At 37.5% G+C, this 144,179-nt stretch overlaps 6 protein-coding genes and 2 non-coding genes across 10 annotated transcripts; 4 read left to right on the plus strand and 4 right to left on the minus strand.

Moving 5' to 3' along the window:
* Positions 1 to 15,439: 15,439 nt before the first annotated feature.
* Positions 15,440 to 27,979, minus strand: LOC137073017 (adipose secreted signaling protein). Its single transcript, XM_067441136.1, has 6 exons — positions 27,825 to 27,979; positions 24,158 to 24,269; positions 23,723 to 23,856; positions 23,423 to 23,573; positions 20,104 to 20,229; positions 15,440 to 17,920 (listed from the first exon to the last, which is right to left on the minus strand). Exons 2-6 carry the CDS (start codon positions 24,174 to 24,176, stop codon positions 17,850 to 17,852), a joined length of 501 nt encoding a protein of 166 aa, XP_067297237.1. The 5' UTR covers positions 24,177 to 24,269; positions 27,825 to 27,979; the 3' UTR covers positions 15,440 to 17,849.
* Positions 27,980 to 28,569: 590 nt separating this feature from the next.
* Positions 28,570 to 34,261, minus strand: btr01 (bloodthirsty-related gene family, member 1). The gene is made up of 8 exons (XM_067441135.1): positions 33,962 to 34,261; positions 32,591 to 33,233; positions 32,405 to 32,500; positions 30,890 to 31,123; positions 30,575 to 30,722; positions 30,278 to 30,322; positions 29,523 to 29,549; positions 28,570 to 29,408 (listed from the first exon to the last, which is right to left on the minus strand). The coding sequence occupies exons 2-8, from the start codon at positions 33,224 to 33,226 to the stop codon at positions 28,843 to 28,845; spliced, it is 1,752 nt and encodes a 583-aa protein (XP_067297236.1). The 5' UTR covers positions 33,227 to 33,233; positions 33,962 to 34,261; the 3' UTR covers positions 28,570 to 28,842.
* Positions 34,262 to 40,125: 5,864 nt separating this feature from the next.
* On the plus strand, positions 40,126 to 46,892 carry rps6 (ribosomal protein S6). The gene is made up of 6 exons (XM_067441137.1): positions 40,126 to 40,265; positions 40,752 to 40,883; positions 44,119 to 44,329; positions 45,584 to 45,730; positions 46,405 to 46,562; positions 46,758 to 46,892. The coding sequence occupies exons 1-6, from the start codon at positions 40,260 to 40,262 to the stop codon at positions 46,851 to 46,853; spliced, it is 750 nt and encodes a 249-aa protein (XP_067297238.1). The 5' UTR covers positions 40,126 to 40,259; the 3' UTR covers positions 46,854 to 46,892.
* Positions 46,893 to 50,019: 3,127 nt separating this feature from the next.
* On the plus strand, positions 50,020 to 68,943 carry smu1b (SMU1 DNA replication regulator and spliceosomal factor b). Of its 2 annotated transcripts, XM_067441139.1 has the most exons (13): positions 50,020 to 50,554; positions 50,981 to 51,191; positions 53,879 to 54,031; positions 56,125 to 56,235; positions 56,335 to 56,412; positions 57,135 to 57,263; positions 57,861 to 57,980; positions 60,320 to 60,436; positions 62,061 to 62,188; positions 64,028 to 64,154; positions 64,263 to 64,430; positions 66,762 to 66,914; positions 67,900 to 68,943. In XM_067441139.1, the coding sequence occupies exons 1-13, from the start codon at positions 50,529 to 50,531 to the stop codon at positions 67,996 to 67,998; spliced, it is 1,620 nt and encodes a 539-aa protein (XP_067297240.1). In that variant the 5' UTR covers positions 50,020 to 50,528; the 3' UTR covers positions 67,999 to 68,943. The 2 variants fall into 2 exon arrangements, with proteins under 2 accessions (XP_067297240.1, XP_067297241.1); XM_067441140.1 differs by lacking the exon at positions 50,020 to 50,554 and having other exon boundaries at positions 51,055 to 51,191; positions 53,858 to 54,031.
* A 117-nt stretch (positions 68,944 to 69,060) lies between these two features.
* On the minus strand, positions 69,061 to 89,385 carry dnaja1 (DnaJ heat shock protein family (Hsp40) member A1). 2 transcript variants are annotated; one of them, XM_067441142.1, is made up of 9 exons: positions 89,210 to 89,385; positions 83,657 to 83,810; positions 79,861 to 80,041; positions 78,913 to 79,017; positions 78,313 to 78,540; positions 76,575 to 76,689; positions 76,110 to 76,225; positions 75,571 to 75,671; positions 69,061 to 70,261 (listed from the first exon to the last, which is right to left on the minus strand). In XM_067441142.1, the coding sequence occupies exons 2-9, from the start codon at positions 83,786 to 83,788 to the stop codon at positions 70,037 to 70,039; spliced, it is 1,203 nt and encodes a 400-aa protein (XP_067297243.1). In that variant the 5' UTR covers positions 83,789 to 83,810; positions 89,210 to 89,385; the 3' UTR covers positions 69,061 to 70,036. The 2 variants fall into 2 exon arrangements, with proteins under 2 accessions (XP_067297243.1, XP_067297242.1); XM_067441141.1 differs by lacking the exon at positions 89,210 to 89,385 and adding an exon at positions 84,181 to 84,424.
* Positions 84,818 to 84,890, minus strand: trnak-uuu (transfer RNA lysine (anticodon UUU)). Its single transcript has one exon. It is a non-coding gene; the product is annotated as a tRNA-Lys (tRNA).
* On the plus strand, positions 85,307 to 85,379 carry trnat-ugu (transfer RNA threonine (anticodon UGU)). Its single transcript has one exon. It is a non-coding gene; the product is annotated as a tRNA-Thr (tRNA).
* A 2,793-nt stretch (positions 89,386 to 92,178) lies between the features above and the next one.
* Positions 92,179 to 117,854, plus strand: dtx4b (deltex 4, E3 ubiquitin ligase b). Its single transcript, XM_067441143.1, has 9 exons — positions 92,179 to 92,544; positions 92,748 to 92,962; positions 102,278 to 103,295; positions 110,843 to 110,904; positions 111,012 to 111,173; positions 112,832 to 112,893; positions 113,493 to 113,813; positions 113,938 to 114,027; positions 116,207 to 117,854. Coding segments are annotated over exons 1-9 (2,160 nt in total). The 5' UTR covers positions 92,179 to 92,542; the 3' UTR covers positions 116,435 to 117,854.
* The last annotated feature ends 26,325 nt before the right edge of the window (positions 117,855 to 144,179 follow it).

Genomic DNA, 144,179 nt, shown 5'->3' on the forward strand with positions numbered 1-144,179 from the left:
GGGTTAACGGAGTTCGATCGGAACAAAACTCAGTAGGCATGTTTGACTCATGGTCCTAGAGGTCTGTAAGAATTTTGAAAGAATTCGGCCACTAGTTGGCGCTAACGAGTTTTATGGCTCTGCAATCACGTGGTGTTGCACACATCGGCAAAATATGCATATCATATGATAGATCTCCTCATGATGAACAACTTTGCCTCTAGAACCATTGCTGTCAATAAAATCATTAATTAAATTTTCGTAATTATGTTAAAAACCTACTTTTGCGAACTAGTCCCTGGTTTTTTACCCAATTGGAACCAAACCAGTCTAGGACAATACTATAGACACTCTAGGTCAATAATTATTGAAAAAAAGTTGAACTTTTGCATTTGGATGGCTATAACAGGGCCATTTAGAAAAGAGGCGTGGCAAAATACACTCAAAAGCCTATAAATCCTAAGGTAAAACTCAAAACTTCACGGAAATGATTGGGTATATGTGGCATAACATGTTGAAGACACATGCAAAGTTTTATGGAGATCGGAGTATAGGGGGTGCTATAAGTGTTAAAAAGCTTTGAAAACCATGCATTCCCTATGGTGAATTGCCTGTATTGGCTGTAAATGGTATTTTCCATCCCGTTAATCAGGTGGGGTTAAAACAGCCACATAATATGCATATATTATGATAGATCTTCTCATACTGAACAACTTTGCCTCTATAACCAATACTGTCAATCAAATCTTTATTTAAATCTTCACAATTAGGTTAAAAACCTCGTTTTGCAAACTAGTCTGCCTGATCGGAACCAAACCACAGCAGTATGATTCTCTGGACTCTCCTGATCAATAGTTATCAAAAACATGTTGACCTTTACACTTTGGGTAGCTATAACAGGATCATTTAGAGAATAGGTGTGGTAAAACATGCTCAAAAGCATATTAATACTGAACGAAAACTCAAAACTTCACAAAAATAGGTGGGGTGTGTGTGTGTGTGTGTGTGTGTGTGTGTGTGTCTCTGTCTGTCTGTTTGTCATTCGAGCAAACAGCACTTCCAACATGCTACACATGCTAGCAGTGATTAGCTAAGTGTTAAATCAGGCAAAGAACATAGTAAGAACTCTATAAACATTATAGTGACCATCTGTGACAGCTAACAACTGCCTAGCAACACCATAACAACCATCAAGAACAACCTAGCAACCACCTAGCAACATGCTTATCATGTTAGCAAAGTAAAATAGTAATTTCGTCATACAATTTATTAATATTGTTCTATAATTCATATTTAGACTTTATAAAGTCACTACTATAATATTTATAATCATATTTTGTCAGTTAATCATTTCATTTCACCTAAAATATCTCTCAAATTCATTCAGTGCTTAAAAACCTTTCATGCAAAAGGTGTCAAAAGCTTAAAAACCTTAAATGGCTTGAACCCCGCTAAATGCTGCTCGCAGCTTTAATTATTATTATTATTATTATTATTCTGCCGTAAAACTCATCGTGCAGACCAAACCGTAAATGCTAGAGACTTCAAACTTTGTCAATTGGTAGTCCAAAAATCGAGGAGAGGTTATCAAATTATGAGCCAGATTGGCCAATAGGTGGCGCTACAGCAACCAAAAACGCGAAATGGCTCATAACTCCTAAACCGTTGCTCCTAAGGGTCAAGTGTCTTATATCATTGGAAAGCTGAGACCATGACGAACAAAACGTATATCTCCGATTTCATTTCCGGTATGCAAATTTTTCCGCCATTTTGAATTTTGTCAAAAACCTACTTTTGCGAACTAGTCCCTGGTTTTTTGACATATCAGAACCAAACCAGTGCCAAAATGTTCTCTCTAGTCTGAATATCAATAATTATCAAAAAAAAGGTGAAATTTTGACTCATGAACGAAAAGGGGCGTGGAAATGTACATTTAAGGCGGAGCCTATTTTACTAAAGAGGCTATAACTCCAGCAAGAAATGAGATATCATCACCAAACTTGGTACAAATGTTTATGGGCTCAATCTTTGGTCACGATAAAAAAATCGCGACGATTGGCCACTTGGTGGCGCTATAACATGGAAAAAACACAAAAAAGGCTATAACCACGCGACCGCTAGTCCGATTGACTTGAAAATTGGTATGTGGTGTCTTGGCCCAAGGTACCATGTCTGTCTATGAGAACATTGGCGTATCTCCAAAAACATGGCCGCCATCGGCCAATGAAATTTGAGCACCTATTAGACAGGGTTAACGGAGTTCGATCGGAACAAAACTCAGTAGGCATGTTTGACTCATGGTCCTAGAGGTCTGTAAGAATTTTGAAAGAATTCGGCCACTAGTTGGCGCTAACGAGTTTTATGGCTCTGCAATCACGTGGTGTTGCACACATCGGCAAAATATGCATATCATATGATAGATCTCCTCATGATGAACAACTTTGCCTCTAGAACCATTGCTGTCAATAAAATCATTAATTAAATTTTCGTAATTATGTTAAAAACCTACTTTTGCGAACTAGTCCCTGGTTTTTTACCCAATTGGAACCAAACCAGTCTAGGACAATACTATAGACACTCTAGGTCAATAATTATTGAAAAAAAGTTGAACTTTTGCATTTGGATGGCTATAACAGGGCCATTTAGAAAAGAGGCGTGGCAAAATACACTCAAAAGCCTATAAATCCTAAGGTAAAACTCAAAACTTCACGGAAATGATTGGGTATATGTGGCATAACATGTTGAAGACACATGCAAAGTTTTATGGAGATCGGAGTATAGGGGGTGCTATAAGTGTTAAAAAGCTTTGAAAACCATGCATTCCCTATGGTGAATTGCCTGTATTGGCTGTAAATGGTATTTTCCATCCCGTTAATCAGGTGGGGTTAAAACAGCCACATAATATGCATATATTATGATAGATCTTCTCATACTGAACAACTTTGCCTCTATAACCAATACTGTCAATCAAATCTTTATTTAAATCTTCACAATTAGGTTAAAAACCTCGTTTTGCAAACTAGTCTGCCTGATCGGAACCAAACCACAGCAGTATGATTCTCTGGACTCTCCTGATCAATAGTTATCAAAAACATGTTGACCTTTACACTTTGGGTAGCTATAACAGGATCATTTAGAGAATAGGTGTGGTAAAACATGCTCAAAAGCATATTAATACTGAACGAAAACTCAAAACTTCACAAAAATAGGTGGGGTGTGTGTGTGTGTGTGTGTGTGTGTGTGTGTGTCTCTGTCTGTCTGTTTGTCATTCGAGCAAACAGCACTTCCAACATGCTACACATGCTAGCAGTGATTAGCTAAGTGTTAAATCAGGCAAAGAACATAGTAAGAACTCTATAAACATTATAGTGACCATCTGTGACAGCTAACAACTGCCTAGCAACACCATAACAACCATCAAGAACAACCTAGCAACCACCTAGCAACATGCTTATCATGTTAGCAAAGTAAAATAGTAATTTCGTCATACAATTTATTAATATTGTTCTATAATTCATATTTAGACTTTATAAAGTCACTACTATAATATTTATAATCATATTTTGTCAGTTAATCATTTCATTTCACCTAAAATATCTCTCAAATTCATTCAGTGCTTAAAAACCTTTCATGCAAAAGGTGTCAAAAGCTTAAAAACCTTAAATGGCTTGAACCCCGCTAAATGCTGCTCGCAGCTTTAATTATTATTATTATTCTGCCGTAAAACTCATCGTGCAGACCAAACCGTAAATGCTAGAGACTTCAAACTTTGTCAATAGGTAGTCCAAAAATCGAGGAGAGGTTATCAAATTATGAGCCAGATTGGCCTATAGGTGGCGCTACAGCAACCAAAAACGCGAAATGGCTCATAACTCCTAAACCGTTGCTCCTAAGGGTCAAGTGTCTTATATCATTGGAAAGCTGAGACCATGACGAACAAAACGTATATCTCCGATTTCATTTCCGGTATGCAAATTTTTCCGCCATTTTGAATTTTGTCAAAAACCTACTTTTGCGAACTAGTCCCTGGTTTTTTGACATATCGGAACCAAACCAGTGCCAAAATGTTCTCTCTAGTCTGAATATCAATAATTATCAAAAAAAAGGTGAAATTTTGACTCATGAACGAAAAGGGGCGTGGAAATGTACATTTAAGGCGGAGCCTATTTTACTAAAGAGGCTATAACTCCAGCAAGAAATGAGATATCATCACCAAACTTGGTACACATGTTTATGGGCTCAATCTTTGGTCACGATAAAAAAATCGCGACGATTGGCCACTTGGTGGCGCTATAACATGGAAAAAACACAAAAAGGGCTATAACCACGCGACCGCTAGTCCGATTGACTTGAAAATTGGTATGTGGTGTCTTGGCCCAAGGTACCATGTCTGTCTATGAGAACATTGGCGTATCTCCAAAAACATGGCCGCCATCGGCCAATGAAATTTGAGCACCTATTAGACAGGGTTAACAGAGTTCGATCGGAACAAAACTCAGTAGGCATGTTTGACTCATGGTCCTAGAGGTCTGTAAGAATTTTGAAAGAATTCGGCCACTAGTTGGCGCTAACGAGTTTTATGGCTCTGCAATCACGTGGTGTTGCACACATCGGCAAAATATGCATATCATATGATAGATCTCCTCATGATGAACAACTTTGCCTCTAGAACCATTGCTGTCAATAAAATCATTAATTAAATTTTTGTAATTATGTTAAAAACCTACTTTTGCGAACTAGTCCCTGGTTTTTTACCCAATTGGAACCAAACCAGTCTAGGACAATTCTATAGACACTCTAGGTCAATAATTATTGAAAAAAAGTTGAACTTTTGCATTTGGATGGCTATAACAGGGCCATTTAGAAAAGAGGCGTGGCAAAATACACTCAAAAGCCTATAAATCCTAAGGGGAAACTCAAAACTTCACGGAAATTATTGGGTATATGTGGCATAACATGTTGAAGACACATGCAAAGTTTTATGGAGATCGGAGTATAGGGGGTGCTATAAGTGTTAAAAAGCTTTGAAAACCATGTATTCCCTATGGTGAATTGCCTGTATTGGCTGTAAATGGTATTTTCCATCTTGTTAATCAGGTGGGGTTAAAACAGCCACATAATATGCATATATTATGATAGATCTTCTCATACTGAACAACTTTGCCTCTATAACCAATACTGTCAATCAAATCTTTATTTAAATATTCACAATTATGTTAAAAACCTCGTTTTGCAAACTAGTCCTTGGTTTTTTTGCCTGATTGGAAACAAACCACAGCCGTATGATTCTCTGGACTCTCCTGATCAATAGTTATCAAAAACATGTTGAACTTTACACTTAAGGGAGCTATAACAGGATCATTTAGAGAATAGGTGTGGTAAAGCATGCTCAAAAGCCTATTAATCCTGAACGAAAACTCAAAACTTCACAAAAATAGGTGGTGTGTGTGTGTGTGTGTGTGTGTGTGTGTGTGTGTGTGTGTGTGTGTGTGTCTCTGTCTGTCTGTCTTCTGTCATGCTAGCAAACAGCACTTCCAACATGCTACACATGCTAGCAGTGATTAGCTAAGTGTTAAATCAGGCAAAGAACATAGTAAGAACTCTATAAACATTATAGTAACCATCTGTGACAACTAACAACTGCCTAGCAACACCATAACAACCATCAAGAACAACCTAGCAACCACCTAGCAACATGTTTGTCATGTTAGCAAAGTAAAATAGTAATTTTGTCATACTATTGATTAATATTGTTCTATAATTCATATTTAGACTTTATAAAGTCACTACTATAATATTTAAAATCACATTTAGTCAGTTTTTCACTTCATTTCACCTGATATCTCTCAAATTCATTCAGTGCTTAAAAACCTTTCATGCAAAAGGCGTCAAATGCTTAAAGACCTTAAATTGCTTGAACCCCGCTAAATGCTGCTCGCAGCTTTAATTATTATTATTATTATTATTATTCTGCCGTAAAACTCATCGTGCAGACCAAACCGTAAATGCTAGAGACTTCAAACTTTGTCAATAGGTAGTCCAAAAATCGAGGAGAGGTTATCAAATTATGAGCCAGATTGGCCAATAGGTGGCGCTACAGCAACCAAAAACGCGAAATGGCTCATAATTCCTAAACCGTTGCTCCTAAGGGTCAAGTGTCTTATATCATTGGAAAGCTGAGACCTTGTCGAACAAAACGTATATCTCCGATTTCATTTCCGGTATGCAAATTTTCCCGCCATTTTGAATTTTGTCAAAAACCTACTTTTGCGAACTAGTCCCTGGTTTTTTGACATATCAGATTCAAACCAGTGCCAAAATGTTCTCTCTAGTCTGACTATCAATAATTATCAATAAAACGTTGAAATTTTGACTCATGAACGAAAAGGGGCGTGGAAATGTACATTTAAGGCGGAGCCTATTTTACTAAAGAGGCTATAACTCCAGCAAGAAATGAGATATCTTCACCAAACTTGGTACACATGTGTATGGGCTCAGTCTTTGGTCACGATAAAAAAATCGCGACGATTGGCCACTTGGTGGCGCTATAACATGGAAAAAACACAAAAAGGGCTATAACCACGCGACCACTAGTCCGATTGACTTGAAAATTGGTATGCAGTGTCTTGGCCCAAGGTCCCATGTCTGTCTATGAGAACATTGGCGTATCTCAAAAAACATGGCCGCCATCGGCCAATGAAATTTGAGCACCTATTAGACAGGGTTAACGGAGGTCGATCGGAACGAAACTCAGTAGGCATGTTTGACTCATGGTCCTAGAGGTCTGTAAGAATTTTGAAAGAAATCGGCCACTAGTTGGCGCTAACGAGTTTTATGGCTCTGCAATCACGTGGTGTTGCACACATCGGCAAAATATGCATATCATATGATAGATCTCCTCATGTTGAACAACTTTGCCTCTAGAACTATTTCTGTCAATCAAATCGTTAAATAAATATTTGCAATAATGTTAAAAACCTACTTTTGCGAACTAGTCCCTGGTTTTTTGCCCAATCAGAACCAAACCAGTCTAGGACAATTCTCTGGACTCTCTAGATCAATAATTATCAAAAAAAAAGTTGATTTCTTGCATTTGGATGGCTATAACAGGGCCATTTAGAAAAGAGGTGTGGCAAAATACACTCAAAAGCCTATAAATCCTAAGGGGAAACTCAAAACTTCACGAAAATTGTTGGGTATATGTGGCATAACATGTTGAAGACACATGCAAAGTTTTATGGAGATCGGAGTATAGGGGGCGCTATAAGTGTTAAAAAGCTTTGAAAACCATGTATTCCCTATGGTGAATTGCCTGTAAATTGTATTTTCCATCTCTGTAATCAGGTGGGGTTAAAACAGCCACATAATATGCATATATTATGATAGATCTTCTCATACTGAACAGCTTTGCCTCTATAACCAATACTGTCAATCAAATCTTTATTTAAATATTCACAATTATGTTAAAAACCTCGTTTTGCAAACTAGTCCTAGGTTTTTTGCCTGATAGGAACCAAACCACAGCAGTATGATTCTCTGCACTCTCCTGATCAATTCATATTTACACTTTATAAAGTCACTATTATAATCTTTAAAATCACATTTTGTCAGTTTATCACTTCATTTCACCTGATATCTCTCAAATTCATTCAGTGCTTAAAAGCCTTTCATGCAAAAGGTGTCAAATGCTTAAAGACCTTAAATGGCTTGAACCCCGCTAAATGCTGCTCGCAGCTTTAATTATTATTATTATTATTCTGCCGTAAAACTCATCGTGCAGACCAAACCGTAAATGCTAGAGACTTCAAACTTTGTCAACAGGTAGTCCAAAAATCGAGGAGAGGTTATCAAATTATGAGCCAGATTGGCCAATAGGTGGCGCTACAGCAACCAAAAACGCGAAATGGCTCATAACTCCTAAACCGTTGCTCCTAAGGTTCAAGTGTCTTATATCATTGGAAAGCTGAGACCTTGTCGAACAAAACGTATATCTCCGATTTCATTTCCGGTATGCAAATTTTCCCGCCATTTTGAATTTTGTCAAAAACCTACTTTTGCGAACTAGTCCCTGGTTTTTTGACATATCAGAACCAAACCAGCGCCAAAATGTTCTCTCTAGTCTGAATATCAATAATTATCAAAAAAAAGTTGAAATTTTGACTCATGAACGAAAAGGGGCGTGGAAATGTACATTTAAGGCGGAGCCTATTTTACTAAAGAGGCTATAACTCCAGCAAGAAATGAGATATCTTCACCAAACTTGGTACACATGTGTATGGGCTCAGTCTTTGGTCACGATAAAAAAATCGCGACGATTGGCCACTTGGTGGCGCTATAACATGGAAAAAACACAAAAAGGGCTATAACCACGCGACCGCTAGTCCGATTGACTTGAAAATTGGTATGCAGTGTCTTGGCCCAAGGTACCATGTCTGTCTATGAGAACATTGGCGTATCTCAAAAAACATGGCCGCCATTGGCCAATGAAATTTGAGCACCTATTAGACAGGGTTAACGGAGGTCGATCGGAACGAAACTCAGTAGGCATGTTTGACTCATGGTCCTAGAGGTCTGTAAGAATTTTGAAAGAAATCGGCCACTAGTTGGCGCTAACGAGTTTTATGGCTCTGCAATCACGTGGTGTTGCACACATCGGCAAAATATGCATATCATATGATAGATCTCCTCATGTTGAACAACTTTGCCTCTAGAACTATTTCTGTCAATCAAATCGTTAAATAAATATTTGCAATAATGTTAAAAACCTACTTTTGCGAACTAGTCCCTGGTTTTTTGCCCAATCAGAACCAAACCAGTCTAGGACAATTCTCTGGACTCTCTAGATCAATAATTATCAAAAAAAAGTTGATTTCTTGCATTTGGATGGCTATAACAGGGCCATTTAGAAAAGAGGCGTGGCAAAATACACTCAAAAGCCTATAAATCCTAAGGGGAAACTCAAAACTTCACGAAAATTGTTGGGTATATGTGGCATAACATGTTGAAGACACATGCAAAGTTTTATGGAGATCGGAGTATAGGGGGCGCTATAAGTGTTAAAAAGCTTTGAAAACCATGTATTCCCTATGGTGAATTGCCTGTAAATTGTATTTTCCATCTCTGTAATCAGGTGGGGTTAAAACAGCCACATAATATGCATATATTATGATAGATCTTCTCATACTGAACAACTTTGCCTCTATAACCAATACTGTCAATCAAATCTTTATTTAAATATTCACAATTATGTTAAAAACCTCGTTTTGCAAACTAGTCCAAGGTTTTTTGCCTGATCGGAACCAAACCACAGCAGTATGATTCTCTGCACTCTCCTGATCAATTCATATTTAGACTTTATAAAGTCACTATTATAATATTTAAAATCACATTTTGTCCGTTTTTCACTTCATTTCACCTGATATCTCTCAAATTCATTCAGTGCTTAAAAACCTTTCATGCAAAAGGCGTCAAATGCTTAAAGACCTTAAATTGCTTGAACCCCGCTAAATGCTGCTCGCAGCTTTAATTATTATTATTATTATTATTATTATTATTATTATTATTATTATTATTATTATTATTATTATTATTTATAGCTATTTACACCTCAGGGCCGAAAATACAACTAATCAACATTTTTCCATACTCAATCAGATTTTTTTGTTGTTGAGAAAACTAGAAAGCAAATTCCTATACACTTCTATTCAAGTAGATCTGTGCATCGTGAGGATATTTCTGTATAGCCGTTTGCGAAAACCTTTAACCTCCAGGTCTGTGATATAGGCCTATAATCTAATTTTATTTTCAATTTCGATTTTAACTTCTAACTAATATAAAAAGATATTTGATGAACTTAATGCCAGAATCAGCACGATCTTTGATTGTTTGAAATTCAGTCTCGATTGTTGTTTGATAATAAATAGAGCTATTAAAGGCACATAATCCGCACAAGAGACACTGTTTCCAACTTCAAGGCAGTTTAACGGCATATTTGTGCACTCCAAAACGGGCTGCAGACAAGTAAATTATAGGTTACTTTAGGCTTTGTGTGTGCATCAAATACAGACAAAAATATGTCAAAATGAGTGGCTTGGAGAGTAGCCTATTCATTAAAACACAGTTTACATCTTAAATGGGCGTAAATAGTTGGATTTATCTATTTTATATACTGTATGTTTATATATATATATATATATATATATATATATATATATATATATATATATATATATATATATATATATATATATATATAGGTCTTTTATTATGTTTTAATACTGATGATTTTGGCATACAGCTCATGAAAACCCAAAATTCCTTTCTCAAAAAATTAGCATATTTCATCCGACCAATAAAAGAAAAGTGTTTTTAATACAAACACGGTTATATTGCACTGCTGAGGTGTTATGGAGGCCCAGGATGCTTCGATAGCGGCCTTAAGCTCATCCAGAGTGTTGGGTCTTGCGTCTCTCAACTTTCTCTTCACAATATCCCACAGATTCTCTATGGGGTTCAGGTCAGGAGAGATGGCAGGCCAATTGAGCACAGTAATACCATGGTCAGTAAACCATTTACCAGTGGTTTTGGCACTGTGAGCAGGTGCCAGGTCGTGCTGAAAAACTAAATCTTCATCTCCATAAAGCTTTTCAGCAGATGGAAGCATGAAGTGCTCCAAAATCTCCTGATAGCTAGCTGCATTGACCCTGCCCTTGATAAAACACAGTGGACCAACACCAGCAGCTGACATGGCACCCCAGACCATCACTGACTGTGGGTACTTGACACTGGACTTCAGGCATTTTGGCATTTCCTTCTCCCCAGTCTTCCTCTAGACTCTGGCACCTTGATTTCCAAATGACATGCAAAATCTGTTTTCATCCGAAAAAAAGTACTTTGGACCACTGAGCAACAGTCCAGTGCTGCTTCTCTGTAGCCCAAAGTGTCTTGACCTGGGGAATGCGGCACCTGTAGCCCATTTCCTGCACACGCCTGTGCACGGTGGCTCTGGATGTTTCTACTCCAGACTCAGTCCACTGCTTCCGCAGGTCCCCCAAGGTCTGGAATCGGTCCTTCTCCACAATCTTCCTCAGGGTCCGGTCACCTCTTCTCGTTGTGCAGCGTTTTTTGCCACACTTATTCCTTCCCACAGACTTCCCACTGAGGTGCCTTGATACAGCACTCTGGGAACAGCCTATTCTTCAATGATGTTCTTCTGGACAGGGTTGGCAGTCTTACCCATGATTGCAACTTTTAAATAATGAACCAGGCTGGGAGCCTTTTCATGATATGCTAAATTTTTAAAGATGTTTTCATGAGTTGTATGCCAAAATCATTAGTATTAAAACAATAAAAGGCCTGCAATATTTCAGTTGGTGTGCAATGAATCTAAAATATATGAAAGTTTATTTTTTATCATTACATTATGGAGAAAAAAAAGAACTTTTATCTCATATGCTAATTTTTTGAGAAGGACCTGTACATATATATATATATATATATATATATATATATATATATATATATATATATATATATATATATATATATATATATATATATATATATATAATAGATAAATCCAATAAATAGAAAAATCCAACTTATGTATTGTATAACAAATTCAGCTTTTAAAGATTATTCAACTATGACTAATTGACCCTAATTTGAGAAAACTTAAAAATGTTCTGCAGCTGGTTGCTTTAAACTTTTAAGTTTTCTCAACTTTTTTTTTTTTTTTTTTACAGGGTACCGTTAAAGTACCGGATCGTCGATGGGTAATACCATTAAAAATAGTTTAGACTGACAGAATCAGTTGTGTAAGCAAATCAGTGCCTTTTATATATTCATGTTGTGTGAAATAACATTCTTGTTAAAAGAGTATATCATCCATATAGGTCCATTTAAAATAAAGACTGGCAAAGTGAAAACAGTCCGCTGAACTGCTGTTTTTTTAATGTGCAGATCTGCGTCTGCCTCTTTTTGGCCTCTGGATATATTCTTTTTAAGGCCCTTGTCTTGTTTCCTGTGACTTCATAATCAATGTCATCTTCTAAATAAAACAAGGCAGACAAATATATGGTGAACACAGAAAGCTGCATGGGAAGTGGCATGAGAGTAGGAGAGAAACGCATGAAAATTGCTTTTTTTTTAAATCCAGTGCACTAAACTGTTATGAATATTGCAGAATACTTGAAGTATTAAAGTATTAATTAAAAAGTATAATTTTTAATCTAGACATACATTTAATGTTGTTTTGGGGCATACCATTATGACCACCTTCCTAATAATGTGTTGGTCCCCCTTTTGCTGCCAAAACAGACCTGACCTGTCGAGGCATGGACTCCACTAGACCCCTGAAGGTGTGCTGTGGAATCTGGCACCAAGTTGTTAGCAGCAGATCCTTTAAGTCCTGTAAGTTGCGAGGTAGGGCCTCCATGGATCGGACTTGTATATATATATATATATATATATTTTTTTTTTTACTACTCACAAATTAATGAAGAACACATTCCAATTCATCTTCTCATGTTGGGCCACAGTGAAATTAAACCCAAGTTACGAACATTAGAAATAGCTTCTCCAGCTTAAATGATTCTCTAGTTTTAATGTGTGCCTACTCATTCACAGGGATATAGCATATTGTTGAATAATTCAACAAATACATTAGTTGAATTCGTTAACTGATGGATTTGAATATTGGGGCTGAACATCTATGGCACGTGGACCTCTCTAAAGAAATGTCCAAGATTCAAAGATAAACCAGAAAAAGATATGAGGTTAATGCTGTTAATGCATTCCGTGACACTCAGTGCTGTAGTCAATATCTCAAACATTGAGCTATTAAAATCTTTATGGAGATTTATGTAATGATCTTTGTCAGGTTCATACCCTCTGACATTGTGAAACTGAACCACTGCAGTCAATTTTTACTTTTTCATTTATCTTGCTGGACTCAGTGAGTAGTTGGTTGCTAAAGCCTGAATATAATATTGACAGATCACATTTAACTAAAAACCGGTCTGATTAGTTTGTCTGTATACTCTATAGATACAAAAATGGAAATGGAAATAATATAGCTTAGCTGAACGCAATTTATTAGGAAAAAAAGGATTTTGAAATTTTGTTTTGTTAACATGTAATAATAATTAACAATACTTCTGAATTATTTATCATTCTTAGTTAATGTTAATTTCAACATTTACTTATATGTTGTTTGTTTCGACTTCAGTGACTTAAAACACTGTGTAAAGAAATGCTTTCCATCCGGTCTGACCACACCTGGGAACACAACAGCGTCATACATACCAATGAGCATGCACTGTGAGCATGAACATCAGCAGCACAGCCAATGAGAATGATCCTCGTTTTTGACTTTTAGACAAATTGTCACTTGTCATTAATTGTACTTGTTAAACTGAAGGACACACATTCTTTAAAGTTAAGAAGTTCTCAAAGTTCCCCTAAAAAAAACAAAAACAAACACTAAACAGGTTCAAGGAACAAGAAAGGCTGATCAGAAGTTCATATATTATTGTATTAGTGTGACAATTAAAAAAGACTTTCTTTAAGTAAATATTATACACAATGAGGAAGTATACAGTACTTTACATACAGTGGCCCTAAAAGTTATGTGATCACGCTCAACAATTTTAAACCATGCAAATGACATTTGTTTGGAAGAATTATAGTACAAGCACACAAAGGTTTGTTAACCGGAAAATTATAAATAATATAATATACTTTACAAAATGACAGACATACAATGTAATACATAATTTATTCCCCATACTTCTTTAAACTTTGGTAGAGATTCCACCAATTTATAATATGCATACTCCACCCCAATCGAGAGATTTTTCTAGAGCTGTCATGTTGATTAATGGTGAAAGTTTGTGAATGTGTTGTGTTTGTGTGTGTGTGTGTGTGTGTGTGTGTGTGTGTGTGTGTGTGTGTGTGTGTGTGTGTGTGTGTGTGAGAGAGAGAGAGAGAGAGAGAGAGAGAGAGAGAGAGAGAGAGAGAGAGAGAGAGAGAGAGAGAGAGAGAGAGAGAGAGAGAGAGAGAGAGAGAGAGAGAGAGAGAGAGAGAGAGAGAGAGAGAGAGAGAGAGAGAGAGAGAGAGATTATTCGATTTGTCAGCATATTAGGTATTTCATTAAACCCTGAGAAAGGCTCCATCATCGTTTGTTAGCAGATGCCACTTGGTTTGCTATTTTGTATTTAAAGGAACTGTATGTAAGAAATGTATTTCAATTAATCATAAAATGACCCTGATATGTCACTAGACATTAAGAAATCATGTTAGTTTCAAATATTTATATCACTGACAACAGTAGTCTGGCCAGGATATTGTCTTTTAAAAGTTGTTGTTGCAGTGCTCAATTGATGTTGATGTTGTCATGTTGTGTTTTGGCCTGAAGCTCCACCCTCCACCTATCGACCAATCACAAAGTCAGCAGTGTTTTGCCATCCAGGGGAGGGGGAGAGGGGATACACCGCTCTACAGTCATTTAAAAGTGATTGCAGTACCAGTTTTGGCCACAATCTTACATACACTTCCTTTAATACAAATGACATAACGTTTTATAGGTACAGTATGTCACAGGGTGTTAGGGTGTTGGGTTCGTTTCTTGTTTTTAGGTTTTCATGTTCACTGTCATGTTCTGTCATGCACTTCCTGGTTTGTCATGTGATCCTGCCATGCTCCCTGGTCTTGTGTTCTGTTGTGTCATTGGTTTAATGGTTTATCATTGTTCACAAGTGTCCCTTGTCCATTCCTCAGTCTTTGTGTATTTAAGCCTCATGTTTGCCTCATGTCTTTGTCTGTTATTGTGAATGGGTTAGATGTTTGGTGGTGAGTGGTTGAGTTTTAGATTACAGTCTATGTTTGGATTCATGACATGATTCTTATCATGTCAAGCCAAGCCTTTTGTCTGTGTTTGGATTGTGTTAAATAAACTGCATTTGGGGTTATCTAAACTTTGCCTCCAGTAAATTGTTACACCGTATTCCCAATATATTGAGTAAGTAGTGAGTAATTACTCAAATTAAACATCTACAGTAATTAAAAAGTATAACATAATTCAGGGATGTATACTTGCATTAAAATTGACATGTCAGACTAAGATTCAAGCAGCTATTTTTAGTAAAAAAACATTGTGTAAGCTTTCTGACGTGAACCATAACTCGATTTCACAATGGGGATGTTAGTGACGCACGCCTTTAAAGATGTTTACTTTCAGAAGTTTTTAAGATGTTTTACTAATTCTATACAATTAAATTTACTGAATGGAAAATGGAGCAAGAGGAGTCTGAGAATATGTGATTGTCAGACTAGACATATCTTCTTTTTTTTCCTTAAAAAAGAGCCACACACTTCCTTGTGATAAAAATATCATGAACATGTGATTTTAGATCAGTAGCCAGTGCATTTTGTTATTACTAAGGCAAGTTATAAGACTGTAAAGTTTAGGAATTTTCTTTTATTTGATTTGGGAAGATAAATAAGTCATGAATGGCATTAATTGGTCAATTAAAAATATTTGAAGTGATTTTCACATATGTATATATAGAACGCACAGCATAATATGAACACCTTGTAGTGCTTCTTTAACTCCTGTTTTTTTTTTTTCTGTTGCATGAACACAGGCAGTAACACCATCTAGTGTTTCTAGAAGGTGCTACTTCCCTGGCCCAAGCCAAGATGACAAGGTGAGACAATATCTTCAAAACATTTCTTGCTACTGCCCTCAACAAAAACTATATAGAGCTATCAAGCTATTAAAGTGTACATAAAAGGTTTTGGAGGCTTATTGGTCATAAGTACCAGATCTCTCCAATGCAAAGGTTTGTGAATCCTTTGCAGAATCTGTGAAAATGTGAATAATTAAAAAATAATAATAAGAGAGATCATACAAAATGAATGTTGTTTTATTTAGTACTGTCCTAAATAAGATGTTTTCCATACATTTTTTTTTTACATATAGTCCACAAGAAATGACCCTGCTTGAAAGTTTATACCCTTGATTCTCAATACTGTGTCATTCTCTGGATGATCTAGGTTGTTTTGTGATGGTTATTCATGAGTCCCTTGTTTGTCCTGAGCAGTTAAACAGTACTAAAAAAATAAATAAACAATAAAAACACTTTTTATATGATCCCTCTTATTTTGCTAAAATTATTCACATTTTCACAAATTTTGCAAGGGGTTCTCAAACCTTCAAGCACCGCTGTATATTTCAACTGGCAGTTTGAATGTTTTGCCTCACTTTTATATCTGTCAACTTCATTGAAGCCTCATCAGTGAAAATAAAACTAATACTCATACATTCATCATGACTTGTGTCTTGGTTCTGAAATTGCAAACATTTTTGCAATAAGAATTTTCTTATAGAACCTATATGCTTTTTTTTTTTTTTTACATTGTCAACTTTCTTATGTGTAATGTTGCTGTTTAAACATTAAAAAGCACTGCAAAGTTACAAAGCACAAAGTCAATTCCTAAGGGATGCATTCTCTATATTAGTAAGCTGTTTCTGAACTCTCGAAAAAACACCTCGACTGTAGTCTTGAGTTTTCTTCTGGGAACGTACACATCACAATATCCCTCATCTAAATCATTCCTGTCCAAGGCATATGCAAAATAAAGAGTCTGGGCCTGGTTGAGTTAGTAGTTGATGAAAGGGGTGTGACATTTCCAAAAAACTCTTTAACTACAGTCGACCAATCAGAGCACATTGCACTTTTTTCATAAGGAAGATCTTCATAGAGACCACTACTAAACAGAGTGCTACTGACAGACTGGGGAAAAAAGGTGTTGCAACAATGTAAATTATGTGAATAGTAATAGAAATAGCATAATAGGTCCTCTTTAAAATATGACTTTCTAAGGGAGTATGGTTTAAAGTATTTCCCATATATGAGAAGGTCAAAACAATTACCCGTATTGTTCAGAATATAAGACTTTTCTTAGAAATACATAAAACATGGGTTCGTCTTATATTCATCGTCAATAATATAATAGGTGACGCCAAATATGCATAAAACAAGTGTGCCAAGAAATACGGTGTCAGAATGTAATGTTAGAACAACGCATGTGCAAATAGGCAGTCTTTAAAACGCAGTCAAAGAGTGCCTCACTGACAGGACCAAACTTCCAATGTAGCCTGTGATTTTTAAAACGTAAAATGGTAACCTTGTTATATAATTCCGACGAGCTACAGGTTATTTTTGTGGTATGCCAAAAAGTGTGTATTTTTAAGTTGATCGTTGGTATATTTTACCAGTATTTACCATACATTAAAAACTAAATGTAAAATATACCGTATGAAAAATATTATTTTTCATCTTAAAAGCAGGGTTGTGTTATATTTGGAACAATACACTTTTTCTTAAATAAAGATATACTTGCAAAATAAACAGAGGTTGAGTGTTCTTGTAACACACTTTAAATTCAATACTTTATCAAGAAGCATGTGGCTAATGAGAAGCTTCATGTAAAATTCTTAAGTGAATGTTAGTGAATAAATATTTACTCATACCAAACAGCACAGTTGAACTTCTTACATATTTTATCCTTGGCCAGATGCATTGGTATTGCTTTTCTCTTTAAATAGATCTAATTTGCTTCTGCTGTAATAAAAACCCATGACCTTTACAATTCTGTACAATTAACAACTAAAGCTAAATTTGTGATGCCGTTAACAGACGTGATAAGTAGCCTCTAGAATAGCTGCGTTAATGCAGAAACAAAACAGCTGAACCTGTGAACCTGCAGGACAGGGGTGAGATGGTTTGTTAACATGTGCATTCATTTCGGTTTATTCTCATCATTTACACACAGCAAACTGGTTTAGTCACATCTTCTTTGTGTCATTATTTTGTGTGCTTGTCTTCACCAACACACCGCACCCCATCTAGTAACATTGGTGTCCCGTGGTGGCGTTCTGTGAAAGACAATAGGTAATTTCTTATTTTAGTGATTTTCTATTCACAAATTAATTCTCACTTAATGTTTCTTTCACTTAGTTTCCCAAGCAGACTAGAACATTTAAAGATGTTCCTTACATTTATGGCAGAATTAAAGGTGAGGCATGTGTATTTTATAATAAGGTTTCATTTGTTAACATAAGCTAAATACTGTATAATGATTTAAATAAACGAATAATGAACAATACTTCTGCAGCATGCATTAATCATTAATTGCATTAATTAAAATACTGCTCAATGTTAGGTCATGTTAACTCTTTCCCTGACAGCATTTTGGGAAAACATTTTTTTGCCAGCCAACCGCACGCAGCATTTTTGATAGTTTTCACAAAGGTTTTCATGTATAAATATTATACATGTATAAATATCTCTAAACATGCAATATATCAAAAGAAAGAACAGACCCTCTGCTTTTAAACAAAAAAGCTGTTTTATTCTAGCTTCATGCATTCTTAATCAACCATTTTTAATCAGCATTTGAACATGGGTAAGTTTAGTAAAAAAAAAAAAAAAATTACACTGAGCAAAAAGCTAAATAAATCACTCCTTTGTCAAAGAATATGTATGGATCGGATTTACAAAACTGACGGTTCGGTACACTGTAAACATTTTTTGTTGGTTACTTAAAAAAGTAACTTAAAAAAGTACTTACTAACTTAAAAAAGTAAGTAACCTGGTTGCCTTAAAATTTTGAGTTTATTGAAATTAAAAATGTGAGTTGATACAATGAAGGAAATTTGTTTAATAAATAGAAACTCAAAATATTATTGTTTCTGAACCAACATAAAAAAATTGATAAATCATGAAAAAGCACTATTTAGCATGTTTCACTGCATCATCAGAATTAAAACACACAATTACCAAATATGCTTATAAAATCTTTTAATAGTTTTTTAATAAAGGTTGTCGAATCTCTAAAAAATGTTCATTGTATTAACAACATTTTTTAATTTCAATGAACTCAAAATTTTAAGTCAACCAGGTAACTTTTTTCTAAATATTTTTTTACAGTGTACGTATCTCGCTTTTGAGTTTACGGTTTGGTACATCGGGGAGAGAAAACTAAATATAAAATAGCTTTTTATTTATTTTTATTCAACAGTGGTTTACTGAACAAATTTTGTCTGTCATTAAATTAATTAAATTATAACTTAAAGTTCCCTTTCAAGGGAACTCGTGCTGAGTCAAAATTCTGTGAAAAACGCCTGCGTGATTACGTCATGAAGCGTGTGTAGAATCAGTCCAATCGGAAGACGGAACATCACAGGCGGGTGACATCACAGACCCGAAAACTATACAGCAACCGCGAACACAAACAGATACTAGAAAGGGAGTATTTCCTACTTGAAAGGGAACGTCTCGTTACGTATGTAACCTTAGTTCCCTGAAGAGGGAATAATGAGATGCTGCATCACCCTGCCATACTCCCTGCATGCCCGTGATCAACTTACTCTTACTTCAGACTTTTTCAGAAGCTAGTATCTGTTTGTGTTCACAGGTGATTTATAGTTTCCGGGTCCATGACGTCACCAGCCTATGGCGTTCTGTCTTCCGAACAGACAGCAGACAAACAGCAATCCACCTGTCACTCAAGTTGCCACGTTCTTAATTATACAGAACTTTAAGACTTAATATAATTTAAACGAATGTGTTCTAAAAAAAATCACCACCTTACAATTGTCAGGAAGGGCATAATTAGCTATATAGACCAAAACCACTTTTTGTACCAGGCTGTAAACATATTTTTTTGGATGTAAAAATTGTCATTTTAACATGGAAGGGGTCTATGGGTTTGACTTTACATTTTGGAGCCTGTCTCTAGTGGCCAGCCGATGAATTGCCATTTAAGTGTTAGATTCAAGAGAGAGACTGGGAGGTTGCTGCTTGGCTATCGCTTGTCTCTGCTTTTTCTTAAACTGTGTTTTGATCCAATGATTTAGTACTCTTTCAGAACATACAAGATAACACCCCCTACCATATAACAGTGAAGACAAGGAAAGCCGGAAAATTCCATCCATGGCAGGGAAAGAGTTAATTAAACTGCCTTTTCAGATATTATCTTTCAATATTCAGAGACAGCTACTGTTATGAGTGACCAGCGATCTGTCAGCAGTTGGTGTGTGTAGAGAGTGTTTCTCACCCATAACTCTGGCCTGTAATCTAATTCGGACGCTGCTGTCCCGCCTGCTCCTGTTGACCAGGGTGAGTTCCTCCTGCACCACTCCCTCCTGCTGAGCACTGTACTCACAAACCACCTTCACTCCCCCTTCAAAGAGTGGAGAAAGATAGAAGATAGAGAGGGGTAAAAAGACAACACAAAATAATAAGGACAATAAAAGTAAAACAGCTAAAAATAAAGGCATCAGTGATCAGCTTAAGACTGAAGATCTTAAGATTGAAATCATCACAGCGGAAAAATCATCCAACTGAGTGCAGAGTGCTAGCATCTTTTTTTAGAATGTAAATTGTATTCTCGGATATGGCAAACCTAATAAGACTTACCTAGAGATTCAAATGTGGGAAAATTACACCACTTTAAATGCACTATGTGTGTTTCAGCTAATGGAGAGATCGATGAGAGATTGGAATATGAGTGTGAGTATTGATCGTAACATCAGCTATAGCATTTGTCTTGAAGTTTTATTACACATTAACTGCTCTGATAGTGCTTACACTACTGGTCAAAAGTATGGTTTAATTAAGATTTTTTTATGCTTTTGAAAGATGTCTCTTATGCATACCAAAGTTGTAATAATAATTGATAATTAAGCAGCTAATAAGTAAATCAGAATGATTTCTGAAGGATATTGTGGCACTGAAGACTGGAGTAATGCTGCTGAAAATTCAGCTTTCAAAACACAAAAAGACATTTTAAAAAATATTTAAATAGAAAACGCCTCAGTTACGACTGTAACCTCTGTTCCCTGAAGAGGTTGCTTTGTGTGATGATGTCTTGAAGCACATCAGTCCAATGGTGTGAAGGGACACCAAGGGTGGGTGACATCATGAACCAGAAAGCTATAAAGCTTTCCAAAACGCAGCCACGCTAGCTTTAAAAAAGTCTGAAGTAGTCGCTGACAGGCACATCAGAGATGGCAAGGTGACGCAGTGTCTCGTTCCCTCTTCAGGGAACTGAGGTTACTATTGTAACCAAGGCGTTTTCTTTCAAGGGAATTCACTCTGCATCGATTGACACTGATAAATCTCGCAAATGTCTTCGGTGAGGACCACCCTGCTGCATCACAATCATCTTGAAGAGAAAACTCCTGACATAAGGGCCTTAGAGGCCACCAGACTCTTAGTAGAATGGAAATGGACAGCCATAGGAGAAGGCTGTCCGACCAACTCATAAGCAAGTGAGACCACACACTTACTCATTCTTTACTTAGATGCAGGGGACCCTTTGCTAGGACCCAATACATACGAACAGCTGTTCAGATTTAGGACACAGGGCAGCTCTGTGGATATAGGCATCTAGAACCCTAATGGGGCATAGTAAATTACTATTTTCCTGGTAAGAATTTTGAAGAGGAGGACAAAAGGCCTGTAGCAAATAGATCTAGCTACACTAGTAGGGACCTTAGTATTATAACCTGTACTAGGATGAAGGAATGCTTTAACCATGCCATATGCAAATTCCATGATTTAAAGCGGACGCACGCTCTGACGCTCCTAATATTTAATATAGTAGACCACCAATGTGTTGTCTGTGCGGACAAGCACATGATGGCCCCTGAGGTCTGTGATGAAGTTCTTCAGAGCAAGAAATACAGACAACATCTACAGGCGGTTGATATGCCATAGGAGATGATAGTCTCTCCACAGACCCTGAGTCAAGCATTTCTCTATGATCGCATCCCAGCCTGTGAGAGAGGCGTCTGTTGTTAGCGTCTTGCAATGACCAGAAGCCCTCAACACAGGACTCTGGTATAGGAACCAAGGTTTCTCCCACATAACTAGAGCACGTAAGCATTGCTGCGTGACCCTGATCATGCAAAAGGGGTTGTCCCTTGGGGAAAACTTTTTGGTTCTGTTCTGAGCCACCACTATAGGGGTCTCATGTACAGTATAACAGTCCAAAAGGTATCACGTTGGATGAAAAAGCAACTCGATATTGGTGTGCGATGCCCCCCAAAAGCAAACCCCAGGAACTTCCTGTGATATGGTAGGATTAATACGTGGAAGTATGCGTCCTTGAGATCTACATATCGTGACAAACTATACCTCAGACCTGATTTGTGGCCTGATTTTCCTCAAGGTTAACATTTTGAACTTTAGTTGCATGACCGATACATTCAGATCCCGAAGATCCAAAATGGGAATCCTTTGGAACTATGAAGTACCGGCTATAAATTCCGGTTTCCACGTTGGAGGAAGGTATATATTCTATGGCCCCTTTCTCTCACATTGTTTTCACTTCTTCTTTCATTAGAAGAACCTGCTCCGGGCCCACCACTGTGGATAGGACCTCATAAACCTTGGCAGGTGAGACCTGAACTGTATTTGTTATATTTTTTCTATAGTTTGCAGGACCTAATGAGAAATATTTGGCAGTAGTTTTCAAGCTGCCAAAAATTCTACTAGAGGTACCATTCTCTCGAGAATGGCTTCTGCCTTTTTTTGTGCTGTCACCTGGCTCCCTGTAATGGTGAACTGGCAGGGAACAACCAAACTGATTGCTCTAAGACCCTCTAGAAATCATTCTACTCTCATTGGCCTGATTCCTCGGGCGTCAGGACCTTTTCCCTGCAACCTTATTTGAAATAACGGCTGTCCTTAGATCCTTCTTGCCCCTCTAAGGCTGTGGTTGAGCGTACTTCGACTGCCCCCAATCTTTCTGAGGGGGAGACCGGGAAGCCACACTCTGTTTTTGTGTGGCACAGTGTGAGGAGCTGGCTTCAGATGTTTGGGACTGCTGCCTGTCGGCACATAGAAGGCCTTAGAACTGAGAAAACATACTGGGGTTTACCTTCACCCCCAATAACAAACAACGCGCATAATATAATAATCAAAGCTTTCATCATGAGCGCCAAACATTCGTGCCCATTTTAATCTGTATAATTAGTAAAATGTCCCGCAGTCGGAATTTAGGAACGGAATGGAACGGAATTTAGTCTGCTGTTTGTAAATCACTGCCATAAATAAATAAGAATTGTCAATTTTAATTTCATTGTGAATGATTAAGTTACTGTTTGAACAAAGGTTCCTTGTTTAATCCCAAGCAAATCTGAGGCAGTATTGTTCATTAACATTGTACCCCTGAGCAGGGCAATCAACTCAGGTTGCTCCAGTGGGACTCTGTCTGTAATAAGTCTACTGTAAGTAGCTTCAGGTTAACTGCCCAACACTTCTCAACAGGGTTTATGTGAATTTATGAACACACAGGGGTGGAATGCAGCCTCAGACAAGGGACAGAGTATAGTAAAATCTGGTTTAAGATCACCACAAAAAAAGCATACCCTCAGGGCGTGGAGTGATGCGTGTTGCACGTAGCCGTGGTTTTGCCATAGTACGAAGAGCAGGGGAAAGGGTGACATCTTTGCCCAGTGATGGGACTTGGGGCAAAGAAAAGACGATTTCATATTTGTGATGGCTCCTTAAAAATCCCACCTGAATAAAGAGTTAAGCAGCAATTTCAGCATGCAACACATCTTATACTAGCAGTGCTATTATTTAGATTATAAAATGTTATTGAAATGTTCTGTTTTATTTTTTTAAAGGTTTTTAAAACTCTAAATTGAAGAAACTCTTTCTTTCACCTTAACGAGATATGCACCATCAGGCTCTGGTAGAGCAACAATGAGTTTATCCTGAAGCTTTTCATCACAGCTATTGTTAATTGAAGCATTTTCGTCATCATCAGGGAAATGTACTCCACCTTTTGAAGTGGAGCCTAGTAAAGAGAAAGCAAGGGTGAAGTTGAAATCACAGAGATGGATATTGGACCAGAAGATACATACTGAGATGATTAATACAGGCTGCACCCAGTGTGGGGGAGATGCTAGAACACACTCTGAATGTGTTAAGAGACGATGAGACATTTGAATCTATAAATATATGAAGCACATTTAGATGAAATCCTAATGTCCATTTGTTTTTTTTGTTTTTTTTACTATTATGTAAAAAAATGTACGACACACACACACACACACACACACATACACACATATTAGGAACATGGAAAAGACACTGACTTTTCCTTCCTGTTGCCATGTCGACATAAGGCCAGGGAAATCCAGAGATGATTATTGGCGACAATATGATTTCATCTCCAAATAACAGACATTGAGTCACAGAGAATGAACCCTGCAGAGGAACAGAAGATGCCTGTGAATTGTGATCTATGATCAGTTTTTCCTATAATGGCATATATATATATATATATATATATATATATAAACCCAATTCCAACACTGTACACATTGTGAATAAAAAGGGAATGCAATAATTTATAGAATATAGATATAGATTAATTAATTAATTATAGAATAGAATATAGATAGAATATCATATGTTAAAAGTGAGACATTTTGAAATTTCATGCCAAATATTGGCTCATTTTGGATTTCATGAGAGCTACACAATCCAAAAAAGTTGGATAAAGTAGCAATAAGAGGCCAGAAACGTTAAATGCACATATAAGGAACAGCTGGAGGACAAATTTGCAACTAATTAGGTAAATTGGCAACATGACTGGGTATAAAAAGAGCCTCTCAGAGTGGCAGTGTCTCTTAGAAGTTAAGATGGGCAGAGGATTACCAATTCCCCCAATGCTGCAGCATTAAAATAGTGGAGCAATATCAGAAAGGAGTTTCTGATATTGCTCCACTTTTCAAGTTTCAAGTTATCATCATCTACAGTGCCTAATACACTCCAAAGATTCAGAGAATCTGAAACAATCTCTTTGTGTAAGGGTCAAGGCCAGAAAACTATACTGGATGCCCGTGATCTTTAGGCCCTTAGACAGCACTGCATCACATACAGTAATGCTACTGTAATGGAAATGACAAAATGGGCTCAGGAATAATTCCAGAAAACGGTCGGTTGTCGGTGAACACAACTCTATAGGTCAAAAGAGAGGCCATATCTAAATATGATCCAGAAATGCAGACGTTTTCTCTGGGCCAAGGCTCATTTAAAATGGACTGTGGCAAAATGGAACACTGTTCTGTGGTCAGACGAATCAAAATTTAAATTATTTTTGGAAAACTGGGACCAAAACTTTCATGTCACCCGGAGCAAAGAGGACAAGGACTTTTTTGAGATGTGTTGATGCCATGAAATTAAAAATTAACTTATTTTGCACTTAAAATACACATTTTCTCAGTTTAAACATTCGATATGTCATCTATGTTGTATTCTGAAAAAAAATATTGAAATTTGAAACTTCTACATCATTGCATTCTGTTTTTATTCACAACAGTGTCCCAACTTTTCTGGAATCGGGTTTGTGTGTGTGTGTATATATATATATATATATATATATATATATATATATATATATATATATATATATATATATATATATATATATATATATATATATATATATATATATATATATATATATATATATATATATATATATATATATATATATATATATATATATATATATATATATATATATATATATATATATATATATATAAAATACACCAATCCGGCATAACATTATGGCAGGTGAAGTGAATAACACCTATTATATCTTCATCACGGCACCTGTTAGTGGGTAGGATATATTAGACTGACAGTGAACATTTTCTCTTTAAAGTTGATTTGATAGGAGCAGGAAAATGGGCAAGCGTAAGGATTTGAGTGTAACTAAGTGTGACTAAGTGTCTAAGTGATTAAGTGTGACTATAGTGTCAAATTTTGATGGATATAACTGCGTCAAAACATAGCAGTGTATTATGATTTCCAACAGCTAAAACTATTTTCTATAATAATAATAATAATAATAATTGTATATATATATATATATATATATATATATATATATATATATATATATATATATATATATATATATATATATAATGATTTCGGAAGGATCATGTGGCACTTAAGTAATGGCTGCTGAAAATTCTGTTTTGCCATCACAAGAATAAATTACATTTTAAAATATAATCTGCTAAAAAAATCAGTTAATATAAATTGTAATAATATTTAACAGTAGCCTATTACAATATTAGCCTATTATATCAATTACATTATTTATTTTCATATTTGGCTTGATTTTGACAGCCTATGGGAAACAAAGTAGTTGTATATCCTGTATTGGGGATTATAATTGGCAGGCCTAATAACAGGCCTCACGAAAGATTACTCAGATGACTCATTTCTACTGAGAACTAATGAGGATGATAAAGCATTACAGTTGTGGGGGACCTCCATCCTGTGGTGTTTAACCCAGTGGGACTTGTTGCAAAGTCAATAAAATGCAAATCAAGACAGATCGTGGGATGCACAATTAATAATTTAGAAGTTGGGGAAATAACCCGCATGCTTGTTAAAGACCTTGCAACAGGCATGATAATATATACAGTATATATATATATATATATATATATATATATATATATATATATATATATATATATATATATATATATACACACACACACAATTTTATCCATTGTCCATATAATTCTTGGATACAGTACCAATAATCTGCAGCATGAAAAAGGTAGGCTATATACAGTAAAAACGTATATAAAGAAAAAATATGCATATAAAGTAAGCATTATTAATATTAATTAAGTAACAATTGCATGATATAACTGGTCACATGATCTCTGCATGACCACACCCATGATTAAAAAAATAAAAATAAATCAAGAACACGTAGAACACTTTAAAACGATATTTCACAAAATTGTTCGTTGTGCAAAACTTTTAGTGTGCACCCTAACAAAAAAATGCGTTATCAAATTTTTAGAATAAATCCTATAATTGCCAGTTTCATTGAACATAATTTTTGTGCCATAAATGATGGGTGTAGAACTCTGTGTACAAACCTGCAGAGAGGCAAAGCTGTCCCTGATTGTTTCCCTGTAGATCATGCACGCAGATGGGATTCCAGACCCATCCTGATTAGTAGTGACCCAAACAGCAATTTCACATGAAAGTCTTTGGCTTAATCGGGGTCATTACACCAGTTCAGTCAAGGTTATTGCACGATATGACACTCACATTCAAAATAAAGAGGCTTATGATACCGCTCTCATTCCGAATGACTTATTCCCAGCCATTCTTCCAAACCACCCCTGCAAAATCACGTCAAATATGACGGTAAGAAAAAGCGGCTTATGCAACAATAATCGCTCTGAAATCGGTGAGATGGGCGATGCAAGTTATAGATATGTCGATTTTTAATATGGGCCGTCCCCGAGGAACCCGGCTTTAGTGGATAAACAAAACCTTCGAAGACATCTCGTTCATAATTTATTAAAGTACAGCATGTTATGTTCTGTGTAGAAATGGGACCACACTGAGCATCGCGTGCCAGTGTCCCGTATGGCACCACTGACAGTAAAAAACAACACCTCGATATGAAAAGAATAACTGGTTTGCGAAATGCGGGATGTCTATTGATCATATAGTTTATGGTAGGCTATGGACTTGGTTCGAACATGATTATAAATAAACCTGGTGAAACGTCTTCTTAAAAATGGCAAGGCAGTTTATTGCAAAAACATTCAATAACAGACCGACTTTAGGATCGATTTTGAGGCTTCTATTAGGCTATAATAGATTCTGCAATTGGGTTTTAAACTGTGTGCGCGTTCACATAGACTGTACACATAGTTGAATATCAAAATAACATTGAATGGAAATACACTGGAAATCAAAACTTACCTATATTGAATGCACTGTACAGTAGGGGCAGGTTTGTGGCGTTGCCTGAAGCGCTGTGCCATCCGTCCTCTCGAATGTAGCGTGCAGCAGGTCTGACGCTGCGCGCGGTCACAAGAACGGAGCTGCAGCCATTGGTTAATGATGGATGCTTAACATTCTCTCTCTCTCTCTCTCTCTCTCTCTCTCTCTCTCTCTCTCTCTCTCTCTCTCTCTCTCTCTCTCTCTCTCTCTCTCTCATTATCATTAATTACTTAACAACCAGTCGTAACGATTTGTCTTTCCAAACTTCTTTTCATGCCTTTTATCAATAAAGATATGTTTAACGAAATCCGAGTTTTCTGTCTCTCGATTGACAGCCTACAACTACCACATTCTAGTCTCGAATAGCCAGACCTTCAGGCTTCAAAGGACGTTTTACTACATACATGACATGCAGGCCTAAGTCTAATGCAACCAAATGTCTCTGATTTTGTTTTGTTTTTGCAAAGCACTTATTTTGCTTTAAAAATTTGAGGTTAAAACCACTGGAGTCATATAGATTATTTTAATAATACATTTTCTTAGTAGGTAAAGGCTTAGATTTAATTAAAAAGATCTTAATTCGTGTTCTGAAGATGAACAAATATCTTACAGGTATCCATTTGATGGGAATGCAAGATTTTAATATGCAAAGGCATAGAATAAAAGACCCAGGAATAAAAGAGAAATGCAGTTTCTTATATTAGGCTATACGATATATATATTCACATTTATTTTTGCTTTAGTATTAGGTACAAAACACATATTTGAACATTAGACATTTTTATGCTTGATTAAGCTAATTAAAAATTAAATGGGTGGGTTATTTTACAACCATAACTCCATATAACATCATCATTAGTTATTCAGTATTCAGTGTCAAATTTAATTTCAGTTGATCACATGGATTGTAAGTTAAATCAATAAAAAAATATATAACTAAAAAATGAAACCTGTGAGGTATATATGTTTTTTCTTTTCATCCCATCCCATTATTCTTTCATTTTTCAGTCAGCCAGCTTGGGTCAGCTGGATAGGCAGGACATATGATAAGGGGTGCCTCATTTTTGCCAGATTTGTTGGTGCATGGGCTGAAAAAAGGATATAAAGACTCTGTAAAGGAGTCTGTGAAGGTAAATATCAGTGACTTTGTCTCTGCATTATAAAAGGACAATTGACCTTTTTCATAGTCCACATACACGCCGACACTCTGCGGTTTTGGGTGTATGTTTATAGGCGTCGATGGTTCTGTGCGAAAGGCATATTCACTCTTGTCACGTAGACTTAGGAACCAAAATCCATTCGCTGGGTTCGCAGCTATTTTTCCTTTCCTGTTGATAGAGCGGCTGGCGATGCCCAAATCCCAGTCCGTCTTCTCACCCACAAAGACCTCCCAGTAATGGCAGCCAGAGCTGATGTCTTGACGGCCAAGTACACACACCACGCGGTCAAATCTTTCAAGTGTGTCTGGCACCATCTGGTAGCGGTCACTGCAGCGCACCTGTTTACCATCCTCAGAGATGATCAGACGTGGATGGGCTGAGTCTTGATCTAGCGTCACGTCCACTGAACAGACAGACAGAAGAGTTGAAAACACAATGATTGCAGGAATAATTGAAAGTGGGGACATACATATTTAGGGTATCTTATGATGTGCAGAGAATAAAAAAGATACCATACTTGCATATTCCGGCACTCTCCATGCTTCTACAGTTAGAAAAAGCAGAAAAAAGAAAAATTAAAATAAAAAAGAGATAAAATAACAATAAAAAATGTGTACAAAGCCACCCTGAATAATACATATTTAGAATATTTTTTTAAATAAGTATTTTATACTCACTAAGGCTTTTATTTATTTGGTGTTATTTATTACCATTTAAAATAACTGTAATATATTTTAAAATGTAATTTATTCCTGATGATGGCAAAGCTGAATTTTCAGCATCATTACTCCAGTGTCACATGATCCTTTAGAAATCATTCTTATATGCTTGATTTGCTGCTTAAGAAACATTTATTAATAATGTGCTGCTCAATATTTTTGTGGAAACATGATAAAGCGAATTAAGTTCGATAAAAATATATTTATTTTATTCAGCAAAGACACATTAAAGACATAATAATGTTAATATTAATAATTATTATAATTAATAATGTTAATAAAATACATTAATGTGGTTCTTTTGAACTGCAAAAGCAGTGTTTTGTGTGAAGCTATGAGAAGTTAAAACCTTCAAATTTTGATAATACTCTTGGGGAGGACGTAGTGCATTTCTTCAGTTCAGTTCTTTTCCTTTAGCAGACACTTTTATCTACAAAAAATGTCATTATAACAACAATATTTGTTGTACATGATGTAGACTTTTATAGTTTAAGCTAGATTAGTAGAAGAATACATTAACCCTGTCTTAAAAAAAAACAAAAAAAAAACTTACTTTGTTGATATATTTCCTGTGAGTTTTCCATGGAAGTGCGCAAACCTGACAGTACAACAATACATAACATAAACATGACTGAAAACAGTTATATGTGCATTCAAAGATGAAAAAGAAAACAAGATCTGCTCTTAAATTCCCAATGGTTTTCAACTAATATTGTGTTTGGTGAAGTGCTACTGAATCAAAGACGATGCCCTGGTTTTCTTCACATGAACCGTGTGCAATGTGAAATACATGAGTGCACATGATGTATATGTTAAAGAGCATTTCAGGAAAAAAAAAACTTTCTCTTACAGATCACTGACAGTCTCCTCAGCCTTTCCTGAGCCTCCTCCACCATCTGAGTGACATTTCTCAGCACGGCCCCTGCAGTGGGGTCAGGGGTCAAGGCCACTTCTGCCCAGCTCTTTGTCACAGGTAAACTATTATAGGCTGGATAGGACTGAGAAGAAACAATGATAAATAAGACTTTTGTATACATATTGGGGTATAAAACAAACAATACAATTGACTTTAGGCATGTTAAGTTATTTAAGCTTTAACTAAGGGGTGAATATCATTTCTTGACTAGCATTAACTAAAACAGTAAAGTCTAGATTTAAATGAGACCTTGAAGAAGGTAAGATGATCTTGGGATTGGGTAAGCTGACTGAGGCTGCTGCATCTTTGTTTAAGTTCCGAGATCTCCGTCTGAAGCTCACGTATGAAGGCCTCAGAGCGAAGTTCGGCAGCCCGCTGTCCCATCTCCACCACCTCCAGAAGTTCAGCCTGGGACTTCTCAACAGCTTTCATCAACTCAGCAAACATAGTCACTGTTCCTACTTTCTCTCGCTCTGCATTCACCTTATAGAAAGCAAATGAGATGAGAAGATAATCCAGCAGAAACCAGTAGAGTGAATAGTAAGAAAGTATGGAAGTGAGGAAATGCTGAAGTATAAATCAAATATTTAAAGGCATAGATCACCCAAACATGAAAAGGTATATCATCATTTACTCACCATTGTGTCCTTTAAACCAAAATTATTTGAAGAATATTCACACATATCCTTTCCACAAAGCAACAGTTAATGCTGAGCTTGATTGTTGAGTGTTAAGCTCCAGTGATGGAAAACACCATGAAAGCAGTCTGGATGGATTTAAACCCCCTCGTTTGGCGTCAGGATGTACTAAAGACACGCAGTGAAAAATTAGCGATGAAAAGGCATGGACACCTTGTTGCGGCTGACCTTATTGCATATGCATTTTTAGGTGTTTCCGTTTTAAATGCAAATTTATGGGAGGAGAGTATTTAAATTAATCATGCAAGGTTATTTACTAAGGTTTACACCCGTCAATTTATTGGTGTTTTATGCCATTATTTACCGACCAAAAAAAGCATGCCTTAAACCAGAGACTAGATTGCATTGTTCATTAAATTTGCATGTCTTCAGTAGATCACACACAGAACTGTCCACTCCCATCTGTGCTTTTTTTGGAATTGCGCTGTCACGCTAATTTGGCCCTAAATGTGCCATTTACTGTTCTTTCACAAATGCTCGCAGGCGAAATCCTGTCAATCAGTTTGAAAGGGCACTGCGTGATTGACAACCATTTTTTTCTCAAGTGTAGAGCTTAAATGAAATGGAGGGAAAAAGTAATCGTTTTTAATGGAATATCGAGGTATTTATCTTGATTTATCTGCGCACACCATTAATCTTTCAAAATGTATGTACCCTAATAATCTTTAATCAAATTAACTTCTCCTCCTTGATGACGTTTACTGGTGTGAGGGCGGGACAGCCTGTCACTCACATGACATCACAGCAATATTAAACTGCAACCATTCAATGTTCCAATCAATTTGAGATGGACGAGTCCCACCGTACATTATTTCTTGTTCGAGATGCGTTTTACTCGGATATTGGTCCCAAAAGGAAAGAAAAGACTTTTGGAACTCTTCTGTTTCGTGCTGACTTGAACAGATAACGGTCATGTGACGATTCTTCAAAAATTCTCCTTTTGTGTTCCACAGGATAAACACAGCATATGAGTTTAGAACAACGTGAAGGTGAGTAAATAATGATGCAATTTTCATTTTTGGGTGATTTCTTTCTTTAAAACATTGTATGACATGGATGCACACACTTGAATTTCTGCGAGTGATGTTTGGATCTCCTCTATCTTCTTCTCTCTGACTGAGATCAATCCTTGTACCTCCACCTCCAAGATACGCAACTGGGACTGAGCAGGGATAAAAAATGTTAAAATGGACGCATACATAAATAAACACTGACTCTGAGGCCAACCTCAGTATACCTTTCTCACACTAACCTTCTTGATATTCATCTCTCTCTTGGCCTCCATCACTGAATGCCCATGATGTTCCCTCTCTGCACATATTACGCAAATACACATCTGGTCATTCTTGCAGAACAGCTCCAAACTATACCCATGTTTGGGACACTGGGGCCCATTGGAAACGGCTCCACTTGCTCCATGCACACTAAAGTTTCGTTTAGGTGTCTTGGCTGGAGGGAGAGACTGAGCATCATTGGATGCCAAAGGCTCACTGGATGATGTTTTTTGGAAGCGGCTCTTCAACTCTGGAAATAGCCCACTGGGTAGCTCTACCGGTCTATGCTGCCCTCCAGGCTTCACTGCAAAGAAAGGGTTGGTGGGTAAATCTGCTGGTGCACTTCTGGGTGCGCTCATCGTGGTCTCCGCCATCCGTTTAAACTGCTCTGTGATCTCCTTGAGCGTGTGATTGACGTGGAGCTCAGGGCGCTTGCGGAAGCTTTCCTTGCACAAAGGACAGAAGCAGCTTTTTCCCTGGCCTTCCCAGTAGGAAGTTATACATGATGAGCAGAAGCTGTGGCCACAGGGTGTGGAGACAGGATTGGTGAAGACGTCTAAGCAAATGGAACAGGTAAACTGCTCCTCTGACAGGAATTCACCAGGAAATGACATTGCAAATCTGAAAGCATACAGACTGATTGAAAAACACAAACATTTGCAGATACACTCAGACAAGTCAACCATTGTTGCATAAAAAACTAAAGATGGTTGTTTTACAAGTTTATCATTTATACATAGAAAAATCACAACCCTTCAGAAGTCATATTTTGATCGGTATAAATTCTTAAAACTTGAATACATTGCTTTAAAGTGAATGTTTAGACAAAACACGATTACAACAAAAAGGAAAATAATTCAGTTACTCTAAACCATTGCTAACTGAAATGTTGGAATGAAGTCAGACCAGCTACATAGATACAACAAAGCTGATATGGGAGCAACTTATTACATAATGTAAAAACTATATCATTAAACATGCTGTCACAAAACCCAAGAGAATGAAAATACTCTGACATGCTCTTAGAACACCATGACAAATGAGTTAATCTTAAATGCAAATTAGCAGTCAATCACATGATTTATGAAACTATAATTACACTGTAGGGCTCCTTTTGACAGATGCAACTTATTAAGAGCATTTAAACAAAAATAATAACAGTAATAATATATGTTGTTTAAAAAGTGATTGAAATCCCATGACGTCAATTAATAACGTTGTCATTTAGACATTCAGACAGGAAATATATATAAAGTAGAACCCAACTTTACATACAGACACAGATGAGAACATGAAAATATAATCTAAAAGACAAATTTACAGACATTGATACGCCTTTAAAAACTAACCTCTAGTCTGTCCTTTTCCCCAACGTTTGTGTTTTTTTGCTTCGGTTCTCTTTCGCTCCGTATGTGGCGTACAGCACTCCTTCACTATGGAGTGAAGACCTCCTCAAAACAGGTGTGTCCGCATACCAAGAAGCAAACACAGTTAAGCACACACCTGCTGCCGATCCAACCAGTCAGACAAGTGTAGATTTTTATAGGTTTTAAGACTTTTTTCCATCTAACATTACATTTTAACATGATTGCTGTCTCATAAGAACAGGAGGATGGCACTCAGAATAGGCAAACTGTGCGAGTTCATTGTGAGATTTTACTAAAGATAAAAAAGTCAATGTTAGTTATAAGTCAAAATCTGGGGTAATTAAATGTAAAAATCATGTAAAAATGTATTTTTCAGCAAAGTTTTCGTATTTGCATATATTCTCTTTAGCATGTAGTGTGAAGTATTTCACTCACTTCCCTTTTGATACTCTGATCAATTACAGCAAGTAAAGACCAAATTTATACTTGTGTGTCATGCATTATGCATGTTATCGTCTCTCAGCTCGGCCACCATTTTATCTCTCTTCTTGGAAAGCAATGACAAATTCAAAATATCCGATAGTGTGACTTTTCCAGGAAATGCGTGTACTCCCTGGAACTCTGCGCAATGTATTGTGCATGTTATTTTTTGACAGACATTGATGTTGTGCCTTTTAAATGATGTGGATCTGAAAGCAGATGGATCGTTAAATGTCATGTTATTTATTTCTTTGCCGCCAAGTGGCAAAGTGAATGATGCGCCCATGAGTGTTATGTCGATGTTTTTAGTATTAATATGCCAAGTTACCGATCCCTATAGCCTAAATTTTTGACAGGCGTGATAACGTGCATAAGGGTAACCTATGTTTGATTTTTGTGAATTTATAAAACATATATAAAATGTGACTTACAACTGCTGCAACTTTGTTGACTTTCCAAAATGATTGATGCAAGTTTTTTTTTTTCTCTTATAACAAAAATATTTTATTTATGGGTATATTTTACCCATTAAAATGCAGATCCGGTTGTAAATAAGTTAAAAATCCCTCTTTACGTTGCATTACATTCCATTGCAACCCCTCAGCATTTTTTTTTATCAAATTATCAAATTCACCAATGATATCTGTAATGCTCAGGTTCTAGGAAGATGAAGACAATGAAGAAGATGACACAGGGTTTATTAATAACTAACAAGCCAACATGCGAAATAGTGTGCTCATGCACGGAGAATACCGGACAATAGAGGGAATGCATCAACGTCACTCAGCTGGGGCTGAGTGGCAGAAGAGCGGCTGGCTGACTGGAGTTAAAGGGATAGTTCACTTTGAAATTAAAATTTGATATGTTTTAGCTTACCTCATGGGCATCCGAGATGTAGGAGTATTTGTTTCCCCAGTAGTTTCAATTTTGATCATTTTAGGTCAAACCGTTCTTGTCTGTGCCTCACATAATGCAGGTCTATGGTCACCACCTCAAAGAGCATACACAGAGAAGTCCAAATAAAACAATCCCCCATCGTAAGTACACACTGATGGCCTAAGACACGAAACGAGTGGTTTGTGTGAGAAAACGAACAGTATTTATATCGTTTTTACCTCGTTTGTACAAGAGGTAAAAGCGCTGAAGTAATCCTTTAAGGTGACGCTTCTCTTGAATGATGGGTTTACTGGTGGTTACTTATACTATAGCAAACAACCACCACCCAATCAATTCTACAAGAACAAAATCAAATCCCACCCAACCCAACATTTTTTCTTCTTGTTTATGTTGCCGTTTCACTCAGACTCAGTTTCATGCTAAGTTTTTTGTTACACTGATAACTTGGATATATTTTTACAAAGACTTAAGTTAGTGAAGGAGATCTGCTCCTTTTACAGCCCCTGATACTGAAGGGTTGATTTTCATAACTAATAAACAGCATCAAACTGGGACTTTGTACTTTGAACATACTGTGTCAATTCAATTAGAATTTTTTTTTTAATCACCTAATATAATAATTTTGATAGGTGAGCCTGCCATTGTTGATCTTTTAAACTCTTTGGTGATGCTGTGAAGGACAAATTGAGAGCTTCCATACACTGTAAAAAAAAGGAAGAAAAAAAAATCATAAACAAAAATCATAAAATTAAAGTAAAATATCGTAATTTAAATAATGAAGAATCTGCCAAACAACCGTGTTTTCTCTAAAACGTGTCATGTACATTTCTGTAAAATTGTGTTTTTTTGCACTTGAATTAAAGGTGCCCTAGAATGAAAATTTTAATTAACCTTGCCATAATAACAAGAGTTCAGTACATGGACATCACATGCTGTGAGTCTCAAACACCATTGCCTCCTCCTTCATATGTAATGAAAAGAAACCACGGAAAAACACTTGCATGAAAAACACCACGGAAAAAAAAGTGATTCTCAACATAATGCCAACTGTGATGCAAGCATTGGGGATCATTTATATGCACGCCCCCAACATTTGCATCTGTCCAAACATGTGCATTGTCAGGCGGAACTGATGGAGCCGAATCATCAGGACTGCAGATAAACAAGCATCACACGAGGATAGCAAAAACAGCAGATCTCATTGACACATCATGTTCCAGGCTGTGCAGGGGATGTGAGGACGTATATGTCAACAGTCATGGTTGAGTTTTATTATAATCGGAAACCACAACAATTTAATTCAAAATCGTTTGTTTGTTCAGCCCATTTCAAGCAAGCTTCGCTCAGTGTCTTAAACTGAAGAAAGGGGCATCTATATTCCTGCAAGCAGTAGTGATTCATCCACTTATTGACTTTTAAAACAATTTCTGATTCAATTGAAAGTTTCTTAGAGAGACTGCATTGTCTAGATAACGCAAGATGCTAGTACAGTAACCACAGGAAACTCCAAGTACCATACAAAACTAAATAGTGTAATGACAAAAGGTTAACTTTATTTTGTATTACAAAATACAACCTACAAAATGCATACGTTGCTTACAGATCGTTCACTCGATCCTTCTAGCAAACGTTTCCACCATATAAGTTAAAACGAGAACGACAGTCATTTGACAACTCTATTCATTTTGTAAAAATATAAGTTATATTTTTGAGAAATGAAGGCCTATGATGTTTTTGCATGCTTGTATTTCCGAGTACATCACAGTCACTGCGTAGCATACATTGTGACTAACGTTATATATATGCAATATCGTTGAAGACAAAAGTCTAAAATGTAGACATCACGTGAAACTTCACTTGCCGATCCAAAAAGGGGACAGCGGGATTAAGCATTTGAGAAGGGTGGGAAATGCAACTCAAACCAACCGTCGCTTGTAGGACAGTTCTAAGATCTCCAGCTGTGAACTTAACCAGTAATCTTCTACAAAGGCGAAAGGATTCTGGAATCAGTTTCGTGAGAAGATAAGTTACGTCCTGCCAATTAAGAACATCGAGGTCCGTCAAGAAAAGTGTCGACCGCTCAATTTCTCTCTGGTGGTAGCCTACGGGTACGGGCTGTGGACAAGGATTTTTATAATGCATAAATAATGTGTGAATAATGCAGGCCTACTTTTTGTAAGCAATTTGCAAAACGGTGTTTTATTTCACAGAGGATCTTCAATAAAAACTGTGAGAAATTGGAGCTCCAAAACAACATGGAAAACAACGTCTGTTTCGGAAGATGCGACACATCGCCCTCTAGTGGGGAAGACGGTGGCTCCTCCTGTCATGGTCATCAGTGCTCTGTGCTTACCGTCAGCTAAACATCAATGCTAGCCTAGAAATCTAGACGCACCCTAGCGGCAGCAAAATTAATTTGCCCGCAAGTGATGTGGGTCTGGCTTGTCAGGCTACATCAATGCACTGGCAACATCACAAAAATTGTAAACATAATAGAGGACTGTCAATGCAAAACAAAACAAGGACAGCATTCACTTCCTCGCAGTCCTAGCTGTTCTGGTTGATCAAGCGCTTCTTTCAAAACAAAAATTACTCTTGGTTTAATACTGGCTACACACCAGCTTTGACAACTGATCAAAATAGTTGCATTTTATGTTTAAAATATAAGCTAAACTTTTTCTTTCTGTTTTCAAATTAAGTAACATGATTTCAAAAATACTTTTTTTTTTTTTTTTAACCTCCACTACACTCTCAAAGCTAGTATTTTTGCACTAGAGACATTAAAACAAGAACTTACTTAACATCTGGAACAAACGCGTATAATAATTTTTTTTTTTTTTTTAAATTCCCCGTATGTCAGGTTTTGAGGCAAGCGCCTATCTTGAATTAATTACGTGTATAACCGTCTGATAACCGTCACGAGGACGAGGACGCACTGAAGGTCTCTTTGTTTAAATTAGCTCAAAATTACTATCAGATGTAAGTAATTACCTTGACAAACTATACATCATTAAAAAGATCTAAGACTAAAGTTTAATTTTTTTACCTCTGTTTTATTCTCAAAGTCTTATAGTGACCGTAATGTGTTAATATGTTCCAGGAGTTATGAATATGATCTTGGGCGTCGCTACCTTTTGATTGTAATATGCGCGTCATTTGCTCCCATTCATAAAAAAATCCTCCTTGGTCGTCATGAAGACACTCGACAAAACAACTTCCCTCAGGGCTTTTACTTCAAAAGTGTGCAGATGTGGAGAAATATTGATAGATTCTCACACGTTTGAGTCAAATTTCTATACAGAGAAGTATTATTTATTCAATCTTTATCCAAAATCCGCGGATGTGTGATTATGAGAGCAGTAGGCTGTGATATGCTGTGTTTTCAATTCATTCTGGCAGCCGGAGGGCGCTGGAAAGCTGTACTACTGAAAATTCACCCCATGGGGAACACATGAAGAACAGACACACCATGTGACATTCAGGAAGTATCTGACATATGGACATATCCACACAGCTCCCTGGGATCGTCAGATCGCTATTTTATGCAGATAGACACGTTTTAAGACAATAAACACACAATCGCGGCAATATATGGTTGGTCTGTGTTCTTTATGCCATGTTGGGTGGTTTCATAATAGATGATATTTATAATGCAATGCTATTCCACATAGCTTTTAGCATTGTATATTTTCTGTCAGATTTTTTGACCCGAAGCTATATGAGATCACATATTGTTATATAAAACACTCTACATATAAAATATAAAGTGATATGAAGCAAGTTTTGAATAAAACATGATTTTAATCGTATAAATTGTTGTTTTGCTGGTGTGCTAAGCTAACATGCTAGCTTGCCCTAGATGCACCTGCCACTGAGTAAATACTTTATTTTTATGAACATTTCCTAAATGTAAAACTACTGAAATGCTTATTTGGACGAAATACATTCAATAGAGTCTCAGTGAGGGTAAAGTGAGAGGTTTGATTTAGAAATGAGGTTTGAATAGAACAGTTTGAATAGAGAATCGTTAGTAATTATAATGCAGACAAAAGAATAATAATTGGAGCCATAACCAGTCCGCAGAAGTGTGAATGCCGGGGAGACAAACTGAATGGGGCAGTTTGCACCTCTAAACAATAGAGGCAATACAGCGACTGAAAGCTGAGAAGATGTGGCAATAAGCATCAGTTGATATTTCAGCGATATCTCAAAATAAAATCACATGAAACGATCTTGTAAAACGTTTAATAAAATGCAGAGTTTTAGACTGATCATCTTCAGATCTGAAATATAACATGGTCAGACTTGTGGCTTTAGCTGTAGTGCATTTCTAGATTTCTCCAAGGCCCACTTCAATTTTATTTTCATAAAGATATATCATACAAATAAATTTCTAATAACTTTACAAAACTTTGAAGCTTATTATAGCTTTTTTTTTATTATAAAAAATATTATCATTTTGACTTTACAGTAAACTGCCAGGTGTCTGCTTTCAAATGAGACCATAATTATGCTTTTAGTGCAAAGGATTCACAAACTGTATTTGTTTTAGTCTGAGTATACATTTCTTAGGATTTTTTCAAAATGTAGAAATCAGCTTAACAGGTTAACAGGACGTTAAGATGTAAGTTTAAGTTTTTGTACCCGTTGTAACGTAGTAGTTATAACCTATCTTATGAAATATTTTCATCGTTTTGTCATCTATTGTATATCTTTTAAGGGTACATGTTGTAAGTTGGTGTTTATTGGTATCTTTTTGTACACTATTTTGCTCTCATATGTAGTTTGCGCCATCGGTTTCAAACAACGTATTCTCGCGATAACCTGGAAGTGTATGTGAGACTACGAGTCGGATATCCGGCCTCTTTTCCGTGGTGGACTCCAAGCGAGAAAGTCCTCCATAATGAAGGTAGGAGGACTGAAAATGCTATTTTATAAGTTTTGTTATTCGCATTGGGGTCAAAATATAGAAGGGTTTGCACTTTACAGTCTCAAAACTATCCGATGTACTTTTCTGAATCGAGTTAGGCTCGAACAATATGAGAGATGGACGTTGATTTTGTTGGATCAGGAGGACGCCGTAGAAGTGCGGCAACATGGCAGCTACCTTGATAGACTTGCAATGAATAAATAAGGAAACTATAAAGTTGTTGCGGGTAATTATCCAGCTTTGTCGCTAATGGTGGTACGGTGAATTTAAAGTCAGGACAGTTGTATTGGTTGTCAAAACTACAGAACTGTTCTGTAGCATTAGCGGTTAGCTAGCAGAGACGTGTCAGATGAAGACCTAACCATTTTTGATCATTTGTATAAGAAGACCATGGAATTATTCCTGGTTTGTGTTTAACTATTATAACCACAGCACACGGAGTAATTCTATCTCTTGTCCAACTAGCTCAATATCTCGTTCCCCGCCACTGGCTGCCAAAAGCTGATAGAAGTGGATGATGAGCGCAAACTGAGGATCTTCTATGAGAAGCGCATGGCCACAGAGGTGGCTGCAGACTCTCTGGGTGATGAGTGGAAGGTGAGTAACGTTTGTGTTGTTTCCAGCATTTCAATGCTTAACGTGTTTTATAATTGACACTACATGCCGGTAAAGTTTACCTCAAAAGTACTCGCCCTCATGGCCTTCCAAACCCATACGAATTTCGTTGCCCTTCGGAACATACATTAAGTTTTTTAAGAGATTTCTGTTCCTCCATTGAAAATATATTAACCAAAAACAGTTTAATCATATTTGAGCTAAATTTTTGCCATAATGTAGTGCTCTATATATGTTTGCTGGTCAATGTTTATATGTTAAAAAAGCTCAAATGTTCATTATCTAAAGTAGTAGTCTCTGTTCAAGACATGGACTTGCGATTTATTTGTATTTAAATAGTCTGTCTTTGGGTAAATAACTTCAATGAGGGACAGAAAGCTATCAGATTTCATTATACACATCTTCATGTGTGTTCTGAAGTTGAACGCAAGTTTTTGGGGTTTGGAACTACTTAAGGAAATGGTAACATTTTTCATTTCTGGGTGAACTAAACTTTTATGGGAGGCTTTCACACTTGGTTTGATTGCTCCCTTTGCCCCTGCTGGACTATGTTCAGATTATGGGCTTGTCTACACCTGGTCACTTTGTGTTTTTACTGTTCTGAATGCCATCTGATTTATCAAAACTGTTCCATGTACACTTGGTCACAAATGTGTCTCTGGAAAACGGTGGAAGCTGAGCTCTCACACACGTCCGCTCCTGCCCTCACACATCCATGCAAATTAAGAATTACTCCCATTAGGGTGCTGTCATTCTTAAAGCCATTTTTAATACCAGGGTATAGTATGGCCAGGTTTCACAGATGAGGCTTAAAGGACAACTCCGGTATGAAATTAACCTAAGGGTAATTAACAGATGGTTACCGAGTAGATTGTTCTCTGGGATGCCTTTTCATGAAAATCGAATGTAAAGTTTTATCTTTAAAAACAGATTATCTTATAGCGCTTGTCTATGTGGCACAGGGTAGTGAAATTAAATTGCTAGTTATTACCACTAACAAGGGTCAAAACAGCCTCACACTAACACAGTAGCATAATGAGGGTCCCTACATGCAAACCGAAGCATTGAGAACATTGTAAGTGTACAAAAAGTTTAATAAGAAGATACTTTATAAACATAATGCATTATGCGTTCACGGATAGGCGCTATCTTGGAAAACAGTCTCGAAGAAACGATCCACGCGCGCTGTCCTAAGAAATGTAATAACATGGACATTTTTATTTATTTATTTTCTGTTGCGTTCAGTGCTTTCTTCTGGAAACAACGGAACATGTTATTCCAGATCACAGTTCATCACTTAGTACAGCATTCTTGGATTGATTCGTCGATTCTTTATTGTCAAAACATGACACTCTTCCCACACAGGTGAGCAATTTATTAAATTAATAATATATATTATATCAATATATAATGTCAATATTATATATTGATGTAATATTCGTCTGTTATATCAACTTAACCGTTTGTCTACCGCATCAGATGTCGACGCCGTCCTCTCCAGCAGCTGAAATTTGTTTACGGATGCCATAGCAACTCTAGACGGCCACCGGGACCTATACTAGTGGATTAGCAGTCGAGTCAATTGGTTGTTCTTGGAGATAGCGGGTTAACTCCGTGTCAGCGCGCGCTCTAATCGGTAAAGGGGCAGAGATTCCAGACCACCGTTTATTAAAGTGATGATCTCCAAGAGTTCTCTTCTTGTCAGTAGCCCCCGAAGCACCACTTATTCCGTCTCCGTTTTCCTCGTCAGCTGATACAATTTCCCCCCGGAGTGCATCTTTTTTTTATATATGTTTGTAAAAAGTATTTTAATAACACTGTTTTGGCAGTGACATAGAAAACATAGAAAACAACCCGTGGACTAAAACGCAGCCGGCAACACAGTGCAGTTGAGCTCTGTTGACATTTGACAATGCGTTGCTCTGATTGGTTGTAGCTCTATCCAATTGAGGTCTTTCCTGGTTCGGTTGAAACACGCCCTATAATCACAGCCCAATGGAGCAGTTTAAGACTCATATTCTGACTAGAATTCAGTATGACCATGTCAGGCTAGAATATATCAATAATATCATTATATATTGTGTAAGTAGTAAAACACTAAAAACGCAAACGGGCAAAAAAAGGTGTTTTAAGTTAAGAAACATTGAGGTTTTTTTATTTTTTTTTTTTACATGCCTTAGAAAAACTATATAATGGTTTTTTTCTTGAGATTACAGTAAAAGTGACATTTAAAGAGCTGTGTGTGCAAGTTGCTTTCAGTTAAAACAGCTCAAACATGCGTTTTAGTACTGAGCACCGGTATCATACTCTTGCTCATTTTGACAATGGTTACATAGAAAAACGTTGTATCATACAAAATGAATTAAACATGGTTCATTCTGACTGGATGAAATTGTAGTCAGAAGCTAAAAAATGTTGGAATAATTTATTAAAGTTGATGGATGATTTCAGTTTTTGTGGCACCTGCAGACCCTTTTGGCTGGTTGGTAGCTAAAAAGGGGGGACAGTTGGTGCCTACAGCAACAGTGGAGCTGCTAACGGATAACAACCTGTTCATATTAGTGGCTGGTTGTACTGCAAAGCTCTGTCAAACTTTGTCCAGTGAATCTGGACATCATTATAAAAGGTGTCGATTTATTAGATGTTGATTTACATAATCGCATCCCTAACATCTTTCTACCCATATCTTTAATCTGGTGGTTATGTTGTGCTTTTTGTAGCTTGACAAGTGCCTTAAACATGAGACACTTCAGTTAGATTAGTCAGCCTGCATTTAGTTTATTATGGAAGTTATGGTGTGGAAAGATTTAAAATATTGATGGAATCATTGTCTGTGGACAAACTACATGATTTTCTGTGAAATGTTAACTCGGACTGCCCAAAATCTTTAGTCCGTCTCTGACCTTCAGCAGCTATCATTGACTGCAAAGCTGGGAAAAGGTGTTGGTCTATTACAGCCCTAAAATCTGCTAAAAATAAAAAATGTTTCATGTTCTCTCATTGAATGAAATCATAGTCTGAAGCTAAAAAGTCTGTGCTATCTATGATACACTTCAAGGGATGGTTCACCAAAAAATGAAAATGATTTACTCAATTTATTCCAAACATGTTTGTTTTCTTTGGCTGAACACAAGATATTTGCTGTACATGTGACTTCAAAATCTTTCAAACTGCTGCTAACATTTACACAACGATTGATTGTTTATTTGTGTTGTAGGGCTATGTTGTGCGCATCAGCGGAGGCAATGACAAACAGGGCTTCCCCATGAAGCAGGGTGTGCTGACCCACGGACGTGTGCGTCTCCTCCTCAGCAAGGGTCACTCCTGTTATCGCCCTCGTCGTACTGGTGAGCGCAAACGCAAGTCTGTCCGGGGCTGCATCGTCGACGCCAACCTTAGTGTTCTCAACTTGGTCATTGTCAGGAAGGGTAAGTACTCCTAAAAGTAAGCTATAATTTAATATAGGATTTTATCCGGATTGTTCACAGACAGCTGTGGGTTTGCTTTAAAGGGTTAGTTCACTCAAAAAAGGAAATTGATATCATTAATGACTCACCCTCATGTCGTTCCACCCCTGTAAGAATAAAAACGTCCATAATAAAAACATCATCATAGTAGTCCATATGTGACATCAGTTAGTTAATTAGAATCTCTTGAAGCATCGAAAATACAATTTGGGCCAAAAATGGCAAAAACGACGACTTTGTTCAGTTTTGTCTTCTCTTTCGCGTTTGTTTTCAAACCTCATATAAAGATTCAAGTGGTCAAAAATCAGCTTATTGAGTAATGATTCGGATCGCCTGTCACATGATTTCAGCAGTTTGACATGCGATCTGAATAATGAACAATACGCTGATTCATAACCATTTGAATCTTTATTTGAGGTTTCGGAACAAATGCGTAAAAGAAGGCAATGCTGAATAAAGTCGTAGTTTTTGCTGTTTTTGGACCAAAATGTATTTTTGATGCTTCAAGAGATTCTAATTAACTAACTGATGTCACATATGGACTACTTTGATGATGGTTTTATTCCCTTTCTGGACATGGACAGTATAGTGTGCATACACTTAGATATGCTGTTGGACTAAATATAAAATATCTTAAACTGTGTTCCGAAGATCAACTGAGGTCTTGCGGGTGTGGAACAACAAATAGGGTGAGTCATTGATAACACATTTCATTTCTGGGTGAATTAACCCTTTAAGAGCCATTCCATCAATAGAGCAATTGGACTTATTCATAGAATTAAATCTTTATGAAATGTTCTGCGCTCCAGTTGCCCTTTTCTGTTTCCCTAAAGGAGGCATGACTACTTAGCCTAGTATCTTAAGTGACAATTGCCATGTTATTTGTTGCGTAAAGAACTGTTTATCTAAAAAAAAATTATGCTTGATTACATTTTATTTGTGGCACTAGCAGACCCTTTTTGCCTGTTCAGTAGCTTAAAAGGGGGGACAGTGTGGTGCCAACAGCAACAGTGGAGCTGCTAAACGGATAACAACTTGATTATTGTTTTAAGTGGCTGGTTGTACTGCAAAGCTCTGCCAAAATTAATACATTAGAAAACGAAAATTGTTGCAAAAAAGGGATATTTAGCCAGCTTTGTCCCCAATGCATAGCCTATTTGTGAATGGGAGTAGAAATTATGTCCATAGCATCTAACTGATCTATCTATCCTTCAGGTGAGAAGGATATTCCTGGGCTGACTGATAGCACTGTCCCTCGCCGTCTGGGACCCAAAAGGGCTAGCAGAATCCGCAAGCTCTTTAACCTGTCCAAAGAGGATGATGTCAGGCAGTATGTGGTCAGGCGACCCCTCACTAAAGAAGGTACAACTGCTAATGCTTAGTATTTTTGGTCGTGTTGATTTCATCATGAGTGCTCACTCTGCCTGTTATCTTGATTTATTAGGTCACAATTATTGGTTGCCCAAAGGCCCATTTTATTTTTTTTAAAACAATGGTATGTATGATTTTTGCGGCACTAGCAGACCCTTTTTGCCTTTTCAGTAGCTTATAAGGGGGGACAGTGTGGTGCCTACAGCAACAGTGGAGCTGCTAAACGGATAACAACCTGTTCATATTAATGGCTGGTTGTACTGCAAAGCTCTGTCAAGCATTTTGTGAATCTGGAAATGTTCTCTATGCAAATGAGCTGGGTCCTTTACATGCATTGAGGTCTCATTAAGAGTTTTAGTCAAAAGTTTATGAAATTGTGAGCACTTGTTTATAAATAGCATAAGCTGGAGGAAATGGTTTTAGTGACATTTTTTTGGAAAATGCATACTTTTTAGATACGTTTTATGCAAATAATTGTTCTCTACCCAGATCTTTAATGTGGTGATGTTCTGCTATTTGTACTGTCAAAAGTGACTACTTGCATTTTAATGAGTCGCTTCAGTTGGATTAGACTGTCTGCGTCTAGTTTATTACCAGAACAAATGGCTCAGAAAGATTTAAAATACGAATCCATCACTTATGGGTGATCATGCTCTTTCTTAAAGGCAAGAAGCCCAGGACTAAGGCCCCCAAGATTCAGCGTCTGGTGACGCCCCGTGTGCTGCAGCACAAGCGCAGACGCATTGCCCTCAAGAGACAGCGCACACTGAAGAACAAGGAGGAGGCCGCAGAATACACCAAACTGCTGGCCAAGAGGATGAAGGTATGAAACTGGTTTCAATGTTTAGTGGAAAGATTAATTGATTAGTGTTTTCCTACAATTTTATCTTTGCATGTCTTAAGATAAATGCATGGATTGAATCTTCATTAATGAAGAGCTGCAAAAGTGTTAACTACAAACAGTGTAAATGAAATGTATATTGTGAAAAGCTTAATATATATATTTTTTTTTTTGTAGGAGGCCAAAGAGAAGCGTCAAGAACAGATTGCTAAGAGACGCCGTCTCTCCTCACTGAGAGCCTCCACATCCAAGTCAGAGTCAAGCCAGAAGTGAGAAATGTACCTCACAAATAAAACATTTTGTTGAACTTTCTATATGTTGTTGCGTTTCTTCATTAATCCTTGGGAGTGGTATGAGTTGAATTTTTTATGTCTTTATGTTGGCTGTGCTACATTTATTTTGCAATGCGATCAAGATGACTAGTTAAAGGTCCCGTTCTTCGGGATTCCATCTTTCAAACTTTAGTTAGTGTGTAATGTTGCTGTTAGAGCATAAATAATACCTGTAAAATTATAAAGCTCAAAGTTCAATGCCAAGCGAGATATTTTATTTAACAGAAGTTCCCTTTCAAAGCCTACAGCGAACGGCCGGTTTGGACTACAGCAGGAAGTGCAGGGATGTAATTATGTCACTAGAACTGTTTGTTGACTAACACGCAAAATAGGGGGTGTGTTGTTGCTCTCCCACATGGAGAAGAGCGCGCATTTAGCTTGCATCTCCCCGTTATGGTAAGAGGCGGGACCTTTCCGGGCAAAGTGCGCTAAGCTGCTGTTCAATCACAACACGCGAAGCGCTGGCCCAATCAGAACTCGTTACGTGTTTCTGAAGGAGGGACTTCATAGAACAAGGAAATCATCAGGCCTTTTTTTGGATGGAGAGAACAGCGATAAGTAAATTGTGTGAAAAATACAGTTTTTATTTTTTTTTTTTTACACGTGAAACATGAGCTCATGTTATATTGCACACTGTAAACATAATCAAAGCTTCGAAAACACGCGAAGAACGGGACCTTAGTATTTACACATTTTAAACATGGTACCTTTACATTTAAGCATTCTCATAGCATTTCTTACGGAGAACAGATCTAACCTAGGACCAAAATAAAATGGGAAAAGCATCGAGTCAAATTTGTATTTGTTTATTCCAATATTGGTGTTACTGTAGTTTTATGCTCGTCGGCACCATTTATGACTTGCCAACATCTAAAATGCCTGAATTAATCTTTGATTAACCCCAATTTAGATCCTTTTATCAGGGCAATAACAGTGAAATTATAAAAGCTAGCTCTGTTCTACCCCATGTCCAAGAGCTCAAGTAAATGTTAAAGGGTTAGTTCACCCAAAAATGTAATTTGTCATTAATGACTCACCCTAATGTTCCACAGCTGTAATACCTCCATTCATCTTCGGAACTGTTTAAGATGTTATATTTTAGTCCCAGGGCATATGCAGTCTATGCACACTTTTCTGTCCACGTCCAGAAAGCTAAAAAACATCATCAAAGTAGTCCCTATGTGACATCAGTTAGTTAATTAGAATCTCTTGAAGCATCAAATACATTTTGATCCAAAAATATCAAAAACTACGACTTTATTCAGCATTGTCTTCTCGCGTGTTCCTCAAATAAATATTCAAACGGTTCTGAATCAGTGAATCGATCAATGGTTCGGATCGCCGATGTCACGTGATTTCAGCAGTCTGACACGTGTTCCAAACTGCTGAAATCGTGATATTTTAAACAGTGTTCCGAAGATGAACGGAGGACTTACAGGTGAGGAATGACCTTGGGGTAAGTCATTAATGACATAAATTTCATTTTTGGGTGAACTAACCCTTATGTCTAGTACCTTTTATGTAGCCTGACAAGCCAGACCCACACAAGATGTTGGGTATAGGAACTCACCATTGACAGGGCTCAATCTGAGGGGCGGGATAAACGGTTGTCTTTCAACTCCCTCTGCACAGAATAGGATAGCGCCACAACCAACCAGAGCAACGTAAAGCGGAGTTAGCTGATGGATTAAACTTTCAACGTATCCGGCCGGCAAAACTGAACACATCTTTCCCTTGAGAATGACTACAGTGCTGTTATTTTCTCAAAGAAAAGCTTAACTCCAAGTCTTCCAGAGTCACAGCTAAAGCTAATTCGAAAGACCGCCGTTCGCCAGCTTTGTTTACAAGTAGCATGCAACTCTGCCATCATTATGTTAAGCCTGCCCACCAACTCTACACGATGTATAGACCATGCGATTCATTTTAACAACGATTCGATTCGTATCACGATTTGAGGTTGTCGATACGATTTAAGGACAATATTGGTTTATTTAGAATGATACGATCCGAAAGGATTCAGTGACTTGAAATCGAGTCAGTAACTTTTTAACCAAAAATTTTAATCAGTGTGACTGATTTGTTTCAGTCGAATCTAATTGTTGTTAAAACGAATCGTTACACCCCTAATAGACCAGGTCTGACCAGAGTTTGGTTTTTACAGCTCAGAAGTCTCTTGAGAATTACTACATTCGCGGCAGGTTAGATTTGCTGCTGATAGGGTGCGTCTAGATTTCTAGGCTACCTTTTCTGTCCTTTTTGGCCTATGTCTGACAGAGGTAATTTATGCTCAATGGAGGGCAGCAAAATCACACTAACAAATGTGGACACTAGAGACATGGCAAGCCATTTAACATTTATCCTGTACATTAATAGTATTCAAAATTTCAATAGTGACGAATAGCTTTTGTGTTTTTTTTACCACTGAATGCTATGGATGACTAGTTTAGATTCCAACTATTCATTTCTCACTGTTATGTGTTCCAGTTGTTGGTGTGTATTGTCATTTTACTAGCAGCTGTCTCAATACCACAAAGACAGTCTTCATGCAGTTATGTTTAGTTTATTACAGAGTGCATGTCTATCTTTACAGTACATACAAAAAATTATCTTAAATCTGAACTTTTGTGTCTTAATAGAAGAATCAGTAATGTGATGGATTTTTTAGGCAGGTTTAGACAGATTTTTTTTTTTTTTTACTGAAAAGGAATAGGCTACCAATGCTTTATATTATAATAGCATGCATATTTAATTCTGTTGCATTTTGCAGGTAGTTTAAGATTGGATTTAGATTTTTTTAATGTACTACAAGAGATACTAATATGAAAGCTATTACAATAATTAAAATATATATTTTTTAGTTTATAATGTAATGCATTTCTCCTAATGTCAACATTACATGAGCTCAAGATATTGTTTTAAGAAAATTGTAACATTGAAAATTGTATTATTTTAATTGTATTATAATAATGTGAAACCATTACATTGAGTTGCTAAAGACAGTTATTACTATGGAATTACATAAGAACTGAACAAAATATGTAGTCAACTAGTAACGTAAACAGTTTTACGCAATAAATATTAAATATGCTTGCCATAACATACAAATACTTGTCTGCGACACCTGTGATGCGTTCTGTATTCTAAATAGATTATTGTGTATTGCCAGATTGGACAATAACTGTCGATTGCTAATAGAGCAATGCTTTATATTTTTATATAAACTGATTAACGCCGTCAACACACTTTGCTATTAGTTCCTTATAAATAATGATTAAACGATTCACAGTATTCAGTGTGCTGCTTATAATACATCAGCTTTATGTTTTTGGTGCACGATGTCTCGGTACCTGATGGCAACCTTGCGTTTTTTTTTTTTTTTTTTTTCATGAATTCCTCCACACGCGTCATTAATACGCCCTCCCAAAAATCCGCAACAATTTGTGAAAGGTTCCTGTGATTTCAGACGCGTGAGCAATAAATACAACAGCACGTGTAATGGGCGGTTACGGCCACACGGTGTTCACGTGGCTGAGGACCAACACAACGCAGCCTAGGCGAATATATTGGCACATTCTCTATCCAGACGGTGACTACATCGACAGCCTCTAGCGCGACCATGGACCTTGAAGTGGAATCCGCAGAGTAAGTAAACCGCCATTCACTTCTAATCGAATGCATTGGATTCCATCACTTACTGTCTTTATTGACTACATATAAAGAAGAAATACAGTAGACGTGATAAACTTAACAAAGCTTCTGATTTTGATTGTTATAGCACAAAATAATTGCTAAATGACAATATTTTTCACTACGTCAGTGTGAGATAATTTTCACGTAAAGTTGGCGAAATCCAGTTTCTGCAGTCATCAGCCGCTGCGCTAGGCAAAAGTTTTGAGGAGAGTTCATTAATTATAATAGCAGTTATTAATTATTTTTTCAAAAATTCTACTTCTATTCAAGTAATGCAGATTAAACTCCACATTTTCACATAAAGATACAGACCGTTTATTTTGTTATACTATTTTGTCGAGTTATGTGACCGCTCGTATTACTGTCACATTTTTGCAGCGTGATTCGCTTGATCATGCAATATCTGAAGGAAAATAATTTGCACCGCACTCTGGAGACGCTTCAGGAGGAGACGACCGTCGCGCTCCACACGGTCGACAGCATCGACAGCTTTATCTCCGATATCAACAACGGACACTGGGATATAGTGTTGCTCGCAATCCAGTATCTGAAACTTCCCGACAAGCTGCTCATTGACCTGTATGAACAGGTAAATAAGTTACTTTTTACTTTCAAGTAAAAAAAAATAGCCTTCTCAGAAATGGAAAACTTTACAAACTGTTCATTTATATATAAAAAAAAAGAAAAGAAAAAAAAGGCAAACTAAGTAATATTCAGTATTATCAAGTGCAGCAATTCTTCAGGCAGACGCCTATACGCTACAGTGAAGGGACAGCACCCCCCAAAAAATCCAAACCTGATGAGTTTCTTTCCTCTGTTGAAAACAAAAGAATGTGTGCCTCTATTATGGTATTTTAAAAATTCCCCATTTTGTTTTCAATCACTGAAACACTTTCATTGTCTTATAAAATGCATTTATTTTTTACTTTATTGACTCAACGACTCCAAAAGGATTCGCTCAATGCTTTATTTTTCAAACCCCTCCTTTGCGTGAAGCGGTGGTTGGTCAGATGATCCAGTAAGTTGTGAATTGTTTACTGAGTGCAGCACATGCCAGAAACGGAACACCTATCCCTCCCCATTACTGGCTTGCAAAGTGTTGAACATTTTGTACAGTGTATTCAGACATGCCATTATTTTGCCAATTCGAGCCAGAGTCCGACGAGGAAACATCCAGCGTTGCTGATGAAGCAGAAGTCAATACACATACGACTGGAGCAGGACCTTTCTTAATGTAAGTGTCAGTGTAGTTTATGGCACTTCAGGCCGATTAAACATGCAGAATTGGAGTAAGAATATCTGACAAGTGATGTGCTGTAATCTCATTAATCTTGCTGTCTGACGCTATTTGTTAGTTCAGTGTAACTCGTCACAGGCAAATTAATTGCCAAATTTATTAAGGTTTACATGTGGGAACTGTATCAAAATGAGGCTGAAAATGCGGACAATATGCTGCTCGTTGACGTCCCAACGAAACGGCTTGTGATTCGTTTTAAAAACGATTTGTTTAGTTGACTCAGAGTCGACTTACTTTTGAGAAACAATAAATTAATATACGGTGCACTTTCAGATTTAAACCTTTGTATAAAAAAATAATTTAAAAAAATAAAACAAAATCCGTCATAGGGGCACTTTAACCCTTTAGAACCTAAAGCTAAAAAGGGGCGTTTTCACATATTTTGTTTTTTTGACTGTAGAATTATAACACAATGTGCTATCCTCAAGTGCAAGGTGTTATTTTTTTCAGAAGACAACTGGCTTTCAATAAATTACAGTTATTGACCCTCACTGTATATGGTAAGTTTGAAAATAGAATTTAAATAGGCAAAAACTGCAAAAACGGGAATACATTTTACTGCTTTTTATTGAGAAAAAATCAGAAACCCACTGAACGAAAGAATCTAACACTTTAAACTTGAAGAATAAACTATAATACATATATACAAGTCTTTTTGTGACACTGGGTTGCAGAGTTTTCACTCAGGAGCCTTTTTCTTTACCCCACGGCCCCTCTGAGGTGGTGTTGTGGAGGGCCCGATTGCTTTTGTATAAGCCACACTGGGGAAAAAAACAAAACAAGCTTGTATTACAAACTCACAATATATGTATAAATGTATTTTCCATTATAAAATAATACATTAAAGCAAAATTGTAAAAAAACAAAATAAACACTTATAAATGCAACCAAATAACAATGACGTAATAATACAAAATAATTACTTACACACATGCCAACACACACATGTACACATCACACACATGTAAACACATACACATGCATGTAAACACATGAACACAGACAAACACATGAATGCCATGCATGCAAACACATTTGAACAAACGCAAACACATGAATGTAGTGCATGTAAACACATGAACGACACATGCAACGCATACGCGCGTGTACACACATACACATACACACACACACACACACACACACACACACACACACACACACACTATGATGCATGAAACAGGGATATTTTTAACTAAAACATTGAATCTATGCCTATTTCACCGACATTTCTCACAGTTTCAGCATAGAAAAGACAAGCTTCACTTACCAATCCATGTCTAGATCAAGGGTAGCAACAAATGCCTCCTCAACATCTGAATATGCAGTCTCTGGGTCTGAAGAGTCCCTCTCAGCCGCTTTCCAAGTGTCAAAGATAAACTCAATAGCCTCCTATCTTGTATACACTGTCTTCACCATGCTTTTGTCCTTTTTTAATTCTGTTTTGGAATCTAAAAATCCATAAAACTCTGCCGCGCTCCGTATCTCCGTTCTATTCGCCCCTTCCCGCTCCCCCCCGAAAGCCACGGTGATTTGCCGATGGAAAACATGACATTACCGTAATAAGCCGTATATAGGCGGAAAGCGCAGGATGTCTACTTTCAGGAGCAATTTAAATTATTATGATAGTGCAAAGGGTTGAAGAGTTACGGTAACTTCAATACAGCTTGGTTGGCTGTGTCGTCGACGACACGTTCGGTTTTAAAGGGTTAAAGAACGCTGGTAATCAAACACTTTAGGATATCTTCTTTTGTGTTCAGCAGAAGAAAGAAACTCGTACAGGTTTGGAACAACTTGAGGGTGAGTAAATGATGACAGAATTTTCGATTCTGTGTGTGAACTATCCCTTTACAGTAATTTTTCCCACAGTTAAAGTTAGAAGTTTGCCTAAAGTTCATTGGTGTCTGGAGTCTGGTTGCTGTTCATACCTGTGTTTTAACTGGGCAAGGATTGGATAGGTTCTGTTGTTGTATGTGTAGATTGTGCTGGAGTTGATTGAGTTGGGCGAGTTGGGAGCAGCCCAGTGCTTACTGAAGCAAACTGACCCCATGATCATGCTTAAACACACCCAACCTGAGCGCTACTCACACATGGAGGGCCTTCTCACCCAGCCATTCTTTGACTCACAAAAGGTAAGTGTTTAAGTCTAATTATGTAAATAGTATCAATAAATGGATTAATGGTTCAGATGAGATTTTCGATCATAGTCCAGGTGTTCCAAAACATTTTTGTCAGCCGAACCCCTTAGATGAAAATTATTTATGTAAAATACCCTCTGAGATTTTAAGTTAATTTAATGTCCCATTTGCATGTTAAAATATTTAAAATATTAATATTTATAATATTAATTTTGATTGTTTTTATTTTAAAATTATTTATATATATATGGTTGCTAGTATATTAAACCTATTATTATCGTGGTTGTTGTTTTAACTCCAATTCTAAAAATTAAAATATAAATTCAATACATTGCTGTTGTCAATTAAAGTTTTATCTGATAATTATATACAGCATTTTACAAAAGTGAGTGCACCCCTCACACTTCTCAAGGGACAATACTATAGAAATGAAACATGGATATTTTTAGAGTAGTCAGTGTGCTGCTTGTATAGCAGTATAAATTGACTGTACTCTGAAAATATCTTAACATACAGCCATTATTGTCAAAAACTGTGTCCCAAGTGTCAATATTTTGTGTAAGAACCATTGTTATCTAGCTCTGCCTTAATCCCCCTGGGCAAGGAATTCCCCAGAGCGGCACAGGTTGTTGCTGGGATCATCTTCCACTCCTCCATAATGACATCATGGAGCTGCTGGATGTTAGACACATGCCGCTTCTTCACCTTCGAGGTGCTCAATAGGTTTTAGGTCTGGAGACATACCTCCACCACCTTCATCTTCGGAACGTCACAGTTCATGTTTCCCTCAATGAAGCGCAGCTCCCGAGTACCAGCAGACCTCACACAGCCCCAGACCATGATGCTACCACCACTATACTTGACTGTAGGCAAGACACAATGTTCTTGGTACTCCTCACCAAGGTGTCACCACACATGCTGCACATCATCTGAGCCAAACAAATTTATCTTGGTCTCATCAGATCAGTAATTCATGTTCTTGGACAGGATGTCTTCAGCAAACTGTTAGCGGGCTTTCTTGGGAGCCAGCTTCAGAAGAGGCTTCCTTCTGGGCCATACACACCGACGGTCTGAGCACTGACAAGCTGACTTTCCACTTCTTGCAGCGCTCGTGCATCTGTTCTTTGAAGCTTGAACTTCTTTGATTGACCCTTGTTAGGCTTGTTCTGACTAGAACCAGTTTTGGAAAACTTCTGTATGACCCTGGCCAATGTACTGTAACTCAGATTCAGGGTGTTACCAACCTTCTCATAGCCTAGGGCTAGGCCATCTTTGTGGAGAGCAACAATTCTAATTCTCAGATCCCCAGATAGTTGTTAGCCATGAGGTGCCATGTTGAACACCCAGTGGTCAGCATGAGAGAATTGTACTCAATCTGGGAAATTTTTACAACTCTAATACAAGATACGCACATTTGTATGCTCCTGTCAAGCAGACAAAAACATGAACATTTGTTGAATAGGAAATGTGGCTTTGCATGGTACCGCAGTTTTTTTTTTGTTGCCAGCTATTTTTGACAATAATGGCTGTATGTCAAGTTATTTTCAGAGTACAGTAAGTATATTGTTATACAAGCAGCACACCCAACTACTCTAAAGTTTATCCAAGTTTCATTTCTATATAATTGTCCCTTGAGCAGATATACTAAAATGGTTGCTGAAACGTGAGGGTTGTACTCACTTTTGTAAGATGCTGTATATGCCTAAAAAATATTTGATTTCACACTGTAAGTTACAATGAAGAATGAACCCTGTTTGAGTGCATGTGAATTTATTGCATAGAACAACATTATTTGATGTAATAAGCTATTTTTCGTCTATGTGCGAGATTTTCAGTTCATACGCTGCTATCGGGAAATAACTAAAAGAAAGTGCAGTAAATGGTAAAACTACAAACCAGTGTGTTTATAATAAATTAAAATTATAATAATTACAAGTGTGCAACATCAAGCAGTATAACAGGCTGTTTTTTACAACTAAAATAACCGGTAGCCTCACACATTTAAGTTAGAAATTGGCGCACCCACTCTTATGTTAAAAATAAGGTGGGTTATGTGATGATTCACTCTTCTTTTGTCTCGCCTACAGGCATATCCAGTGGGCAGCAGTAAAGAGAAGCGCAGACTGGCTATCGCTCAAGCTTTTGCAGGAGAGGTCTGTTTGGTGCCACCTTCTCGCCTCATGGCTCTTCTGGGCCAGGTTTGCTACCTTTTATGTATGTTTTACCTAACCAGTCACATTCTATTTATCTGTTGTACCTGTTGTATTGCGTGTATCACATATCTTTTGTTTTTATAGGGCCGTGTATGTGAGGGGGCTCTATACAGGTTACAGGAAACCAAAGCACTAAGGCAGTTTGGCTCATTAGCAATGCTGGTAAGTAAAAAAAAACTGTTTTCATGTGATAAGCATGACATACATAACATACATATGTACATAAGTAACTTTGAAATAACCTTTTTGCCGCAAATGTACTGCAAAAGCTCCAAAGAACACTGAAGACAAGCAGAAATTAGATATACAGATCTGCTTATAGTATGTCAGTCACACTCATCAGGAAAATGAGTGAAATGCACACAAAACACACATTTTATCAAATCATGTGTTATTAATGCGGTTCACTTCTGCGATTTAGTATGATTGTGTTCACATCAGCAGCAAACCGTACCGGAGTTCACATGAACTGAGCCCCAGACCACCTTTTTAAGTTGACTTGGGTATGGTTCGCGGATGTGCACCCAAGTTTGGAAGACAGCACATCATCCAAACTAACCAAACTCTGACATCAATCAAACTGGGTGCGCACCAAAAGTGCTAGTGTGAAAGCACCCTTAATGTTGGTTCATTTGAGTTAAATAACTCTGTAGATGTTCATCATTTCCAGCTATAAAGCAGCTGAAGCCAATAGTGTCATCGTCCAGCTCAGTTCAGTTCAAGTTTTGTTCTGATCCAGTATTCAGTGCAGACAAATAATATTAATTTCTATATGTATATTCACACTGTACTAGAACTCTATGCCATCTCTATCATTGCAGCTGTATTATTCTTCAACTTTATGACTTCTCTTTTTTTGTTTCTTACTCTTTGTCTTTTCTAAGTCTCTGAAGTGGCAGCAGCACCAGGGTCTCTTACCTCCCGGTATGTCATTGGAACTGTTCCGGGGGAAAGGTGCATTGAAGGACATGGAGGAGGAGCGCTTCCCTACTCAGCTCAGTCGCCTCATAAAGGTGCTGTAAACACAGCAGTGTGATATCAGGTCATTTCATAGCCAAAAGAGGCTTGTGAGAGATGTTGTGATGTAAAACATTGTAGACGCATAGACAGAAATGTACATTTCATTATGTAAAGAATGTGGTAAAAGATTATATTAAAGAATGGAAAAGACTATGACTTTTAAAAAGGTGCATGTTTTAATTTACGATACAAATAAGTTATGGATGTTATGGTCTCCATTATAAGGCATCTTATCAAAATATCTTGCATGCTACAGGACTCAGCATATGGACATTTAATTGCTTTTGTGACCTGAGGCTTTCATTTGTATCCTGGACTCTCCGTATTTTGTTCTTCATTGCTCGCTTTGACACTCTAGACTTTTGGAATAATATTAACAGACAATTATTTGGGGGGTTGATGGTGTCTCATGGAATTGTTGGAACAATATTTATAGTTCAAAGTGAGAATATTAATTATATATATATATATATATATATATATATATATATATATATATATATATATATATATATATATATATATATATATATATATATATTTGTAATAATATTAATGTTTTCCATTTTCTTTCTGTATGTATGATACAGTTTGGGCCAAAATCACATGTAGAGTGTGCTCGATTCTCTCCTGATGGACAGTATTTGATTACTGGATCTGTTGATGGTTTCATTGAAGTCTGGAACTTCACCACTGGTAAAATTCGGAAGGTGAGTGAGTATATACCAGCCATCAAATAAATTATATTCCACATAAATTAAGAAAAAATATTTATATATTTTTTATATACATTTAACTTCACTGACATTTTTGGATGAGAACTAAATTTAAAGATAATTACTTTTTATCTCACAATTGTGTTTAAATCTTGCAATATACTTGCTATACTTTATAACTTGCAATTCTGCAGAAAAAAAGTTGTGAGCTATAAGTTGTGAGCAGAATTGTGAGCTATAAACTCAGAATTGCACGTTTATATCTCACAACTCTGACTTTATAACTTGCAATTCTGAGTTCTTTTCTCAGTACTGTAAGGTATAAACTCGCAATTGCGAGTTATAAAAAGAGAGAATAAGTCAGAATTGTGAGATATAAAGTCAGAATTACCTTTTTTAGTTTTATTCTGTGGCGAAAACAAGCTTTGTCTTCTGCATAGCTGCTTGTTACTGAATTGAACTTTTCAATTTCCATAGTTTTGAACTCAGCTGAAACGATGTTGAACTAAACTGAGCTGAATAATGACACAACTCTCTGCTTTACAGCTGAAACTGATTAATTTAATGTTGGCAACCGAAAAGTTGAAAAATACTATGGAAGTCAACAAAAGTTGCCTTGTTGACTTCCATAGTATTTGTTTAGCATACTGTGGTAGTCAATGGGGCCCATACACTGGTTGGTCAACCATATTCTTTAAAATATCTATTTTTGTGTGTGTGTTAGTTTTTTTTTTTGGGGGGGGGGGGGGGGGGGGGGGTTGTTCAGCAGAAGAAAGAAACTCATACAGGTTTGGAACAACTAGAGTGAGTAAATGATGACAGAATTTTCATTTTAGGGTGAACTATCCTTTTAACTCTGTTACTCTCCAGATGTTATGCAAGAGGAATCATGTCTTGACTGTGGTTAGTCTTTGTCGAGTGTAATGCCAGAGTGTTTGGCGTCCTGTGTGGATGAAATCATTGAGCTGTGTATTGAAATGACAAGGCATTGGCAAGGGTAGTTCTTGGCGGGGAAGAACAGCAGCACAGCAGTTTTCAGTATATTCAGCTTCAGATGATGGGCATTCATCTGGGGAGAAATGCTTGCCAGACAAATGATTCGTGAGGGCACTGTAACTGGCTGTCAGAGGGTAGGGAGGGAGAATTAAATTGGTTATCATCAGCATAAGATTAATAGAAGCTATAAAAGTTAACTTTACTAAATGATTTGTTGTAATCGGACAATAAAACGCCTTGAGTTCTGTAACAAAACTTCAAGTTGACTTTCATTTGCCTTTTATTGAATGACTTCATTTAATTGCTGTTCAATGCTTGATTTTATGGAGTGTAGCAGAGATGGGCGTCTTTCCAGCAGGTTCATCTAAGGTTCTCTGACAAATATGCAGTATGTTCACTAGATTGTTTTGTAAACTAAAAGTAATCATACATTCTTAAAAGCTTCTTTATTGGTATCAATGGTGCCATAAAGAACCCACTCAAAGGCACAAAAGGTTCTCCACAAACTTAAAAATAAAGGCTCCAAAAAGAGTTTTTTACAGAGGACGAAGAAGTTATGGGTTACCATCTTTGGCCTTCATGCCATGTCACTTTAGAATTTCCACTATAAAGAGCTTTTTGTGCAATAAATAGACAAAACATAGATAAATGTTAAAGGTTCTTCAAGGAAAAGTCAATGCCAATGAAGAGCCTTTTTTTTTTAAGAGTGAATATTGGGGGAAGAAAATATTTTAAGAACTTTTCACTTAAAGGTTCTTTTGGAAACCCCTTTTAGGGACATTTATTTTTAAGAATGTATATTAACAAAAAATAAACTTAGTCTATATTCATCTGTATATTTTCAGAGCCTGATCTTCCCAACCACACAGCTCAAGAACATCATATTCTTGATGCATGGAAGAGGCAACACGCGTGCGCTGTCCTAGTCCCGTTTTGTGGGAGCAAGAAAACAAGTTTTCACATTAAGTTTGGCTTAATTTTTCTGTCGGGAGAGCCTTGATTTTGACTAAAACCTCAGAGGAATAGAATATGGGTCACCCTAACACTATGACGTCTATTAGGTTGAAGCAGTTGGGAACAAAAATAAATCCTGGCCTGTTCTCAGACATGGACTTTCACCACTACTGGGGAATTTGAATATACAGTATGAAACTCAAATTGTGTTTTTCAGGCTGGAATAGTGTGTTATGATAGTGGTTCTTTGTTGTAGACATAATAAAGTATCCTAACTATCTCAAGAACCCCATCATGTGTGTGTATTTTCCCTTAGACCGTTGCCAAAAGCCATATTTATGAGTGATGGTTTGCCTGTCTGTGTTTGTTTCTTGTGTGAGTAGGATCTGAAGTACCAAGCTCAGGATAATTTCATGATGATGGATGAGGCTGTGCTGTGCTTGGCAGTAAGTCATGACTCCGACATGATCGCCTCTGGAGCTCAGGATGGAAAGATACAGGTATGGACCTTGCTCATCACCGATCAACATTTTCACTTGTATTCTATTGTATGCTTCAGACTCTCTAGTGTTTGTCCATAAGAATAAGCACCAAAATATCAACGACTTCACAGGTGTTAGCTGTTTAAGTGAATAAGTGAAAGGTAGTCAACCTACATGCTTGGTTCCTAGCAGATCTAAGAAACATGGTCCTTCTTATCAAACAAATGAATAATTTCACACACTGTCTCACATTTTGAGTCATACTGAAGGAAGGTTTCTGGTTTACTATTTTTGTGGTGACTTAATGGTTTTTTATACCGTACAAACCTCAATGTAGGTCCCTGCGGTGACAAGTTCCCATGAGTCCGTGTACATTCAGGTTGATCGAAAAACATGAATGCACACACACACACACCCTTATGGGGACTAAAATGTGGACAAGGATTTCAGATATTACTATCTTTGTGGGGACATTTTGTCCTTTAGGGTTTAGCAAGACCTCAATTAAGGTCCCCATGAGTAAGTGTGCATTCAAGTCTCCACTGGGATAGAAAAAAATGAACACACACACACACACACACACACACACACACACACACACACACACACACACACACACACACACACACACACACACACACACACACACACACACACACACACACACACACACACACTCGTTTTTGTGACATATGGGGACATTCCAGAGGCGTAATGGTTTTTATACAGTACAGACCGTATTTTCTATCCCCTTACACTGCCCCTAAACCTACCCATCACAGGAAACTTTCTGCATTTTTACTTTCTAAAAAAAACCTCATCCTGTATGATTAATAAGCATTTTGAAAAGTGAGGACATGGCCAATGTCCTCATATTTCACCCCCTCCTTGTAATACCTATGTCATACCCATGACACATTTGTGTCCTCATATGTCACAAAAACATGCCCACACACACACACAAACACACACACACACACACACACACACACACACACACACACACACACACACACACACACACACACACACACACACACACACACACACACACACACACTGTTTCTTGAGCAGTAAATAAGCATATTAGAATGATTTCTGAAGGATCATGTGACACTGAAGACTGGAGTAATGATGCAGAAATTTCTGCTTTGCCATCATCAGGAATACATTTAAAATAACTCTAGAAAAAAGTGATTTTAAATTGTAATAATATTTCACAATATTACTAATTTTACTCTAGTTTAGATCAAATCAATGCAGTCTTGGTGAGCATGGGAGATTTAGCAATCATACCAAAACTTTGAATGGTGGCGTATCTTGAGGCTTTATATTGAGACCTTTGTAGGTCTAAAAGGCAAATTTTAAATAAATTAATATAATTAGTCTTTAATCACACTGCATCTGATTATAATTGTGACTGCAGTACTTAATTAACATGCTGAAATAGTAGAGCAGCTGCTCATTCATTAATATTTTAAAGTCCCTGTTTGGATGTGATTTTAATTCAGTGTTTCATGGAGCACGATTTGTCATCTTCATTGAACGATGATGTTCCTCGTTGCACACCATTAGATCAATTGAATTTACCTATCGCCGCTCAGTGCGTTATGTGATAAGATGCATCGTTTTGTTATTCCAGGTTTGGAGAATTCTGAATGGGACATGTCTGAACAGATTAGAACGAGCCCACAGCAAAGCGGTCACCTGTGTCTGCTTCAACAAGGACAGCAGTCAGCTATTAAGTGCCTCCTTTGACCAGATCATCAGGTTTAACATGCTTTTATATTGTCTGAATATCAAAAGGCCTTATTTTGTTTCTTATTTTTCCTTAATTGGTGTAAGAATTGTTCCAGTAAGAAGGAAGAGTGAGCTATCTTAGTACAGTGTTTTGCCATGGGTACTTTGTAGACAGAGAAGGCGGGGAGGAGGAAGTCGTGGTCTGGGTGTTAAACATCATTAGGAATATTCCGTCACATGCTCAGACTCAGTATCTCTCCCTCTCTTGCAGAACAGACTGCAGCACTGGCTATGGCTGGGTGTCAGTTCTAGGCTCTCATGGTGCATGTGGGTGGAAAGCACCATGATTGGCCACGTGCATGAGAGAGGGAGCATGCACAGATAATGTGTTTCTGCTCCTTGCTCAGCTGCCCAAACAGCGGCTGACTGAGGCAGACGTTTTGTCATTCCAGCTCCTTAGCTGGAAAGGGAGTGGGAGGGGGAGGTGAAATGGCAAGCTGCTCTGCGATTGGCCAATTATTGATAAATACTAGCTCCTCCCGCTTTGCAATGGATTGGATTTATGCTGTCGGTAGTGTATGTGAGGGAGACACGTGAATGCCTGGCGTTGAAGATGATGAATTAAAGTTGACCTTTTTCAGTTATTTGACATTGGTCAATTTTGGTTGAGCTGTCGTGTGTTTGGAAATCTTTTCAGGAACGTAGTAGGTACATTTTAGGGGGTTGGTTAGCGCACATGACAAACGAGGTATTTCAGTTAACATGCTGTATCTGTTGTTGGCAAAGAGATGAAGCGGATGTGGAAGAAATGGAAATGAATCAAGGTCTAGGTGTTTCAAATCATTAGGAATATTCAATCACATGCCTAGAGTGAAAGTCTCTCTCTCTCTCTCTCTCTCTCTCTCTCTCTCTCTCTCTCTCTCTCTCTCTCTCTCTCTCTCTCTCTCTCTCTCAGCCCTGACTGCAGTAGTTCTGCGGCTGGGCGTCAATGCTAGACTCTCATGGTGCGTGTGGGTGGTATTTCTTGTGCACGAGAGGAGAGAATATTTTAGTAAAGATGATAAAATCACGTTTTTTTAAGCCGTAGACAAAGGTTGTGTTGTTTTGCTGTGCTTTTAAAATGGAATTATCTTTGATAATGATCTCTTACTTTAAAAAAATAGAATAAAATTCTGTATGATCTATAAGCTTGTTTCCTCATGGGAACAACTTTTTGTTTTGTTATTTTTTTGCTTGAGCGTTTGGATTGCAAATTGATCAAATGACGTAGGTTCCAGGCAAAAGTTGTGTTGTTTTTCTGTCTTCTATTATGACATTGATGTATGATTTTAAAATTGTCTTTGAAAATGATGATTCATAACGAATCATGATATCATAACATGTTTTGTTTGTATGTTCAGCATTTTGCTTTTGTTTTGTTTTGTGTGAACGAAATCTCTGATGATAATGATTGATTAATGACATACTATGTGTTTTGTTTTTATGTTTTGCTGTTTTTTTTTGTGTCACTCCATTGCTTAAGCTTTTTAAATAAATAAATTAAATTTTTGAATTGCAAACTTGATAAAAATTACAGATGTTCCAGTCGAACATTTTGTCGTTTTTCTGTTTTCTCTTATGACACTGATGTATAATTTTAAATTTCTCTTTGATGATAATGATTCATCATTACAAAAGTTGTGTTGTTTTTGTGTCTTCTATGATTTACATTTTCTCTTTGATGATGAATATTGATTAATGACATCATAATGTGTTTTTGTTTTGTTGTCTTTTCTTTTTTTTGTCACTCTATTGCTCAAGCTTTTTTAAGAGATAAGTTGAATTTGTGGATTGTGGTTTCATTCCTAACTCCTGGATTTGTTTAATCAGGCTTCATGGTTTGAAATCAGGAAAGACGCTGAAGGAGTTTAGAGGCCACACGTCTCATGTAAATGAGGTCATCTTCTCACACGATGGCCAGCATGTCATTAGCGCATCGGCAGATGGCTCGGTAAAGGTAGGTGTTCATACTGTGGCAAACCACAGCTTATAGCCTATGCATTTTCAATGACTACATTTATATTTATTTGTTTAGGTTTCCTTACTTCGTTTTTTTTATTTTTAGGTCTGGAACATGAAGACAATGGATTGCACCCACACAATTCAAACCCCTGACATTCCTGAGGGTACAGACATCACTGTTAACAATGTTGTGCTCGTCCCAAAGACTCCTGAGCACTTTGTTGTGTGTAATAGGACCAACACAGTGGTTGTTATGAACATTCATGGCCAGGTGAGAATAAAAATGTACCTGCATATGACACATCACAGACATAAAGAAAGATACTCTGCATCCAGCTAAATATATACCACGATTATTTTAAAGTCCCCCAGTAGTCAATAACGGTATCCCTTAACATTCATCTTTGAATACCATGGTAATTCATATGATTAGCCTATTGCTTGACTAATCATGTGTTGCTGATGTTGCATAAAACATGTTCCCGTTCTCTATCTCAAAGTCAGACAGTTACCTTCTGAAAATCAGCATTATTAGAAATGTTTTGAACAACATAGAACAAAGGCATATACTTTATTATATGAATTTACCTGATTTTTCATATAAAAAAATATATACCAGGATAACCTGGCTATTCATGAGATTCTCCTGCTTTAGAGCGGTTATAGTTAATGATAACGCAAAATCTTTGATGCAGTTGTTTACACAAGGTAGTTTTTAATGTAAGAAACGCCAGCGCTTTCAAACCGTGCTTTTGAGACTGTCTTTGCTGCACTGCAGTTTTAAGGAGAAAATACTCAGCAATGGTGAATTTTCTCATGGTTGTCTTAAAGCATATTAAAAACACCAAATAGGAGTTAGAATTTTTTTTTTTTAGTAATTTTGAGCTCATACTGTAATATTTACATTATGAGACCATTATTACATAACCAACTCTCCAAAAACATGTCATATTTTAATTATTGTAATAGCTTTTAAAACAGATACAATTTGTATTCCCTTACAGTACATCTTAAACTACAGTACCTGCGAAGTGCATATTATATTATTATATTTAGTGTTTATTATTATATGTTTATTAAATATAAAGCATTGTTATTATTTTAGAGTAGATTTTAAAAATCTTAGCCTGCCTACAAAATCCACCAGATTACTGATACTACTACTATTATATTTACTAGTATACATATGTATACTTACTGTTAAATGACAAATAGCGTTAAATGACAATACTGTTAAAATGTACAAAAACATAATCAATATACTAATGTGTGTGTACAGGTATATGTGGTTTATGAGGACATAAATATGTATAATGACATGGGTATTACAATGTAAACATGGTTTATGAAGACACTTCCGGTGTCCTTGTAAACCAAATGGCTTAAAACTTTAAAAAAAAAAAAAACAGAATTTTTGTGTGATAGGTTTAGGGGTTGGGTGGGGGATAGGAGATACTGTTTGTACAGTAAAAAATAAAATAAAATCATTACACCTATGGAGAGTCCCAGTAAACTGTGTGTGTGTGTGTGTGTGTGTGTGTGTGTGTGTGTGTGTGTGTGTGTGTGTGTGTGTGTGTGTGTGTGTGTGTGTGTGTGTGTGTGTGTGTGTGTGTGTGTGTGTGTGTGTGTGTGTGTGTGTGTGTGTGTGTGTGTGTGTGTGTGTGTGTGTGTGTGTGTGTGTGTGTGTGTGTGTCTGTGTCTGTGTTGAAAAATACAGTACAACACACCCCTGCGTTGAGTTTTGTGATGTAAAAAAAGAACAAACGAAAGATAAATAACTTTTACACCTTTAAACTACTACTACCACTAGTAGTAGTAGCAGTATTTGTAATCTGGTGGATTTTGTAGGCACATAAGACATTTTTTTATGTTCTATAAAGGAATCATTTGTAATAATACAAATAATAATGATAATTGCATAGATATTTAAATCTGTTTCATTTTGTAGTAGTATTAGTAGTTTAAAACTTGATTTAAATATTTCAAATTGTACTGTAAGGGAATACTAATATTTTTTATGTTTTAAAATCTATTACAATAATGAAAATATTACATGTTATTAGTGAATTTATAATGTAATACATTTCTCATAATCTAAAATGTATTACATTATGAGCTTAAGATTTTATTACGTTTTGAGAAAATTATTACATTATGAACGTTTTATTACAATAATATTGTAATACTTTATGTGCAGTCATTACATTATGAGTTGCTGGGGTCTTTAAAATATTCACACTGGAGTGGAAATAATAGTAACTATGTAACATAAGTATATATTTTTTTCCAGCAGTATTAAGACATCAAAAATGTATACCATTTATGAATTGGAAAACCTTGACTAAAGGTTGGATGAGCAGAAGTTTAAAAAACGCTGCAAACTTCTATTGCAGGATGTGAGGTTTGCTAAAAATAGCTAAGCACTTAATATTCAGACTGTCTGATGGCGTATCCTTATTCAGCCGCCTCCCCCACTCTTTTCTTGACGCGTTCGGTGACTCACTCTTGCATGCTTTTTGGTACTTGCTGAAGCGTGCCTTTACTTTTTTCGTCTGCGTTGCACTTGCTGACTCTCTTGCTCCCCTCCCCTTTTCTTTCCCAGGTGATGAGAAGTTTCTGTTCAGGCGTAAGAAGGGGGGGAGACTTTGTTTGCTGCACGTTGTCTCCACGTGGAGAGTGGATTTATTGCGTGGGAGAGGACTATGTGCTGTACTGCTTCAGCACCATCACTGGCAAGCTAGAGAGAACCCTCACGGTACCGTCCGCCCTCACAGCACATGCTGCATATCCACGAGATCTGTTTTGGTTTGGTGAAGTGTGATGTATATTAGACCTGTTAGAGATATATATTAAATCTGAATTAGAAATTAAACTTCTCTTTTATGATCTTTTTGATGATCTTTCATTTTGTTATGTTTTTGGGTTTTAATTTTACTCCTTTGTGCAAGCTTTACTTTTTACTGGAATAATTTGTGTATGATCCCTGATCCCCATTACAGGGTGTCCCTACACTTTTTAAATTTAAACAATAATTTCTTTGATTAGGGATGGGTGATACGTACCACTTATTTTGTTTTCGATATGATACCGATACTTTCAAGGCCAGTATCATCGATACCGATACGATACTTTTAAACTTAATATTTTCAATTATTAAATTATTTAAATGACTTAGAGTAAAGATACCCACTTAACATATTTGAAAGGTATTTTAACATTCAATATGCCTTAATTGCAACTTATTAGAACATATTTTTTGATAAAATGTTTATTTGTAGTGGTAACCATGGAAATCTACAAATACTAGTTGTATTACACTGTAGTAAAAAATCCTTTGATTAAGCTACACTTTTTAATTAAATCAGTAATTTCTTTGACGATGATTGATTCCTGACATACGTTTTGTTATGTTTTTTTGTCCCTCCTTTGATTAAGCTACACTTTTGAAAGAAATCAATATTTTATATGTTTTGTTTTTGTTTTGTTTTAGGGTGTCACTCCTTTGCTCAATCCACAAATTCAACTCATTTCTTTAAAAAGTAAAGCTTGTTCTACCGAATACCTGGATTTCTTTGATCAGCCTTCATGGTTTTAATCAGGACATATGCTGAATTTATAATTGAAACATTTGATTAATGCCGTACCTGTAAAGAGGACCAAAGATTTGATTGTATGTCTGAATCAGATATAAAAAAACTGCTTTTAAATTAAACAAGTACTTCTGTGTACATCCTTTACAGGTACATGAAAAAGATGTGATTGGCATAACCCATCACCCCCATCAGAATCTCATCGCCACATACAGTGAGGATGGCCTACTGAAACTCTGGAAGCCCTGAGTCTTGTCCTTCATAATATGGACTCTGTGTCTTGTGTTTCTATGTTCTGGATTTGTGGCATCCCCCCCGCCCCAACACGCGCGCACACACACACACGTCTCTAATTTTATATGCCTGCTATGAAATTGTGTTCCATTCAAGGAATTCAAATATTCATCTTTCCACATTATGCTTTGAGAGGCTGATGTGCCAAAAAACTAGGTCCACAGCATCATAAGATACAGGACCATCTGAAACTAACTTCATTATACTTACGTTCCTCTGTCTCTGGTGGTAAACATGAAAAACTGCATGAATGTACTGGTCTTTTACTATTATTAAGGGCTTTGTAGTATTTATCTGTGATAATATCTGCATGCAAGATTTAGCCCGAACAAAATTAATGTGGTAAATGTACTGGTTTTCTTTGCAAAGACCATTCTTGAAGTTTGACATCTTTTATGTGAATGTATGTATTATCTTTGATCATTTTGGCCAAAGAAAAATAATCAGTATGTACTTGCTCATGTGCACTAGTCTTGGACACATTGAGGACATTCACATATTTGTACTTGTGTACATTTAGAATTCTGAAACGTTTAGAATTCATACGGTACAATATTGTGTTGATTATAATGGTTCGGTGTGTTTTAACACTCAACCAAGCACATCTACTTGTACTGCATGCAGGTGAACACATTATGCAGTGACTGCAATACTGTAAGAGTAATCAGTGTGGTTTATATTCTGATATTTACAGATTATTTTGTATCAAAGATATTCACTTTTGTTTGAATACTGGTATAACACAAGTGTAAGTCTCCAAGTGTCTTACAGTGTTGGTTAACAATGTGCTGATATTGCTGCAGTTTAATTAAAATTCAAGCATGTATAATCCATGATCTTTTCAAGAAGGATTTGTCATTTAGATTCATCATTAACTGGTTATATGTGGATTTCTTGATATTTAGTAGCAAAGACATCTTGATATGGAAGATGTTCATGATTTCTGTGGAAGGTGGATCTTTAAATGTTAAAATCAAGAAACACCAAACACCACAATAATGCAAGTGACTACATGAATAACATTGTGACATTTTATAAATAGAACTACAAATGGTAAAGTTATTGGTCCTAATTAAAATTACACATTTTTCAATTATTCTTCAGTCAACACCAATAATAAAACAATCAAATATAAGACTTGTCAGCTGACAAAAATGAAAATAACACATCGGATAAAAGTGCATTTGCAATATCCAAAAACGTCCTTGAAATGTAGGCAGTTAACATAATTACGTTTTAAAAGTTTCACTATTCCTGCCTGTCTGTTTTCTGCAAAAACACCTATTCTGTTGTGCCATTCAATGAATGATTTTGTCGTTGTTGTTGCTGTTTAGATAAGTTTCTAAGTAAGATTTGAATGTACAAATGCAAGATGATGTAATTTCGTTAAAAATCCTTGGCCGTTATTTCTAAGCTATGATACAACTGTAAGTGTAGTAAGGATTTCAAATGGATTTTTAACTGATTGTAAAATGTTACACCCCTTATCAATTCAAAATGTTCTAGAAAAACATTTAGCAATAAACTGCCACATAGCAAATGTCCAACAAACATCAAGATCAAGTGGTCTTACATGTAACCCACAATTAATTGGCAATAAACAAAACACCACAAAAATTGTAATCTTTCCTCAAACTGATGATGAAAATTTCCATTTTCAAGGTAAATCACTTTTAGAGGTGAAATTTACTGGGATTATGGCACAACAAACTTGAATGCCCCTTCCATTTCCATTATAATTGCTACACAAATTTCCATAGACTTTCCCCTCTATGGTACCTGTCTCATTACTCATTTTAGACATCCCCTAAATTTATGTGGATCTTGGATGAGGAGATTCTTCCATAAAATGACAAGAGGTTGGCACTAAGAGGTCTTATTTTAGGCACAGAACTAGTTGAGAGGTAATGAACTTTTCCTCTTGGTCCTCCTTTTTTTTCTTGCTTTCCAGCAGAGGTGGCATTTGTTGTGGAAGGGAAGGGTACATGAATCTCTATGAGGTTTGGCACTGCACTCCTCCAGAAGGGTAAAAGTCTTCCTCCTCTATATAGTGGTATTGATGGCGTTCATTGGTCGGATCACAGTCTTCAAGGTCAGCATAGATATAGAGGTCGTCATCCATGCCTTCGGGCTCATTATTTGCCTGCTTTTCAGGTAAGTACCTTTCTAACTCCTTCAGCTTGTTTAATGGGAGGAAGTTCTCTTCAGGGAAGACAACCTTAAGGAGGAAAGTCATGCAATTAGTCTACGCAAATCATCATAAGTGAGAAGAACAACAAAAAGAGTGTAGAGTACACTTTCAGGGTATCTGCAGGTTTTACCAAGTCAAATTTAAGACTTTTTAAGACCTTTTTAAGACCATTATGAATAAAATTTAAGACCTATATTGCGCAATAAAAAAACATGCATAAGAAATCCAGAATCACTCAATTACTTAAACTTATATTATTTAATTTATTTTAAATTGAACAAAGTATTAGTGAACTTATTATTCATAGCTCAATCCCACCAGGATTAGCATATATATATATTAGGGCTGGGCAAAAAAAAAAAATCGATTTTTCGATTAATCGGTTTTTAAAATCTGGTCGATTCAGAATCAATTCTCAAATGCCATGAATCAATTTTTTAAAATATTTATTTCCGCTAACATTGAACATAAGCTTAACGTAAATCTAATTACTAGTCTTCTCCACTAGATGTCAACCATTTGCCTTGCGTGATCTTACAAAGGAGCAAGAGGCGCACATCATTTATCCATTCAGTGTTTAAATGGCAGCATCCGGTGCGTTGTCGCCTTTTATAAAGCTGAGGTGAAATGCTGTAGTAATACTAAAAATCTGCGGAACCATTTTATGTGACAACACTCACACAGCCGAGCACACACACACACACACAACCGCTAAAAATAATTACATACACGCGAATGCTTGCCTTGCATTAGGATCAAACTTGAGCAGTCACTTAAGCACGTACGTTAGCCATTATAGACATATTCAAATTATAGTCCATACAGCGCAGGATCAAAAATTCAAACCCTATTAGCTTATATTATAAACAGATTTCCTCTAATAATAGTTAGTCCACAGTCAGCTTAAGTCAGTTAAGGTATTGTTGTCCATTACCACGACAACTACTCACCCATAGACTAAAAAAATAATAAACGCATTTCTCATGTATGAAAAGTAAATTTGCACACATGAGCAGCAAAATTGCAAGAAAAGCTTGTCGTGTACTGAAAATTGCTATTAAAAAACATCCAATATCCTAGCTTTTTATGTTTTAGAATAAATATATCAAAACATCCATAAAATACTTCTCAGATACATTTTTTAAATAAAGTTGCATCAAAATTGTATTTAACAATTGTATGGATTTGAAATATAGAGATGTGTTCTGTTTTAATGTACTCAGGTGTACCTAAAATAAAAAGTTTAACATATATGATTGTGGCTCTTCATTTCTTTTTAATTACACATTTATGTTCACTGTTCTTTTTTATAAATACCTATAGTATTTATTAAATCTATATTCATTTGAGTTGAATCAAAAATCGAATTGAGAATTGAAATTGAATCGATTTGAGGACTTGTGAATCAAAATCGAATCGAATCTGAACATCTGAATCGATACCCAGCCCTAATATATTATATATATATATATATATATATATATATATATATATATATATATATATATATATATATATATATTATTTTTTTGTGGTGGTCACTTTCATACATTTTTATTTTTTCATAATTAGGATGCAACATTAACCATATTATTATGTTAGATGCACAAAGATCACACATGGCAATAAAACTAACAAAATGCATGAATCTTGTTTGGTAGGCATATTACAAAAACAAAAAAGGCTGTTCTAGTAGTGCACTATCTATCTTTAATAACACGATCGCTTGGGGTGGGAAATATGACCAACATCTTAAAAGTAAACCAGAGCAATAAGCAATTGCTTAATATAAGTAAAACGTTGTAATTACGTAATCAAGTAATCGGTCAGTAATAAAATATATACTTATAAACAAATGACAATAGGAAAAATAAATACATAATAAAGATGCATACAAAGAGGAACCCTCCACTGTTTTTAGAAATAGGGCTTATTCAACTTCTTTTGGATAAACCCCATTTAGATATTTTGGCAAATGCATTTGTCTCAGTGCATGCATTGTTTTAGTTTGGCAGGATCGCCGCTAGCTTAGCTTAAAATGCATTTCCCCACATATCTAAATGTAGCAAAGTAGAATAAGCCCGATTTCTAAAAAAGTTTGAATGTTCCTTTAAGTGTAAGTGCTGTTTTCCCCGTTTGTGTTGTTGTTAAGCTATATTAGTTTGCTTTCACTTTGTGAGCTTAATGCCCAGATCCAGTACTTACTGACAGTTACCAAACGTTTTAACTCAAATCAGGATATAGACATATGCATAATGTGTATATTTGATCGTTCAAGAGTAACGTTAAAAATTTTTAGTTAATAACTAAAAATAACACATTCAATACACTCGCGCGAGCGCTGACAGGCAGCAAACACATAACGTTACAGTCTGACATCGGAGTTAGGCGTTTACATCACTGTTATTAACTCTATTTAGTGCAATCGGGTATATTATACTTTTATGTTGTCATTATGCAAGATGGTGAGGAAGATTCGCCTTCGTGTTCATGATCGCGGAACTGCAAGAACCGTCAGATTCAGCTGAAGAATAAAATCTGTTTTATGCGTCTGTGGGGTACGATCAGAAAGAGGCTCGTGCCAATAACATGAAAGCTGATTGGCTGCAATATAAGTGGCATGCTTGCCTAATTTGTAGTTGTAATAGAGCGAACAATAGTTGGTCTAGCGAAAGAAAGAACTACAAACACCACGAAACAAACACACACACACATACACACGTGCTCGCGTGCTGCGGGAGGCGAGAGCGTTTCAATGAGGTAGCGTTACATGGACGTAGGAAAATTAAGACTATTTAAGACCTAGAACGCAATGCTTTCGCGAATTTAATACTTTTTAAGGCCTTATATTTTGATTCTGAAATTTAATACTTTTTAATACTTTTTAAGACTCCGCGGGGACCCTGACTTTAGTAAACATGTTTTCATGTGGACTTTCCATAGACAATGATTTTTAAAGTGTACAAACTGTATATTCTCCCAAATAAACCCATCACAGAAAACGTTCTGCACTTTACATTTTCAAACAACATCATTTACTCTGACTTACAAGCGGTCTTTGTGGGGGCATTTTGTTCCCATAATGTAGGGACCACACTAAACTCGGTGAAATTCAAACAGTTATGAATCAGCGTACTGATTCATGATTCGGATCGCGTGTCAAACTGCTGAAATCACGTGACATTGGCGAATCATGAATCGATACGATGATTCATAACTGTTTGAATCTTTATTTGAGGTTTGAAAACAAACTCGGAAGAGAAGACAATGCTGAATGAAGTCGCAGTTTTTGTGATTAACCCACAGATGTCCCTTGTGCAGTGGTGTAAAGTAACGAATTACAAATACTCTCATTATTGTAATGAGTATTTTTTCAGGAATTGAACTTTTTTAAGTAGTTTAAAAACAGTGTACTTTTATTTTTAATTGAGTACATTTTAAGTGCTGTATCGGTACTTTTACTGTGCTATTTTCCCTAAACTTGCCATCGCTACATTGTTAATTTTTTTCCTGTCAACGTGATTGGCTAAGACGAATAATCAGTCCTGCATCTCCATGGATCACACGCATGTCTCCCATCAAATCAACCATAGGGACCAGACATGAGAGGCACGCGCGCTTTATGAAAGGGGGTTGTTGCTGGTAACCGTATGATATCTGAAATAGTCGTAAACAATTACTAAAAATTGATCGCAGAACATGACATTTTCTGATACACACACAAATGGTACACTCCATTAGCACTGCACGAGCTCGCGATGCCGAAACAGCTGGAAACACTTCATTTAGCTTGATTGTTTGCCAGGCTTCAAAGTGCATTAGGCATTAACTGATCGGCATTGTTAAAATTTTGTCCCTTACATCGATTTCGTTTAACATGTAAACTAATTAACCTACTCTGTCAGCATATTGAAGTGCATATTTTAATGTAATGTGTTCTCACATGGCAATTTAAAATTGTAGTCCATGAACATAGCAAATAACTTTCATATAACATCAGACTTATATTTAGATCATATTTGTTGTAATTGCAAGCAAAAATAATCACTGATGAAATGTGTGAATTACTCGATTTTGATTTCTTAAGTGTATTTTTTAAAGAGAAAACATCCATTAAAAATTAACGCAGTACAATGAATGCATCTTAAAAGGAAAGAACTCTGCTTTTTTCCGTATAATTGTTAATGTACAATGCTTTGCATGGCTGTATTTTTAGTGCTAGCCGTCAAAAAATAAAATAAAATACTCAAAGAAATATCGAAATACTGTTTATCTCATGTTTTTTGTTGTTCTTACTGAGAATCATCCATAAAAGAGTATGGTACATTTTAAATTTGCAAGGTATAAGGTGGAATAACATTTATAGCATAATACTCACGAGTACTTTTGCAAGGGCTACTTTTTACTCCTACTTTGAGTAGTATTTAGGACAGGTACTTTTACTCTACTTGAACTCCATTTTTGACAAGTAACAGCACTTCTACTTGAGATGCTTTTTCAGTACTTCCACCACTGCAAATATGGACTACTTTGATGATCTTTTTATTATCTCGCTGGTCCTTCTGGAAAGAGACAGTATGCTGTGTGTACGTTTTCAATGGAGACACAGAATCTATTAGCCTAGAAATCTAGACGCACCCTAGCGGCAGCAAATCTATTCTGCCGCAAGTGTCGTCTAGCAACTCTCAATACCCTTCTGAGCTGTGAACGCCAAACTCTGGATGGGCCAATCACATCGTGTATAGTGTCGGTGGGCGGGGCTTAACATAATGACGGCTGAGTCGTGCTTGAGTGCTACTAGTAAACACAGAAACTGGAGAACGGCGGTCTTTTGAATCAGCTCTGACACCGAAGACTTGGAGTTAAGCTTTTCTCTGAGAAAAGAACGGCACTGAAGTCATTCTTAAAAAGGGAAGATGTGTTCAGAGTTTTGCCGACCGGATACAGTGAATTTTTAATCTATCAACAAGCTCCGTTTCACCTTCGTTGCTCTGGTTGGTTGTAGCACTATCCAATTGCGTGCAGAGGGCGTTTGAAAGACAACCGTTTATCCCGCCCCTCGGATTGAGCCCTGTCAATGGTGAGTTTCCTGAACAAACATCTTGATGTGGGTCTGGCTCGTCAGGCTAAAAACCTCTTGCACTAAATATAAAATATTTTAAACTGTGTTCTGAAGATGAACGGAGGTCTTAAGGGTGTGGAACGACATTAGGGTGAGTCATTAATGAGAGAATTTTCATTTTGTGGTGAACTAACCCTTTAATATTTTGAGTTATACAAATGATAAAGTATTTAAAGAACAAGGGGGGAAAATGTATACAATTATTAGTACTCACGTTGAAAAGGATGATGAGTTTTCCTTTTTCAAACGGCCGACGGTGCAGAGGCATCCCCTCATTCAGAACACATTTCTTATCTCCAGGTCTTATCAGCTCCCCTATTAATACAACAAAAATGACAATACATTTGCTTTACACTTCTATAGTTTATAACATTTATATCTGCTCTGACTTACTCTAAAACAAGGCAGACCAACTTGAGCAAAAGTTGGAACATAAGCAAAGTCAACTAGGCACAAAGGATGCCCATTAGGAACCCTGGAGAATGCAATAGCAAAAATGACCATGTGGTTCACCATCTGCCAAGGTGACGCACTATAACCCCTACCATTCTCCCCAAGCCACAGCATCACTAAGGGTGGATTTGGTTACAGATTTGAGATAGAAACTTCCATCAGCCACCTCCCGTATATCATTCTACAGTATATGCGATCACTCTGATCCACCAGAGCGGACTCATTATAGTGCTGATGTTATGGAAACCTGCATGTAATGGAATATGAAATGGAATGGAATATGTATGTAGGATGGTTTACCTGGATGGGATGTGATGAGTAGAGTTCTGTTGTCCAGTGTCTTAATGGGTTTTTGAAAACCACATAATGACTCTACCAACTGTACCTCCATGTTCATGATGAGGTCCTCTGCTTGTCTGAGAAGAGAAATTAAGTATATACATTTTTATGTTTCATACATAAAATCTACACATTCTGTCCCTCATTTACCTTGTCTAAATGACTAAGTACTGAAAAAGGCTGCCCCATACACAGAGAAAGCGTGACGCCGACGTTGAAATAAATGAAACTCTACTGCCCTCTACAGGACACCAATGAATGACATAACTCTTAAAATGATCAGTGCTAACAATACACATTAGTATCAGCATTATTTGCCATTTAAAAAAAGATTACATAAGACATTTAGAAAAAAAATATCAATAGGTATTATCTTGACATTCCAATGTAGCCCTATTTCTTACTGACTTTTACAGAGTGGTTTACCTGGTGAAAACCAAATGTGCTCTCTGATCTAAGACAATGATGATGTCTCCAGGTTCAAGGCCAGGCTCCTGGTCTCCCTCCCCATGGAACACTATTTTCTGCCCATCTTTCATACCTGCAATAACACATAATCAAGCATAAACAAAAGCAACAAGCTGCAGAAAACAAATGTTTTGGACTAAACCATGCTTTTTTGCCTCCTGTAATTCTGTCTATTCTGTAATATTTTTTTTTTTTTTTTTTTTTTTTTTTGCAAATAACCGCGAACCAAACATTTTTTGATTGTAATATTTCCCATAGAATCTCCAAAATAATGTAAAAACAACATAAAAACAGTATATTTTAAAGAAAGTGTATGTAAGATTGTGGCCAAAACTGGTACTACAATCACTACAGTTCCTTTAAATATCGTTTAATGGGATATTTTCCTAATCACTATGAATGAAGGCCAGTATCACTGATACCAATACTGAGGTCTCAATTAAATAGATTCCCCCAATTGTAGCATTAATTAAAGCCATTCAACATTACAGTATAACAAAGCTAGCAGTTTCAACATTTAATAGGTCTAACAGGTAAATATACAGAAATTCAATCTAACTGTATTCTTCACTGCATTAATTATACATTGAATAGATTAATCCTTATTGCTGCAGAAGTATTCAGTCAACACTGAAAAAAAGAAAAACACATTGACCAATTTACTTCGTATTATTTGCGAAACAAAATTGTGTTTCTCTTCTAAATGTGATTTATTTGCTTTCGATTAATGTAATTCTATAAAATGTGCAATCTACTAGAATAGATTATTTGGGGTGAATGTGAACCAATTAAGTACTCAAATATGATTTTTGCTGAAACTGTGTTTAAAGTTTAATTATGTTGGAATAATTAGAACCATTTTAATTATACTGGGTTACCATAGTGGAGAAGAGCAGAGCATTGCTTAGGCTATGCAAACCGAAGCATTGGGAACTTTCAAAGTGTGCAAACAGTTTAATAAGAAGAAACTTTATAAAGACAGTACATTACGCGTTTATAGACAGGCGCCATCTTGGAAAACAGCCTCAACCAGTCGAGCCACGAACTCTGTGGTAAGTGAGCTGGTCGATAGGTGTTTGACACTTACAACATTCTCAATGCTTCGGTTGGCATGTAGGGACCCTCATTATGCTACTGTGTTAGCCTTGTTAGTGGTATTAACTAGGGATTTAATTTTACTTATTCTATGCCCCATACACTAGTTATAAGCTAATCTGTTTTTAAGAGATACAACTCTTTAAATTCAAAAAAAAATTAAATTTAAATTTTTATGAAAACGCATCCCAGAGAATGATCTACTTGGTTGATTACCCCTAGGTTCATTTTTCACCGGAGTTGTCCTTTAACTCATGTAAGACTGTGCTTACAAAGATACGACAAAATGTGAATTTTGACAAATGTGTGTTTTCGTCCATTCAAATGCAAAAGAGAATTCACTGCGGCACTACCACAGTGCCTGGAGCGGCATTCTGTGTGTGCGTTACGAGTTTTTGATCACAGAAAGCAGCTTCACATACTGTGTGCCAGTACAGATTTGAGGTTTTTTTATTGGCGTCTTATCGCACTTGAATGAATGATAGTCAAAGGAAGATATAAAAAACATGCTCTGTTAATCATGTAAAATGTTTTTAATGTGTTAAAACTGGAAAAATCAATTATTTCAAAGTTGATGTGTTTTGACAGCCCTAATTATTACCTTTATCAATGTGCACCTCCAGAACCTTCTTCTGTCGTAGTATCTTGCGACCAGCACATGTTTTGCAGCGGTCGCGGTGACCAAGTCGCTGACCTTGCCCCTGGCAGCCGGTGCAGACTGTTGACATCTGCTGTACCATGCCAGGTGCTAAGTGATGTAGTCTGACCTGAACACCCACTCCACGGCACAATGGACACACTTCTATCACTCCTTTACGGCCTCCACGACCTGTAGCAAAATATCCAGTAAAAAAACTATCCAAAACAAAACCCAACCATTAAAATACTACCAGAACAAACAAGGCAGTATAATTGTAATACAATGCTTATCAACCAAAAGTTTGGCATCAGATAACATACTTTTTTTTTTAATGAATAGTTTTATGTAGCAACAATGCATTAAATTGATCAAGTGACAGTAAACACTTTTACATTGTTATACATTTTTACTTTTTGTACTCACAAAAATTTAAGAAAAATATTAACAACCGCATTTAACTGTGACGATAATAATCATATGACACTGAAGACTGGAATAATAACATTATAATAAAATCAAAAAAATGTGTTCTTATTTAAATAAATTTTAATCATTCATTACCTTCACACTTGTCACAGATTACATTCTTCTGGACAGCAAGTTTCCTGGTGGCTCCATTGTAAAGGTCCTCCAAAGATACCGTCAACTGATGTACCACATTCTTTCCTGTGTCAGGAACAACAAAATATGCCTCATTAGACTTTGGCTGGCTAATTTGGGGATTACTCCAAGTGCAAAGTATTTATGTGAGCCTATTAGAACATTTGATCTCATCCAAGAGTGGATGAAGTGTGGATAAAATTTGGACTTAAACCTGAATATCTTTTAACATCAAGAAAAAGAAATTGTGAAGAGATACTTAGTCTGTAATATTTTAGGTTACAAAAACAACTAGGGTTGGGATTTTTTTTTAAATTCCAATTCTAAATTTCTACAAAATTGAAACAGTTTAAATTAAAGACATAAAAGAGAACTCATGCATGCAAATACTAAATTAAGTTATTTTGCATCGTCTTGCACTTAAATGGAGAAATACAAAGTTGATTATGTCTTAAGTGAACGTAAATAGTTGAGAAAGAAAACACATGCATTACAGTATATTGGATCCATGCATTAGGTCTTAAAGTGACAACAGCTTAATAAACCTGCTGCCCTTTAACTATTAATAAAAGAACAAAAGAAAAAGAAAAGCCCTCATTGATCTTGACTGACTAACTTTGTAACTTTAGTACAAATTCATCCATGTTTATATTTATAAAAAGAACAACTCTGCAGAGCTATTTTACAAACGACAATAATTGGATTTCGAATCAGGCTTGCTAAAATTCAAACAGAACCAAAACAAAAAGAAGCAAATTTGAGACAATAAATGTGTGACCGAAAAAGGTCAGATTTCCTTGTTTCATCAAAAAAACAAGCTCTCATCTCAGAAATCTTGCAGGAATATCATGGATGTTTAGGTTTCGCGCAAATTGTTGAGTCTGTAGCCTAGAGACAAACATGACTTGCCTCTCCTCTCCCTGTGCATGTGTCCCCCTCCTCCAAAGAACATGTCAAAAATGTCCATGGGGGAGCCAAAACTTGGCCCTCCACTTCCTCCCTCCTTAATCGCCTTCTCACCCCCTCTGTCATACACTTCTCTCTTCTTGGCATCTGACAAGACCTCATACGCCTGGGAGATCTGTTTGAACTGAACACAGAGAATAGTGAAAATCCAAACTTACAGTTCAAATTATAAAATAACTCAAATAAGTGAAGTGACCATAATAGCCATCTTTACCAAGTAAGTATATATTTTAGACCATATATACACTGCCGTTCAAAAAATTTTGATCCAATATTTTCAATGTTTTTAGGTGATGTATCTTATGCCCACCAAGGTTGCATTTATTTGATTAAAAATACAAAACAAAAGAGTAATATTATGAAGTTATATTATTACTCCAGTCTTCAGTGTCACATGATCCTTTAGATATAATTCTGATATGATGATTTACTGCTCAATGAATATTTATGATTATTATCAATGAATGTTGAAAAAAGTTGTGAAAAACATTTTTTCCCAGATTCTTTGATGAATAGACAGTTCAAAAAAACAGCATTTATTTTAAATATAATCTTTAGTAAGATTATAAACGGTCATGTTTAAACAATTTAATGCATCCTTGCTGAATAAATGTGTTAATTTCTTTAAAGGCCCGCTGAAATGCTTTGAAACTCGCCGCATTATTCAATGTGTTGACATAACTGAGCATTCAAAACTTAAATTATCTCCTAAATGCGCATTTTGTCATTGTTTTGGAACTCACCAGCTTATTCATAACTTTAAGGCTGACATTGTCATACTAAAAGCTAAAAAACGTCAATTTTGATTTCAGAGGGCCTTTAAGTTCTTTCTTAAAAAATAAATGCTTACTGACCTAAAACTTTTTAATGGTAGTACAATGTTGCAAAAGCCTTCTGTTTCAAAATACTGTTCTTTTGAACTTTCTAATCATCATCATCATCATCATCATCATCATCAAAAAAAAATGTTAACACTAGGGATGTCAACGATTAATCGATGATCGATTAATTGTCGATAAGACATTTGATCGATAAGACTTATCGATCATCGATTAAGCAGGGTCATGCGCGTGCGTGAGGAAACGGGAGGAAAAATGATGCGAGCCTGCCCGAGTTCTATTTGGAACCATTTTACAGCTGGAGTTACACCTTCATCATGACTGCAAGATTGCATGTGCATTCGCAGCCTTTTGTTTTGTGCAAATGTAAGTTGTAATATTGTGTTTATTTTGTGCAGGCCTATCTTTAGCTGATTTATCTCATAAGGATGCATTTGGTTAATAATTAACGTTAGAGGTGAGCGGTAGTAAAAGCGTGGCTGTGATCAGCTTCAGCGTGCAGCTCCAACAGCAATGCACAGCTAATAATGACTATGATTGGGACTGTCATATTACACCACATTAATGAGAACACTATTGTAGCCTAATAAAACATTGTGATTGTTAATTATTTGGGTTTATTTGCCGTGTGTTTCATTGCGTTGATCCAGGAAGAGCGCATGCACAACATGAGTCACGCATTCTGACTCGCGCATGTAACTTAATTAAAGTTCACTTGTGCATTCGCATCAGATTGTGCTGAAGTAATTTGTAATATTACATTTATTTTGTGACGTTATATATGTGATCAGTCATATAGGATGCGTTTCTTTCAAGCGAAATAAAACGCACTAACAAATGGCTTCAGTCAGTGATGGCTAGCGGTTTTCATTCAGTGCTTCGGCTATAGCGCATACAGAGCAATGCATAATAACGATGATTGGGACAGTCATATTATATAACAGAAATGAGAACACTATTTTAATAAATGGATGTAAAGTCATTGGGTTTAGGTGCGTTCAGAGCCTTGTTCCAGGAAGAGCGCGTCTCCCATTCTGAAGATGAATATCAGCAACTCAATTCAAGTTCACTTGTCCATTCGCATCATTTTGTGAAGATATATAATTTGTAATATTTTGTTAACTTTATATAAATCTGATTAATCTCATATAGGAAGCTTTTTGTTGAGTTAAATAACGTGCTAGCAAAGTTTCAGTGAAACCAGTGTTGATTCAGCGCATCGGCTTCAGCTCGCGCTGTTCAAACAGCAACGCACGACTAATAATAACTATGGGACCGTCACATTACATAACATTAATGAAAACAATATTTTAATAAATCCTTTTGAATTAACTGGGTTTAGGTGACGTTTCAGCACGTTGCTCTTGCAAGTGCGTCCACAAATTCTGAATAATAGATCTGAGGCGGCGTTCGTGTTTTATTACATGTTATATTTGGTTATTAAATAAGTAGCCTAATTTAATTAAATTATAAATAACATCGACTCATTTTACAATCCCATAGCCCTTTGTTTAGATAAAAATCCTTCTCATTCATTTGGTGAAGAACATGGCGTTTTGAGCAGCATTGCACTTAGGCCTACTATCATGCTGTCGGCTATAAGCCACTGCTGTAGACGCATATTTCAGTATTATGGTTAACGATTAATCGATTAATTGACCGTTAATTTAAACGACGATCGATCATGGGAATTTGTGAAAATTGACATCCCTAGTTAACACACAAAACTGTTTTCAAAATAAATATTTTTACATTTTACATTTTAATAACATTTCACAATATAACTGTTTTTATTTGTATTTTTAATCAAATAAAATGAAGCCTTAGTGAGCATATTATGAAAATTCTTGTAAAAACATTAAAAAATCTTACCGATCACAAATTTTTAACGGTAGTGTATATATAAATATATGTTTCATAATTTTAAGAAGCTTTTAAAGTTCCAAGAAGCTTTTAAAATATTTTCATCAACAAATATAAATATATATATATATATATATATATATATATATATATATATATATATATATATATATATATATATATATATATATATATATTAGGGCTGTAACGATATGCGATATGAAATCGAAATCGCAATACGCAGGTCCACGGACCTGTATTGCGATGTGAGGAGGCAGAATCGCGACAAACCCCTTCCAACTCCCAGAATTATCCTTCCTGTCCAGGTCCAACTTTTAAGTCAGCAGTATGGCAACATTTCAGCCACCCGGTGGAGAACAAGGCTGGCAATCGTGTAGTTGACAAGACCCACACAATTTGCCGTAAGTGTTTCAAGAAGCTTCCCCAACCGGCTGGCAACGTGGTGTGAGCGTGGCGTTTCTGTTGCGTGTCATCCGCGGGGCGGCTGCGTGGCGTTTTCTCTTTCTTTGCACACCAGAAGCGTGTCTGACGCGGCGCTTCTGTTGGTATTGATGTACAGAAGGCCCTATACTTCATGTTAAATATATATTGCCTATTGGTACCGCAAAGAAAATGTCGGCAGTAGCCTATTGACCATACAGATATATGGTATTGACGGCAAAATAGGCTACAGAATACTGTACAGAATAAAACTGTTTTGTCCACCCATATCGAGGTTTGTATCGTACCGTGGGTCAAAAATCGTGATACGAACCGAATTGTGGGTTTGGTGTATCGTTACAGCCCTAACATATATATATATATATATATATATATATATATATATGTATATACACAACACATATTATATATGAACATTTTGTTGATGAAAAAAAAAAATATATATATATATATATATATATAAACACCCAATTTAAATAAACTATTTAATAAAGCTATATTCTCAAGTAACTGTGATCTGAAATAATGTAGAGTGATGATACATAAAAAATAAAATAAAAGAGTGACAGTCTTACCCTTTCCCCCTCTGTTGGATTTTTATCTGGGTGATATTTCAGAGCCAGTTTGCGATAGGCCTTCTTCAGCTCTTCAGCGCTGGCATTAGGCTTTACACCCAGCATATCATAAAAACCAGTCTCTTTCACCATTGTTGCCCTCAAACAGGTTAATCTAGACACAAGAAACACACAAAAACACACTGAAGAAAATGACACTTGTGACCATTCAATACTTAATTAAAGACTAACGTTAATATTAGTGTTAGAATTAATCAAACCTTATCAAAAAATTATATCACTGGTTATTAGAAAGCAATTAAATAATAAAATCACCATAACATTCACAAGATTTAACTTGACCAAGGGCTTTAAAACGTTTGATTTTACACCTTAGCTGTGCTTGAATTGTCTAAATCACGCGACATTAAATACCAAGCCATGAAGAATAGCGTTACTAAACGTCAGGATTTTATAGAAAAACAAGCAAACACGAAAATCACGTGATTTACGCCATAATGTTGATTTAATAAATCGACTTGTACCGTGAATTATGGTGAAATCCCTTCTCGTCTTATGACTCCGTGTACCAAACAAGAGACTTCCAGAATCTTCCAGCGGCTCTACATCTTCTTCTTGTGGCGCGTTATTGAACTTTGATTGCTATGCGACCTGTTTCTGCCACCTACTGTACATAGTGACGTATGGCAGGCAGTGACGAGCAGCTCTATGATATTAACATGTTCCAGTCATAGACCGTCAAATAAACAGCCGACAGCATCTCATTTTGTGGAGACAATCGTGACACAGCACATACATCATCAGTATTTTAGTTAGCTCTGCCTCGGCGACGATACTGTTTTTACAGTGGATTCCCTTTCAGCTGTCTTATTTATATTATTCATTAGCGTTTAATTCACAAATTAAGTTTTATAATCCCGATCTACGTAAAAACAAATGCTTTATCAGCATTTAACCTATTTGTTTACTCATTTGCTCAGCTGTCGTTTAAATATGAAAATTAATACCGACATCCAACAGTGGTGTTGGCTCACCGCCAGGTTTTCCCTGTCGTCAAATCATCAACTTGTGTCTGGTCTTGAATGCATGCATGAGATATTTCTTCACATGAGGCAGTCAAACTCCGCTGCTACACTTAAAACCTTGTACAAAAGGATTAACCGCCCGAACAGGGACTTGAACCCTGGACCCTCAGATTAAAAGTCTGATGCTCTACCGACTGAGCTATCCGGGCTTCGAAAGCAGAGACTGATATAGAGACATCTATTTCTCCCAATACACGAATATTTACTCGATCTAGTTGAAAACGCGATAGGAATGTGAGGAAATTACCAAACGCTAAGAACTTTCACGTCCATTTCCGCATTCTTTTAGATTTTAAAATTTTGAACATTCTTAACGGTCGCGAGGGCAGAATGGAATGTTTGAATGTTTTTTGATGCGAAACTATCTTGTATATTATATCAATATATGTATGTGCCGTCGTGCCACCCCAAAAACCCTTGCACACCGACAGAATATTTAGATTGGTACCGACCGTGTCACGCCGCTAACTTTGTGGTGCCCAAAAAACAACAACGCTGGTGGTCATTGTTAGCCGGGCATTGACATTTATAAATTCCACACAATTTTAAAGACTTTTCTTTGACAGGCTCCATAGCTCAGGGGTTAGAGCACTGGTCTTGTAAACCAGGGGTCGCGAGTTCAAATCTCGCTGGGGCCTCACTTCCGTTTTGTGCACCGATTCAACTTAGATAAATATAAAGCAAAAGGCAAGCAACCTTTCGTGAAAATTCATATTAATCTATTTCCTATTGTTATTTGAATAGGATGCCACCAATGCTTCTGGAATCTTAATATTTCAGACGAGTTCTGTAGCCTACATCACTGCATTGTGTTATTTATATTTTATAATTTTAACAGCTCAACGGGACCCTTTGAATGACTTTTGCGTAAATATATGACTATTGGAGAGGTTCCCTTCTACTAGAACATTAGATGGCGCTCAAATGTAAGTCTACGAGGACCTTCATGTCCTGAACCAGTGTCACTAATCATTTCATTGCCTGACATGTTTTGTTAGCTAATTTAAAAAATAAAATAAAAATTCACAGCAAAGAGTTTAATTCACAGTTGAATATTTTTCTATTCCTATTTGAAAATGACTATATTCTCAACAAATATAATTTTAATATATATATATTATTTATAATGTAATATAGCTTGTAATTTTATCATTGTATAGGCACATGTAAGTTCATGGCACACGTTGTTTGTGTTGCAAACTTGCAAACTTGATTCCATTGTTGTATTTCAGGATTTAATTACTGAGTAAAATTTGTTTATATCTTGCAATTGTGAGAAAAAAAAGTTTGAATACTGAGACATAATCTAGCAATTGTGAGATAAACAAAACTCTCAGAACCGTGAGATAAAAAGTCGCAATTATATATATATATATATATATATATATATATATATATATATATATATATATATATATATATATATACATATATATATATATTATTCAGTGACATAAACAAGATATTTATTTATATAAAAAAAGGGTTTTAATATTGTATAGAGTAAACCAACATGATTTCTTTTGCCAAACCTTTGTTTTTTTGTTTTTGTTTTTTGTTTTTTTGATAACTCTTATTGGCTATATAATAACACTGTTGAATATGGTAGTTCACTGTTAGCTAATCAATAACTTTTTTTTCTTCAAAACTCCCAGAAGACTATAGGCCTACTAAGAGCTATATACAGGTTCATAATTAATAAAATAATGCATAATATATAATTTATTCTAAAGTGAAGGTAATGATAACCCACTAATGAGCAGAGATGGGACAAAGTCACACATGTGCAAGTCTCAAGTAAGTCTCAAGTCTTAACCTTCAAGTCTCAAGTCCCAAATATTTTTTTCCTAGGCAAGTCAAGTCAAGTCACAGGGTATGTCAAGTCAAGTCAAGTGAAGTCCAAGTCAAGTCACCTTATTTTTGTAATTTTACCTGCAGAATCTGATCTTAAAGGTCCCGTTCTTCGCGTGTTTTCGAAGCTTTGATTATGTTTATAGTGTGCAATATAACATGAGTTCATGTTTCGCGTGTAAAAACAGTATTTTTCACACAGTTTACTTATCTGTATACCGCCGTTTTCTCTGTCCTAATAACAGCCTGATGATTTCCTTGTTCTATGAAGTCCCTCCTTCAGAAACACGTAACGAGTTCTGAATGGGCCAGCGCTTCCCGTGTGTTGTGATTGGACAGCAGCTTAGCACACTTTGCCCAGAAAGGTCCCGCCTCTTACCATAACGGGGAGATGCAAGCGCTGAATGTGCGCTCTTCTCCACGTGGGAGAGCAACAAGACCACAGGTGTGTTCGACATCGGCTGCGGCTGGATGGATGCGATCGGCGAGAGTAGCCGAGTGCAGGCGGGGAGGAGCTGCAAACGGAGACGTGAAGTCGGACACTTTCTGCTTCCCGTGGTGACGCTTGAGCTGTGTTTGCAAACTTTATCACAGCTGAAGTTAAATAAATGCAAAATTTCTCAAATACACAGATGTTTCAAATGATATTTTCATCCAATACTTTATATACTGCCTAATAAAGCGTCTGTTTGGACAAGATTAAAGGTTCAACATATAAACCACACTAGAAGTGGTGTCAACGGTTTTTATCAGTTTTAGTTTGATAAACATGACAATATAACATCGCGACTACATGAAAAGAGGTTTTACTGTTATAAATAAATGATTTGTGAGCATTAGCGTGACATAAGTTTTCAGAATAAACACGAAACGCACGTGATCGCTGTCATACGGCGAATCGGCCAATCGTGGATCAGCTGTGTCGTCATCAGAGCTTGTGCATCCTCCTGCAGTCCCCCTTGAGAATCTGCAGCGGCTGCATCAGCCGCCTGCTCTCGAATCGCTCTCGCGGTACTTTGTTGACATACGTAACAGTCACGTGCCGTCGGCGCTGTCTCAAGTCGGACAAAATTTCTAACCGGCATGCACTGCTTTAAGTCAGCCGCCGATCGGTCTGCGCATCGCTAGGTGAAGTCGAACAAGCCTCACGGCACCTATTTTGCTTGTTCTTGTGGGCGGAGGGTTAGTCAACAAACGGTTCTAGTGACGTCATTCCTGAAGGACGCGCAGGGCTGTAGTCCAAACCGGCAGTTCGCTGTAGGCTTTGAAAGGGAACTTCTGTTAAATAAAATATCTCGCTTGGCATTGAACTTTGAGCTTTATAATTTTACAGGTATTATTTATGCTCTAACAGCAACATTACACACTAACTAAAGTTTGAAAGATGGAATCGCGAAGAACGGGACCTTTAACAAAGTGAAAAGACAATATATAAGTAACTGTCAGTAAATTAAAATAATTTGGATTTGCATTGTAAATACTCATGTTCAGTAAAATACATTATAGAATCAAACAAAATTGTAACTTCATACAATTAATTATTTTTCAATTCTGCCAATAGTTTGAAACGTTTTAAATTTTCAACATTGAGTCCATAAAGCAAATAACAGATAACATCCAACATACTACTCTCTGAACACCTTCTTCTCTCTCCCTCTAAAACACAGTTTACATACAACATTAAACTTTGTTACATTTTTCCTCTCTCTCTCTCTCTCTCTCTCTCTCTCTCTCTCTCTCTCTCTCTCTCTCTCTCTCTCTCTCTCACACACACGCAGTGTTTCCATGTTTTATGGGGACATTCCATAGGTGTAATGGATTTTATACTGTACAAATCGTATTTTCTATCCCCTTACACTGCCCCTATCCCTAAACCTACCCATCACACTCTCTCTCTCTCTCTCTCTCTCTCTCTCTCTCTCTCTCTCTCTCTCTCTCTCTCTCTCTCTCTCTCTTTCTCACACACACACACACACTCGCGCACACACACACGTAACGTAGTGTTTCCATGTTTTATGGGGACATTCCCTAGGAGTACTGGATTTTATACTGTACAAACCGTATTTTCTATCCCCCTACACTGCCCCTACCCCTAAACCTACCCATCACAGGAAACATTCTGCATTTTTACTTTCTCAAAAAAAATCTTTCTGTATGATTTATAAGATGTTTTCCTTATGGGGACCAAAAAATGTCCCCACAAGGACAAGGATTTCGGATACTGCCATGTGCCATCTTTGTGACACATTTTGTCCCCATAATGTTGTGATTACCAGCCCCCCCCCCCCACACACACACACACACTCTCTCTCTCTCACACACACACACTCTCTCTCACTCTCTCTCTCTCTCTCTCTCTCTCTCTCTCTCTCTCTCTCTCTCTCTCTCTCTCACCTCTCTCTCTCTCTCACACACACACACACACACACACACTCGCGCGCGCGCGATTTTTCCCACTCACTTAACATTGTAACGTTAGAATCGGGTATTTTTTGATGTGTGTGTGTTCAGGTGGCAAAGTCTCCCGCTCGGATCAGGGGAAGTATTTTATAAAAATAAATCGAGGGTTAATGGCTAGTGGTTACTTTAGCTATACATTAGCTAACTACCAACTAACCTTTTTGGGCAGACTGGCTCTTCAAATGACGGATGATTGGAGGTTGTCGTCTGGCTGTCCGTCCGTGATTTTAATGTTGCATGTCTTGCAACGCGCAACGTTCGTGTGTGTAGCGTTCATCTTTTGCCATCTTGCAAATAATTGTTGAAGCCGAAAGCGATGATGACCCCCGCACGGTTTCCCTCCGGCTGACATGTTGATGTGATATCTGATAAGTGGGCGTGGTGTGCGTAAGGTACGAGAGGGCTTGACTGATGATAGTGTCGTGATCCAGTCATGACAGCGCTGTTCTCAGTCTGCGCTCCAGCTGGGCCAACTTTATGTTTATTAAATAATTTATATATTTTATATTCAAACTGAAAACATGATGTGATTAACACTCAAGTCATTCAAGTCATCGTGTCTCAAGTCAAGTCAAGTCCCGAGTCTTTAACTTCCAAGTCCGATCAAGTCTCAAGTATTTTCTATTTTGTCAAGTCAAGTCACAAGTCATAAAAATAGCACCTCGAGTCGACTCGAGTCCAAGTCACCAAGTCTCAAGTCCCCATGTCTGCTAATGAGTGTTACTACATCCTTCGAAAGGAATTACTGATTTTTTAGATCAGTATAAGTAAAAAAAAAAAAAGATTCTACTGATATCATTGTAAGCTTTTGAGTTTTTTTGTAAGGTTTTGGATCATAACACTTAAGTAATTAGTCTACTAGGGTTATCATGATCTTCACTTTAAAATACTGATCCAGATAACATGTAACACTAGAACCACTTCTATCCACAGCTGTACAAAAATGTCAATAGTTATTGTGTTTTCTAACTGATAACAATTAGTAGTTCCTTTTGAAGGATTTAGTAACGCTTGATATTATGATCGTTACTTTAAAATGAATTCTTAATTATGCATTATTTCCAACATTAATTATGAACCTGTAGTTCTCTGGAGGTATAAAAAAACAGTAGTTATTGATTAGCTAATAGTGAACTACATTCGACTAAGCACTATTATTTACTCATTTATTAATCAGTTTCTTGTTAGGCATAGATACTTATGTTAATACTGCACTTGTTCCTGTGTAATACTCACTTGTTCCTGTGTAATACTGCACTTGTTCCTGTGTAATACTCACTTGTTCCTGTGTAATACTGCACTTGTTCCTGTGTAATACTCACTTGTTCCTGTGCAATACTGCGCTTGTTCCTGTGTAATACTCACTTGTTCCTGTGTAATACTCACTTGTTCCTGTGTAATACTCACTTGTTCCTGTGTAATACTCACTTGTTCCTGTGCAATACTGCGCTTGTTCCTGTGTAATACTCACTTGTTCCTGTGTAATACTGCACTTGTTCCTGTGTAATACTGCACTTGTTCCTGTGTAATACTGCACTTGTTCCTGTGTAATACTGCACTTGTTCCTGTGTAGATATTCTTTAATGGCGGAACAGTATTCTAAAGTGTTGCCCATGCACTTAATTTAACTCATTTAAAACTGTGGTTAGAGAAATATAAAAACTCAAATAAAGTACAGATTCTCAGTAAGTTTTGCCTCTTTGTCGCCAAAACCTGCATTTTGCATGTTTTTGCAGAATTATCCTCTTTACTGGGCTGTGCATCTGTGTGGTTCTTGAATCTATAATGTTTTGAGAAGTGTGGCTGACATTCATTCACCGCAGGTGTGGATACTGTACTTCAGAATCACATATTCTACATCTTGTAAGTATACCCAAAATGAGGATTTTAACCGGAATCTGAACAAGTAATGTCTGCCACTTTTGTTCTGACCAACTGAGAAAAAAAGCATTAAAAAATGGTGCTAGCAACAACGGTTATTGACTACAACGATCGCTTAGTTTATATCACATCAAACTGTGAAAATTATTATTGTTATACGTTGTTCTCAATTTTTTTAATGTAAACAGCAGCATTGCGTGACTAATCTTTTTCTTTTTGATTATGGGTAAATCTCCAGTTGTCACTAATGATAGATTGTTGGACATTTCTGGATTAATCCGCCATACAAATTATATGTTTATTTATTCCAGCTGCTGTGAAAAAAGGCTATAAATGATCCGCCACCTGCAGCATCCTCACGAGCAAGAGCAAGCCGGAATCCTTCATGTATACAAGATGTGAAGCAAAGCCGAAACGGAACCATGCTGGAATTTGGTGAAATCCACCAGTCCACTCAAATTATAACAAATTATTACAAATTTACCATTGTGAATCGGGATAAATGAGGATATCGGGATTAGATAGTTTTGAACACTGGCTGTTTATGTACACACTGAAAAATCGATTTTGGATAATTTTTAACCAAAAAAAAAAAAAAAAAGAGTTAGGGATTGCAGCTTTAAATAGCCTATACTCTAACAAAATATTATTATTATACTTTATTACATTACAAAGCAGCATTAAAATATAGGCTAGTCGGTTTTTGCCATTATTTTGCCTTATTTAGGCAAACAGCCCAAATGTAGGCCCTATATCTTTTGATGCAGTTTGATTATAGCTTGTTTCGTTTCGTTGCAACTCAAAACCGCTGCTTTTATTGCCTGCCAAGTAGCCTACATGAAAAAACATGACCAACCAAACAGGTTTCGTCTTCTGTGTTACGTTAAAGTTAGATGCCTGATTCAGGAATGAATCGAACTTTGAGTCATATAATTGTAATGAATCAATTGAGCCACTTCCCAAAACCGGTCTGACAGTTCACGAGTCGAACTGAATCGGTCCGACTGTGGCTGTTTTCTGATCGCGGCTGAATAGAAGTCTCGTCTCATACTATGTAAAGATATAGAATATGATTAAGAGTAATGTGGCAGCTTACTATTATTCTATTCGAAATCCAGTCCTTGTCTTATACGGACTTGTAGGCTACATTTGCAGCTATATCATGTTGAGATGACGCTCATTTAAGTGGTTCAATAAAACGAACTGTTCGAAAGAACCGATTCGCGGATATGACTCGGACTTTTCGGCACTAGTGCCATTACTCACGCTTATGTGGTGATGAATGATGAGGTGGTGTTGGGTGTCACTTTATCAACCCAGTGCGCTGAACACAAAACCACGAGCTTTTCACAAGAGAGCATTTACTTAAAGTCTACATGATTTTCGATAATTTGCACCTCGTGCAACAAGAAACTATTAAGAAGGAGAAGAAGCACAAACTGAGCGACAGTCAACACCGAATGTGTAGAAGAAGAAAGAAGAATATTGGTCGGCTGACTATTTGTTGACACTCGTAAGGAGTTGTTGGGATCGCTTTGCGAGTGGGACCAGCCATGGAAGTGATACGGAGATCTATTTCCTGATGCTGCGATAAGCGTTTTCTACACACATGTGAGTGAGATTTTATGCTTGTATGCAGATAACCAAAATGTACAAGATCAAAACAAATCATCCTGTGTTTATCGATGATATCCAGACCAGGCACCGCAATTGCCGTGCTTTACTTTAGCATTAGCAAACCCGTCCTGCGCTCACAAAACCGGTTGTTGAAATCAAGAGCGTAACGTTACTTAGTTTTTCTATTCTACTTGTAGGGACACGATGTTACTGGCCTCCGCCGTGGTCGTCTGGGAATGGCTCAACGAGCACGGGCGCTGGCGGCCTTACAGCCCGACCGTGTCTCACCACATAGAGGAGGTGATAAGAAGCGATCCCCGCGGCGGCAGCGTCGTTCTAGGCCAGTCCGACAGCCGCCTGTCGCCCTACATCATCGATCTACACTCCATGCATCAGTTCAGACAGGATACCGGTAAGATGAAAATCAGAGGAGCATCATTCTACCAATGTGGCAAGCCACTCTAACGTTTATTCCTTATAATGAACTAGTTTCTCTTACATGTTACTGTTTTATGGACTTATCTATAAGTAGTCTAGTTAGTAGCCTATCTGGGAATAAAATTCCATCATCAAGTGATAGTAGGCTAGCCTGCTACTTTTATTATTTTGTAGTATTTTGCTGCTAGTCACGATCCAAGCATTGACAAGTGAAATACCATTTTTATTAGTAATATTTTTAAACTTATCAGCCATCATCTAAATTATCCATTCTGAGTAGGCTTTGCATGTTGATACAATTTCTCAACTTTCTAGTACCATTTGAAAAATGGATAATGTCTCATAAACTGATATTAGCAAAACTGGATTACGTATTTATATTAGTAGTAGCCAAACCATACGGGCTAGTACCAAATGAACCAAACTGGAATAGGATCTAGTAGCAATTAGATATAAAAGTCAAAATTGACTTACAATGGGATAGTAGTTAGTTTTTGCACGAGTAGTAGAAAATCAGTGATAGTATCTCTTGATGAAACTAAAGAAGATAATAGTAGTCATTATTGGTTTACTTGCTAACAATTAAAATAACAAGTACTAATAACAGATAATTATTAGTTGTATGGAATAATTGATACAATGTCTTGACACAGTTAAGTGCTGTTGTTTCGGATGGTTATACATTGATGGCAAAAAGTATTTGATATCTAAGCCACACTTAAAATATTTTTGCATTAAATAGCAAAATATGACGTGCAATACGTTATACAATTTAAAATACAAAAGTACATTTATTTTTTTAAATTAAGATACAAGATTGCATCTAATGCAATGGAATTCATACTTCATGTTTACAAATACTTTTTCGAGGCCACCGTATGACTGGACAACACAAAAGGTCGTGAGACAATAGAGGTGCAGAAAGCACATTATCAAGGTCTGTTAGTCCGGCCTTGCAAAACCACACAGTTGTAATCAGACTGAGGCCCTGGTATGTAAAAGTAAAGTCTGGTATGTAAGAGAACACTGATTAAAGTGACTCAGAGCAAATAAATCTTGCAACAAAATTTTAACCCCTGTTTATCCCCATGGATAAAGTGCATCTGTGTTAATGTAGTGTATAAGAAAACTCATAACTGCACAACCCTAATGTGAATAATGGTTTAGAGATACACACCCGGGCAGCTCCCAAAAATGATCTTTTTACTAACACCCAAATAATGTTTTTCTGTGGTAATGTTTTGTAACCAACATCCCTAACATGAGGTAGTGACATTTGCAACCCTCGTCGCTCTGTCAAGACTTGCCCTAAAAACCAGCAAAGTAACTTGCTCAGACACACTTACACAGTGTGGAGTGAATTTCCACAAACCACTGCTTAGGGAAATGAGCACACTTCCAAGTGAAAGAACGAAACTATAAAGATTGATTGAGAAAAAATGGGGAGCGGTTGTTATTGTGCAACAGGCTAGTATGTAGTTTCATCAACTCTGGGCCCCTGGAGTGCTGTCAGTTACTCTGCTTTTCCATTGCAGATTGGAGATTAGTATAACACACACACACACACACACACACACACACACACACACACACACACACACACACACACACACACACACACACACACACACACACACACACACACACACACACACACACACACACACACACACACACAGAGGCCAGGATTGTGTTTCTTCTTATCCAACGACTCTCACGTGGTTAGGCTAAAGAATTGAGGGAATGCTATAATTTTTTTCAAGCTGACCATTTTGTGGATCATTTTTGTTATTATTCCATCCTTCCCGTACCTGTTTATTGATGTGTACCAACAGTACCAATCAAAAGTTTGGAATAATTAAGATTTTTAAATGTTTTTGAAAGAAGTCTCATGCTCACCATGGATGCATTTATTTGATCAAAAAACAGTAAAAGCAACAATATCGTGCAGTATTATGATAATTTAAAATAACTGTTCTCTATTTTTAATTATGGTATGTGTTTAAAACATATCAAATGCATGAAACCATGGTGAGCTCGAGACCCTCATTTTAAAAACATTAAAAACGTATTTAATTTAAATTCACCAGTAGTGTATTTGTTGAGCTTACTTTCTGCTTGTGTACATTCATCTTCACTGATTTTCAGTTCTGAAACCCACTTTATAAATTGTTTGGTCCCTTCTCTTTATCTACAACCCCACCCCCACCATTGATTAATGCTATAAGAAGGCTTTGTGTGCCTCATTTTTACTTAAACCCAATGGGGTATGGGACACCCACCCGTGGTGCGAGGCGGCCCCAATCCTATCTGGGGCCCCCTCACAGCTTTATGAACGTAATACTTTTTTGGTTAAATTTGTCTAGAGCAGACATTTTCATATAGACTAAATGCGTTTACACTCAATGAAATCATAGTCACAGTTTGCAATGAACCATGTGCTAGAATGTTGTTTATTAATTTGCACGGATCCCGGTGAGAATGTAATGCACGCTGATTGACATGACCGAGCAACAGTGTTTCCCAAATGGAGGCTTTTCCAGTCCAACTGCTTTTTTAGGATGCAAAGGAAAAGTTTTTAATCAAGCTTCATTTTCAGATAGCTTCCTTCTCATTTAGGTTAAATTCAAAATGTTTGATGAGTTGTTAACATTTACATTTACACCTCTGATCTTTTGTCGCACACCAGATTTACATTTTCTAAATGACATAAATCTAGAAACAGGAACAGAATATATTTCAGCACAGAAAATAATATTAAAGATAGAAGTGTTTAAGAAAGAGCGAAATTGTCCCCCAAAATTGCGCATCCAGCGACGATTCTATTTAATGAAACCCTACAGAAGTGGTGTAATCCGCTAGATAAGGCGTGTGTCTGAGGCTTTAATTGAACAATGTTGGATTTATAATTCATTGCATTTATTGTATCGTATAAATTGTATCGATACTTTTTTTTCTTTTAGAAAAGAGCGGGGAATAAAGTTGTTAGTGTGAAAGAGGGAAGGGAAATGAAAATTGGGGCAATGATGGAGGCACATAGCCAGCAACAATGGAACAGATGGACAGTCTCTGTACACCTGCTGTATAGGGCTTTGTGCCGCTGTAAAGGTCCTGGGATCCTTAACCCAATGTCACAGTTTATGATCTGCTGAAGCACAGCCTTTTACTCCCACTCACATACTAGCACAAGCCTGCAAACTTAAGTGCAGGCTGTATGATTGGCATGTGAAAGTGGACATGGCCATCTGTTGGTATGGCCGTAATGAGTCACATTATCTAGTTTTATCTGGACAGACTATTTTGAACTGAAACTGAAGTATAAAATAACAGTTTCAGTCCATCACGATCAATACTGAGAGATCCTGATGGAAACATTGACTTAATGACATATATCATGAGAGTTTTTTTTTTGTTTTGTTTTTGTTGATAGACTACTACAGCACATGTTGAACATTAAAAATGTATTTTACTGTATTTCATTATGGCCAAATCTAGTGTCTACTGTCTAGTGTAAAATCTAGTGTTTTGGTAGAAGAATATGACAGGTGGAATATGAGAATTTGAACTACCATTCAAAATTGTGGGGTTGTTTGTTTTTTAAAGAATTTAATATTTTTATTCAGCAATGGTGTATTAAATTGAGAAAATTAAAAAAATCAAAAGGGCAGCAAATCATCATAGAATGATTTCTGTAGGATCACGTGACACTGAAGACTGGAGTAATGATGCTGAAAATCATAGGAATAAAAAACAAGATCTTTATCTGATCTCAGCCAATTTAATTTTACAGAAAAGAGTGTAAACTTATTTCTGCTCCGATAAATGGGTTTAAATTGAAAGTATGCGTAAAGCACAACATTAGGCATGCAGTTGGTAATGGAGGATTGAATGCTTAGATTGGAGAAAATTGGGCGTATGGTCGTTTCCACACAAAACGTGGCATTTATCAATATGGCTAAGTTCAACTCTATAAACAGTCCACCAAACATAAAAGTTACTGCTCAATTGAAATGGTCCGCTGTAAAGTCACCGTACCCAGCGTCCAACCAAACACATTTTTGCGCATGTGAAGGATGCTGTTTTATGTGAATATTGGAAAACAAGTGAAGTACAAAGCCTTGTTTTACATAATGAAGAATAGTTTAGCGACCAAATTTTAAAAAGGAAAATAAGGAATGAGAGAGGTGAGACCAATGCCGTTTCAGTTTAAATAATACATTTTTGACTTTACTGTTGTTGTATTAATGAATGCAACTATTTTGCTATGTTTAAGCATAATTTTGTTGTTTAAAGCTACTTATTTTTCGTTCTTGTTCTGTTCTGAATACTGTTACATTTAAAGCTACACTGTGTGATTATTTTCCCCCATGTAGCGGTGTAAAGGTGTATGACCATCCAGTGAACAATAGTTTCTGTTCCTCTCAATTCTGATTTCGTTTTAACTCCTACGGTGGCCGATTTAGTCCAAGATTAAGATGGCAATCCCCCTCTTCACATTCGACACAGTGCCATTGAGTGTTAAAACGCGAAAGGCGAAGCTTGAATTTACGATATGTCTCTCTTTGGCTAATGTACTTTCAAGATGGAGAGGCAACATGGCGACCAGCATTCGAACCCCTCACTCGTATGTATTTTCAATAGCATATTATAAACTTACGAGAATACTTTATTACTTGAAAGAAGTAAATATACATTAATGAGCAAATATATTTTTGAAACAACTAAGTGTTTTTAGCTAAGAATAAACTAAAAAAGTTACACAGTGTAGCTTAAGTTTAAAGGTCCCGTTCTTCGCTTGTTTTCGAAGCTTTGATTATGTTTACAGTGTGCAATATAACATGAGTTCATGTTTCACGTGTAAAAACACAGTATTTTTCACACAATTTACTAATCTGTACAGCGCTGTTTCCTCTGTCCTAAAAACGGCCTGATGATTTCCTTGTTCTATGAAGTCCCTCCTTCAGAAACACGTAACGAGTTCTGATTGGGCCAGCGCTTCACGTGTTGTGATTGGACAGCAGCTTAGCGCACTTTGCCCGGAAAGGTCCCGCCTCTTACCATAACAGGGAGATGCAAGCGCTGAATGCGAGCTCTTCTCCACGTGGGAGAGCAACAAGACCACGCCCCCTATTTTGCGTGTTCTTGTGGGCGGAGGGTTAGTCAACAAACTGTTCTAGTGACATAATTACATCCCTGCACTTCCTGCTGTGGTCCAAACCGGCCGTTCGCTGTAGGCTTTGAAAGGGAACTTCTGTTAAATAAAATATCTCGCTTGGCATTGAACTTTATCATTTTACAGGTATTATTTATGCTCTAACAGCAACATTGCACACTAACTAAAGTTTGAAAGATGCAATCGCGAAGAACGGGACCTTTAATAGTAATTGATCAATGTTTATATATGAGAAAAGGCTTAAAAGCGATCTCTTCAGAAGAAATTTTTGATTGCCTAGACTTTCAAAAGAAAGACAAAAAAAAATAATTATATAAAAAAATATCTAATTGACAGTATATGCAGCGTTTTTCCCCCGTGGTATTGAAAATAGCATTGAATAACGATGTGACATGTTTTGACTACACCCCTCAAAGAATCGAAATCGAGAATTGAAAAAGAACCGGAATCGAAAGTAAGAATCAGAATCAGAATCAGAATAGGAATCAGAATCGTTCAAATCAAAATGATGCCCAACCCTAATTTTAACAATAAACACACGATTAATGGAAAAAAGGAAGAGTGGCTCTTTATGAAAATTTCGCTTTATTGTAGCCTAAAATGATTACGTTTCTTTAATGAAAAAAAATAGAGGCAGCTTTTCTGTTTTATGCATAGACTGTAAAAAAATATGGACGTAGTGTCCGTGGCGTCACCCATAGGATTCCGATAAGCCGCTCTGAAGCTCAAAGTAGAGTCGAGCTGGGCGTTGCCATCTTGTGAGCGAGTCATCGCGTGTCACTCCCGGATAACAGAAAATGGGCAACCTCTTTTCGTTTACATGAAATAATAATAATACGTGGTTCAGACAAGTGAGCATATATATGATTTTCACTATAACAAAATGAAATATGACATAAAACACAGCCCAGTCTCTTTTTGTTAAATGTCAGTTTATGTGTGATCAATGATATAAGTGTATAAGTAAAAGGTATAAGAAGGTAGGAAGTTCTGTAAAAGGTAGGCGTTTCTGTAAATAAAAGTTCCTGGGACAATTTGTTTCTGGTAATTTCGGTGGAAATGGGGCTTATTTCTGCTCAGCTAGCGACATTGGACATCAGCCACACGACAAGAACAAATACTTTAAAAAAAAGCACATATCCCATACTATATTTTAATTTCTATTCTAATCATATTATTATATTCAATGGCCCATGAACAGACCACCTTTTTTCTAAAAGCATCCCCTTATATAATATCAGTGTGCGTGACTAGACTTACAATATATAGTACTCAGATGCTGTAAAAAATAATGCACAATCCCATGATACATGTTTATCATTAGCTTGACTGAATAATTCATTGAAATGACTTCTCACAAGCAGCAAAAGAAAAAGAAAAACATAGGCAAAAAGTTATCTATTCATTTGTTAACAAAAGACAGTTGCATTCTTTTACAATAAAGATGAAAGAGCATGACTATGATATGACTGAGGCACAGAGCTGGTAAAGTGAGTTCAGACACAAAGGATGATCAATGCACAGTGACATCATGCTTTACTCCACCTCATTTCTGGAACATGCTTTATAAAGTTCCATAATATCTGCAGAAGCATGCAACACATTAAGTGTTTCGAACTATCTGAAGATCTAGTAGGTGTACATGGGTGTTAAAAAGAGAATATATCCTTTCGCTAGTTTCTGGCTTCAAGAGTTTTCCCAGTTCTCCTCTTGAGCTAACGTTCACGCCTCAGTGGATCTTTTGTGCTCTGTGGCTCTTTGCTTTAAGCTCAGATCTATTTATTCACATGGGTTCTTGTTTTCTGTTTGTATGTCCCAGCACTACGTCATGAATTCCTAAATGTATTTTGTGCATTAGCTAAATGGATATTGCATGCATGTGTTGTCCCAGTTACTGCTTTAAATTTGATTTGAATTGAATTCTTACTCTAAACACTCAGGATCCTGGTCTGATCAGCCTTACTGGAGAGATTGTAAACGTATTTAAGCTCTGATGAATGGGTTTAAATTCAAAGGATGCTCAAAGCACTACAATAGGCATTCAGTTGGTATAATGAAGGATTGAATCCTTACATTGCAGACATTGTGATATGTCTCCTATAATACCAGTTGGGTGTCTTTGATTTACAATGTTGTTCTGATACTTATATTATGAAAGAAGAAAGTAGAAGGCTACTGATGAATTATACTGATGAATCATTGATGAATATTAAGCTTAAAATAATAGTTTTGGGTCAGTAAGAATGTTTAATTTTTATTTTTGGAGGGGAAAGTACTTAAATGGTTACTTCAGTGATTTAGCATTAAGCTTTGTATTTCAACTGGGTCATTAATAAATTAGAAATGTGATTTTTTTAAATTTTTTATTTGGTGCCTAGACTGAGAAAAGACAGAAAATGTATTTTTGTCTCAAGGTGATGAAAGACATCAACTCCCAGAATGCACTTGCTTCGCTGCGTAACGAGGCCACTACCAAAGCCAGCGCTACTTGATCACTGGATCAATTGGCCACCGTGCTCATTTTCATAAAATCAGTTCAGTTTGAGAACATAAATTCACAGCGTGCGTTCAGTCTGGCGCATTTTCAGTTCATGCCTTTGGAAGCTTAACTTTAGTAGTTAATTTGAAAAGTTGAAACACTGCTCGCCGAGCCGAGTGCTGTGAGTGCGGTCCCACCATAGACAGTATGCGCAGGTTGAAAACATGCTGGCTGTAGTCTTAGCCTCTGGCCAAAAAAATTCTCAGATGATGTAAAATAATGATATTTGCGTCATTGGATGATTTTTTCCAGAAAAATAAAATACATAAAACTCTTGTCTCAGGGAGATATGACGGGGTGGAGTCATATATAATTTGAATATACTCCCAGGTTTCGACTGATACAAAGCCACATGCTGAATCGCTGAAGAAACTGACAGTAAAGAAATGTATTTCCAAAAAAAAAAAAGATGTAAAAATGTTTTAAACGTTTTAAAGAGTTTTTCCATCAAAGAATCCTGAAATGGTTTTTTTTTACACAGCTGTGTTCAACTTTGATAATAAAAATAAATGTTTCTTGAACAGCAAATCATCATATTAGAATGATTTCTGAAGGATCATGTGACACTGAAGACTGGAGTAATGATGCTGAAAAATTTATTAAAATATATTTATATTGTTTAAAAAATATTCAAATAGTTATTTTACATTTAAATAATATTTCACAATATCACTGTTTATTTTTTGCATTTATAATAAAATAAATGCAGCCTTGGTGAGCATGAGGGGCTTCTTCTAAAAACATTTAAAATCTTACAGATCAAAAACTTTTGAACAGTTTCAGATCATAACCTCCTCTTTCAGTTGAACAGGTCAAGCAAGCTTCAAGCTAAATCCAACAACAAATTGGTGTGATGTAGTTTGATAGTAATTTTTTGGAGCTAAACTTGCAAAAGCAAACTTTCCAGAAAGGTTCGCTCTGACTGGTAAACACATTCAGACTAACATTGGTCTATGGTGAATATGGAATAAGTAGGTGTGTTCTAAAGGCTCTGCCTTCTTTGAGATAGAAATGTCTTCTGTTTAGTCTAGTCAAGGTTAGACGTCTGCAAATAAAAACATGAACACCGGAGAGTTGCTCTATAGTAGAAATTCTAACTGAAAAATACAGTCTTTTTCTTTCTTTTTTTGTTCGCAGTAAAGCTGCTTACTTTAAAGCAACCTGTTGTATAAAGTTCTATATAAATAAACTTGACTTGACTTGACTGGAGTGTCGAATTACAGAGCTGCAAAAAAACATATCCAATTCGCTATGATCGGATGCTTACTTGACCGTTTTCTTATGTATTTTGTTATTGAGAGTGAAAAAGCATGTAGAACATATTTACATATTCACATAATTACTAACTATCGCTCACAGCAGGCGACATTAATTTAAGTTAACTCTATACTGCTGCTCAGGCATTTCAAACTTTTTTTAACCCCAAAGCGGTGAACAAAAAAGTTTGCCATGAGTATATTGGTGCCTTTAGATGGGTAACATGATGACTGGCTGCCTCTCATAAGAAAAAAACTTTATTGGTGTATTATAACCCTTTTATTAAGATTGATTTATAACCCTTCCATTTACCTCCTCAGGTACGTTACGACCAGTGCGACGAAGTTTCTATGACCCCACCTCAGCACCAGGTCAAGGTTGGATATGGGAGTGGGAAAATGATGCAGGTTCCTGGATAACCTATGACATGGAGGTGAGCATTGCCTTGCAAGCGGCGCGGGACCGACAGCAACCCTGGCTGGACCTGACATCGTTGGGCTTTTGTTACTTTGTGGACTTCCAGACAATGACTCAGATTAACAGGCAAACGCAGCGGCAGAGGCGCATCCAGAGACGCTCAGACATGGTTTACCCTCTGGTTACTGGGCCACTGCCTAAAACTTCACAGGCTTGGGGGACTGCCTCAGGGGCTGGAGGCATGGCTAGAGGAGGGTCAACAGGGGCACTTCTCGGGGTTGGTGTTTCCGGTTCTACCCTGAGTAGAAAAGGAAGTGCGGTTTACCCAAGCGGGGCGCTTTCGGTGTCATCTCTTGCTCCTTTTGGACAGCCCTGTGCCTGCCAGCAGTGCATGCTGGTGTTGAGTGTAAAGGCAAATGGCACTGCATCACAGACACTTGGACGTGCAACAAAGCCAAACAATCCTAAATCCAGTTTTGGGACACTTCAGTCCTCTGTTTTAAACTCGTATTCTCATACACTACCACGTGGTACATCTTTAAAATGTACGCCCTCGGAAGAAGCCAAGAATTCTGCTGTTTTTGACCAGTCTTTGTCCCTTCTCACATCGGGCACTGCCAATCTCTCAATCTCCTCTAGCCGCCCAATGCCTTCATCTTTACCCCCATCTCTGCCATCACAGAATCAGCAGCCTCCACCCGCCCCAAGCTCATCATTTTCAGCAACATTTGTGCCAACTGCCATACTTGTTAACACGTCAACCAGTCCCACAGTTTTGACGTCATCTTCAACAGCGTTGGCCTCTCAGCGCTCTACTGCCTGTGCAGCCCCTATACCACCTCGTGCCAGTCTGGCAGGGCTTAGTCGGCCTGCTTTGCAGAGAATTGCCATGGCACAGTCACGTGCGCTTATTGCCTCTGGGTAAGAACAGGCATTTCACTTTTTTTTCAGTTTCATGTACATTTCCATCGGTACAATTTTTTGGGAAGAAATTAATACTTTTATTAAAGGTGCAATATGTAGTATTTTTGCTGTAAAATATCTAAAAACCACCAGGCTAGTGTTATATATTTTGTTCAGTTGAGGACTTACAATATCCCAGATGTTTCCAACTATTTGTAAATTGTGAGAAAATTGCAATTTTAACCAATGAGCCGGGACGTCTGAAGGAGTCGCCAGTTAAAGGGATACTTTACCGCTTTTTCATATTAAACTATGTTATTCCCTTAACTAAGACGAGTTGATACATACCTCTCTCGTCTTAGTGCATGCACTTAATCTCTCTGACGCGCGGTGATGATCTGATAGCATTTAACTTAGCCCACTAAGCCCAGCTCATTCACTATGGTACCAAACAGAGATCAAGTTAGAAGCCACCAAACACCTCCACGTTTTCCCTATTTAAATACAGATACACCAATAGCTGAACGATCAAGTATGATGACATAAAATAAAATGTGGCGCTTTTCTAAGCGGATTAAAAAGGAGAACTATAATGTATGGCGGAATAGAACTTCTGAGAGTACTTCGACTTGATTGATTGATTGAAGTTTATTGTGAGCAAAAAATTAATAAAAAATAACATAAAATATTAAATAAAAAACACATTAACAATAAATGAAAATATACATAAATACATTCATACGTACACACCTATACTCGCTGAAATGGGAGTGGAAAGAAGTAGAACTTATTTAATCCCACCCCCAATTAATTCTCTTATATTGTATCATATAGCTGTTATCATTGTCTGTTCACTAACAATTTTTTTGTTATTGTTGTTGATATTATAGTATTTTATATACAACATACCTAATTATAACCATCTCAATAAACACAATAATGCAATGTAATAATCCTCACTATCATAAACATTCAAAAATATAATATAAAAATATGTATTTATATAAATAAAATAAAAAAACAGATAGTTATAATAATCATGTAATACTATGTAAAATATAACCACATAACTCACAGTTTTACAATAACAATAATAACATCAATAACAATAATGACAGACACAGTGGTAGCAATTATTATCTCCACTACATCGTTACCAGTGCTAAGACTAAATAGTGCGGATTTTTTGTTAAGTTACAATATAGTGGTCATGTATCATACATCTCTTTATTATTATTTACTATCTATGTAGTCATATTCTGCTCTATTATAATTATATCACAATTTATATAATCAATATAATTATGATCTTTACTAATATCGTTTTTATACATGGAAAATCACCCCATATTCATAACACCAAGATCCCTATTTCAGCCTTATATTTTGCCAACACCATTTCTTTGTATCTTGCTTTAAATCTGTAAATATTTGGGCATCGCTTGAGCTGTTTCCCCAACCTATTCCAAAGTCTGACACCACACACAGATACACACAAACTTTTCCTGGTGGTTCTCACCGCCTGAACTTTAAAAGTCACCACATCCCCTCAGGTTATAGCCCCCCTCTCTTTCAGTAAATAACTTTTGAATGTTGACCGGCAGATCATTTTTGCTGGCTTTATATAAGAGTTGAACAGTGCAAAAATCAACTAAATCAAAAAACTTGGCGCAGTAAAAAGTCATGCCTGAAAAATCCTCCCTCACGTTTCACAGGGGGAGAGCCAGGACTTTTTACTACGCCGAGTCGAAGTACTCTCAGAAGTGCTATTCTGCCATAACGTCATAACATCATTTTAAGCACACTTAAATGTATCTGATATGATTAACAGAGCTATTACCTCATACTCATGACCGGAAAAGCGGAAATGGCGCTGGCGACTGTCCCCCGTCGTAATAAAAGTCCCGCTGCTGTGTCGCGTGTCCCGCAGCATTGCTCAGCTCCCTCAACACTCGATCCTGCTCTGCTTTATACTACAGTTACGTTAATAATCACATCCATCAACATGATTTCTGCCCGAGTCCTATTTTCCTTCGTCTATGAGGTGAAGACCACATGTCCCAAGATTCTGAGCTCAAACTTGGCGTCATCAAACTACGCATTTGTTTAGAATAGGCGCCCTCTAGAGGACGTAAAAGTTGCATAGTGCACCTTTAAGCAAGGATACATTTAAATTGATGGTTTCCACAAAAATGTTAACAGCACATCTTTTTCAAGCATAGATAATAAGAAGAAATGTTACATATTAAGTATATCAGAATTATTTCTGAAGGATCATGTGACATTGAAGACTGGAGTAATGATGCTGAAAAATCAGCTTTGCATCACAGGAATAAATTACTTTTCAAGTATTTCATAATATTTCTGTATTGGCTTTTAAAAACATAAATTTGTCTGGACCCCAAACCTTTTGAACAGTGGTGTTATATTATAATTATAATTATATAAATGTATTATAATTATATTTTGACACTTAAACCTCACTTAATTTTATTGCTGTAAATGACAAAATTGAAAAGCAAGAATACGTATTATTATAATATATTATAAAACAATAAATAAACTGTTCATAATTAACAAATTGAACACTTTGTCGATGTTATAGCGACATGTTCCACTGACAACAATATAATTAATATATAAAATATAGGTGTCAGCCTCACTGATGTATGAGTGTGTTCATGTTTCCCCCCCCTCCTCTGTGTAGGAGTTTGTTTCTCACGTTTCTCACACTGCTAAATCATCCATGTCTGCTCTGTTTGATGACCATCTGGGGACAGAACGGTCTTATTCGTTCCATCCCCACCCCCTTTATGTCTATAGCTGTTTCTGTGGCTTTTCCCGCAGCTCTCAGTGGTGATTTCGTGTTCACGCTAGGTTTCTGCAGCAACCTTTGTTGACATGACATGGGCTGGTCTGCATTAGCAACACAATGCTGTCTCACTAAAGCGTTTGACACAGTAGAGTGTGTTTGTGCATGTCTATGTTAGGAAGGAGTTGGGGTAACTAACGAGCAAAAGGTTTTGACATTGAATGTAGGGTGTCCCTGTGTTTCCTGAAGTATTAGATGTGACTTTTGGCGATGGCGGTTTGGGATGTAGCGAGGGTGGATTGAAGCGCCTTTGAGAATGCATATTGTACCTAGGCTAGTTTATAAAGCAAATACAAAGGAAACTATCATCTTACACCGGTGTTGTGACATAATGTACATAATATGTGCTTTCTAATGCAGGGGAACATTGTGAGTCTGGTGCTCTCTGTAAAGGAATGTTCTGCTTCAGACGTAAAGCCATCTGGAGTCAGAGCAGCAGTTGTTGAGCATGTGTGTGAGAGAAAACAAAGAGACAAGTCAGTTGTAGAGACAAGATCAAGGATCAGTGGAGGTCAAAAGCTTCTCCGTTGGCCTTACCCAAACAGCCATTTGCCCTCTTGTGTCTGACACTTCTGTTTTTCAATGGAAAACAAAACAGACATTTAAACAAAATTTACTGCTGCGGTCTTGATGATTGGCTAAAATACATTAGTAACCTGTCATGTCATCATTTTAAGAAAACACTCAACATGTCCTTCTTTTACCACGTAACCACTTCAGCATATTAGTGTCAGGTTTCACTTTCGTGAGAAAAACATCATATGCTGCAAATAAAGTACATCTTAAACAGGAATTCCATTCAAAAGAAAAAATGTGGCAGTATTTCATTTTTTTTTTTTTTTTTTGGTGTTGGTGATTTACAAACTCAGCTCTCCCTAAATGTCACACCACAGCTCATTTTTGTTCTGTCAACTGACATGTATCCTTTGCTGGCATCAGAACATTATTGTTATTTTAGTTTCGGAAAGAACGGAGCATGACAATGAGGATATGTAACCGTAAACGGAGGGATTGCTATTTAGGTCAGCTGTATACCTGTTACCCTTAAAAATGAAGCTATTCAGATATAATTCTATATCACACATTTTGCATTGTTATGCACAACACAACCAGGGGGCCTCAACAAACTTCTTAGGGGGAGGTTAAATTGACTTAAAACTATTTAAAATAATGGCATTGTGATGCTTTGTCACTGGTAATGAGAGTGCAGCTTTAGACTTCTCATCCAATCGGAAGATCCAGTACATTCATAGCACACAGACAGACCCAGCAACGGCTGACAGGAACATTTTCTTCACATTTTCAATACATTACGTATGGACACAACGTTTTTTTTTTTTCCTTCAAAAAGGCTAGCGGCCAACATACAAGAGATAAGACAACAAGCATGGGAAAACACTAGACAAGAACGTTGAGTTTCTGAAGAGGGAAGTAAAAGGGCTATATTAGAGTTCATTTCTGTTTAATTTTTTTGTTTTTGTTTTGCCCTTTGGTATTTTGTTACCCATTTTTCACATTGATTTGTCCAAAAATGTGTCAAAATACACTTTCAGTTAGGTTTCATATAACTATTTATGTTGGAAGAAGAACAATGGTTTGTCTGCATGCTAGTTGTTGAACACATTAAACTTTTAAAATTTAATTGGGTGCAAGAACATACTTGATCATGTAGAAATTCGTAGAATGTCTGTGTCCTAGTTTTACACATTTAATAATCATCTTTGAGAAGAAAGTTCATGATAACAAGTTCATGATAACAATATCAGTGTTTCCGAACAGGATTTTGGTGAAACTGGTGGGTGGACCTCAGTTCCTCTTTGGGGAAGAACATTTTGTGCATTTTAATGTTAAATTCATCAATCTGGTGCACTTAGAGCAGGGGTCTCCAACATTTTTTCATTTGAGAGCTACTTTTTAAAAATGAAAGTCGCCGAGAGCTACTCATGTTCTACAATATTTAAAACTCTTAAATAATGCATCATAATTCTCATATTAACAACAATCCAAACTGTTTTACACCTGAATTTTTTTTTTTTTAAATCAATTAAATTTAAAACGTTTATTATTTACAATGATAATTATTATAAGTAAATCATACATAAACATTTAAAGGCTGTATGCTGTTTAAAAAGTAATCATTGTTTATACATAAAATATCAAGTTAAAAATAAGGAATAATCTAGGCATAATTATTATTATTAGTAGAGACGTATTACTATTACATAGAGATGTAGTTAAATCTACTGTATAGGCTGCAACAGTGGCCAAATATATTCTGTCAATTTCTCCACGTTAAACCAAACTTTTATTATGACTGGTTACTTTGAGTGTCTGTGTTCATATGACAGCTTCCTTAAATGAAACGTTAAATTCTCATGAAGTGACAGTTTATGCATAGTGGCACATGGCAGAGACACGCGAGTGAGTGTGTGTGTGTGTGTGTGTGTGCGTGTGTGTGCACACGCGGGCGCGCGCTGCTGCGCCTTCGCATCTGCGCCTGTTATTCACGCAGAGACGCAGAATTTGCAGGAGAATTATTTAAATAGTAATTTGCAGTTTAATATTCACAGACACTAGTATATATTCGGCTACAGTTTGGAGCCCTGCGCTTGGATTAACACGAAAACTGCGTGTACCGAATATACTCGGGAGTCGGTACAACCGGTAATACAGAAATGCTGGTATCGTCATTTTTTTAAACTTTCACCACCAACATCGTACTAAAGTTGCCTACATGTACCTCTGACAACCCTACATTTGCATGTTTACATTTACATTTGTTCATAAATAAAAAATTCTAAGTCCGTCTAAATTAGCTCACTCTGATTAGATGCAAAGGAGCCTACGTCTTGGCGAGCTACCTCCAATCAGGCCACGGGCTACTGGTAGCTCACGAGCGACGTGTTGGAGACCCCTGACTTAGAGAGTTCAAAATAAAGAGCTCCAATCCACATTCAGTCTGCAAATTGAACAAAAAAAGTCTAAACTTTAAAGGGGACTAAACCCTCTTATAGTTGTGATTGTGTCTCAGTCTAATCATTACACTACATAATAATACTAATAATAACATTAGTACTATGACAGTAATAGCCATATATTGGAAAACAAATGCACTGAAAAAAATAATTAAACTTTCACACTTAGTTTTGTAATAATATGTGAGCTTTTATTTTGACGGACACTGCATTCAAGCTTTTATTTTGGCAGAAAACGTGTCTCTTTACAAATGTAGTTAAATGCAGTGATCATCAACTATGCAGCTGTAAAAGTAATGCATAACTGGTGCCTACTACGTTCCCAAATGCACACAAAAAATGCGCGGATGGAGTTCACTGCATCCATACACTGAACTGAGACCTCCGGAGCTGATCGCATGAGTGTAGCGCGCACCTCTCTTTACGCAGCGCACAAAAGAAACTTTTTGTCTTTTGCGATTTTGATAAGGCCCGACAAGCCTTATACATCTTTCGATTTTAGTTTGATTGACAGCAAATCTATATGTGGCGGTCATTGTTGATATTGTGGTGGACCACCACAAATAAATCAATGTATGGGAATCACTGTGATATTACTGCAGTATATATTTATATTTAGAAAAAATAAATGTATAATAAAATAAATAAGTAAAAAAAAAAAAAAAAAAATTAGTTAGAATCATCTTTAAAGGTGCACTGTGCAGTATTTTTGCAGTGAAATAACCAAAAACCACCAGGCTAGTGTTATATATTTTGTTCAGTTGAGTACTTACAATATCCCAAATGTTTCCAACTATTTGTAAATTGTGAGAAAATTGCTATTTTAACCAAGAAGCCGGGACGTCTGAGGGCGTCACCTGTCAATTGTGACATATCTGCGTTACCCCCGGTTTCTGCTTTTATTTGGCAGAAACACTTAACTCTTAGCAGTGTGTCACAGCAGTCGCTGAGCGAGCGCACAGAGTAACGTCATAATATCATTTAAAACACACTAAATGTATCTAATATGATAAACAGAGCTGCATTACCTCATACTCATGACCGGAAATGGTGTTGGTGACTGTGTCCCGTCTTAATAAAAGTCCCGTTGCTCGCGAGGCGTGTGTTGCACAACAATCGCGGCCTTGCTCAGCTCCACAACACTCTGTCCCGCTCTGCTTCATACTACAGTAACGTTAATAATCGCATCCATCAACATGATTTTTTCATATCCTGATTCTTTTCCACCGGCTGTGAGGTTAAGACCACATGTCCCAAGATTCTGAGCTCAAACCTGGCCTCATCAAACTACACCTTTGTTTTGAATAGGCGCCCTCTAGCGGACGGAAACAGTTACATAGTGTAGCATAGTGTAGTTTATTTTATTTATGTATTTTACCTGTGCTACATATTATCATTTGTGGTATCAACATGATATCCTTATTGAGTTTTTTAAAATGTCACTGTATATTGTGACACCACTCAAGAGGGAAAAATTCTGCAGTTTGTAGGATCAGCATGTCCACAAATTCTGTTTCATGCTGACTTTAAGAGACAACAATTTGTTTCTTAAAAGCAATTATGTATATCCGAGTGAAACGGCTTCTCGGATGAAAAAATGTAGCACGGCACTTCATTTAGTGCTTTGGGAATTGATTGGATTGTTGTTGTGAACATTTTGTTAGGCAGCAGTCAGTGTCCACAGGCCTTATCAAGCTTTTTTTTTAAATCTCTCCTAGGGTACCGACAGTACCAGTGAAGAATCTTAATGGCTCCAGCCCTGTCCATCCGGCATTAGCTGGTAGGAAGACATTTTTTAATACACCATCAGCAATTTATAAAAATAAAAAGTATAAACTGACAATTACATTAGTTTGAATGAACTATGTGCATTTTGGTGCATTGCAGGTATTACTGGTATTCTGATGAGTGCAGCAGGACTACCTGTATGTTTGACCCGTCCACCAAAACTGGTTCTGCATCCTCCACCTGTCAGCAAGAGTGACATCAGACCAATTCCTGGCATTGGGCACTGCTGCCGCAAGACCACCAAGAAACAAGCCCGGAAAGGTGAGAACGCATGTACCTCTAGACATATTCACAGATAAATACATTGCACTGCACTTCTATGGTATTCTAAAGCTAACGTAATTATAAATAAATAAATACATAAACAAATATACAAAGAAATGTAAAAAAGCAAAAATAAATGCATCGTCTCACTAGCTGTAGCGTTGCATTTTAAGCATTTAAAATGTTACATTTTGAGCATGCAAAATTAGGCAACGCGAATGTAAACTGTATTTGCTTAGTGAAAATGCATGCTGGTTTCTCGCTGCTTACGATTCTCATTGACAATAAGTGCAAGCTCTTATCAGCTCCATCCAGCGCATTTACCTTAAATGTGATTAATAGTGGATCATTTCACGTGCTTCCATGTCAAAGTATGTTATCAGATCTGTTAAAGATGCATTTTCTGTTCATGTGTGCCAAAACATTTTAGAAATCCCTACCAGGCGTAATTTTATGGCCCTGTTCGGAATAAAGAGTATGTGTGGTGCATACATAAAGTTAATGTGACATTAAATGACTTAAACTGTGATATAAGATTTTGGAAATATTGCATATCTCTAAGTCATTTATTCCCTGTGTGACTTTTTGCAAAGGCTTTCGTTTCGTTTCGTTTGGTCAAACCCAAGCGGCAACCTCCCCCAGTTTCTCTGGGGTTAAAAGATATTTTATATTTAGTCCGACAATGTATCCAAGTGAATGCTGTCCATGTCCAGAAAGGGAATAAAAATATCATCAAAGTAGTCCATATGTGACATCAGTTAGTTAGTTAGAATCTCTTGAAGCATCAAAAATACATTTTGGTCTAAAAATAACAAAAACTACGACTTTATTCAGCATTGTCTTCTCTTCCACGTTTGTTTTGAAACCTCAAATAAAGATTCAAAGGGTTATGAATCCGCTTATTGATTAATGATTTGGATCGCGTGTCAAAGTGCCAAACTACTGAAATCACGTGACATCACGTGACAATCATGAATCAATAAGCTGATTCATAACTGTTTTAATCTTTGTTTGTGGATTGAAAACAAACGCGGAAGAGAAGACAATGCTGAATAAAGTCGTAGTTTTTGTTATTTTTGGACCAAAATGTATTTTCGATGCTTCAAGAGATTCTAATTAACTAACTGATGTCACATATGGACTACTTTGATGATGTTTTTATTCCCTTTCTGGACATGGACAGTATAGTGTGCATTCACTTAGATACACTGTCGGACTAAATATAAAATATCTAAAACTGTGTTCTGAAGATGAACCTCCGTTCATCTTCGTCTTACGGGTGTGGAACGACATTAGGGTGAGTCATTAATGACATTAATTTCATTTTTGGGTGAACTAACCCTTTAATTTCTGTATTTTTGCTTTTTTTACATTTCTTTGTATATTTATTTATTTATAATTTAGTTAGCTTTGAAATTCCACACATCGCTGAATAGGTTTGTTTCTGATTTGTTTCCTTTTTAATCGATGCCACAAAACATTCAGGCTGTTCAAGGTGGGAAAAAGAACTTGCTTGGTATGACAAATTTAGTCTAAAGGCAACCCCTGAAACACCATGGCCACTAATCACTACCAGATGTTCTCATCGATTGTCATAAAGTAGATTAATGCACACGACTATTGAAATGTAAAAGCGTAAATTATTTGTTTTCCAGGTAAAACACCAGAGGACGTGGTAAAGAGGTACTTACAGAAGGTCAGGAATCCACCAGAAGAAGTAAGACATCCTTATTATTTTATTTCCTTAATCCCTATGTGATCAAACATCTTCTCTAACTCTTGGCTTCAGATCTAGTAGATTTCTGAGCTGGTAGCAAAGGGTTCTTACAGGGCAAATAGCACTGTGATCTGTGGCTTTACCGGTCTTCTGGAAGACATGAAGAGACAGGAATCAAGATTGTTTATTTCTTGATGAATTTTGCTTTAAACATTTCTCTCAAATTGTAATTCCACACACACACACACACACACACACACACACACACACACACACACACACACACACACACACACACACACACACACACACACACACACACACACACACACACACACACACACACACGTGTAACCAACCATGCAATTGTGCCTAGCTAGAACTGAACAACCCAGTTTACTTTGGAGATGGCCTTATATGCTACCAGAATCCAACTAAAAAGATGACACATTATATGATTGGCTGGATAGATTTAATATTTTATATATTTTTTTAAATATTTGTAATTTTTTATCATTTATTAAAATCGATCTCTTAACCTTTTATATCTACATGTAGGCTAATGGTGTGCTATATCAGCATTGTGTATTTTCTTTCAGGATTGCACTATCTGTATGGAGGCTCTGGTGGGACCTTCGGGGTATAAAGGTCCAGGTGTATCGAGTGTTTCACGTGCCGAGTCGGTTGGACGACTGGCGCAATGTGGGCACCTTTATCACATCCAGTGCCTAGTGGCCATGTACAACAATGGCAACAAAGATGGCAGCCTTCAGTGTCCCACATGTAAGACAATATATGGAGTAAAGACAGGCAACCAGCCGCCCGGTAAGATGGAGTACCATGTCATCCCGCACTCACTTCCAGGACACCCAGACTGCAAAACCATCCGCATCATCTACAACATACCGCCCGGGATACAGGTATAACTAAAAACATATGGTTATGTATCTACCTTTTTATTTAATCTTGAAATGCAGGCATTTACACTTTGCCTGCACGCCATCATTATCATATTTCATAAATTATCTTCTCGTCACTCTTAAGGGTCCTGAGCATCCAAATCCACGGAAGCCTTTCACTGCAAGAGGATTTCCCCGTCATTGTTATCTCCCAGACAATGAAAATGGACGCAAGGTAAGTCCTCCTACCTTACAGTACATATGAAAAAACTTCACCTCCTACACCACTGTTTAAAATTTTGGGGTTGGTCATATAGTGTTTTATTTTTCATTTGATTAAAACACAGTAAAAACAGTAATATTGTGATACATTATTACAATTTAAAATAACTTTTCTATTTTAATATATGCTATATTGCCAAAAGTATTGGGACACCCCTCCAAATCATTGAATTCAGGCCACAGATCTTCCATGGCCACAGGTACATAAAATCAAGAAAACATTTGTGAAAGAATGGGTCGCTCTACGGAGCTCAGTGAATTCAAGTGTGGTACATTCGAAAAAAAAAAAAAAAAGTAATTTTGTGAAATTTCCTCACTACTAAACATTCCACAGTCAACTGTTAGTGGTATTATAACAAAGTGGAAACAATTGGGAACAACAGCAACTTAGACACAAAGTGGTAGGCCACATAAAATCACAGAGCGGGGTCAGGGCATGCTGAGGTGCACAGTACGCAGAAGTCGAAAACTTAATCAATAGCTCAATAGCTACAGTCCATTGGCTATCAATTTAATGCATCCTTGCTAAATAAAATGATTAATTTAAAAGTAATCTTACTCACTACAAACTTGTGCACATTTGTACTTTTTTGATTTTGGTTTACACATCACTGCACCATATGTAATATTTTTTTAGTGACTGATCAAAAGAAAAAGAAACTGGAAAAATGTATCTATGCAAACAAATTATTGTGTGGATGTGATTTTAAAAAGTTACATATATGTATGACAACTGTGAGGGGGTGCATTTTTTTTATAACTCATTCGTTTACATTATATAAAGCCTGTGTTAAGGCGTTTCAGTTGATTATAAAAATACCTACATCTCTAAAGTAAAACTTAAGGGTTAGTTCACCCAAAAATGAAAATTATTTAATTAATTACTCACCCTCATGTGGTTGAACACTCGTAAGACCTTTGTTCATCTTCGGAACACAAATGAAGATATTTTTGTTGAAAGCTGATGGCTAAAAAAAGGCTTCAGAAAGGCCTCCATTGGCATTCAGTACATTCCCACACACAAGACCCATAAAAGGCACTAAAGACGCCACTGTAGTGATATTAACTTTTAAACAACGTTTTTAGTGCCTTTTATGGGTCTTGTGAGTGGAAATATACTGAATGCCAATGGATGCCTCTCTGAAGCCTTTCTCAGCCATCAGCTTTCAACAATAATATCTTTATTTGTGTTCTGAAGATGAACGAAGGTGTTACAGGTGTCCAACGACATGAGGGTGAGTAATTAATGAAATAATTTTCATTTTTGGGTGAACTAACCCTTTAACTCTCATAATGCATTCGGGTCCATTTTGACCTAGACGAGATACATAAACTTTTCTAAAAAAAAAAAAAAGTTTTTAGTATTAAAATTTTACTTTAGATATGCATTAAGATATGCTTTAATATTGTATTTTTCATTTAAACTGAATTGTTACACCTTTTGCGGTTCCGTTTTGACCTGGAAGTTACACATTTTACTCTGCTGCCACCTATTGATGAACCACTGCAGTATGAAAAAGAGATTAAGACAGTTTATCATCTGTTTTTCCATCTGAAAGTAAAGGTTTATGCAAGTAAAATTAATATATTTTGTTTGAAAACATGTCAGAGTAATATTGATCTTGTTTTGTTAGAAAATTAGTTTGTAGTTTTTATAAATCATGAGTCATGAGTTATAAGTTCAAAAGAATGTCAAGCCATTGAATTGAGTTTATACCAAGCGGCAACCTCCCTTGGTCTCTCTTGAAGCCAATCCAGAAGTATTGATTATATAGAAAAAATAAGAATTTAAACTGCAAATTCCTCGACGGGCCACTAGGGACAGGCTCCAGAAGGGAACAGAATCTCACTGAGCCCCATGTTGAAATTCCCATTTTTACAGCAGAAAAAAACATGTTTACAGCCTGGTACAAATTGTGGTTTTGATCTATACAGCAAGTTTTTAAATTAATCAAAGGGTACATTTTGTAATAGCATTATAAAAACATGATAATATTCAAATTGGTAAAAATGTTGCACATTCACTTATTAATGAGAAGTTACTGATGAGATACAATATGGTTTTAGTTTTAAAATATAAAGTTATGACTGTTTTATAATCTTACATTCCAATGGGAATGCATGATTCTTAGGTGTTAAGGCTTCTGTTGCTGGCATGGGACCGACGGCTGATCTTCTCAGTGGGAACCTCCAGCACCACAGGAGAATCAGACACGGTCATCTGGAATGAGGTTCATCATAAGACAGAATTTGGCTCCAATCTTACTGGACATGGCTTTCCAGATTCTGGCTATCTTACTAATGTACTAGAAGAGCTCAAAGCCCAGGGCATCACTGAAGACGAGGAACAGCAGCTGTGAGAGGAAGTGCTCGATGGCAATGAAAGAAAAGTTATGGTACTAAATGTGCATTTGAAATAGGGAGCACAGAAATATGTGTGATTTAAAAATGAAAAATAATAATAATGTGACCAATTGGTACAGATAACTGTGTGAAATAACACAGAGGTACAAGTCTGTGTTTATTCTAGAATCTTAATACGAAGTACTTGGGCATGAAGTAACACAACTAAGATGATATTTGGTTAAAGGTAAAAGATATGTTTGAAGGAAAAAGGAAAGAAAGGAATGTGTGAAAAGCAGGAATGGGAAGTGGAGGGGACTCATGAAGTAGAAAAGATTGAGGGAGCAGAGGTGTTTTATTTGTTAAGTTTTGTTGCAGTGTGAGTTTGTGTAAGTTGTGTAAAACTGTCAACTCATGTACCTCTACCTGGAAGCAGTTTACTAGAACTGAGAAGTGTAGTTTGCATATGAATGCTTGTATTTTAATTTGTATTATCATGCATCATTCCATGTATTCGAAATGTATTGAGAACTTTACTATTTTTGTACGGATAATGGTGTGTGCATAAGATTCAGAGGTTTGTTGAGTCAAAATAGAGCAGCTGTTTTAATATCAAGATGATTTCAAAATGAGTTTAGTGGAAACATTGAATTCATTTATGCTGGTTTATATGAAGCACGAGAAGCCCAAGTAATTGTTCTTCTTCAGATAATGTAACAGTACTTGATATGCTCATTGAGAAAAAAAATGTCTCCAGTGCATCATTATGAAATATCAACTTTTCACGGTACAAAAAAAAACCGTGTTGATGATTTGAGCTTAGAAGTGCTGCTTCACTACGGATACACCATTACATTTGTTCAGCTAAGCTGGACACATTGAAGTGACAGAAGAATAGCAAGCACTTCATAGATAGATAGATGGGTAAAGAGACAGTTTAAACTTTAAATCCCCAAGGTTCAGTTTAGTTATCCTTTGCCAAAATGAATTTTGCAAACGTGAGGATTTTTAATATGATTTAGCTCTTCTGAACTGTTGTTTACTGTCCTTGTACCTTGTTTTTAGGCCAGTATGTTAGGTCAGTTATTGACCTGTTTTATAATGATCCACTTCTAATGACCTACAGAACGTGCCATTGTTTGGCATGTGTTTATCTGTGCACTTGGATACCTGCGTGTGCATCATGTGTATGCTTGCATTTGTGCTTTATTAAACATAAGAGTGTATGCTATGCATCCACCACCAAGAGGTACGGTGTCACTCATCTATTGAATTTACTTCATGTTTTTCTCTTTTATATGGATGTTTTCTTCTATTTTCATAGCTTACTATATTTTAAGAATGTTTCATATTGAGTATTTTTTATACTTAAAGGTGAGCCTCAACTGTTTTTGGTTTATTTTTGCCTGCCTACATAATAAATGCCATTTTTGTTCACATGACTTGTAGAGCTTTTTCAAGTTATGGGGTAAAAATTATGTGAAGTGTTTTGTAATCTGTTTAGACCCAGCAACCTCTCCTTGCATTCATATAATATCATCTAATAAAATACATTTTAAAAAAAATGAGAATCAAACAAAAACTATTATATACAATGTCCAGCCAAAAAAAAAGAAAATAATTTTCTGTTTGTATTTAAATAGGCAAATGCTTAAAGAGTCTATGATCATTATTGCAGTGATTATTATGTTTTTAGACTGTATGTCTGACAACCAAGAACCATGAAATGCAAATTACTCCTCATTCACACCAATACACTCTGAACTTTTACTCAAGTTACCTTAGTAAACGCTGCACAGTGGCATTGCTCTTTATATCGCCGGACACATACACTGTAAAATAAAATAAAAAATCATGTCTCCAATTGAACATTTTCTAGTGACTGATCACATCTAAATTTTTCAGTTGGCCAAATTGAATTTCTTCAAATTGATTGAGAAATTCAATTTAGCCAGCTGAAAAATTTAGATGTGATCAGTCACTAGAAAATGTTCAATTGGGGCCTGAATTTTATTTATTTATTTATTTAATTTATTTACAGTGTAAGGGGAATTCATATAATTAGCCTTTGATTACACTATCAAACAGCTAATAATTATTTTATCTCAGTCTTCCTTATACAAACATTTATATATATTGAATATAAGAATCCAACTACACTGTAAAAAAAAAGGCAAATTTGGAACTTTTGCAGTACAATCGACTTGGAAGTTATTTCAACTTAAATGATGTTATACTGACTTTAAAAAATGAGTTACACCAAAACAAGTTTAACATTTCTTAACTTATTTTAGTTAGTTAAAACAATGTAAAAAAAAACATATGTTTTCATAACATGGCCAAGACCAAAGAGTTATCCAAAGACACTAGAAACAAAACTGTACACCTCCACAAGGCTGGAAAGGGCTTCAGGGAAATTGCCAAGCAGCTTGGTGAAAAAGGTCCACTGTTGGAGCAATCATTAGAAAATGGAAGAAGCTAAACATGACTGTCAATCTCCCTCGGACTGGGGCTCCATGCAAGATCTCGCCTCGTGGGGTCTCAATGATCCTAAGAAAGGTGTGAAATCAGCCCAGAACTACACAGAGGAGCTGGTCAATGGCCTGAAAAGAGCTGGGACCACTGTTTCCAAGGTTACTGTTGGTAATACTCTAAGACGTCATGGTTTGAAATCATGCATGGCACGGAAGGTTCCCCTGCCTAAACCAGCACATGTCCAGGGCAGGCCCGTCTTAAGTTTGCCAATGACCATTTGGATGATCCGTGCATAACGTTGTGTTTACTGATGTATAGTTCATTGACGGATTGATGTTACACCAAAATGCCAAGAAAAACTTTTTTTCTGTTAATGTCAGTTTGTCAGTGATGCGTAACATTATGCATTGTAATAACTGTTACACTTTTTTTTTTTTGCAGTAACAGAAACCATTACAAACCATCTACATAATTAAGCTTAGTGTTACCACGTCAACTTTAAAACCTGTGTACACAGTTTGTAATAACACAATAACCATAACGCGTTATTCATTATAAACGTGGGATTATGAATTATACTGAGAACGTCATACATAGAAAGCATGCTGGAGTTTAACTTACCGGTACCCACTTTAGCTGCATTTATCATGAAGCGTGCAAGCGTACAAAATACACTCACTTCTTTTGGAGGGGCAGAAGGAACACGAATAGCTGGTACAGATCTTTATTCAGGAGTAGCTTCTTAGCAAAACTGACCCTCGGTTATAAAGCAGTCTGGTGAGAAATGCTTTGTGGTTCACACAAACATAAATGCATTGATGGAACAAAACTCAGCCACTGCGTCTTCAGTGGTTTGAAATTAAGAACATCAAAATGACTGCTGTGTTCATTATTACACCCAAGAACAGAACACCACAATCGCTTAGACGCCATTCTGCTCCAGCGTATCCACAATGGCGGACTATGATGATGACAGAGCTCGCTCAGGGTGAGTCTGAGGTGAAAGGCTGCTTGTCAATCAACAATCGTGGGAGGGGCATCCGACCATGTGACGTCACATGGTCAAATGGCTTGATTTCAAACAGGGGAAAACATAAGTAGATGGATTTTTATCATTATAGGATGGTTGTGTGCAGGTACTGCCAACACACATTTCCATACAAATTTACAACAGCTTGTAAAAGTGCGTACCATTATATGACCCCTTTAAGAAAATTCCTACTTTCAAAGGAAGTGTATGTAAGATTGTGGCCAAAACAGGCACTGCAATCACTTTCAAATGACTGTAGAGCGGTGTCCTTTTTTTTTATTATCATGAATTTACTCCACATCCAAAAATAAATAAATAAAAGCAGCAGTGTATTGCAACTCAGACATCATACTATTTAAATGTTAATCATTTTTAGCAGTGATTTATGTAACTTCAAAGGGCTTTCTGTAAAATGTATGTAAAAAAAAAAAAAAATTGTATTTAGACTGTATGGCCGTATAGGAAGCTTTTCAGTTTTGGGTAGGCCAAATCCAGGCGAAAATGGTAGCAGAGTAATCATTTAAATCAAATGAAAAATATTTCCTCACTTTTTTAAGTGCTCTATTCCTTTTTTGATAACTTCATTGCACTCCTCTGTCCACCGCGGAAGTGGACGTTTAGTTGCGTCATCTAAACAGGGAGTTCAACACACACACACACACACACACACACACACACACACACACACACACACACACACACACACACACACACACACACACACACACACACACACACACACACACACACACACACACACACACACACACACACACACACACACACACACACAGTTCAACACACCATTGTTTCCGTTTAAAAAGGCGTTTTGAACGTTTTGTCGGGGCTGAACACAGTCCAGTTTTATGTTGCTTATGCATGTCAGTAACCATGTTTTGTCACTTTTTGTCCACCAGAAGGGGCTGTTCACTCTGTTCTGAAACTGTGACAGGTGTATGTTCAGACTTTGATTACAATATGAATCGAAGGCCTTTCTTATAATAAAGGAGTATATGATCTTTTGATATATATATATATATATATATATATATATATATATATATATATATATATATATATATATATACATATATATATATACATACATATATACATATATATATATATATATATATATATATATATATATATATATATATATATATATATATATATATATATATATATATATACATATATATATATATATATATATATATATATATATACATATATATATACATATATATATATATATATATATATATATATATACATATATATATACATATATATATATATATATATATATATATATATATATATATATATATATATATATATATATATATATATATATATATAAAAAATCTCAAAAGATCATATACTCCTTTATTATAAGAAAGGCCTTCGATATATATATATATATATATATATATATATATATATATATATATATATATATATATATATATATATATATATATATATATATATATATATATATATATATATATATATATATATATATATATATATATATATATATATCACTCACCTAAAGGATTATTAGGAACACCTGTTCAATTTCTCATTAATGCAATAATAATAATAATAATAGATTTTATTTATAATGCACCTTTCATTCCGAAGAATCTCAAAGTGCAACAAAGAGAACAAATAACAAAAAAATGAATAACAAGTAAAAATATAGAATAGAGCTGATGGTGAACAGAAAACAGCTGATGGTGAACAGAAAACAGCTGATGGTGAACAGAAACAGAGCTGATGGTGAACAGAAAACAGAGCTGATGGTGAACAGAAACAGAGCTGATGGTGAACAGAAAACAGAGCTGATGGTGAACAGAAAACAGAGCTGATGGTAAACAGAAACAGAGTTGATGGTGAACAGAAAACAGAGCTGATGGTGAACATAAAACAGAGCTGATGGTAAACAGAAACAGAGCTGATGGTGAACAGAAACAGAGCTGATGGTGAACAGAAACAGAGCTGATGGTGAACATAAAACAGAGCTGATGGTGAACAGAAACAGAGCTGATGGTGAACAGAAACAGAGCTGATGGTGAACAGAAACAGAGCTGATGGTGAACAGAAACAGAGCTGATGGTGAACAGAAACAGAGCTGATGGTGAACAGAAACAGAGCTGATGGTGAACAGAAAATAGAGCTGATGGTGAACAGAAACAGAGTTGATGGTGAACAGAAACAGAGCTGATGGTGAACAGAAAACAGAGCTGATGGTGAACAGAAAACAGCTGATGGTGAACAGAAAACAGAGCTGATGGTGAACAGAAACAGAGCTGATGGTGAACATAAAACAGAGCTGATGGTGAACAGAAACAGAGCTGATGGTGAACAGAAACAGAGCTGATGGTGAACAGAAACAGAGCTGATGGTGAACAGAAACAGAGCTGATGGTGAACATAAAACAGAGCTGATGGTGAACAGAAACAGAGCTGATGGTGAACAGAAACAGAGCTGATGGTGAACAGAAACAGAGCTGATAGTGAACAGAAAACAGAGCTGATGGTGAACAGAAACAGAGCTGATGGTGAACAGAAAATAGAGCTGATGGTGAACAGAAACAGAGCTGATGGTGAACAGAAACAGAGCTGATGGTGAACAGAAAACAGAGCTGATGGTGAACAGAAAACAGAGCTGATGGTGAACAGAAAATAGAGCTAATGGTGGAAGTCTCTGTAAGCTCCAGTACACTGTGGTCCACTCCATGTATTGCATTTCTCCCAGCACTAGAGGCTCTGTTGCCATATATTCCCAATTCAGCAGTGTCCTGATGACGTCGTCCAAGCATGACAGCAAAGACCAGATAATGGGGATCGCCGCAGCACCATGCAGGAGGCAAACAAAGTTTACCGGTCACTTCTGTGGACACACCGGGATTGGTGCAGAAGTCCAAGCCATTCCACGGCCGCAATGCGGAACAGCGACGCAGCCGAGACTCAGTAGCCGAGAAGCGGAACATCCCAACATCATACCGGACGCTGATGACGCTAGCCCGGTACAAACTTCAGCCACCATGCAGTTCAAGCCCGAGGGAGACCACCGAGACCACCAGTGAGCATCCGACACCCAGAAGAGAGAGCAGTCGCAGCGAGCAACATGAAATGTCCTTCAATCCAAGCGACCGCAACAATTCAAACATAAACATCAGAGAAGTGGTGGAAAACGGCGAACGGCGAACAATGTCCTATCAGTGGCTGCCAGCAATCAGCAACAGTCCCAATTGTAGCTCTGACTGTTAGACTAGTCACAATTAAACATAATAAAATAAAATCTAAATCTAAGAGTACAGTTACCAAGATTTGTGGGTGGAGAAGCCGCGAACAGACAACACCAGCATCCTCTCCCCCACGTTGCCTAGCAACTTCAAATTTGTAATTATCTAATCAACCAATCACATGGCAGTTGCTTCAATGCATTTAGGGGTGTGGTCCTGGTCAAGACAATCTCCTCAACTCCAAACTAAATGTTCTTCCCCTTCTATGTAAAGTGCTTTGAGTCCCTAGAAAAGCGCTATATAAATGTAATGAATTATTATTATTTTGCTTTTTTCCTCGTGGCTTGGGGTTTTGTCTCATATGTGTGTGTGTGTGCTTTTAGCACCTTGTTGAATCAATGCCACATAGTATTAAGGCACTTCTGAAGGCGAAAGGGGGTCAAACACAGTATTAGTATGGTGTTCTAATAATTCTTTAGGTGAGTGTATATTATCTGGCCTCGTCATTTTTAATCAAAATAACTTCCTCCCTTGTGCAGTGACATCTCTTCTCTGTTTAAGTGTTTTCCCGGCGGGACATTTTTTTGTTCGAGAAGCTGTTTCACAAGATTATATACATATATATGACGTTAGAGAAGAAAGATTATATCACAACTTCTGTTTCATACTGACGTTAAGACATGGTATTTGTTTTCACATGCTATACATGTATGCAAGGATTTTTACTTTCACATTTATTTCTGTGAAGCTGATGTATCAGTCTGGGTGCGGTATAAAAATGCCTGAAGGTGAGGAAGGGCCAAAATTATTTTGACATATATAAGGTCACAAGTAAAGATACATTCTGTTCCTGCAGCCACTGATGGCTTAATGGTATTTAATAACACAACCCTATTTATTCGATACAGTGGCTAAATGAAATAAAAATAAATCTTCAACTTACTTCTGATGTTTGTACAGCACATCACTAATGACTTTATGAACTTCTTTACTAGTAAGATTGATAATATTAGGAATAAAATTATAACCATGCAGCTGTCTACTACAGTATCACTTCAGACAGAGCATTGTAGTGTCACTGAGGACAAATTACACTCTATAGGAGGAGAAGAATTGGCTAAACTTTTTAAATCATCAAAATCAACAACATGTATGCTTGACCCTATACCAACTAGGCTATTAAAAGAGATACTTCCAGAGGTCATAGATCATCTGCTTAATATCATTAATTCATCCTTGACATTAGGATATGTACCAGAAACTTTTAAGGTGGCTATAATCAAACCACTTATTAAAAAAAACGCAACTTGATCCTAAAGAATTATAGCCTGACAAGCCAGACCCACATCAAGATGTTTGGTCTGGAAACTCACCATAGACAGGGCTCAATCCGAGGGGCCGGAACCGGGAACCCTTCCCATAACACCTGATGTCCTCGTTACATCATAAAAAAAGTGGCACCCACACTAATGTTAGTCTCTCTGTTTGTCCCAAGGTTTACTGCAGTCGGACGGGTCCAGGCCGTGTCCTGATCGGATGGTGGACCTGCGTCTGGACATGACCAAGCGCATCCTGGAGTGTCTGCTGAGACCGTGTCAATTGGTGTCTCCTCTGAATTTGCCTCACCGGCACGTCATCCTCAAAAAACCTGTCTCCGGCGCAAAAACTCTGATCTTTCAAGTATTCATACTCTTGTGTAATCGACGCGCCATCCTAAATGAACCCATCTCTTGCGAGATACCCAGAAATTTAAAATATTTGATCTAATATGATTTCTGACCTGTAAGGTTGCCAGAATAATAATCATACACTGTTTGATAATAGGCCAGAGGAGAACTGGCAGCCCAACTGAGTCTGGTTTCTCCCAAGGTTTATTTTTCTCCATCATGCCCTGATGGAGTTTTGGTTCGTTGCCACTGTCGCCTTTGGCTTGCTCAGTTGGGGACACTAAAATTATGATCCAAGTTATTCAACTAAATATACAAATAAAATGAATTAATTCGGTTTTATTTAATTCTATAAACTATAATACTGATCTGCCAACATATTCGCTCTATGATAAATTTAAATAAGCTGATAACATCACTGTTTTCTCCAGGACGACTGTACAGCCAAATCAAATTTTGTTGCAATATTGTCCTGTTTAACACTATGAAGCTGCTTTGAAATAATCGTCATTGTAAAAGCGCTATAGAAATAAAGTTGATTGATTGAATGGTTTAGTTCACCCAACAATGAAAATTCCGTCATTACTTGATGAACCTCAGGTCGTTCCAAACCCATCATGTCATTCCAAAGACTTTCGTTCATCTTCAGAACACAAATAAGGCCTTTCTGTCCCTCCATTGACAGCTAGGCAACTACCACTTTCAAGCCCCAGAAAGGTAGGAAAAAGATATCATAAAAGTAATTAATGTGACTCTAGTGGTTAAACCTCAATTTTATGAAGCAACGTGAGTAATTTGTTTGTAATTAAGTAGACTAATTGATGACAGAATTGTAATTTTTAGGTAAATTAACCCTTTAAGGCACCCTTTAAGGTTCCTATTCAGTCAGTCACATTCGAAGTTATGTCAATCCTGACATATTTTGGTCTTGCCTTTCGAGCCCAATCACCTTCAGTTGGTTACTAAACAAGCCAAAGGATTTTGGCCATTGAGAGTTGCATGCCAATATAATAATAATAAATAAAATAAACTACAAAAACTGCTTTTTTTATTGACCAAAAATAAAAATGGTCTTAAATTAAACAATATTAAACATTTAAAGTATACTTAAATATATAAATTCAGTGTAAAACCTAAGCCACCGATTACTGTAATTAAACAGACACAAAATAACAATTACATATGGAAGTAAAATAATGCTGAGAGGTAAATATTGATTATAATTTTTTTAATAATTAAAATGTTTAAAATGTTTTGAATTGAAATATTCACATTTTAAATATACAACCATGTTGAATTTCAGTCCATAAAAATACAAACCATAAAAATACAATGCACTAAAATGCAAGCACGGTTATATTTTTTCAAGTAGCACAATTGTCAAATTGTCAAAAAACATTTGGCATTGTTTTACTTCCATAGTTAGAGTACCCCCATGAAAAAATACTATAGTATTTTTTATTTACTATAGTAGTAAAATTACAGTAAAATTACTCTAGTAAATACTATAGTGTTTTTGAACCATACTACAGTAAAAAATAATTTACTGTAGTATATTTACTATGGATCAAAAACACTTTAGTATTTACTAGATTTTAGAACTTACAATTTAGAATTTGATAATGTGGGTAGTAACAGCAAAGTAGTTTGTATTCTTGGTATGCTAAAAATGTATTCTTGGAATGCCAGCTTCAAATTTCAGAATTTCTTTTGCAGAAATTTGACCATATTCACCTCTGGCAAAATACGACACTTCTTCTGGCATATAGGATGGCATACGAGAAAACTCTCTCAGACGGTTTTGATGAGGCCTGTTCACACAGGTATGTGTTTAAAAGTGTAGACTTCCCCCACCACCAGGCCACAGGGTCTTGTCCTGATGGGATTGGAGGAAGACCTGTGTAGATTTCAATCTCTTTTGGGATATGTTCAACTATGGAGAAGAGGGCACCACTTTTTGTGGTCATTACCTGAAGTAGGTCTCTGTCCTAATGCTTAGACAGCTCTTCTAGGGCTGACTTCTTGGCATGCTTATTGTGAGACGGAGACTGAAAAAAAAATTGTGTCTAGACAAACATGCTTCAAAAAAATATAAATAACCTATTCCAAAATTATGAAGTTCCTCTGCCTCGTCTTCCTCATGGTCATCCGATCCTTCTTAATGTCATGAAGGCCCTCCACTGGAAGCTGCACAAATAAGGTCGCACACATAAATAGCAATACTTCATCACAGAAACTGTAACATGGCACACATGAGAAAAAAGGCTAAGCATAAAATACCTGTTCTGTTACATTGCAAACTGATGCTTTCTCCAACCAGCCCCAGGCTTCAGCAACAGCACATTCTTTTAAGCATAAGTTCTGCATGTTCTGAATGGGAATGGAAAATACTTGATATCGTTTTTCCTCTCCCCAGACATTCTCTTTCAATGCACTGGTAAACAAAGTGTCCTCTTCAGCCACTGTGAAATGTGCCTTCAGATTAGTCAGTATGGGGAAAATTTGGCCACATGGATCACTGGATACACAAAGGATCTTTTTGTCCATCGCTTGTCTTTCTCCATTGGCTTCCTGAGTCCTTGGTCAAGTGATGTTGCCTGGATGGCCGGGTACTGCTCCAAAAATCTCTCCACCATCATCATTAAAGGGAGTTCCACCGTGTTCTGACATCCAGAATCATGTTGTGTTCTGACACCTGACATTTTTGCAAGATTCTACAATCTTCGGGTTGAGTCAGTTTCTTTCCCTGTGTTGAGTACAAACAGGTAATGTGTGCAAAGGCTGGCTCAGTGTCTCGCTTGTCTCGTCATTCCCCTCTAGTGGCAGGATAAACTCTTAGAAATAAAGGTTCTAGAACCTTTAAAGGTTCTATCGGGGCTACGTAGTTGGAACCCCTAAAAGGTTAACTGCAAAAAATGCTTTTCTTACTTAGCATTTTTGTCTTGTTTCTAGTCCAAACATCTAAACATTTTTAAAACAAGAAGTATTTACTAGACAAGCAAAAGTAATTGTCTTATTTTGGGAAAAAATAACTCAAAATTAAGAGAGTTTTTGCTAAGATAAGAAATGCATTTGTTTCTTTGATAAGAAAGGCTTTTTTTTTTTTTTTTTTGCAGTGTTCTATATAGAACCCTTTTTAAGAGCCAAAATGGTTCTTTCTTGTCATTATAGAACCTTAATAAACTTTTAAGGGTTTCAAATACGTAGCGCCGATAGAACCTTTTCTTCTAAGAGTGTAGGAGCACCTACTTTGCTTTTCAGGTGAGATCCTCGCTCTGCAACAGTGTTGTAGTCGAGACCAGCTTATTCGAGTCCGAGTCGAGACTGAGTTCAGAGAGGGTCAAGTCCGTGTTGAGACCGAGACCACAGAGAGCCGGCGTGATCATAGAAATATGTATATAGATGCCTCATTTGACCAATCCACGCAGGCCCTAATGAGCAATCTATCTATCCATCCATCCATCCATCCATCCATCCATCCATCCATCTATCTATCTATCTATACACACTCACGTAAAGGATTATTAGGAACACCTGTTCAATTTCTCATTAATGCAATTATCTAATCAACCAATTACATGGCAGTTGTTTCAATGTATTTAGGGTTGTGGTCCTGGTCAAGACAATCTCCTCAACTTCAAACTCAATCTCAGAATGGGAAAGAAAGGTGATTTAAGCAATTTTGCGCGTGGAATGGTTGTTGGTGCCAGACGAGCCGAGTCTTTCACAATTGGCTCAGTTACTGGGATTTTTACACACAACCATTTCTAGGGTTTACAAAGAATAGTGTGAAAAGGGAAAAACATCCAGAATGCAGCAGTCCTGTGGGCGAAAATGCGTTGTTGATGCTAGAGGTCAGAGGAGAATGGGCCGACTGATTCAAGCTGATAGAAGAGCAACTTTGACTGAAATAATCACTCGTTACAACTGAGGTATGCAGCAAAGCATTTGTGAAGCCATAACACACACAACCTTGAGGCGGATGGGCTACAACAGCAGAAGACCCCACCGGGTACCACTCATCTCCACTACAAATAGGAAAAAGAGGCTACAATTCGCAGCTCACCAAAATTGGACAGTTGAAGACTTGAAATATGTTGCCTGCTCTGATGAGTCTCGATTTCTGTTTAGACATTCAGATGGTAGAGTCAGAATTTGGCATAAACAGAATGAGAACATGGATTCATCATGCCTTGTTACCGCTGTGCAGGCTGGTGGTGGTGGTGTAATGGTGTGGGGGATGTTTTCTTCTCATTGTACTAAAATGGCCCCCAGAGTCACCAGATCTCAACCCAATAGAACATCTTTGGGATGTGGTGGAACGGGAGCTTCGTGCCCTGGATGTGCATCCCACAAATCTCCATCAACTGCAAGATATTATCCTATCAATATGGGCCAACATTTCTAAAGAATGCTTTCAGCACCTTTTTAAATCAATGCCACATAGAATTAAGGCAGTTCTGAAGGCGAAAGGGGGTCAAACACAGTATTAGTATGGCGTTCCTAATAATCCTTTAGGTTTGTGTGTGCATATATATATATATATATATATATATATATATATATATATATATATATATATATATATATATATATATGATCGCACCAGGATTTACATCTTTTTCGACGGAAGTAATGACGCTGGATTTAATATGGATTTGTGTCTTGTGTTTGAGAAGTGCATTTTTGGGGGAGATACCCATTTTATTATTAATTAAACAAGGTTTGGATTTCTCTGTGACACTTTTGTCCTACTTTGTAAACAGTAAATATATTAAAATAATAGTTGAGACACATAATGTAGCAGCAATGAGACTTTCTGGAAAACGCGATCTGCCAGGTGGACACAGCGTAAAATATAAGCGAGAGCATGAGCGCGGGCCTAAAAAGTCACTTGCAGACTATGCATATACAGAAATTATTAGCTCTTAATCTTTGTGCTTTCGCTCCACGTGTCGATGACAATAGGAAGTTGTTCCCTTTGGTTCGGTAGTTGGTGTACCGCAGAATTTACACCGTATAATATTTTTATTTTTTTTAATTTTTTTTAGAGTCTTACTAGCCTACATATGAACTTGTTGAACTCTTATATGCAAGTTGAATAACAGATGATGTAGCAGAAATTTTCACACTAAGATCCACATAACATCCTTCGTGACCCAAGTCATGCACAGTTGCGCTTAAGAAAATCACACATCATTGGATGTGTCAAACATCAATTTAAAGAAATATTAACATAGAGTAATAATCATGAATATTTTGAAAGTACGTGTCAAGTCCGAGTCCAAATGCACACGAGTCCATGACGAGACCGAGACCATTAAAATATGATCTCGAGACCGAGACTGAGTCCGAGTCTGAGTCTAGAGTACAAATCAATGCTCTGCAAACCCTGAATCAAGTTCCTCCAGCATCCTTCACAGCAGAATACCAAAGGGGCACACTACAGCTTGCCAGGATCTGTGTCTCTCTGACACTAGTAACACAGTTCAGTGGCTGTGGTGCTTTCCATAGGGACCCCAATACATCAGTATCGACGTGTCGTTGAATGCGACTAACTAAATGGACACTTTCCTCACCAAAACATGGATGTGGATTGGTTCAATATTCAAATCTCACTGCCTAATAATCATTGGCTCCACTGGTTATTGGGCTCCCAGGCAAGACCCTAATATATCCGTATCAACGTAATGTCTCGGTTCCTTTCTTCAGGGAATGAGGGTTACATCAGTAACTGTGACGTTTTCAGAGCTCTTACACGTGTCCATATAACACACTCTCTTTGAGCCCATTAATCTATTTTGCTGCCATTCACAATATTAATTTTTTTAAAAAAAATTAATGACTTTATTATTATTATTTTTTGCATTAGGACTAATTCTGCATAAAAAAATACAACAAGAAAAATATATCTACACAGTTGCTCAGATCACACTTGAAAGTCCAGCTGTCAAAACAGGTGGACAAAAGAAATGCTATGCTACAGTGCTACTATATTTTCTCAACAAGTGTCTTTTGAAACAAAAGTATAAGCATAATGAAAAGGATTTTTGGGTTTTGTCTGTTAGTCAGTTTGCAAACGCATTGATCATAAAAGAATAATGCAAATTTGCTTCATCAAAACATAAACAATAGTTGATGACAAGATAATAGATGGAGGTGTTATATCCACTCCCTGAATTCCTAAATGAAAGTTCATGCAAAGCTTGTTTATCTAGTACTTTCAAGTTAGTACTTGAATGTCAGTGACACTTCTTGTAGTCCCACTGTCCACCCACCATTTTTTAAGCTTTGTATAATAGTTTAAGTATTGTCCGGGGCTTGAGATGAGTCTCTTGTTTGAGCTCCTCCTTTACAGAACAATTCAAGTGGCCTTTATTTATATGGTTCTATACAATACAGAATGTTTAAAGGCAGCTTTACAGTAATAAACAGGAACAAATGATAACCAATGTTCCATTCTGCTGTAAAGTATCTTTAAAAAATAAAATAGTGTCATTAATCAGCTAAAGTCAGTTCAGTGTTGATTCAGTTTACAGTTTTTCCTTGATCGCTAACACACACACTGTACAAGAAATTCAGGTCTCCAATTGAAATTTTCTAGTGGCTGATCACATCTTAATTTAAACTACATCAAAAAATGCAGAACACAGCACCCAATGCATACAGCTACAAAAAAAGTATACTGTAACACAGTAAAATAATTTTGCAATTACGCAAAAAGTATAGCAATCGCAACTTACAGCACTGTAAAAAAATAAAAAAAATAAAATAAAAAAAAATCCAGGCCCCAATTGAAAATTCTACATTTTTTATTTGGCCAAATTGAATTTCTGTCAATTTTTTCCATTGAGTAGTAAGGTGAATTTATTGTATACTGTATGCATATAGTATTGTACTGAATATTGTATAGTACTGAATGTCTGTATATTCAGCACTTGCATACTGTAGAAATAATGTAGTCCAACTGCAAAGCCCAAAAAGGAAAAACAAAACTAGTATTTGTTAGGTTTGTGCGTCATCTGAGGCAGTTTAAATCTGACAGAAGAGATTGCGGTTGACTGATATGATTGAGTTTAATGTGGATGTTTGAGGTTTGTACAAATTGGCAGTTACGAGATTGTTTTTTTAATTGTGAAATAATCGTGATTTATGTTCTATTTTGATATTCAATTCTAGCAATTGAAGAAAACTGTAATAACTGTGTAAAGTTCATCAACTGTGAAATGAGTTCAGCTCTGTTGGAGACAATAGTGTTGTTGTTCACTCGAGTCAGATCAGTGTTAATTCCAGTCAGTTCAGTAACAGTGCCAATGTCGCAAAATTCATCAATTATGAAACAAAATCCAATTAGCCAAAGCAGCTCTGCATTCAGCTCAATTCAATTCAAGTTTCCTTCTCAACAAGCTAAATTTTTCTCATCTGTTCATCCTGACTACTGTCAATGATTAGATAAACATGTAAAATTGTGAAATACAATCAATATTCAATTAATCTGTGTAACTACTGCACCTCTGTAAAACCGTAAGACACCTTACCACAATCTTCTGCAACCAATCAATAGTTTATTCTAGTTAATCTAATGCAAACTGCATAAAATATGTTAATAGGGAAAGTTATGAGTGTTATATAAATACAATGTGGCCATTTAAATTAGAAGAGCTATCATGTGAATAAGAGGTCAAGAATGTAGAACAATAAAATAAGTATGACTCATAAAAGTAAATATTATCTGAAAGTAGGCTAAATGAAGCATTACCTAATAAAGGAGTTTCATTTCAGGGCAGCAGATTCATTATTCAGGATTGACAGACATTAAACTTACAAAAGATGAATCACGCATTTCCAGTTTGGCATGCTTTTCACATCAGCATTGACAATTATGGACATACTGTATGGTCTTGAATGTAAGGTATTTATACACCACTGAAAATATAGTTATGTTGCACACTGGACATTTAAATTAAGCAGAAGAGAATGTTGTTGACTAAAATGTTTGATGTGTACATTCAAGGTTTGTACATATTGGCATAGTTATGAGATTGTGTTTTTAATTGTGAGTTATCAACTGCGGAAAGCTATTATAACTGTGTAAAGTTCATAAATTGTTAAGTGAGTTTCAGTTGTAAGCAGCCCTACATTTACGCTACAGACAGCAGTTTTTGTTTTTCACTAATAAGTCAGATCAAAGTCAATTCCATTTAGTTCAGTAACTGTCAGTATTGCACAATTCATCAGTTATGAAACAAAGTAGAGTTAGCAAAAGCAGCTCTGCAGAAACAGTGATGTCATCATTCACCTCAATTCAGTTCAAGTTCCATTTCAGTTGGTCACTCTTGACATAAAATCGGAAATTAACCGACAAATGGGAACATTACTTGATAGACTTTGAGTGCAACTAAACAAGCCAATGCACATTGGAATACGAGATTTGCCTCTGACGCTCCACAGCGCGGGTATAAATAGGAAGCAGGTGCATCGCATATTCAGCTTTTCGCTTTAGAGCCGAGCGGTTCATTTGTTTCTGCTCTGCTGATCTGCTAAAGAGAGTTCTATGAGGCAGTTCTTAAGGGAAAAAAAAACTTTCTTGATCTGTGCTGGTGTGATGGCGCTGCAGAGGTGGTTGGGATCTCTGAGAGCACTACAAAATGTCTGTTTTCACAGCTATTGAGTGAGTTTGCTGTTCATTCCGCCTTTGTGAGTCTTTAATGAGATTGAGTGCACACTGCTGGCTGTACTAATTCCTGCCAGTGTTGTTGTGGCCCAAAAAGATCTCTGTGCGCTTCAGCACTAAAAAAAGAGCTAATTTCCCTGAAAGAGCTTACAGAGTTGTGACACTGTGTCTTTTTAAAGATGCCATTCCAACCGTGTGTTTCTGCATGTGGTTTCCTGCCGCCGGCTGATGGTCATGATCGTTGCCTCACATATCTGGACTTCGGCTGCATTGCCCCCTTCGGGGATGGTAAGGTTGTCCGAATCAGGTACAGAGCTGATGGCTATGCTTTCACAGGCTGCCAAGTGTGTCAGGTTTAAGTAATGACTTTTAGGAGACGGGCAAACTAGAAATAGAGAGGTGGCCTTAACTACTAGTACTAACATTTTAATTAATTATTTGATATAATGAACTTATTGTGTACATACTTGTTTTTACATTGTACTTACATTTTAAAAATACCTGCATGTAATTACGTCTGTAATTAATTTCTGTAGTTACATTTGTAATTACACAGTTGACACTTCTCTTACACCTAACCCTACCCTTATACTTACCCATATCACCACACCTGCCCCTAACTCTACCCGTATCCCACCTCAAAATCATTAAAAGTGCTTTGCAATACAATTTGAACACAGTAAGTACATTGTAGTTATTTTTTGATGTAAGTACATAGTACTTAAGGCCACCTAATATAAAGTGGGGCCAGGGCATCAGACTCAACACCAGTTACATCACTTGCCCACCATGGCACCGCCCAAACCATCGTTTCGAGTTTTTTTAATAGTAATAAAATAATTTAGTTCAGTTAGAAAACAGAAAATACAAATAAAAACAGAACATGTCTGCTGTAAGAACTGTTTCGGATCAAAGTACTCAACAGGGAATTGAATTACAGCGAAAAATAACCAAATGACATAAATAATTAACATTTATATTTAACACTTTATCAACTATTTGGAATTAGAGTATTTTATCAATCTTGAATCAGGATATTACCCGTGACAATGGCAATAATATAATTAACTTAATGTTCACTGTTTGTGAGCTTACGTAACACAATCGATCAGTTTGAGGCAATAACTTATAAACACAAAGCCCAAGACACTTGTATAGATGAAAAAATAAACAAGGGTTTATTGAACTATTCTAAACACACAAACTAATCTAACGAAAACACGCTCGAGTACACATTCATACAGTTACAGGGAAAGTGATGTTTGGTAACGGAAAGGAAATGGAGTCCCAAATGTCTCATTAAAAGCACCAGCCGGTGATACCAAGTGGCAACCTCCCCCAGTTTCTGTTGAAGCCAATATGGAAGTAACCTGCAATTCCTCGACTGGCCACTAGGGACAGGCTCCAGAATGGAGCAAAATGTCATTGAGCCCCATGTTAAAATGCCCAACTTTACACCAAAAAAAAAACATGTTTACAGCCTGGTAAAAATTGTGGTTTTGGTCTATATGGCTAAATAATAACTCATTTACTAATAACTTAATTTACATTATAAAAAGCCTTAAAGTTCTGCATAATTAAGGGCGTGGCCACTTTGATTGACAGGTGGATAGCCATTTATCCGCTGCCTATCAGTAATCGCGTCACCACAACTCCGCCCACACCCGGCCTCTTTGCCCATTTTCTGTTATCCAGCATGACATGCGATGACGCGCTTGCCAAGATGGCAACGGCCAGCTCGTCTCTACTTTACCCTTCAAAACTGCAGTTCAGAATCCTATGGGTGAAGTCATGGACACTACGTCCATATTACTTTATCACCCATATTATATGTATTACTGGTGTTGTCACATTTCGATTAACCGATGGTAAAATTTCCTCACTGTCACATCCCTACTTGGCAGAGTCCGCTCTGTTGTCTCTCCCTGGTGTGCCTCCTCCCAAACTAGGCCGGAGCAACCCCAGAGACATTCCATATGTAGTACGACCGTAGTGGGTTAGTCCATGTGTGTAAATTCAAAATAATACCTTAATGCGAGCAGGATCTGGGTTCCACAGTTTTCCTTTTCCAGTGGAAAGGGCACCCTTTCCCAGTGGTACTTAGTGGGTTATGCAGAACAGCGGTGATCGACCATCTCTGTGTAAGCCCTGTCCCATCTTCTGCCCCAATAGGCATGAAGGGATCAGCAGGCTTACACTTACACAAGGCGCTGGAAGGGGCAGCATATGTAATGCTTTGGTAGGGATTCCCATACATCGGTTCCTTCCCGACTTGATGTCAAGAGTGACCTACTGAAAGTGAACATCTCGGTTACATATGTAACCCTTGTTCCCTGAAGAAGGGAATGGATACATCATGTCCTGTCGCCAAATTTGCTGTACCACCGCTGGGTGGCCGGGTCACCACATCACCTCAGTGAAAAGCTAAATATGCAATGCACCTGCTTCATATTAATACCTGCGTTGCGGAGTGGAGCGTCAGATGCAGATTTCACATACTAATGTGCAATGTCTCATTTAGTTACACTCTAAGTAGACTGGTCTCTCTAGCGTGATTTAACATTCATAGGTTCATTCTCTACGTGATGTTTCCTTTTCCTTCTTCAGGGAACAAGGGTTACATATGTAACCAAGTTTCCTTCTCAACAAGATAAATATGATTACTTTTACTTATCTGTTCATCCTGACATTTAAAGCAAGGCAAGTTTAAATAACACATTTCATACAAAATGGTTATTAAAAGTAAAGCACTATGTAAGTGCTTTACATAGAAAAAATAAGAATAAAGAGAATAAAAGAGAGAATAAAATGGTCGATGAGAATAAAAAATTATACAAATAAAATAAATATATATAAATAAAATAAACATATTAAAACAGTTTACAAAAGAAAGGAGGATGCAAAAATAAAATACAGTGCAATCAGTCGGACGTAGCACAGTGTTCATTCACCATGCTTTAAGGGAACCCATAGGATCCTAATGATCTGAGTGATCTATTCACTGAGCATATCTCCAATGTATTGAGGTCCTAGTTCATTGAGTGATTTATAAACAAGTAATAATACTTTAAAAGTCAATCCTAAATGTATATATTAGTATACATATTAGTTCATGTTTTGCTTTTGTAACTTACACTCTCAGAAAAAAAGGTACAGTGCTGTCACTGGGGCGGTACCCTAAGGTACAAAAGTAAAAAGATACATCTTTGTACCTTACTCACCCCTAAATGGTACATATTAGTACCTTAAAAGGTACATATCAGTACTGTAAGAGTGCAAATTAGTACCTTAAAGGTACATAGTAGAACCTTAAAGGTACACATTAGTACCTTTTCGGTTTTGTACCTTATGGGTCCTGCACACTGTGCGATTTTTCAAAATCCTTTGCGAATGTCCCTTGTCAGACTGTACGAACATGATCGCCGTGTCACACTGTAAGATCTCAGTTCACATTAATGTCAGACTGAACGATAGTGAAGGCGCGCTAAAAACGGATGCGCGCAAGAAAACTCACCCGGAGTTTTATATCATCAATGAATGACGCGTTGGGTGACAGTGAGCTGCATTAGACGCGGGACTGAAATGCTGGCAACAAAGAAATCTCTAGCTCTCGTTTTGGCCATAGTTTGTCTTGAAAAACGGAGATATTTGACTGTCGTCGTAGGAGAAGTCACATTGCAGGATTGTGTGCCAAATCTTCTGACACTGCCAAAATTTCGTCTGAGGTAAAATTTGATCGCAGCGCTCATTAATCGGCTGCCGGTGAACATGTCAAACTAACGACCAAAAAGGTCAGATTTTAGCCTAGGATCTGAGGAATATTTTAGGATTTGTTAAATTTATCTCAGACGGCCAAATCGTGGGCAAAATCGCACAGTGTGCACCCGGCTTTAGGGTACCACTAGCCTAGAAATCTAGACGCACCCTAGCGGCAGCAAATTTAATTTGCCCGCAAGTGTCGTCTAGGCACTCTCAATACCCATCTGAGCTGTATTCCTCAGAATCTGGACGGCCCAATCACATCATGTATAGAGTCGGCGGGTGGGGCCATAATGACGACGGCCGAGTTGTGCTTGCGTGCTTCTAGTAAACATAGAAACTGGCAAACGGCGGCGGTCTTTCGAATCAGCTTTGACCGCGACTCTGGAAGTTCTCTTTCATCATCTCGTTTCGAGATCCACCTATGGGAAGGGCATCCGTACCTGACCTCTGCAGAAGCATCCAATTGCACCAAGTCTGACAAGACAGGCAGGAGCGCGCAGCCAATGCCCAGTAAGGCCCCACCCCTTACCAGCGGGCATATATGGGCTGCATACGCTACTGTACATCAGTTGACATTCGCTTCTCGCGATCTCTGCACTGACACAGTTCGGTTAGATTTGCGCTGCTCACTTATTGTCTGCAGGAGGAAATATCGCCAGATCAGCCTCCACCGGGCGTGACAGTTCTATTCTGCCACATTCTGTGTCTGCATTCGGAGCCGCTCGCGCTCTCGTCCGTCTTCCTGTTCCACGGCTGCCGCCACGGACCTTTCTGAGTTTTTCGCGGGTATGTCGCTCTCTCAGTCTTCTCCTTCTGTGTCTAGCCTATTACGGGCCTGCCCGGCCGCGTGTGGGTCTCTTATCGCCGCTAAGGATTTTCACCCTTTCTGTGTGGTCTGCTTGGGCCTCAAGCACGCAGAGGAGGCAATAGAGAACCCGGAGAACTGCAGTTACTGCCTGGTACTGCCTAAGAAACTCCTGCGACACCGCCTTAAAGTTGCCGCTACTCAGTGTGGCGAGCTCGACTTGTCGTACTCGGATATGGAACACGGTGACGATAGCGCGCTACCGGGGACCTCCCGGGGCGCGACGGCTCTTGTTTTGGCTGACCAGCCCAATCCTGAGTTCCCCGAAGAGGACATCTTCACGGGTAACCTCCCGCTCGCCGACGATCTTGCCGGGTCCGGTGATTACGACGACGCGGGCCTTCTTGGAATTTCGGAGGACGAGGAGGCCATCCCGCCCTCTGTTATTCCCCAGGCTAGCGCCCCCGCGGCCTTGCCTGAATCCATCCTCCTGGATGTGTGTGAACGAGCGGCCGCTCGTCTCAACATTAAATGGCCGGCTCCACAGAGCGCCACCGACCAGGAGAGGGATATTTATGACGGTAAAGTGTTGGGAGCCCCCCCCGGCCCGAGGAAAGAACTCTTTCCCGTTCTTCCAGCGTGCGCTAAGCACATGAGGCACTACTGGAACGACCCGCTCGATCTTAAACACGGTCTGGCGGGGCTGGAGGTTAAAGATATGGCGGCTCGCGGCATGGGCGAACCGCCTGCCATTGAGCCCTCCATTGCCAGACACCTCAACCCAGTCCAGGGAGGGCTGCCCGCCCCCCCGAAGCCGGTCCTTCCTAACAGGATGGACCGTTTTTCTGCCTCGGTGCACCAGGCCGTTTATAAATCCTCGGCCTTGGCTGTTAGGACTCTGAATGTCTCCTCCCTCCTTTCCGCTTACCAAGCGGAGATCCTGGACGATCTGGGCCAGCAGTTAGATAAGGGATCTTCTCCCTCTCCTGCACTGTGGAAGGAGATCATCACGGTTAACGACCTCGTTCTCCGTAATGCTCGTCAGGTCGTCCAAACCTGCGGGCGCTCTATGGCGCTTTCCGTGGTAGGAGAGCGCTCGCTCTGGCTCAACCTGTCTGGTCTCCCGGATAGTGAAAAGAAACGTATCGCAGGCGCCCCGGTAGAGCCCGGCCGGGCTCTCTTTGGCCCCGCAGTTGCTATGATGCAACAACGATGCGACGACAAGAAGGAGCACGAGGCCTTCATATTGTATCTTCCCAGGAAGACGGTCCCACGCCAGGCGCCCCCTGTGCGTTTGCCTAACCCCCCGGTCCCGGGACGTAATTTTAATCAGGTCAAGGAAAAGCCTCGAAAGAAGTTTTCTGGGCTTTCTCCCTGCCCCAGAACCCCTGTCCAAAGGACGGAAGGTTCCTGCTGTAGGGTGTCCCCCTCCCGTGGCTGCCCAGCCCATATGTTTAGTGGACGATGTGTGTTCCCCCCTGTTCAAGGGGATTGTCGTGAGGAAAAGTTCAAAAGCAGTGTAACCACACCGCACATACTGTGTTCCCCTCACCCAAATAATAAAGGCTTCGGCCCCAGTGTTTCCCAGAAAACACAACACACACAGAAACACAAAAAACACAATAAATCTAACGAATCAAATGAATTCGTCACAGCGAGATACCCTCTCAATGTAGGGAAATACCCTTTCTCTCGTAATGGTGAACCTGCACGTGTCGTCCCTAGTTTCTCCACTAGAGGGCGCCATTGCATCACAAATAAGCCAGCTAGGCATGCTCGAAGCCAGCACGGCCTGGACGAGCATTCACACGAGCTGTGTGTCAGCCTGGCTTACTGTATTACGCATGATATTACAGGGCTATCGTCTGCAGATTGCTATGAAACATCCACGTTTCAGCAGCGTTCTCTTTTCTCACACAGAGGAAAGCACGGCCCACGTCCTGAAGGAGGAAATCTCCTCTCTTCTAAACAAAGGTGCGATTCAGGTGGTTCCCCACAATCTGATAAACCAGGGTTTCTTTTCCCGTTATTTCCTGGTCACAAAGAAGGACGGTTCCCTCCGTCCTATTCTGGACCCCAGGGTGTTGAACAAACATTTGAGGAAATACAGATTCATAATGTTAACCCTTGGTTCGCTCGCCCGTGTCATGAAACGGAACGACTGGTTCACATCGGTCGATCTGAGAGATGCTTTTCTCCACATAAGCATTTATCCACCACACCGGAAGTTTCTTCGTTTCGCCTATCAAGGCATTTGTTACGAACTCACGGTGCTTCCGTTCGGGCAAAAATTAAGCCCCCGAACTTTCTGTTTGCGTGTGGAAGCGGGCTTCACTCCCCTAAGAATGTCTGGTCTACGGATCCTGACATACATATGCGATTGGCTCATCATAGCCGATTCGTGGGAAAAGGTGTTGCAGGACACCTCCCGTGTGCTCGCGCACACCCGATCTCTGGACTTCAGGGTGAATGTGAACAGGAGCAGCTTTACACCCAGTCAGAGGGTGATCTTCCAGGGCATGGAGCTCAACTCAGTCTCCATGCGAGCGCGTCTCTCTCAGGAGCGCGTTCTCTCTCTGACGAACTGTCTGTCACAGTTCAGAGAGGGGGCGAGGGTGCGATATCGCACATGTCTCAGGCTACAGGGTCTTATGGCTTTAGCTATCCAGTTTTTGCCACTAGGACCCCTGAGGATGAGGGCGTTCATGAAATGGGTTTTGTCACTACATTTCAGCCCGTTACACGATCTTTGCCGCTCTGTAACAGTGACGCGCACCTGCGCTGCAGCTCAGCGCCACTGGAAGAGCGCGGACTTTTACGCACAGGGTACCCCTCTGGGGACTGTCATGTTGCGGAAAGTCGTGACGACGGACGCGTCCCTAACAGGCTGGGGTGCCACCCAGGAGGGCAGAACTGTGAACGGTTTGCGGCCGAGCAAACTACGTTCAGAGCACATAGATTATTTAGAGCTTCTAACCAATTAGAAGGCTCTGAATCATTTTCTGCCTCGTCTGCAGGGACATCATGTGCTCGTACGCTGCGACGATACCACGACAGTGGCTATCAATCGTCAAGGCGGCGCGCGCTCGCCGAAGCTTCATGCCCTAGCTTACAAGCGTTTGGTATGGAGCGGGCGAGTTTTCCTGTCGTTACGCGCGACTCATGTTCCGGGAATTCTGAACAGAGGCGCGGATCTTCTATCGAGGGGGAACCCGCTCTTCGGAGATTGGCACCTCCACCCTCAGATAGTAGACATGATATGGATGAGACTACGGGCGCCCGTAGATCTGTTCGCCTCGCGCGAAAACAGCCATTGTCCTATGTTCTTCTCGCTAAAGGACTTGGACGCGCCCCTCGAGGTGGACACACTGGCCCACCCGTGGCCCAGAGTGCTGCTGTATGCCTTTCCTCCCCTGTGCCTGATAATTCTCACACTGGCCAGGGCGAGAGAGGGGGGGTTTTCTCTCATCCTGATAGCACCCAGGTGGCCCAAAGCGCCGTGGCTGGCAGAGATAATCCCTCTGTTGTATGCCCAGCCGTGGTGCCTCCCCCTCCGCACAGACCTATTGTCTTAAGCGAACGGGGAGATTTATCACCCACACCCGGACAGGGTAGCTCTCTGGGCTTGGCCCGTGAGAGGACGAACCTAAGCGCGTTAGGGCTTCCCCCGCGCGTGGTGGCTACTATACAGAATGCCAGGGCCGTTTCTACACGGCTGTAAGTTTCTACATGGCTGTAAGTGGCAGGTGTTCGATGAGTGGTGTGATGGGCGGGGTCTCACGTCATATCAGTGCTCAGTCGCTGATATCTTGTGTTTCCTCCAAGACCTTATGGATAAGGGCAGGTCTTTTTCCACTATTAAGGTCTATCTGGCAGCTATCTCTGCTTGTCATGTGGGTTTTGAGGGCTCAACGGTTGGGCAGCATTCTCTAATCCGCAGATTTATGAAGGGCGCCCGTCGCTCCTTGCCAGTCATTAGGAGAACGATCCCTGAATGGGACCTCTCCATGGTGCTGGAAGCTCTGTCTCAATTCCCTTTTGAGCCTCTGGGGAATATTCCCCTTAAGTTGCTGTCCTTCAAAACAGCCTTGCTCTTGGCCTTGGCGTCAGCCAAACGTGTCAGTGAGTTACATGCACTCTCGGTCCACCCCTCGTGCATCAATTTCTCTCTGGGTGGAGATAAGGTTTTCCTCAAGCCTAATCCAGCATTCATGCCGAAATGTTTCCCTGCGTTCACATCGGAGGTGTTGGAGCTATCCGCTTTTCACCCTCCGCCCTTTTCCTCCGCGGAGGATCAGAGGCTAAATGCCCTGTGTCCAGTCCGTGCGTTACAAACGTATGTGTCTAGGACCAGCGCGTTCCGGAAGAGTGACCAACTCTTCGTTTCATGGGCTCCTCCTCGCAAAGGGGATCCCCTGTCTAAACAACGCCTCTCACATTGGCTTGTGGACGCTATAATCTTGGCATATGAATCAAAGGGAGTGCAACCCCCAGGGAACATCAGAGCTCATTCCACGAGGGGCTTGGCCGCCTCTTGGGCTCTGTTCAGGGGAGTATCACTGCAGGATATCTGTTCTGCGGCCAGTTGGGCTTCTCCCCATACGTTTGTGCGTTACTACAGGCTGGATGTCACCAGAACCTCAGTAGCACATTCGGTCTTGGGGGTGGGGTCTTCCTAACCCTGCCTTCCTTATGTGTGACACACATAGCCTATGTTTCATGTCCTGCTTCACACCGCAGTTACGCGGTTGCGTCGGTGTGGCGAGTTCATGATTATGAGACGCGTCGTGCACCGCCCCTCGGGGTGACCGTCTTTTTCTGGCTAACAGGACCTCACTGTGAGTGTATTGGGCAATCGGGGAGCTGTCCATGTCTCTCCCATAGGTGGATCTCGAAACGAGATGATGAAAGAGAACAATAGGTTACTATCGTAACCCCGGTTCTCTGAAACATCGAGTGGAGAGATCCACCAGCGTTGCCCCGCTTACCGCACGAGAAGCGAATATACTTACTGATGTACAGTAGCGTATGCAGCCCATATATGCCCGCTGGTAAGGGGTGGGGCCTTACTGGGCATTGGCTGCGCGCTCCTGCCTGTCTTGTCAGACTTGGTGCAATTGGATGCTTCTGCAGAGGTCAGGTACGGATGCCCTTCCCATAGGTGGATCTCTCCACTCGATGTTTCAGAGAACCGGGGTTACGATAGTAACCTATTGACTTGGAGTTAAGCTTTTCTATGAGAAATTAAACAAAGAACGGCACTGAAGTCATACTTAAAAAGGGAAGATGTGTTCGGAGTTTAGCCGACCGGATACGGCGATTGTTTAATCAGTCAGTGAGCTCTGCTTCACCTTCATGTTGCTCTGGTTGGTGTAGCGCTATCCTATCGCGTGCAGAGGGAGTTTGAAAGACAACCGTTTATCCCGCCCCTCGGATTGAGCCCTGTTAATGGTGAGTTTCCAGACCAAACATCTTAATGTGGGTCTGGCTTGTCAGGCTAGGGTACCGCCTCAGTGACAGCACTGTACCTTTTTTTCTGACAGTGAAGTATATGCTGCACTGCATTTGCTTCTGATTATCACTGGGAATGTGACTTGGGAGATTTGTTAGTCTCTCAACAGTAGTTGGGCGTTGTTGTAGTTGCTGTTTATAATATTTGAGAAGACAATACGATTTTCTGCATTGTCTTTTCATACTTTGCATTGCTGTTGAGTTCCAGTGTTGTGTTTGTTGTGGGAATGACTATATGTAGAGAATAATATTAATGTTAAGAGTAAACCCTAACATGGCTACTTTGTGCTCTTTTAATGCTATAGTCCTGACAATTATTCTAATATAGCTGTCTATTCACTGTTTTAATTGCAGTATTGAAATGTAGTGAACAAAACTGTTTTAACTTTTTTATTGTATTAGTTAACTGATTGAAATTAATGATCATAAATTAGGATATTGAGAGCGGAGGAGCATGTCAAGCAGCTTAAAGGGATAGTTGATGAAAATTATCGAAAAAGGAAAATTAGTCCATGATTTACTCACCCTTACGTCATTTTAGATGTATATGACTTTCTTTTTTTGTGACGAACACAATCA

The sequence above is a fragment of the Pseudorasbora parva genome, chromosome 4 (assembly GCF_024679245.1).
Source record: "Pseudorasbora parva isolate DD20220531a chromosome 4, ASM2467924v1, whole genome shotgun sequence".
NCBI classification, from domain to species: domain Eukaryota; kingdom Metazoa; phylum Chordata; class Actinopteri; order Cypriniformes; family Gobionidae; genus Pseudorasbora; species Pseudorasbora parva.

Bases quoted from the DNA above. Each gene is read 5' to 3' on its own strand.
- dtx4b (XM_067441143.1), top strand. The intron at 111,174-112,831 runs GTGAGAACGCAT...TTTGTTTTCCAG, and splicing joins CAAGAAACAAGCCCGGAAAG to GTAAAACACCAGAGGACGTG. The intron at 112,894-113,492 runs GTAAGACATCCT...ATTTTCTTTCAG, and splicing joins TCAGGAATCCACCAGAAGAA to GATTGCACTATCTGTATGGA.
- btr01 (XM_067441135.1), bottom strand. From the start codon at position 33,226: ATGTCATTTCCTGGTGAATTCCTGTCAGAGGAGCAGTTTACCTGTTCC. The intron at 30,723-30,889 runs GTCTCATTTAAA...GTTTCTTCTCAG, and splicing joins ATCATCTTACCTTCTTCAAG to TCCTATCCAGCCTATAATAG. The intron at 29,409-29,522 runs GTATGGTATCTT...CTGTCTGTTCAG, and splicing joins GAGAGTGCCGGAATATGCAA to TGGACGTGACGCTAGATCAA.
- dnaja1 (XM_067441142.1), bottom strand. From the start codon at position 83,788: ATGGTGAAAGAGACTGGTTTTTATGATATGCTGGGTGTAAAGCCTAAT. The intron at 76,226-76,574 runs GTAAACCACTCT...TTCTCTTCTCAG, and splicing joins GCACATTTGGTTTTCACCAG to ACAAGCAGAGGACCTCATCA. The intron at 75,672-76,109 runs GTAAACCATCCT...TTGTATTAATAG, and splicing joins ACTCATCACATCCCATCCAG to GGGAGCTGATAAGACCTGGA.
- LOC137073017 (XM_067441136.1), bottom strand. The intron at 23,574-23,722 runs GTGAAAGAAAGA...CTCTTTATTCAG, and splicing joins ATGGTGCATATCTCGTTAAG to GTGGGATTTTTAAGGAGCCA. The intron at 20,230-23,422 runs GTATGCTTTTTT...CACTCTTTGAAG, and splicing joins CATCACTCCACGCCCTGAGG to GGGGAGTGAAGGTGGTTTGT.
- rps6 (XM_067441137.1), top strand. The intron at 44,330-45,583 runs GTAAGTACTCCT...TCTATCCTTCAG, and splicing joins CTTGGTCATTGTCAGGAAGG to GTGAGAAGGATATTCCTGGG. The intron at 46,563-46,757 runs GTATGAAACTGG...TTTTTTTTGTAG, and splicing joins TGCTGGCCAAGAGGATGAAG to GAGGCCAAAGAGAAGCGTCA.
- smu1b (XM_067441139.1), top strand. From the start codon at position 50,529: ATGGACCTTGAAGTGGAATCCGCAGA. The intron at 62,189-64,027 runs GTTTAACATGCT...TTGTTTAATCAG, and splicing joins TCCTTTGACCAGATCATCAG to GCTTCATGGTTTGAAATCAG. The intron at 66,915-67,899 runs GTACCGTCCGCC...CATCCTTTACAG, and splicing joins AGCTAGAGAGAACCCTCACG to GTACATGAAAAAGATGTGAT.